Source organism: Apostichopus japonicus, chromosome 21 (assembly GCF_037975245.1).
Source record: "Apostichopus japonicus isolate 1M-3 chromosome 21, ASM3797524v1, whole genome shotgun sequence".
NCBI classification, from domain to species: domain Eukaryota; kingdom Metazoa; phylum Echinodermata; class Holothuroidea; order Aspidochirotida; family Stichopodidae; genus Apostichopus; species Apostichopus japonicus.
The window spans coordinates 10,621,187-10,734,428 of NC_092581.1; the positions used below are offsets into that span (position 1 = coordinate 10,621,187).

At 37.0% G+C, this 113,242-nt stretch overlaps 7 protein-coding genes and 2 long non-coding RNA genes across 13 annotated transcripts in view; 2 read left to right on the top strand and 7 right to left on the bottom strand.

The window, feature by feature from the left end:
• LOC139963192 (monocarboxylate transporter 2-like) overlaps window positions 1-4,304 on the bottom strand; it is a 17,447-nt gene extending 13,143 nt beyond the window's left edge. Inside the window, exon 1 of one of the 2 annotated variants that reach the window (XM_071963766.1) lies at window positions 4,180-4,304. The gene's annotated coding sequence lies outside the window, so the exon portion shown is untranslated. Of the gene's footprint in view, window positions 1-3,110; window positions 3,355-4,179 lie in introns of those variants that run through there. The other variant, XM_071963765.1, reaches the window with a different exon arrangement.
• A 3,944-nt stretch (window positions 4,305-8,248) lies between these two features.
• Window positions 8,249-31,743, bottom strand: LOC139963162 (uncharacterized). Its single transcript, XM_071963706.1, has 4 exons — window positions 29,573-31,743; window positions 28,741-28,901; window positions 11,452-12,325; window positions 8,249-10,602 (listed from the first exon to the last, which is right to left on the bottom strand). Exons 1-4 carry the CDS (start codon window positions 30,549-30,551, stop codon window positions 10,466-10,468), a joined length of 2,151 nt encoding a protein of 716 aa, XP_071819807.1. The 5' UTR covers window positions 30,552-31,743; the 3' UTR covers window positions 8,249-10,465.
• On the bottom strand, window positions 18,447-23,783 carry LOC139963199 (uncharacterized). Of its 2 annotated transcripts, none has more exons than XR_011791521.1 (4): window positions 23,643-23,783; window positions 22,342-22,492; window positions 21,629-21,750; window positions 18,447-20,808 (listed from the first exon to the last, which is right to left on the bottom strand). It is a non-coding gene; the product is annotated as an uncharacterized lncRNA (long non-coding RNA). The 2 variants fall into 2 exon arrangements; XR_011791520.1 differs by having other exon boundaries at window positions 23,604-23,746.
• Window positions 31,744-31,886: 143 nt separating the features above from the next.
• LOC139963181 (uncharacterized) lies at window positions 31,887-66,209 on the bottom strand. 2 transcript variants are annotated; one of them, XM_071963737.1, is made up of 12 exons: window positions 63,166-66,209; window positions 51,640-51,739; window positions 50,423-50,731; window positions 49,607-49,924; window positions 43,374-43,535; window positions 41,583-41,623; window positions 40,265-40,298; window positions 38,118-39,658; window positions 35,408-35,580; window positions 34,907-34,986; window positions 34,321-34,412; window positions 31,887-33,379 (listed from the first exon to the last, which is right to left on the bottom strand). In XM_071963737.1, the coding sequence occupies exons 2-11, from the start codon at window positions 51,692-51,694 to the stop codon at window positions 34,342-34,344; spliced, it is 2,784 nt and encodes a 927-aa protein (XP_071819838.1). In that variant the 5' UTR covers window positions 51,695-51,739; window positions 63,166-66,209; the 3' UTR covers window positions 31,887-33,379; window positions 34,321-34,341. The 2 variants fall into 2 exon arrangements, with proteins under 2 accessions (XP_071819838.1, XP_071819839.1); XM_071963738.1 differs by lacking the exon at window positions 43,374-43,535.
• LOC139963197 (uncharacterized) lies at window positions 56,582-63,011 on the top strand. Its single transcript, XR_011791518.1, has 3 exons — window positions 56,582-58,243; window positions 59,510-59,638; window positions 60,801-63,011. It is a non-coding gene; the product is annotated as an uncharacterized lncRNA (long non-coding RNA).
• A 1,093-nt stretch (window positions 66,210-67,302) lies between the features above and the next one.
• Window positions 67,303-75,773, bottom strand: LOC139963187 (putative inhibitor of apoptosis). Its single transcript, XM_071963757.1, has 5 exons — window positions 74,673-75,773; window positions 73,581-73,750; window positions 72,245-72,329; window positions 68,948-69,205; window positions 67,303-67,754 (listed from the first exon to the last, which is right to left on the bottom strand). Exons 1-5 carry the CDS (start codon window positions 75,685-75,687, stop codon window positions 67,558-67,560), a joined length of 1,725 nt encoding a protein of 574 aa, XP_071819858.1. The 5' UTR covers window positions 75,688-75,773; the 3' UTR covers window positions 67,303-67,557.
• A 1,293-nt stretch (window positions 75,774-77,066) lies between these two features.
• Window positions 77,067-78,978, bottom strand: LOC139963194 (baculoviral IAP repeat-containing protein 3-like). Its single transcript, XM_071963767.1, has 2 exons — window positions 78,816-78,978; window positions 77,067-78,039 (listed from the first exon to the last, which is right to left on the bottom strand). Exon 2 carries the CDS (start codon window positions 77,990-77,992, stop codon window positions 77,177-77,179), a length of 816 nt encoding a protein of 271 aa, XP_071819868.1. The 5' UTR covers window positions 77,993-78,039; window positions 78,816-78,978; the 3' UTR covers window positions 77,067-77,176.
• Window positions 78,979-79,902: 924 nt separating this feature from the next.
• LOC139963195 (baculoviral IAP repeat-containing protein 3-like) lies at window positions 79,903-83,284 on the bottom strand. The gene is made up of 2 exons (XM_071963768.1): window positions 82,306-83,284; window positions 79,903-81,533 (listed from the first exon to the last, which is right to left on the bottom strand). The coding sequence occupies exon 2, from the start codon at window positions 81,485-81,487 to the stop codon at window positions 80,768-80,770; it is 720 nt and encodes a 239-aa protein (XP_071819869.1). The 5' UTR covers window positions 81,488-81,533; window positions 82,306-83,284; the 3' UTR covers window positions 79,903-80,767.
• Window positions 83,285-86,002: 2,718 nt separating this feature from the next.
• On the top strand, window positions 86,003-97,924 carry LOC139963196 (uncharacterized). 2 transcript variants are annotated; one of them, XM_071963771.1, is made up of 4 exons: window positions 86,003-86,975; window positions 87,010-87,164; window positions 91,625-91,725; window positions 93,433-97,924. In XM_071963771.1, exons 2-4 carry the CDS (start codon window positions 87,073-87,075, stop codon window positions 93,633-93,635), a joined length of 396 nt encoding a protein of 131 aa, XP_071819872.1. In that variant the 5' UTR covers window positions 86,003-86,975; window positions 87,010-87,072; the 3' UTR covers window positions 93,636-97,924. The 2 variants fall into 2 exon arrangements, with proteins under 2 accessions (XP_071819872.1, XP_071819870.1); XM_071963769.1 differs by having other exon boundaries at window positions 86,019-87,164.
• The last annotated feature ends 15,318 nt before the right edge of the window (window positions 97,925-113,242 follow it).

Sequence of the window (113,242 nt, forward strand, 5' to 3'; positions counted from 1 at the left end):
TATATGCCAATCATTTTCCAGTAGTTTTCAACTTCATGAGCTGACCTAGGTCAATGAGGGAAGGGACATTTTGGGGGTCTACTGGCAGGAGTACCCCACTAATAGAAATTACTGGAAGTGTCCATCCCTTAGATATAGAATCCGTCAATCATTTTCCAGTAGTTTTTAACTGGTTAAATCATGAGCTGACCTAGATCAATGATGGGGGGGGGGGGCATTTTGGGGGTCTACTGGCAGGGGTACCCCACTAATATAAATTACTGGAAATGCCCATCCCTTACATATAGAGTCCTGCCAATCATTTTCCAGTAAGTTTGAACTGGTTACCTCATGAGCTCACCTAGGCCAATGGGGGATGGGAATTTTGGGGGTCTACTGGCAGGGTTACCCCACCAATGTAAATGACTGGAAATGCCCATCACTTACATTTGAAGTAATACCTATCATTTACCAGTAATTTTTCAACTGGTTACCTTACGAGCTTACCTAGGTCAATGAGGGGATGCGCATTTTGGGGGTCTACTGGCAAGGGTACCCCCCCCCCCATATAAATTACTTGAAATGCCCATTCCTTACATATGAAGTGATACCTATCATTTTCCAGTAGTTTTCAACTGGTTACATCATGAGCTCATCTAGGTCAATGGGGGATCAGCATTTTGGGGGTCTACTGGCAGGGGTACCCCACCAATAAAAATTACTGACAATGCCCATCAGTTGTATCTGAAGTCCTAACCAACAATTTCCAGTAGGTTTCAAGTGGTTACCTCATGAGCTGACCTAGGTCAGCCGTGAGGGGTCAATTATAGATCACTGGCAGGGGTACCCCACCACCAATAATTACTGGCAATGGCCATTTGTTGCTCTTGGGGCCATACCTGACACATTGTACTTACTTTGATGTATTACCATAAAAACTGATCTAGGTTAGCTATCAGGTGACTTTAAAATTGCTCTCCCAGCCACACCCACCACAGCCGGTTTGTCAGTCGTCTGGTTTCATATACAGGAATGCACTGTGAACATTGTGATGTACAAGGCAATTGGTTACCTTCCCAGCTAACCAAACCCTCTGGGCTCCCGGTCTATTGGGATCATTATTAACATGATTATTATGCTTTGAAAAATAACTTGGTGTTATGCTGTGCAAAGCTAATAATTATTTGGTAAAGCCGCTATTCCTGGCTTATAATTTGAGGGACCTATATTTAAATGTATGCCTCCCAATATGTTATAAAATTTTAATGTAAATGTATGTTTATGATAATGTGAGTTATCATGTGCTATATCTGTATCCGTGCTTACACGTATATCATATTTTCTGTTCACAGGTCAATAATGGTGCAGATTTTTGGCTTCCTGAAGACAAGTGGGAGGCCATTTGTAGTTAAGAGAAACACTCTTTGTTCGTGAAGACTTAACTGGTGTCGATTTGGGATACCACTTTAAAACGAAAGTCACGAGGAAGCCTTGCCAAAGATTCAACTTTGCATTATTGTGCAGTGCTATACTTTTGCGATTCATGTTTGATACATTAACTTGTCTTAACTTTGTTGGAATAAAATCAGATTTTCAGATTTTTGTTTACAGTGATTTCTTCTCCATCTGTCGAAAGTCAGCTTTTGTAGACATCAGAAGTTTTATCAGAAATAAATACTGCCAACGTACACATTATTTGTGTTTCTTCTGCTCTCTTTTCTTTCAGTGATTCTAGTCAGTGAAACTTGTCGGGTTTAATTCTTTCAGTGATTCTAGTCAGTGCAACTAGTCGGTCGATACCGACGAAGAAAGGTTAGTCGGGAGAGGCACCATCCTGGCTAATGTAAAACCTGCTATAAACTAGTCGGTGGCTCATATAAGTTAGTCGGTAAAGACCGACTAATGTCACCAACTTATGTAACTGACTAATATTCATTTCCCGACTAAGATATGGTTGATCGACTAAGCTGACGGACTAAGATGACCGACTAAAAAATCCAACTGACTAAGGAATAAATTAGTCGGTATAGCAACTGACTAAGGCTATGTTAGTCGGTAGAGGCACCAGATGGACTAACGTTATGTTAGTCGGTGGACCAATTTAAGTTTTCAGTGTTCCATTCCTTGTTCCCAACAATGAGAGTTATAAGGTACATAGTTTTCTTTTTACCAAAATGTTGCTTTCCTTGTAAATATTTAGATTCATTATTTCCATTTGTGTCACTTATAACAGTATTCCCACATCACTGCCTCTTCCTTCATCTTTGTGCAACCAACCTCCAATCCTCCACCAGTGATCCTTCTGGCATTCTTCTATAGGAAGGCCTGTTGTCTTTGGAGTGACAACCTTGTTTTGCAATATTCATAGGCCTTTATCAGACTAGATTGTGGTCATTAAAAACAGTCAACTTTAACATGTTTCCTATATTAACCACAATCACTGACCTCCAGCTTGCATACTTAACCATAACCTACCAAGCCACTTACTCCATGAGTCCCACTCCAGCTATCTCAAGTGAATAATTACAGATAAATATTGCACAGTTTGTTCATATGGTGACTACATCATGAGAATATAACAGTGTAAGTATACATGCCCCCACTTGTATTTGAGTGTTAAAAACTGTGAAACAAGATACATTATTTATGATAATACTTCCACATTACACAATTAATTACTAAACTAAATATGAGGATGATCGTACGCCGAACAGATTTATGCTTACATTGTCGGTTATGACGCATATATGATAACTATGACTGAGTATGATATAGATGATAATAAAGTCGGTTACATCTAATAACCCTACTTCAAAAAAGTAGCTTCAGATTAACTAACTGATTAACATATTTGATCTTTCCGAAGGGCTATATAAGAAAATTAATTGGAACATGGAAGTATAATATTTGATCCGATACCTAACAAAAACTTGATACATCACATGTGATGATAACGGTGAACAAACACATAGTATGTGACTGCGCTCTTATGGTACACATTGAGTTACCGATAAATAAGGTGATTATTATATACTTCTAATATGTGGTCAACATTTTAAGCAATTGATGTCGGCTCAGTAACAGATCATTTCATAATTCTAGTGAATAAAAACAAAACATCGAGTACTTACGAACTATTAATTAGCCAGGACAAAAAGCAGTAAACCCAAAAAGAGAGGCTGGTAGGCGTATAATACAGTATTGCCACCAATACAACAAAAAAAAAAACTGGATTCAGTGTGCAACCTGCTAAAATCAAACTGTCTCAAACAACTGAAGTTATGAGAAAATTGCGAGAATAGATGAAAGAGAAATTCTCAAAATCTGACCTTAGACCGCCCTTTATGAGTACAGACAGAAAGGAATGTCGCACAGTGGGTGTTACCCTTTAGACCAGGGGTTCCCTAACCTGGGTGCATGAACCCACAGGGGGTGCGTGATTCCATCCCAGGGGGTTCGTTTATATAATATACCTAACGTTTTTGTTCGGTTGAAAGACTTTCGTAGCTTCTGCACCGATTTTACAGAGATTTCCATCATTTCTAATACCATTTTGTCCGTAAAACCTAGCCCTACAATATGGGCTAGTCGGTCTTTCTCGGACATTTTGTCTAGTTCTGAACTACTAAATTCGTTGAGTTTGTATACAAATGTTGACGTCATCAAAGTGAACAGAACCGCCAACATCAAAGGAGACTACGGCATCAAAGTAGACAAGAACGTTGAAGGAGACAACAACATTGAAGGTGACAACAATATTACATGAGACAGCAACATCAAAATAGACAACAACATGATAACAGACAGCATAGACGTAAACAACATACATATCCTTTTCGGATTTCCATGGGTATGAACCCTATAGATTTGATGTGGGATGAATGACAGTCACATATACGGTGCACTCAAATAAGCTTTTAACCCTCAGCAAAGACTATCAAATTGCAACGATAACTCTGGGCAACCAAGTGAATTTCAGCCATGAAATGTAACCACCCACTTTTTTTGCTACAGGTATTCTATTCTTTTCTCTGATATAATGAAAATAGTCTGAATAGGATTATGTTTGGTATCTAAAATGAGAAATAAACACTGAGACTCATGGACAGAGTTCAAATTGCATTTGTGTGTATATCAAACTTGTAACAATTTGGAGGATATATATACTTATCCTTCAATTTTCTTTTGTGTACAGCTTACCTTTGCAACCATGATACGTGTTGTCCAACATCAGGTGTAGCAATCCGTTCATCATCACTCACTCTATAAAGGTCAGAAGATTATGAATCTAGTTTTGACATCTGTCAGTGTAGGACATATATAGCAAGTTGTAAGGTTCATTCATCCAAGCTGCACTTTGTAGCCATCGAGTTTACATTGGTCTCAGACTTGAGCTAAGGTGACAACAAATAATCTTTGACATCTGCAAATAACTAATTAGGGTTGTCTTACCAATCGAGGTGGTGTAAACACATACCACTATCACACAAGCTTTTAAATTGAAGTTGTCAAGGGTTTTAGACTATGCATGCCTGTAGCTAGAGTAACTGATTTTTGGGGCACATAAATGCAGAAGGATCGCAGAGGTGTTCAGAAATGTTTGCTTATCTCAGGGTGCATAGATACCAAATGATGCAGTCTCTTCTACCTCTTTTTTTTTACATTTGTATTCCATTTTTCTGCTTGTAGGCAACCTTACCTTTTCTTTGTTGAACTACAAAAAGGAATGAAAAATGAAGATTTTGGGGTGGGGGGGAGGGGCCCCGTGGTTATGCACCTGATCAAATGAGTCGTGACCCCACACAGATAACAATCAATAGCTGGATTTCTTCTACGAAGAGGCATCCTCGTGCCATGTATGAAGTTATAATACTCTTTAAGTTACAACATTTTGAAAAGCCAAGATGCGACACATACATGCCAACACACTGACATGCAATCCATTTGCAGTTATAGTTAGGAATTTGGGCGAGCCCTGTGATAGGAAGTATGCTGTCAGATCTCATCAGAAATATTACCAATCAAATGTGTTACTTTCATGTAAATGCTTAAGAGTCTGGTTGTTAATCACTTTAATGGCATACTGTATTTTCATTGTAATATTCAAACGTATACCTAAAATAGTCGTGTCTTTGGGTGAGGTGGGGTTGGAATGCTCCAATACACGAAAACCAAGTACAAAAAATGTCTGCATTTGCTGTTAATATATATAAATGCCAATTGTATATAATATTCAAATTTTCCTCTGGAAAGTCACTGTCACAGTCATCTGAAATACACAGTACGTTACCATATGTTGATCGAATTATAAGTTGCCATGTGCATCATTTATAGCACAATCGAGCTAAGCAAACTAACACACATATTTCAAATAGGTATAAGGGTTGTAGTCAAGGCAGGGTCCAAATATTACAGACAAGTTTCAGTATGGTGTACCTGAAGTATAAGTTCGCTCTATTCACATACAGTGTCAGATTTGTTTATAGCCTGTTATCTTCTTCAAAGATCGTCTAGGTGGGTAATCACAATCAAAGTCATCATGAGTTATGTTGACAATACAGTAAATTAGATTATTATATTTCTTTGAAGCTATTTTCAAGTGCACAAACACATTTGAGGTACAGGAAATACTCTGTGCATGTGCATGTGCATTTACGTTTCGACTTTATTGTTGCCAATCTGACAGTTTTCAATAAATCTTGTGGCAAATGTCAGGTAAGATTTGAACAATTTGAAATTGCATTTTTAATGTCATCTTATTCCTTTAGTCAAAATTTCAACACTTTATCTCAAAACTTTTACTTTTGTCTCTTAAGTAAGTCTATTATTATTATTATTTATTGTTTTTCTTTAATATAAATAATGACATTTTTCACACTGTCTACTAGAAGCCTTGCTGCAGAAAAGACTGGCAAAATATCTTTCATGTCTTCCAATTACAACGATTGAAGCAATGAAAACCTGATCGTAAGGACCCAATATGTAACTCTACCGTCCTTCGGGTTTGACTCACTGCTCAATTTCCATTAGGAAAGGATGGTATACCAATGTTAACATCTCCTGTATATTAGGTCACCTGACACAATGTCCATCAAACTTTTGTTTGCAACATGTCCTCTCGAGGAAACATAGTTCAGTCCAGTGATCTAAACTGTCACATGCAGGCTGACTTTGATCTACCATTCCTATAGGAATGGGCTATTATAATAGCCTGCCCATGCGCAGTTTTTTAATTACCCTTTGTTGTGTATTCAACAGATACTGCTATGTAGAAACAATGTTAAATTTAATTCCCTATAAACTGTATCAGAGTCGTTTCTTCCTTTTATTTTGCCAATGAAAATGATCTTCTGGATTGATACATGAACAAGACTAGCCTCTATCTAAATTAAACTTCTGGACACATATATTAAGGGAGCTTATGGGGTCGCATGTTTTATTTGTATGTTTATGTGCTACCAAAATGAACATCAGTCCCTTCTTATGTAGGTGACATTACAGTTTCACCGTCTGAACTTGAGCTGTACTCACTGCCTACATTACCATTAGATGCAGTGACTTGTATTACATCATAGCTTCTTTTTTTTAATTAACCTTTCTTCTGTTTGCTTGATTGGCTAATCAATGATGTTTTGTATATTGTTATATTTTTATCCTATTTATAAATTTCTCTGTAAATTTATACTGGAATAAAGAAATGAAATGAATGAATGAATCGAAATCTTGCAGACTGCCGCAAAGTGGTTATCTTTGCCACACTTTTTGCGTACTTGACCATTGGCTGGACAATTTTTTCTTGCCCTTGGGGGCAGGATTTTCTTAATCTGTGGGCTTAAATTGTTACCAAACTTCTCTTACATAGTCAACATCACTTTCACTATGGTCCTCTCTCATCATTCCCTACATTTGTGGGGAGGTGGCTTTCGCCGACTTACAAACATTAATATCTCACACATCGGTCGCGACCGCGGACCTTAACTACGAATCATCTAAAGTTCAAAACCTTTTTTAGTTCTGACACCATGTTTCTGTTTCGTCCTTTGGCATTTTATGAGGTATCGGTTCTACAAGTGGTATCTCACGGCTCTCTTTACCTATTTAATCAAATGATCCATACTCGTTACAAACAGGTAGAGCAAATAATTTAAAAGGAAGATATGAAAAAGCATAAATTAGAAGCTACTGTACTGAAATTCCCAAAGTATATAGATACAGATATGCATGCAGTTTATTCATGTACGTTTTGTACACATGTAGTCAATAGTAATTGATTTGGCCTTTTCTATTCTTTCATGTGTCATAATTGCCACCCCGTACAGGAACACCTCTGTACAAGGGCTGAGAGTTACCTCTGCAAAAATGTTGGTCAGTAGAAGAAATACAACCTGAACGGATAGGAGTAATGTTACCATTCTACGGCATAAAAGAATATTTACCTTTTGCCAAATATCATCTTTTAACTATAGTAAAAGGGTTTGTTAGCCAAACTGGGATTCCATTGCTATGTCATCTTTAGTATTTTCATCACATAAATACACACAGGGTGGTGAAACCCTTGCTTAATAATCCAAATAAACCACCAGTAACGATGTTAACAGCGGGTGGCATCAATCACTTGTACAATGACTCCTCGTGGCCCATTCACAGGGCCCCTAGATGGCTTTTTCAATGTTGAGGTCATTTAAGTAACCTTTGAGCAATATTTATGAGCTTTTTAACTTAAGACACACATTCATAGCTGGTTACGTAATCATGAGTCTTTCCAAAGGAAGGCAATAATAAATCAACCCATTCTACTATTTTAACATGTGGACCATAACTTTTGGCAACCTGTTAATAGCTTACAAATTGGCCCTGAGTAATTTTATGAACATACTGCTGTTGATTTTTCCTTTTCAGATGTAAGTCCCTAAGTCATCATCGAACCATGGAGCTATATTCGACAGGTTTATAGCTCCATGATCGAACCAAGTAAAGAAACCTAGAGTACTAGTTAATTAATGATACTGTAAAGTGTGTTGACTGGTTACAAACAATTTCTTTTGTCTGGCAGTTTTAAAAAAAAGGCAGCAGATGGGTTTAATTATGAGCTTAGAATCAGAAACTATTTATCTAGACTTGGATGTGAATGGAACTTTGTTTTAGTTAGTGGTAGCGTGTTGACTTGTAAATTGAATTGACAGAGGAATGGAGCAATTTTCTTCATGTGTTAGTCTATTTTCCTTAACCTCAATGTTCTATGTAGAAAGAAAGACAGAAAGAACTTGGCTTGCTTGTAGCCTTTTTATTGCGAAACTGTTTGTTATTGATATATAATATATTTCTTTTCTGTAATACCAACATTAGTTACTTCTATAAACATAAGTAGATAGATATAGAGATAATTGAAGTAATATTAAACATGTACTATATTTCATGATCATACTTTAAAAGTATATACTTTACAATGCCAGCAGAGATACATATTGGCATTTTTATGTCACATTTGTAGCATCTTATAAACTTCAAGATCGGCTTTATAAAGTCTGATGCGAAAAGTTGACAGTATCTGTTACGTGATTTCCAGTGGCTGATCCAGGCAGCCTTTGCCGCAGAAGCCACAGGACACGCATGCAGGGGAGGAGTCCAGTTCTGATATGGGTTTAGCACTAAAATTTACATTGAAAATTAACCCTACTTCAAAACAAGGTATATATATATATTGTAGAACAATTTAGAACACCCTCACGCCGTCGAATTTTCTTTTCTTTTTTATTTGCAATGAAACCAAATCTTCAGGTTTTACATTTGGTAGCAGGATACCGTGATTGTTGTTCGTTGACCACTGTCTGACACATCTCATATACAGCCATTTAACTTATTAAACAGCTGACTTTTCGTGGCCTAAAAGATAACTACAAGTTTTGTTTAATTTGATTTATTCTGATGAATGTCTCATGGCTAAGTTCTGTACATCAGGCTCAGTCCTGTACCAGTTATATGTGTTAGCACATTATACCTCGCCAGTCATCTTTATATGCAGTCCGAGACATTTATCAGTTTGTAGTTCTCCTTTAATATATAGCTCCCATGAGAAGGTTTTAACGTTTATACACAGACGTTGTGGTTACAATGGTTGCATATCTAAATATATCGACGGTAAAACTTCGGCGTGGACGATTAACTAAGTTTTTACTTTACATGGGCATTAAACACATGCTGGTTTATGTTTTGAAATTCCCGTGATAATAAAGACGAAGAAAAGGAAATTCCCTTTTTTGACTAGAGAATAAACAAGGAACCAACGGGTTAATCAAATTATGTTAGCACAGATCGAGTGTCTCTTCCCAATATGGACTTGAAATCCAACGTATGTAAACTAGCTAACACAATGTACATGGAGACAGCTAAAGACCATATTAATGTTTGACATGAGTATGTGTGTGAGTGAAAGTGTGATAGTCTTATGTTCAGTGAAATATAGATTCATAAAAGCCGTGTTTGTTACTATTTTAACCATTGTTTCTCTGTTTCAAATAATTTCCAGAAACTTTATAGGTGAAAACTGTCCGCTTTTAATCAGTCAAATCAAGTACAAAATAGTGATACAAAGTTTTAGAAAGCGTTCACCTTTTTAATAGGCGCAAATACTAAAAGAGATTTTGTTGAGTTATGTAATATTGTGGTTGTCTATCAGCCATGTCTCTGTACATATGTTAATCATCCAGTTGGCATTAAGGGTCTTAACAAAAATTAAAAGCATGAATTAATGACACTATGGAAGTGAAACCTACAGTAATGCATGCATCGACGTATGACCGCTTCAAATATTAAAAACTGACCTGTGCGTTCTACATACATGAACATATCGAAAATCGGCAAAGAAACTATTGTTATAACTACAACGTTGTAAATTCAAACTTGGAGATAAGCAAGTAGTTCTGTGTACACATGTATCGTTATCTTTATCGTTATAGTTACCGTATCACTATCATAGATAATCGAACTATCCCCATCGTTCTCGTTATATGTAACTGTATATATGTAGTTAACTTTATCACTATCGCTATCGCTATCATTGTCGTTGTAGTTATCGTCATCGTCGTCATCGTCATCGTTGTCGTCATCGTCTTGATCATCGTCATCACCATCGTCATCGTTGTCGTCATCGTCTTGATCATCGTCATCACCATCATTGTTGTTACTATCGCTCTCTTCCAACGGGCATTTCTTAATCTAACTCTCTTCGTACAGTTTGCAGTACAAAAAATATCATATCAATATTGCACATCTCAATCACATTCCAGAAATTCAGACAGGTCACTCGTTTGTTCACGACAAGCCTTAAAGCAGTTTCCTCATTTATTGAAAGTACTTTATATTGTCTAATTCGACACTCCTAAGCATCTGGAAGTCATTTCGAGAGTCAGAAATAACTTGAAAGCTTTCAGCAAGTTTTATCATGCTAAGTTTGGGGGGAGGGGCAATACTGAGGAACATTAAATAGCTATAGTGGAGGTTGTTGTTCTTTTAACCAGGCGCAATCTGGAGACCAAAGTTGATGTTCCTTCCAGGGTATATCTCCAGGTTCCCAATTTTCTAGTCTACAACCACAACAGAAGCACGTAACAAGGTCGCTTGCGTCTGAAATGAATTATAGAAACATAAAATAAAAATGAAATACTTCCAAATAATATTATATTTACGCGAACAATTAATAACGTTATCGCGGAATAAAAGTGAAGGCATTATATGTGCCTCATTCTGTAGCAGGACGTTTTTATATTGCAATTTGGAATTTTCAAAATGCCCCCAACACAAATGACTTTACTTACCTTACGGCCAATTAAATAACACTTAATTTGAATGGATAAACTGATGACACTTTAAGGTAGAATGGTTGGCTACATTTCAATCTGTATGTGGGAAGTTGGAAGTCACTGAATGATTCCGTCCTTACTTCAGGAATTTACCTGAAATATGTTAAATAGGATTATAGTGCGTTCGGAGGGAAGAATGCTATAGTCTTACATTAGTGAAATAGCAGAGGATCTTAATGTGGGTATAGTGCTAACGTCAATAAGAAAACACAAGCCTAGTATAATATTATTTAAAATAAAATAAAACTGTTAGCAAACTGCTTATCCACTAGAGAGCCTGTGTAATAGAATGTGTAAAAGTAAGTTGGCCTGACGTTTCGATCCTAGCAGGAGCTTCTTCAGAGGCTAAATGACTTATAATCCCCTTTCATCTATCTCATTGTGTTCACCGTGCTCATTAACCTGTCTGTTTTCTGTGCGTGTTTTTGTCCCTTCTGTTACTGTACTTGTCATTTAGCCTCTGAAGAAGATCCTGCTAGGATCGAAACGTCAGACCAACTTACTTTTACACATAGTATTATATTAATAGAGGTTAGTTTACGATAACACTTAATAAACAATATTCGTGGTTACATACGAAGTGAGTCCGATCATGTATAAAATGGAATCTCACCAGAATAGAAAAATCCAGCATTTGCTAAATCGGATGGCTTTACAATCCTAGAATGACTCCAAGAATTGAATGATGCAAATCTTGCTTCTATGGAAGTAAACAGTGGGTGTTGTATCTTAACTCGTTCCTCGGACTGTGGCTTCTGGTGTATGTTATACCGAAGCGCTATCAATTTATCCGCTTTGGTCAACTTTTGATTACCTGTGACAAGTCCCTTGACAAATGGACATGATGGAGATACTACTCTGTGCTTATTAATTGGTCGGTCTCCTATCTTCCAACTGGAATATGGAATTCGAACAAAGCAGGCAAAACACTGAACGGCATAATTATTTTGCATATAAAATCCAGAAGCCGAGAGTTCGTAAGGATCTACAGGACAAGACAAAGGAAAGTCTTGAAAAGTCCTCAGACGGTTCCTCTCAAATTGATATCCCTTCGAACATGCCGTTTTGTCTTCTACGCCGGCATTAGCGCGATCTTTAAGCAAAGTTACGCAGTCTTTTCCATTGGACTCATTTCTATGTTGCAATGGAAGACGTTTTGATGAATTACCTGATTTTAATACATATTTGACATCAGCAATGTTTCTCGCATCGATGCCTTGAACGAATCTGCATCTCGGACTCGATCTTTTGTGTCTTCCTTTTGGACTGTCACCTTGCTTCCAATCTCGGATGATGATTAAACAACTGAAACATTTGACTTCATCGTCGATTCCAGTAAAGTAAAATCCTGCATTTGCTAGTCGGTAGATGGTCACTGGAGTATTCTCTGGCCAAGATGTATTTTCGAATGATTTCACTCGTTGACTCTCTATGTTCATTCCATCAATATCACCACGGTCTCGCTCATGGTGTCTTTCCATGTTCAAATGAATTCAATTGAATACAATTGACGATGGATGGCGTAGACGGTCCTTCTGTCTTCTTATAGAGCTACAATGACAATAGAATAAATAGTAACGTAACACCTCTATAATCAGGGACGTTGCTAGAGGGGAAGGGGGATGTGGGGTGCCTCACCTCCCCCTGCCCCCAAACTTGGTAAAACTGTCGATAGTTGGAAAATTGGAGTGCGACAGTCGGAATTTCTGACTGTCGCACTTTTATTTACCTAGGCCTATTCATATATTCCTGTGATTGTGAATGACCTAAAAATTGAAAAATGTCGGTCAAAATTGACCTTTTATCAGTCATATTTACCACGTTTTCCTTGCCACTTTGAGAAATTGTAACTCGCGATCCTTATTCTCCACCATACGAAACTTCGTATGATTTTGAATACTCTAAAAAAAAAATGCCTAATAGAACTACCGTACAACGTTCGCCAGCTTCAATTCGGTTGCTATAATACACTGTAACTGCATAATGCTAATATTCTTCCGCGGATTCGCGATATATTTATAGTGTAAATGCAGGAAGGAAATAACTCTGTATCAATATGACTCCTACGAATACAATAGAAGTGTACCATAGAAATAATTGAACTTTGGAACTCTGAATATATCACATGTCTAGATTCGAAGCAGAAAAGAATTGTCTGGTAGCCCTTAGAAGTTACCTTAACAAAAACATATAAATAATTTCCAAACATGTTTTCACAATATGAAAACGCTAATGTTGCAATTGAGAGAGAAACGATATTTTAATCGCTACGCCCTTGAACGTAGGACATTTATACAAATGGTATACATATAAGACTACTCAACATAAGTAGCTATATAAACCATGTTTGACTTGTAAAACATATGCCATAACTTCTATACGTTTGACTCACATACGTATAACCATACACCATAACTTAAACTGTGTATAACTACGATGCATATGATTTATATACGTATGAACCATTAACCATAACTTAAACTATAAATTTTATACGTATGACTTATAGACGTATAAGCCGTTAACCATAACTTAAACTATGTACCACTTCTCTACCAATAATTATAAACGTATAAACCATAACTTAAACCAAGTATAACTTAAACAATACTCTAAACCTGTCGCCACATAAACTTAAATGTTATAAAGTGGATGAATGAAATATAATTGCACTTCTACTTTGAAACAAACTTACTAGTTAATTCTTCAGAACGCTATCATAAATAGTTCCAGTCTTGTAGAAGTGTGTCTGTGCGATGGTATATGTATATAAGTCAATATAATCGTTCGATACCAGTTACGGGTCAATGCGCTTTGTGAATAGGTGGTGACTATCGTAACGAATATTTGTATTACAATAAGTGCGACCTTTGAAATTTAAAGGACGCGGGGTTAATATAAAACCAAGACTATGACTTAGTATGAATTGCAAAAGCCTAAAAAGGGTAGCTACGAAAATATGCTTCACATTTGTCAAGTTCATGTTTATTCTCGAAACTTCATCATCGGTAAGGCAAACTTAGGGGTCGGTAGGGTATCTGCAGTGCTCAAGGGTTTAACATCGGTAGATTAGATATACTTGGTGCAGTTTATGACAACGTTATTAAGAATGACGTATACTAACACGTTTTGTTATTACTGTAGCGAAAGGGGGTGTGAGAAAGAAGGTGCAGTCTTCATTCGTGTTGGTCTTACTAGTAAGGCAATGTGGAGACATCTTCTAAAGGAAATCGTATCCATTTTGGTAATGTGGGATTGGTATAACATTTGTACGAAATTCGGACTACATCGGGTTTATTGAACTCCATGATTCGTTGTTAATGGTGATCAAAATTGTCTTGTACTTTGTCGATGGGTGACATTGTCATTTCATTCGCTCTGTAACCTGAAGCAATCGATCGCAAACCTGATCACCAAGGACCCCATTCCTGATGGCGAAACACGTTTCTGACGCCACAGTTGACCCTTCCGGTTAGGCTGTTTGCGTCACTAATATGTAATAATATGAATGCAATACAATTTCAAAATGATGTCATTCTACAGAGAACAATGTCAATGGTTTATGATTCAACAGATCATGCTTTGAAGAGTTCTTATCTCACGTGAAGTGAAGTGACTCATTCTGCATTGCGCCGCATAGTGAAACTTCTATTCAAAAGTTTATCGCCAGTAATGCTTACACTCTTTGTTCCCTCAGTTAAGTTCGTATAAGGGTGGAGTGGGGAGCCGGGAAGTAGAAATTAACTTAACTCTGTAGATCTCATACACTGAGGTCCACGACACTGGACAATGGTGGGGAGCGGGACAAATTGATGTCCAATTATACCCTAAAATGACGACACGAAGTCCAGAATATTCTCGTAATTGGTCCAGAGAGGGCAGACATACTGCACAACAATCCTGAACTTTAAGTTACACTTCTAAAATTTAGGAGAGCATGACTGCCAAAGTAGCCTATATGAATCGCCATCAAGCATTTGATAATGAATGATGTTTGATAATATGAGAGAGAGAGAGGTGGGGGGGGGGTGGGGGGAATTGGTAGGGCCAACATCATATGTTTGTTTCAAGGTTTTGTATATTACCAGGTCGTTCGAATGCGAATTGTTTCAGACCAATAAACGGAATCATGAAAGAAATTATCTCCAATATTTTTGTTCGTATGTGAAAATCGAAGAAAAAAACATTGATTGGTTAGCGCTTCAAATGAGATTAACTTGACGTTGATATACTGTAACGCAAGGAAATTCGTACCTTTTGTAGTGGGGGAGAGGGGGGGTGGGTTGTATTGGCTAAAATGTTTTCCATATTGAATACTAAGTTTCCAATGTGTCAATAATATGCTGAAAATTATTTTCTTACGACATGTAATGTATGCTGATGAGCTACTACAGGCCTAATTCCAGTGGCGGCGGAAGCGGGGTGGGGGCTTGGGGGGGCTCAGCCCCCCCAATGAAAAAGTTGAGGGGCCAAATGCATGATAAGCCCCCCCCCCCCAATATTTGCCAAGGCTCCGAAACGTGCATCTGCCCATTTTTCAATGCAAATTGTCGATCTGTCCGATGCACACGTATACTATACAGGTGTAATAATTTTAGTAAATGCTGGGGGACCCTCGGTCCGTCCCCTGGCTATAGACCACATTGTCACCCCAACCGCGTCTTCACGGCCCGTGAAAAGTGGAAGCAGTGAGTGCGAGTACCGGTAAGCGCTACACAACTTCGTCTTAGGCCAATGACTTGCCTCATTTCAGCCAGTTCTCAAACATCCCCTGAAGGATATATCCTTCTAATGGTAGCACAGTTCCCATGAATATATCCTTCAGGGACATTTCCTTCTAATTGGAGATGTATCTTTCGTAGGGTTTATCCTTCTAAAGTGCCTTAAGTGTGATAACAAAACACAATATTAGCATTTCACCTGTACTGTATAGGGTACATGCACTCGTGACAGTGCTTGGTTCATAGAAATTTGTTGGCAACTGCACATGGTTTGGAATTACCCATTTGTTGACATTAAGAAATGCTTTCAGTTTTTTCTTATGACATTTATTTAATTATTGCATTTAATTGCAAGTAGTAATTAACTACACTCAAAAACGTCTTTGCGAGTACACTACGAGTAATAGCTACTCTCATAGGCGTACGAGTCGGGGGGGGCAGGGGGGGCAGACTTCCCCCAAATTTCCAGAGGACAAGAAATTCGGGCAAAAGTCCTGACAAATTCGGGCAGCCTTAGAGGAGAAAAAAAATTAAAATAAATATGTAGTAGCTTGCCCGAATCTTTTTCATATTTTTGCCCGAAAATTCCGTGGAGAGCGTTCTGTGTTTTTTGTTTTGTGACATTAATATTAATATAGGCCTAATGATTTTCTTTATTTAACATCATGATGCCCGAATATTTCCGTGTAACACCACCGTAAGCGCAGCTCATCTTGGCTACCACGCTTTTTGCACTATCGCCCAAAATTATTAACAGGGAACGCCGCGCACAATCGTGGTGACAAGCATGCATGGAGATTAGCATTCTCTGAAATGAAAAAACCGCAGTAAACATTTTTTTCTAACTAGTCAACTGTATACCTGGACATCCCCGACATGAGAGTACATAAGAAACATTTTCTTTTTCATGGATGGTTGGGAGGGGGGGGGTGCCTACAAGCCTCAAAATACAGGTTTATCATATTCTTTTTTATTTTTTATACTTTTTTGTGAGACAAATTGCAGTCTCACCCGACACAACGACATTTTCCCGCCTACGTGTCGTTGAACAATGTATGTTTTTCTGGGGGTAGCTGAGTACAGCGGCGTCGGAGCCGGTACGGCAGGTCCGGCGAACGTCGGACCAATATTCACGGCGCCCAAAAAAAAAATAGGACTAAGAAAAAATATGGCAAAAAATAAAGAACCAATATGAAACACTTAAAAAATGTGTTTCATAAGATTAATCGGGTACAAAAACAGACAAGGGAGAATCTTGTTTTTTCATATGACACATGTGAACTGCTATTTTATGCAATCTGGGAGGTAGTTCAGTTCAAGTTTTCAGTCATTTTCAATAATGATGACGGCAAGTTGGCTAAATGTCACTACTCTGGCATGGCAGGGGTCTTGTTTTCAAATTCGGGATGTGCCATTTCCTGCAATCTGGGAGGCATTTTTTCAAAATTTTCTCCGTTACGCTACGCGCCAAGCATGGTGGCGCGTAGCGTAGTTTGACCTACTAAACGCCCTCCCTCAACTCCCGATACTTATGACAGATGGCCACACTCTGATCTGCCGTACCAATCCCAAATAGCTTCCGACGCCCCTGTGAGTACTGTGTTAAAATAATAAATACCGTACTAAATAGGAGCTTAAAAAATATATTGTCATAGTTTTCCCCTTGAAAGTGATGTAACCATTTTTTCTTCTTCTAATTTACCAAATATTTGGGAAAGTGTAAATTTCTAAACGTGAGATTATAAAATAAAGAATGTTTTGATGCAACTTGCAAGGCCTCAGAAGTGCCATTTCCGGCAATCTGAGAGGCATATTTTGCCCCCAAAAAATTATTGTGCGCTACGCGCCAACCAATGGTGGCGCTCCGCTTAGAAAGTGTCAAGGGAAATTTTGGGCACAAAAGTTTCTGCCCCCCCCCCCCACCAAACCGAAATGGTCCCGTACGCCTATGGCTACTCTCTTAAAACACCATCGAATATACAAATTACAATGTTTTTACAGATTTTTACGTGCAATCTGAGAAATTGCAGGCTTGAGACCCATATTTTAGGGCTAGGTATTGGCAGCATAAAACACTCGGGAAGTGCCGTTTCCGGCCATCTGGGGGTTTGAAAAACCCTAAAATTTTGGGTGCGCGCCGCGCCAACCGATGGTGGCGCTCCGCTCAGATAGTCTCCACACATTAGCCCCCCCAATAATTTTCCCGTTCCGCCGCGCCTGCCTAATTCATAGATACATTGTGCAAATGTTGCACTTAATTTACATCCACCCCCACCCCACCCCCTTGTGGTACTGAATGAGTTAGTGTGCATTAGGGGAGGGGCGCGGGGAATTACTCAAAAGCACTCTCAGTTAGTAGGTGCAAGATTGGACGTGTAAACGAAAATAGCTTACTACCACCCGACAAGATGATCCCAAAAATCATACCTTTCCAACAATTAAGTGCATGCATGCGCATGTCATCACTGCGCATGTCATCAATAACAACAACTTTGCAGTTACGAGAAACTAGAACAATTTTCAATATAACTAACAGGAAAAGAGCACTCCAAATGAATGCAATAGGGGCACTACTCGGAATATTGTACAATTGACTGTTGGAGGAAGGATATTTACCCTTGCTCCGTCGCCAGTGTATGATATATATTTGAGGGTGAAACATAATCTCTGTATGTATTTTGTGGGTGTGTGGAACACGTGTATAGTTATGTTTCAACTATCAAATATCATTACCGTACCGGTATATCTTTTAAAGAGATGCGGGTCCGTTGGGTTGAGTTTGCACGCGATACTAATTCTTAAAAAATAAATGCTCACAATATGAGAAATTTTAATACATAGTTATCCTTACCACAAATCAAAGCGATATTACTCTCTTAAACGGACGAACTGAGGGACCAGTTCCTTCAGACTGAAATTCAGTCTAAGGAAGGACTGAAAATTTTCAGTCTGTAAAACGACTGATTTTTAGTCTAGCTAGACTTAATGATTTCAGTGTAACAGGACTGGAATTTACCCTTTCTTAGACTGAAATTAAGCCAAATTAGATTAGAATCCAGCCTATAAGGTTTAAATTATTTTATTCAATTAGACTTTAAAAAAAAAAGTGGCTAGACAGAATATCGTCATTTTATACTTTTAATTCAGGGATTAATAGTCCAATATGCCAGTCAAAAAACTGCCCAAAGGCACTAAACTGGGACGATTACAGTCGCCCTCCAGGCAGGTTAAAGGAAATTTCCCCGTAAAATTGTAAAAATTCCTAAATGGAGTATAATTTTAGAAACAACTGGTTAAAAAAGCAGGTTGATAGTTACATGTTTTTAACTTAGATTTTGCTTTACAATATACAATGAAACAATAATTCATGGGAACATTCCATTAACTATGGAAATAAGAAAACAAAAAACCTGTTAAAAGTTTAAAAACTGTATTAAAACTGTCTTTATTTATTTTCTTGGATACATTAAAGAAATATAAACAAAAAATAGTACAAAAGCTAACTTTGTTTGCTTGGGTTTTATTTATGATATCTTAGGTCTAAATAATGGTTATTTACCTAAACTACAAAAATAAATTAAATGTAAAGTTTTAGTTATGAAATATTCCAAAAATTAAAGTTGCAATTCCGGTGCCGACGATTTGACATACAAACTCTATAAATGTGGTCAAGTTTACCAGAAATTTCTAATTTGACCATAACTAATTTATTTTGTGTCCTAAAAATTTAAGGATTGAAACATTTATTTTTATAGTTTTATTTAGTTTTAATTTAGTTTTTATTTAGATTCATACCTTTAAGTGGAACCCATGTGCAGCAGTTGCTGCAAATATAATAATAACCAGAACCAATTATGACAGGGCAAGTTCGTTTATCATACAGATATCGATATAAAGAATATTAAAATGTAAAACTAAAATTGTACTTCAAGAAAAAATAATGGCAAAGGCCACTTGGAAAGTGACCAACAATGAACGGATGCTGGCATAGGCCACTTGGAAAGTGACCGACAATGGACGGATACTGGCAAAGGCCATTTGGAAAGTGACCGACAATGGACGGATACTGGCATAGGCCAATTGGAAAGTGACCGACACTGGACGAATACTGGAAAAGGCCACTTGGAAAGTGACCGACAATGAACGGATTACAATTGACGGATAACAGATTACACTCAACTTATGTACAGAGAAGGCAAGTTCCTAAATAAAAAATAATGTATATTAACAACTGGAATATTTTTATATAGTGTCCTAAAAATGTAAGGCTTGAAACATTAATTGTTATGTTTTAATTTAAATTCATACTTTTAAGTGAAACATATGTGCAGCAGTTGTAGCAAATATAATAATAACCCGAACCAATTATGACAGGGCAAGTTCTTTATTATACAGATATTGGTATAACGAAATTTAAAATATTAAACTAAATTGTACTTCAAGAAAAAATAATGGCAAAGGCCACTTGGAAAGTGACCAACAATGAACGGATGCTGGCATAGGCGACTTGGAAAGTGACCGACAATGGACGGATACTGGCAAAGGCCACTTGGAAAGTGACCGACAATGGACAAATACTGGAAAAGGCCATTTGGCCAAGCCCTTCTTCCAAGCTCCAGCCTCTTGTCACCCCAACATTTTTTATACTCCCAACCTCTCCACCTACCCTTCAGGGTTTTCATTTCTGCTGCTTATTCCCAACCCCATCTCTTACCAGCCCACACCATTCTGACACTCGTTTCTCATAATTGAACCATTTTTGGAAACTGACTGACCCGACAATGGATGGATTACAATTCAGAATTGTACCAAACTAAGTTATAATACCGATAGTACTGGTGTTTAAATAAACAAAACAATTGTTTACATGACACAACATCAAAATGAAAATACAGCATACAAATAAACACTTGCAACACCACTCTAAAAAGCTACTTAGGAGAAATTAATTTAATGTTAGATGCCAAGCTACGCAATGGTGCCTTTACTGACGTAGCAGGAATCACTCCATATAAAAAGGCAGCTAAGAATTCACAGAATTGATGAAGTGCCAAAGCATAATGCACATTAAATGTGTGATGTGCTTTAAATAATCTATCCACTTGTTACTTGTTCCTGCAGGAATTGGAATTCTATCCGCCAAAAATAAAGAACTGTGACGGATTTTGGGCAGATCCGAGTGAAAGTATGTACAGTTGTACATACTTTCCATCTATTCCGGCAGCGGTAGCATCAATGCTGGTGTCAAGCTAGAAAGAAATGACAAAAAAATATGTATATTTTACTCCATACTATTAAATTAACATCTGAACATTAGGCAAACTGCCAATCTAAATATTCCATGAGACTTCCAGTTTATTCATACGAGAATAAAATTTTACATAAACTAAACTTCTTACATGATCTCCCTAGAATGTCACTAAAAATTCACAAACCTTTGACAGACAACTTTACAAAATTTGGTTATTACAAACCCTGGACAGACTGGCAGAGTGTACCTTCAGTATCAATAATTGTACATCTCAGACACCTGAAGGGTTCATAAGTCAACCGTTTTTCCATCTCTATCTTTGTTATTCCTTACTAAAAATGGCATATATATTGGTTGGCTTTACATTTAAAAATATTATGTCACTTTACTACAATTGTGACCACAATGGGCATTCTCCCCCAAACACCCCTATTAAATTCCCTTTTTGCCGGTTTTCCGCCTTGCTCCACATTCTTGTCAGTATTGCTGCCAATCAGACAGTGCTGAATAAATTATTCCTGCTTTACATTGCCATAATAAGTGTTTTTTCCTACTCTATACAAGTCACTTCCATTGAGCCATGATGATTATAGAGCCAGTGCCTATACCATTCAGTAGCACCAATGGAAAAGAGCCATAAGACCCAGTGGATATGATGCTAACCTTAATATACACCAGACAAACTTTTTTCCACATAACAAGCCAATTTTTGTTTAGCCAAGCAAATTTTGTAAAACCAAAACTTTTCCACTAAACGCAGGGGTGTTTATATAGCATTGAGCAAGGGAATAAACAGTATATTGTCATAAAATACTCACAGGTTTGTTCTGAAGGAAGTACAACAGTGCCCCTGCTCTGCTAGTGGACTGCTGCTTCTGCTTTAACATAGTCACTGACCTGTGCAGTATATATATAAATGTATATAAAGCACACATATCCTCTGAAAAGAAAATTGAGTTTGAAGTTTTAAACATAACCTCCAAGGCATAGTATGTGGCTAATTAAATGCAATAAATCATAGAACAAGTAAATGTGAACAAATGGCACATTCCATAAATAAACTTTTTGAATATAATCCAGATAAGTTATACATCCAAATAAATAATTCTGTATTTTCACAAACTATAAAGTTATTGATATATTGATTTTTTAAAGTTATAGTTCATTGAATTTTGGATGACAATCTGCTCAAATTAAATTGTGTCATATTTCTAATCGTAAACAGGAAAAAATGTTTATAGTACTTTAAGTGCTTGATTTCAAAGAATATTCACAGAAAATTTAACTATGATGTTTATTATTGCCTATATGGTAATAAGAAAAAATAAGAACAATTAAGTTTTCGGTCTTAATTTTAAACCTTTATCTATCAAGCGGCCACAATTTGCCCAAATTGAGAAAAAGAATAAAATTTAGAACTTTCCAGCCTCTTACCAAGGGGTAATGCCCAAAACGTTATTGATTGGTTAGCTAGAAAAAGGCATACAAAGAAAACTTTGAAATATGATAGCTATATACTAATTTAACTTACTACTATCAGTTTCCTCAAAAGCATCAATCATATTTGCGATAGCTGGTGAGGTTTTCTTTCTCACTTCTATGATGCGTTCTCTATATCCATCCCACTTTGTGATGAAGTTATCCCTGGATTCGGCAAACATTAATCGAAACTCCTCATTTATCTGAAAGAAATGTAAACATTTCATTACTGCAAATCAGAATGCTAGGAGATTTTTCTAGTATCACAATTATGAAACTTACTACATCAAATCTGAATTTTGCTTCTTCAGTTATCTTTTGACTGAAAAGAAGGTTATGATTATTAGAAATGCTTGATATAGCGCATTATACGTAAACCGGTCTCAATGCCCTTTACAATGGAAAAATGCGAAGCTAGCCTACAGATAACATACTTAACTGGCTGCAAAGCACATCTACCTGCAATAAAGCTACTGAAAAATCGCTGGCACAGGATTCAAACCTGCGACCTTCAGCATCTCAGTCTGGTGCTCTACCAACTGAGCTAACCCGTAAAAGGGCCAGCGGCCTGTCATGGACGATTTGATTACCCACGCCCCACTGGCTTGAATTAGCCAATAATGTCCAACACTCCTATTTTAGATGGGTATGGAAATGTGTTATTATTTTTGTTTGCTACTAATAGATGTGTTAGGCATTTATCTGAAACATATTCAAAGAAAAAGAAAGCATTTTCAGTACTTTTCTTTTAAATTACAATTAAAGAAGTGAAAAATCTAGTATTTCTCCATTGACTGTAATGATAAGTGACCCCACGAAGTGACCAAGTAGAAACCATACTGAACAGAGCCCTATAGCACCAGTGCCTAACGGCCGGGTAAATAGCCAATGCCTTTTCACTTAGGCTAAGTAAACTTGTATGCGCAGCCTGCAGGGTAGGAATAAATTTTCTTCGAAAAAAAAATCATTTATTAAGGACTAACGTTAGGGGCCTAACGTTAGGCTAAGCCTTTTTTTTTCGTTTTAACCGGTACCTATTAATTTCAGTTGGCACACTCTGAATAGGCTTGCCTAATTTAGTAATAATTAGTAAAATATCACTAGGCCTAGGCCAACACTAAATTACTCGTAACCAGTGACACAATAGACGTACATGTACGACAGTCTGACAGTACAGTGTATACCGGGCCATAGTATAACTATACTAGGCTATAGCCAACTGTACTACTACTGTACTAGGCATAGCATTGTTCATGTTAACGCTATGACTGCATATGAGTATGAATCGATTAAAACGGCCTTTTTTAATATTACCTTCGAGCAATGATATTACTTTTTCTGCATATCCTTTACCTGCCAAACACGTTCTCAATGTTTCTGCCATTCTTATACCCTCGTGGAAAGCTTAAAAAGGTTAGTTTTTACGCATAAAACGAAGCGTAAATTCTCTCGGTATTCAAGGTAAGTTCAGCTAAGATGGCGAGTCGATTCAACGTTCGTACGTACCTACGTACGCGGCCGTACGCGGCCGGGCATATGTAGATTAGAATACGTCATTAATTTGGACAGACCGGATTGGTTTAACTGTTCAGTCTTCGCATGGACTGAAATTAAAATGAGCACGTGACAAAATACAATGATTTTATTGGGTATTGCATTCAGTCTATTGTAGGCTGAATTTCGTTCGGAAACAATTCCAGTCTTAGCGTCTGGAAATCGGTCTTATGGACTGAAATATATTTCAGTCGAACCTTAGACTGAATTTTTCAGTCTTCAAATTTAAGAGAGTAACTTTGCTAATACTGAAATTGATATGGTGGTAAAGGTGGAGGGAGGGGGTCCACTTTTAAATGTGAAAGGGTGTCGTACTTTTCCATTCTTAATAGTCATTTTCCATGAATATATAGCTGTTGGCGAATCAGTCATGGCATAGTGTGCTATTATAAGTACTGTTCTTATTTCAACTCCGTCACCATCCAACAGCTAAATATACAACGTTCTGAATTCTGTTTTATTGACTTAGCGCTCTGTTTATCGTACAAGTATACATTTATGGTTCTTGCCGTACATATTTCTTATCATTCGTACTATTTTACATCGTCACTTTTATCGCAATGTTTTTATACCATTGTCGATAGCCTACCGGTATTTATTACTCATGCAATATCACTTTGTATATGTGTTTCATCGTTTTGCGTTTCAATTTCATGTCTGTTTTAGAGCTCTTGTGTTTTGAACAATTTCCATTGTATTTTTATGCATGTGGCTGAATAAACCATCTATCTAAAGGTTGATAATACATCAAATTCAAAAGAGGGTCGGTCACACCGACCAGAGGTGTCGTAGAAAACATGTCGTTGTGTGAATAATTGTCTAAGGCCATGTGACCGGCATGTGTACAGCCATGCACCGTCGACTGAATACGTAGGCTGATACAGCGATATTCTCCTTATTTTGAATGTACGGATGCTTTTAAAGACCATTTACCTATAATTATTATATAGTTCTGAACGAGCACCAACTATTTATCTTCCATGTTTGTTTACAGCTCAGATTACACACCGATCTGATATAATAACTTGTAGGTACATTGTGTTCGTAGAATGGTAAAAACTTCTTCATGTGCAAACTTGTACCGTAAATTCCCCATTGTTTATGACAAACGCTTTCAATCAAAATATTGAGGCTATACTGTGTATAGCACTGAGGTAATTGAAACCAATGTATTATGAAGGGGGGGGGGGGTGCAGTAATTCTAGGGCAGACCAAGATTATAGTTTATTTCTATATAATTAACCTTAGTCAACACAACGTTTTGGTAATTAATAGTTTGTATGAGGATGAGAAAGGTGTGGGGGAGGGGGAGTGTACACCCCAATAGTGGTCCGATTCTTCTCCGGTTGAATTCAAATCCTCCAACTGAACCATGTTCCCCCGGGGGGGGGGCTGACGATCGGAGGTGTGGGAGTACAAGTGCCACCCCTTTCTCCCCATTCCCGTTTGTGCAAGCCACTGAGAGTTACCCGTTAAGAACAGCCTGCGCCCAAACACCTCAAAGAGATTTCACAGGTAAGAACTGAAGGTGTGAGCATATATAGACACGACATCACTGACACAACGCAATTCTCGGTTTATTAAAATGTTTATTTTCTGCAATAACGACTCTGCTAAGCGTATTTTGAACCGTGGCATACATATCATACTTTCTTATAAGTAAATGAATAACGGAAAATTGTGAAGGAAGCGCTAGATAATGGCAGAAAGCAATAATATAGCCAAACGTTTCTATGCTCTTTCAAGCGGCAGTATGATATGTCATTATAAACCGACCGAATGAGACTAGGTTAAGCCCACATTAGGACAATTAGATAAGTAAAACCATTGTTAGAAACGTTAAAGAGCCATCAGATAACAATCGACGAATTTACTTCCAACTGTTTCAGAAACGAAACGTGGAATTTAACCCGGCACCTTGCTGTAACCCAAACCCAATCATTTTCCTGAATTGAATATGTTACCAGTAGTAATAGTTCAATCAATCATGGCACCTGTAAGTAGCCGTCAGTAACACAAGCACGTAGCCTGTGTGATCGATGTAGTTTTGCACATGCACTCATCCAGCTCTGGACTTCTCAAAGTGTATGTACAAACTTAGGCTGCAACATTTAATTGAAATACCCTGATCACGTTTGCTTCACCTCACAGTAATACACATACTGCCTATACAATACTCACAACCGCCTGTATATAACATTAACAACATGGCTTTGTAGCTGTGTACCGTATAAATGCCACGGGTTCTAATATGGTAAACTCGATAAGCAGATCGAAAGCTTATAAATAGCTTATAACAATTCATTTGTTGAAGCAACAGAGCATTTCAGTTTGCTCAATTTAGAGTAATTTTGAGAGAAATAAATAAGTTATCACTCAACTGGCGACAAACTGAATTATTACAACAAACGGTTAACAATAAACTTTAACTGGGTTATTTGTACAAGCTATCTTTCACTGACATCAGCAGAACACTCTATGTATAACTGTGGATAACAAATTACGAGAAACATGCTAATCTCTTGATAATATCCAGACAATTCTCTTCTAAGCGGATGATACAGTTCTTAAAAGATTGCTACATAACTATTTTATATTTACTTGACAAGCGTTAACTCAACTAAACTGTCAAATGGATTAGAGCGAGACAATAAAATAATATTGAAACTATGAATATTCATTGAGCAAGGGTATAAGCAACGATATTTAAATACTTTAAAGTTTGTATTATATAATCATAATAATTTACAATTTCCTGACCTATAGGCCATATAAATCATATGTACATCAATACCCAGTGTTTGCATTCCCGTTTAACCCACGGTTGGGAAACATACCCAACTAAATACTTTGTAAGTAAAATTAACTTTGAGCAGTGTTTCCAACATTCTCGGTTGGACGAGTTTTCACGAACCGTATAGATGTTATCTTCTTTGATCTTGACCGCTTCTATTAAGTACAAAAGAATGAATACAATTACTTTCATGCGAACATCATTTCATATAAGTGATTGCACTTAATTGTGTCTTTACCTTGCGGAAAAAAGCTTAACCAGAAAGGAGACAAGGTAACCTTAATTCGCGACAAGATGAAAGGATATTCATATATAGTTGACGCTATACCCTCAAAAGGCAATTCCGGCGTAAACAGTAAAGTTGATCCTTTTTGAAGATGGTGTCGGGCCAGAATATATTTATCAAGAAAATAAACACATAGTCAGAAGAAACATCGTTTTATTTATATGTCAGGGGGACAAAGATATATTTGCTACACCTGCGAAAGCTCTCTGTCCTTCGTAAGCGACTCTGAATATATATGCTACATTTATCCCATCCTTGGATTGATTTATATATAAACCTTTTTAAACCGTTTGCAACATCCTCACTGGCAATAGGCCATATCTAGAAATCGAATTTGGCCTGGGTTTGATGATACTAAGGAAGTATCCTGTCATTTTTTATAGAGCCGGGAGGGAGGGGGAGGGAGAGAGGGGGAGCTAGGTTCGTACACTTTTGGCAGTCCACATTGATCCTTAAGTATATAATGAAAATGAGATACAAACTCATTCTTTTTCCAATATATTATATACCCTCTTATTGACACCATGTCCCGGTAATAAAAGTCCATTGGGGACCTGGTGATTTAATTAAAAAGACTTTATGAAGTCAACAGAATTGTTGGTTTGAATGTTAATTACTTTGTAACGTAAATTCAAAATCCATAACGCTCAAGTTAACTTACTTGTCTCAATTGTTATTTTTGTTGACCAGGATCTTTCACAGTGTCACCGCCTTTTTGCTCAAAGCTGGATTTTGTTATGTCCTGAAAATGAATATGAATAAATAATATATACATTTTGTACTTTGTTTGGCACGTAAGGATAAAGAGACCATGGTTAGGCACAAAGTAACAAAATTCATGTCTGCATAACATCTTTTTACGTTTAGGAGATATCTTAGTTTAAATGTCGTCTCTGTGAGACGTCTTTTTTTGGGAAATCTGTGATGTCATAGTGCCACTAAGATCTGAAAACTGTTTTTCTTTCTCGTTGCTTTTCTTTTCATCTTTCAAGATAGAATGTTAAGAGATTTGACCCTGATCTCCAATGCCATCAATAGTTCATATTAATAGGTTCAATGTTTTAGATTCAGCATTTGCAAAACCTTTCTCTATTACAGAAAACATACATTGTAATAAACATTAAAAACCCATAAATAATTGAAGCACACATGGCTCGATGATGTCATAGTAAGACTTGATCAAGTCTTCTGTCTGGCGTGTGAAGAAACGTTTAATCTGGGATATCTCCAACATTGATTAAGATGTTTCTTATTTATTATAGAAAGTTGTTTATGACAGATATCTTTATCACATAGATCATTAATGATGGTTAGTTTAGTGTCTCCTAGACCGTGGAGGTGGGGAGGGACGGCGGGGTGGGGGGGGGGGGGGTAAGTTGTTAATGACAGATATCTTTATCACATAGACCATTAATGATGATTAGGTTTGTGTCTCCTAGACCGTGGAGGTGGGGAGGGACGGCGGGGTGGGGTAAGTTGTTTATGACAGATATCTTTATCACATAGATCATTAATGATGGTTAGGTTAGTGTCTCCTTTAATGTAATTGCTCAGATCCATATTTATGGAAGTTAATACAAATTTCAGACAATGATAAAGTATTAACAACTTGAAAACTGTATGTTTTAGATAGCAGAAGCAGAGTGTGATACCCTGGTGAGATATATGTCAAGATGATAACATTGAATGAACAGTCAATATGACTACTTGGATTAACAACCAAAAAAGAGAAGTTTAAGTATTAAAACTGTGTCAATCTCCAAGTTGGTCAAAGTGACAAAAACGACATTATATGCTGTATGTACTTATATACTTACTGATTTTCGTTTCGCTTCTTTGACTTTATTTTTGCTTTTCAGTAACTTAAGCCACTTGCAACTACTATTTCCTTTACCATGTTCTTCCAGGGGATCATCACCAGGTTCCCAATAGCCAAGACCGACACCGCAATAGAAACAAGTAACTTCGTCTTTTTCACCTGTAACATCAACAAAATTTCTTCTCAAGCAGGACCACAACCTTGTATACATCTGGGGGCGGGTGGGGGTGCTTAACCATCCCAGAATAAGACCCACAAGCAGACAGAATATTACAACAAAAAACCTAGTTTACACAATACATATATGTGTGTAGGTATATGTATATGTATATACATATATATATGCTCCCAATTCCACGTCTCTACGAGATCCGGTTTTGGATTAATTTACTTGTGCGGTATGGGAAAGCTTATGTTCAACAGTCGAGGAAAGGACATGGAGTATGGACTGTAATAAAAACAAAAATTGCCGAATAGATCCATTAATTTAACTAATATACTCTATATAATTAACACTAGTCGGTAGTAAATCACACCATGTGTCAAAATAAGTGACCTCGATATTCTTGTATGATAATAATCACAGGCTGTGGTTCATCTTTATATTCAGTATATACCAGGACGTTAAACTAACTAGAACTCACTGAAAAAAATGACAAATACTATACCAAAACGCAACAATTTTCTTCGAACGAAAACTGTGTTCATAATAATAAATTCTCCGATCTTATAAACAATATTGTCAAAAGAGCAATTTTTTTCATTTCTTTCTTTATAGTAATTTCCCATTGATAATGTAAGCATCTTAATCGTTTGTTTTGGTTTCCTACCTGATTTGAAAAACCCAGCCTTTGCCAGCGCAATAGGCTTTATGAAATGACATTCTGGCCAAGTAGAGAAGGATTCCATTCTTTGGTTCTCTCTGACATAATCTTTATGTTTTGCAGTTGCATACATAGGATCATCTCTCTTTGCTTTAATTGGAGTCTTTGTTTCGGCTCTGGACTTGTCTTTACCGACCTCAGAACACTCGTTCTTAGGAGGAGATTCCTTCTGCAGATCTGGGCTATTGCGTGGCAACTTTGCATATCTTTGCAGGGATTCCTCTGCATCTTTTGATTCATCTTCCGTTAGTAATTTATTGCCAGTCCAGAGACCATTTAAGAGAGGACAATTTGGTGATACCTCCTTGTGCTTAACCGAGAGTCGGTAGGAACAATTCCACGTCTTCACTTCCACAAGACATGCAAAACACTTCACAGTGTCTAAAGAATCTTCCTTGCAATAAAAACCAGCTCTTGCAATTTCCTGAGGCTTCGAAGAGAAGTAGGTAGACGATTTTGCAAAGGAAAATAAGCGATTGCATTCGCTCTTGAAGAATGATTTCTCTACAAATCGTATTATATCTTCGAAGTCACTGTCATCGTAAGCCGTATTCGCGGTTGCAGCAGTAGCATGGTCAAACTGTAGGTTCGAATCACGTTTACGCTTATTAACAAGATCCCTGGCAAACTGACAATTAGGAAACGCTTTGAGATGTTTTGCTAAAGGTACGCTACCTGCCTTCCAAGAAGACAAAACTCCTTTGCAATCAAAACAAACGACATTGTCTCCTTCGCCTGTAAAGCAAAATCCCGCGGTGCTCATTTCCATTGTTGCAATACTGTTCGTCCATTCCCTTTCTACAAACGTCTGTTGTCTCTTACTGACACTTTTCATGGCACCATCGTTGAATAACCGATTGAACTCGTCATCTTCCATTTTTCGTAATCTTCGTGTTTCAATGTAAAGTCCGGAGACAAGCGCCATTTTGAATAAGGAGAAATAACATATGGTAAGGTATGCACGTTCACATTTTCACATACTGCATGTGTATCATTTGATGCAAAGTGTTAGACCAAAGGTTACCTGATGATAAGATACCGATATTGCATTATGACGGGGAAACCCCGTGCTTGAGCAACAATCGTATTGACGTTACGCAATTTATGTTTTCTAAGTAAATAATAAACAATGGAAACCGACAAGGAAAGCACGAACATTCTTTACTAGAACGGGATTCGAACAGTAACTTCAGGGTTGCAAGCAACGTTCTGAACCAACTGAGCTCTCCAGCCCTTGGTTAATGGCGATCCCTTTCTAACACCCACTTTTTTGACTGGGCCTACCAGTGAGATGTCATAGTGCTCTTTGCGAATCGTTGAGCCTTACCAATGATCACATCTCAATTTTTAGTGGATTTATATGTTTAGTAAAATGGTAGGGAACTGAAATCAATTAAACGTATCTGGGTATCAAATTCGTTACGTCAAATATATACAGGTTTATGATTTTTTTGAGATAATTTTATCTTGCAGCTAGCCATTCCATATCCTCATTTCCTGCAAACATGTATAGGACTATACCGGTACTCTGCATCGAGAGGGTGTACATATATAGGAATATAGCGGTACTCCGCATTGAGAGGGTGTTAACTACCAACAAGATGAGGAATGCTAATGGTTAATACAAATATAGATCTTGTAACAATAAATAGGGTCAACAATTGACTTAAGGAACACTTCAGCCACAATTTACGGACTGAGGTTTACCCAAGATTTCAAGGATAAAGTTGAAGTGAAATACTTGAAATATTTCGAAACAGCAAATCATGTCCTAATACCATTAGCAGATGGCATATTTTGGCAGACAGAAATTGTCGTGTTAACCTCAGAAACTTAAACAACTAACATATCTAATATCTTAATTTGTTTCACGAATCCAAATTGTACTTTAATTTTCTCCACTGCACATTATACTGATTTCGTAAGATCACGAGAAGTGTATACGATTGTGCTCGTACTTATGGAAGAAGAGATCTTTTGAAACATATTGTCGAAGTTTCAAGTCAACCTATGTGTTTAAAGCACATTAAATCTCAATTAGCCAAAATGCACAAGTGGAAATTCTCACTAGTTTATCCCCCAGTGCGTATGTATGCAAATTTCATCCAACAGGTATGCACGCTAGTGAGCGATTGTACACGGTTGATTGACTTCGATCCCGATATGTGTAAACAATACAGATAACGCGTATTATGACCGATATTGCAGCGCCTACCGAAGAAGCGACAGAGAACCAAATTGATAACAGATGCGAACTTGATAGATACTTGATAGATCTTGATAGAAACTCGCAAATAGTAAAGAGGCTCATTCCTCTTTCGGCAAACCTAACACTTAATATTTTAACAAAATAAAACATAAGATTGATTTACTTTGCTTGAAGTTATTTACATGAATGAATGAATGAATGAATGAATGAATGAATGAATGAATGAATGAATGAAAAGTTTATACACAACCACTACCTTGCAACACAAGATTTGCATGGTCGTGATGAAATCAAAATACAAAACTGGAGAAATTTAACAATTACAAAATAACATTACATAGCATTTAACTTATTGAAATAAGTATCATGATTAAAAAAAGATAATGTTTGAGAAGTTTCTTAAAGCGGTTGATAGAAAGAATACTGCGAAGTTCGAAACCAAAAGAAGAGCATTCCACAATTTAGGTCCGCATTTGGCAAAAGACCGATCCCCATACACAGTCAACGTCTTAGGAACAAGGAGAGTAGCAGTGGAAAGAGTAGAATGAACAATAAGATCTCATAAGTAAATAGGCGCTGAACCATTAAAACAGTTGTAAACAATTAAAATGATTTTGTAGATGATCCTTTCACGAACACGTAACCAGTGCAGTTCCAGAAAGAGGTCAGACATACTTTCTCTTTTCCTCCTGCAATAAACTCAGTTAGCTGCACAATTCTGTACAGATTGCTATTTGTTCAAAAGCTTAATTCCAATACCAAAATATAAACAATTACAATAATCAAAATTGGACAAAATTAAAGCAGTAATAAGAATTTTAAGTTGGTCAAAGATTGAAAAAGGCTTAAGTTTTAGTTAAATCTAAAACTCGGAAGTTTTGCAAATACGGTGGGAAAATGGACCAATATCTATACTATAAATCAACACAATGTCATGATCACAGTAGAGAAGGGTTGGGGAGGAGGGGGGGGGGGCTAGGATACCTTATTCCCCTGCATTTACATTGTCGTTCTTCCTGCTTCACCGCTTCATTGACGACATGTACGTAAAGTCTATCAGACTATATCAGCCTCAGAGATTAACTCGAATTTTGCGTCGTTCAAGCTTCGGAACATAAGTAATCCGTTAGCCAATCGTATAAATAATTGATAGTTAACAATTAATTTACCACAAATGACATGTTTTGTTTAATAAATGCAGTTCATTCAGTATCAGATATTTCAATAGATCAAACATAACTTCTCGAAAGAAAGCAGCTGTAACCTGCAAGCCACACACTCCTGTGACCTGATTTCGCTCATCTGCTACACTTACGAATACTTTTGTTTTGTTACAGTGTACACTTTGTGCTGTGTTCTCTCTTCATCGTTCCCTCTAGTATTTGCACCTATCCTTCAGATGATAGATTTACCCTAAGTTTGGACATTTTCATGCGCCCGTTTGGGAAAAGCTTGTACTAGCCACAGACGATTACATCTCTTGCCTTCTGATTTTGTGTTCTCCCTGGTAAGCACCGCCTTCCTCTCTGGTAGTTTCGTGGCTTCTGAAAATGTCGGAGAAAATACAACTATAGTCATCAATGTAGTATATGCATCTTATATTTAGCTATGATTGTGTTACATAGTGCATTATTTTGGCTCTAATAAAATGCCAAGACGAACTCGTACAAAACGCCCTAACACACATGGACATTTCCTTTGTTGAGCATTACACAGTTGGGACCCACCGTGGTGTAAGTACGTTCGGTACCATAAGTAGTAGAATCTTTACATTTTTATCAAAAGGATAGATATACTTTTATATTTGATATCAAACAGTCTAGGTAAAGGTTATACGTGTAGTTCTCATTAGACGTTAAAATTCAATCACTGTTATTAATTAATATCAAGTGTACTGATTGGCTCCACCAAACCTTAGAAGAAATTGTTTAGTTGAACAATTGAATCACTTAGGAATTGTTTCGGCATTTCCAAACACTTAACAATTGGAGCATTTTAAGATTGTAGTGACTGGTTCACTAATGGTTAAATATCTGAGTTACTCCTTTGTCGACGTGTTTGTCATTTGGTAACAGTTTTATTTGTCATATTTATTTCGTGATCATGTTTTACCTAAAGAACAATAATTCTTTTCTAATGCTATTGATTCGATGTCTTTAATCGAGGTTGATGAAGAGAAAAACTAAGAGGAGAATTCAATAGAGGAAATACGGCATCATAAACTCAAATCAATTTGAAAACCAATAAAGTACCAATAAATGAATATGAACGTTTGTTACTTTTGGGAAAGATTCGCCAACAAAATGTTGCTATAAATCTTTAGCTTGCATTTTTATTTATGACACGGACACACGCAAAGAGAGTCAAACGTCGAGCAACACTTAGCTATTGAGATAAGCATTAAATGTGGATGACGTGACATTCCTTAGGAATTGAAATTTATTATCACTGTACTTCTTTAATAAGGATTATCTGTCAAACTCACCAAAGTAAGAATAAAGCCTGCTCAGTTCCAGTTGCCAGTTCGAAAATTCAAGACAAGTTGGTCAGTCGAGTCCGATTGTTCACTTTTAATCACTATAAATATAAAAATGATTGCCGCAATATCATATAAAACATAAAATCTTCTAGTGTAAGTATGATGTTCTTATTGCCTCTGTCAATAAATTACGGCTATTTCTTTTTATTTCGTTGACGAATGCCCTCATTCTGATTCCAATTACGTTATCATTTAACCATAGAGCTACAGGTGCCCAATAAGAGAAAGCTTTTGCAATAAGAGAAAGATTAATGGTGCTTGGTATCATTCGTTGGTCGTTTGTTAAATTTTTATTATAAAATCTGAAATATTTCGTCCGGTAGAGATGTTGGTATTTTTGCAATGATATTAGTATTGGCATGAGATCAAGGGAACATGTCAGATATTTAAGCTGCACAACAGAAACTTACTGGTGTTCATCCTTGTCTTTCTTGTTAAACATGACAAAAAGAAAAAAAATCCATTAAGCTGTAGTCAACCACATGTGAAATTCCAATTATATAAGAAAGAGAAAAAATAGACCTATTCTTACCTTTACATTTGGAGGTTAAACTGGCTCCACGCAGGTTGTCCGATAATGTTATACGCTCCGGTAGATTACATTCAATGAATCTGGAGAACAAAATGTGAAGGATACTTCTAAAAGTACAATAACACAGAGAGAGAAAGTTGAAGATAATCAAATACAATTAATGCTAGCGGTATTTCCAAGAAGAAGATTCGGTGACCCTTGACCTTGATACCCCAAAAATGAAATTTGGCAATGTCCAAAAAAATAAAATATTCGCTGGAAGATACCGTGACTACTGTTGATTATAATTTAATTAAACTCCCTCGATCCGCCATGGGGCCCCTTGATCCCATGTCTACATGACTCTGCACCACACTCTCGCCGATCCAGCTTGTTTACTCAAATGATGTTTCCTCAACTGTTGCTCATATTTGGCTGCGTCCTGACTTCCAATTGCCTGACGACGCCACTGATTTTGTTGCTGGTATGGACGAGTAAACATGAAATTGTGGGATTTCTTACCGCAACGTTTCTACTGAATTGTCTTTAGTTGCCTTCTCTATGAGAGTTGTCACGGTAAGATCATCATCGAAGGTCGGTTTCTGCAATATCAGTTGTTTTATAGTCGGAAGCGTTAGTTCTTTTACGAAAGAGTCCGGCACAAGCCCATTGAAACACATAGTGGTTAATGTAATCTATATCAAATGAAAACCAAATATAAGACATAAAATACAAAGAAAAATGTGTCGATTCAACAAATTGATATAGTTTGCAGTTCATGTGAATTCTTTTGATTACTTTTAAACTTTCATATATTAGTCACTTTATCTTCAGTATATTGCTTTAACTTTCGTTAGATATTATAAGCATTACGTGATGTTTGATATTACAATATAACATGCACATTCAAACAAAAAAGAACATGTAGGAAACCAGGAAATTAATGTAATTATGCATCAACGTTTCAATGATGAAATAAGTTATGAGGAACTTTTATTAATCTGATATTTGAACGTTTCCTTCATGCGTGTAAGGTTTCCGCTGATTGATTTCTATTACCTCGATATGAAGGACCATTGAATTCCATTGTATAATTACATTAACTTATGCAACATGACCTGTACCATCTGTCGTGATTCAGAATCAATCCACATAACAGAATACAGTGGATGTTTATTTTGTCTGTGTGTTTGAAAGATAATACCCCAAGTTAAGATATCGTTGCTCATCTTAATTATGACCTTTCGGAAATTATGACAGCTTGCCGGTAAGTTAGACCATCCCAAAAGAGGGGGATAGCTTGGAAGATTTTAGCTTCACATTAGCGCTGTTTTTGAGCTGAAATGATCTTGGCCTCATTTTCCAGGTCACATTACTCGCAACAATAACTCAAGTGTGAAATATACAGTATGGGATGAAGAGCTTATAAACAGAAATAATGAATTAGTTTGTATTAAAGTCCAATCTTTATATCGGGTAAGACATCCATTCCGACCGTCCTTCTTTGATGACAGTATTTTCATATACAATGATTACCCTTTGTTTTATCGAGTAAGACGACAATAAAATTTCCCAAAATTGTGACTGACAGAGAACACCCATTGTCTTGAACGGTTTGCTCTTATTGACCGTCATACTTTTATCATAAACTGTGATAGCCTTTGACCTTTAAGAGCCTCACGATTAATGAGTGGAGATAAGGTGGTTTGTTAAAATGATTGCACAATGACTGGTTGAGAGACATAACCAAATACTGAAACATAAGTTATGTCATCACTGTAACACACTCAAGGGAATTTCTGTACTGTTTTTTTTTTGTAGGTCCACATTCATTAACCTTGCTGATACGCTCGCTGATACTCTGAGCAGACCTCTAGGAAGGTGCAGGTTTGAATCATTCTTCCTTTCGTTGCAAAAGCTGTATATGACCATCTACCTCCCTTTCCCGTGCACGTGTTTTACCCCACTAGCGACTAATGAGTGTTACAATTTTTTTGAAACAGGATATGAAGGCCTTACGAAAAACAGTTTGGACAATATTTTAAAATGTGTCCAACAATACAACCAGTTTGCTTTTACCATTCAGTCAGTGGCGGAGCGTCCATACATTCGCCCCCCCCCCCCCTGACGGACTCAAATGAACTGCTGGCGCCCTTTTCAGCTCTTTACCACTTTTTACTTATTCGCGATTATTGAATTTTTTATTGCGCTCTCATCTACATATTGACATTTGTCACATTTTGTTGGTATAATTTGGCGATGACACCTATTTATTCTTCGTTTATCTGCAAATTAGCCAGGCCCGTAAAGGGTAATTTCCGGCGATCTAGGGAGTATCTTTACTCAAAAAAATTATGTACGCTACGCGCCAACCTGTGGTGCCGCTCCGCTGTCGAAAGCGCCCCTACAGACCATCCTCGCCCCTCCTGACCTAAACCCCTAGCTTCGCCACTGCATTCAGTACATGCGTTTGTTCCCACTCATCAACCAACCACTGCCGCTTATTTGAATAAATATCAGATTAAAACCATAGGAGAAGACGATGCTAAAAAATATCATGCTTATGCGACTTGACCACAAGGAACTTCAATCTACTTATTGTGTTAATATAAATATAACTAATATATTGCAACGATTTGTCTAACTTCCACAAAAAATCTATGCAATATCAAGTGAGCTAAATGCAATAAGCTTTCATTACTCATTTTGTCGGCTCATCATATACGGCATGAGGTTCTTAACATATTGCCCACTTGAGTTATCGGATTTACTAATGACCTTAGACCTGTAATAAAGTATTAGGGTTCGTATGAAGAGATATAACATATCCACAAAGTAGCTGCTTGTAGTAGTTGCATCTACTTCATAACGTGTGAGATAAAAGCAAGTTTCTGATTTCGGATTTTGATCGCTGCTGGCTTCTTGAATGTAATATTGGGCATTTATATACAAACCTAGCGATCCATCATAATATCCGAGCTTTGTGTTTACAAGGTTTCAGAAGTTGAACTCTGCTGACTTCAACAATAACCTTTTACCCGACTATTATCAATACCCTTATTGTATTTCACACACACACACACACACGCGGTTATTGTTTTTTTTTTATTATATATAGCTACAATATTTTGTACAGCTGGGAAAATATATAGACACGCGTATATTATGACTGCAAAGATTACGGTTTATATCATAACCAAAATGAGAAAAGAAAGAGATGCTGAGGGCTCACCTTGTTTGCCTGGCAAAGGTTGCAAAAGTCAAGTACAGCATTTTGGTGAAACCTTCTCTCCAACATATCGATGTCCACATTCTGCGTTGATAAGGCAGTTTTTAAATTTCCCTTCGTTAACACTTTAACGTTTACATCATCACGTACTTCATGTAAGCAGTCAATAAACACGTTCCAAAAGTGGTTATCGACAACAAACTGTAGGATTTCACTGATCAACTTTGTATCTTTACTTTTACCACAAACAAACTGAAGAACTCTGGCGACCCGTTCTCTTCTGTCAGATGTGCTCAGCAACATTTGTAGGAACCGCCGCCGTTGCTTATCATCAGTATCTACAATGTACTCAGCAATGAGGAAGTCTTGCACGCAGGGATGAAAAAACGTTACGTTGTTTAACGTGTTATATCTCGCGTTTGTGATATTTCCTGAAGTTAGCTTAAGAAATCCTATTTGGACAGCAACGTACAAGTCATTTTTACCTACAAGTGTTTCCAATTCATTTAATTCCCACGTCGAAGTTATCTTTTCCCTATCATTTAAGGAAACCTTGCCAAGTGTTCTTTCAATCATTTTAAGGCGCAGGTGACTTACATTTGCGTTTTGTGTCTGCCTATACTTTAAGACCAAGAAAGAGACACAAAAGTCTACCAGAGATGAAAATTTATTGATGTTGATTTCATATTTTGCTGAATATTTTCCGTCTGAAGACAAAATGTGGATAAACATTCCCAAAAATAGTGGACAATCGCGGAATATTTTAATTAGATCATTATCATTTAGGTGCCTTTCCACCATTGCTACTTTGTCTTGACGTGATTCACTATTAATTGAATTTGAAGGATTGTATATATTACATACTTTTTTAATGTAATTATGCAATTGCTCTGTGTTAAAATTGTTCATTTGTATCTCAGTGTAGGGCTTCGTAAAGCAAGGAACGGCGTTGTTTAATTCGTTGGTCGTAACCAAGAACTGCAGATTAGGATACTCTTCGTCAATTGGCCCAGCTAGAACTCTTTTTATTTGGATATCACCGTCGATTGGCTTCTCCTGTTTCTTTGTGTCTTTAGTTTGGTCAGAAATGGTTTCTAACCCGTACAGAACAATTTGACAATCGTCCGTCTTAAGTAACTGGAGAAAATCATCCTTGTTAATGTCTAAATCAGTTGGTAAGGTTTGATGTAAAGCTTCGGCGAGTCCCATGTTTACGTCTTGCACCTCTAAAAAGAGCAACAACTTTTTCTTTTTTTGCTCTTCAGTTTTCGTCGACCACTTCCAAGCTAAATATTTTTGAAGTGTTGTTTTCCCGTTACCTAGCTCGATTTTAAACAAGGCTCTTTTGATCAAATCTAGTTTGGTGGGTTTAAGAAACTCATCGCTGTCGACAGTGTACCATTTCCCGCCCTGCTCGGTGACCTCAAACGTTGTAGGAGTATAGAGTCGTTTGATATGTATTTTTTTTCCAAATGGCAAGGGAGTTAATAATCCCATTTTGCTATATTGGTCTCCCAGATATCTGATTAGTTTTGTTTTCATGTCTGATAATAAAAGCAAACATAAACACAATACATTATGTTATAAAGGAATGACAAAGAAATTAATGGTGAAATGATTGTATTGCTATCTGAAACTATTTGTTCAGTTTGTCGATAATTCCTTCCCCGCAATTTGATTTATGGTGCTAAAATTATGTATATAATTTGTAAATCTGAAATGAAATATACAAAACAAATTAGCACCCATCGGATATTATGTGGCAACTTAAAGCTAAACATGTTGTCCCATTTGGAAAAACTACATATACAATGACATCATGATGTTATATGAATTAGTGAGATGTAATAGATTGGATTGCATACGTATTAATTTCGACACTGTCTTGCACACTATTCGAAATACAAAACACATACTAGTCTCTGCTGTTAAATAGTTGTTGATTATAGCATGGTCATCAACTTGGCTCATACTTTTTAGTAACACAACAACAAGCATATCATAAAGTAAGTAAATCGACAAGCAGGACATACTAAAACACGTTTGTAATAAGCTTTCCTTTGCTACTTTCCAGAAGAAATATGCAATAAACCACGAGTATAAAGTGCTTTCCTTTTTTTTTCTATATTCAACCCCTTACATTTGCTCACCTATTTTTGAGTTTTTCATGAGTGGAATATCATCCTAAACAGGAGAAAAAAGAGATAAAAGAATGAATGGAGCATGAATATTCTCGGTAGTCATGGAAATCTATTTGGTTAAAAGGAATGCAGTCAGTATTTAATGAAATCAGTAAATATTATAATGTAAATAAAATAAATAAGTACATTTCACGGAAATGAATCAAGTGATACTATTCATCGTTATATACTGATTATACTACATGTAAAAATGTTCATGTTATATTAACTGGAATCCATGCGGTATTATTGTAAATAATGTTGTCTTGACTTACATATATATATATATATATATATATATATATATATATATATATATATATATATATATCTAACATGCAGCCAAGAACGCTTAAATATTAGGATCAGTGGGCGTTTATTCACTTTTGGATATTCTTACTTTTCTGGTTTCTTTCATTTTTATTACAACAAGAGTCAGTTGTGTTTACTGAATTTTTTCCATTATATATGATCTCCCGTGAAAAGCCTTTTATTCGAAATATAACAATTGTTTTGAAATAAATTAGACTAGTAGACTGTCAGCAATTTCAAGTTGGTAAAGTTTGTTGTTCAAATGCCATTGAAATGCAACTGATGTGATAACAATGATAACCCAGTGAAAGTCTTTACAGTTTTTGGTTACCGGCCTGGCCAAGTTGGGTAGAGCTGTATATTAACAGGTATGTTACAAAAGATAGATGAATAACTACATTTCTATTTTATATGAGAACAAAAAGATCATCATTAACTTCCGGTATAGCATTACGAAAGAACGACAGAACCGGGGGTTCTATATAACTCGTGGATCTTTAACACTTATGTTGCGGTCAGTGCAAGCAATGAAAAATTTACCCTCACTCCAAAATTGAGTGCAACTTTTAATTATTGATAGGAAGTTTCTGGAAGGTTCACAGATATTAATATCTTTTTGTCAGTCAAGGTAACCTTTTTTTGATGCACATCAAACCCGGTGATTTCAAGTCTTAGAACTAATACATATTTTTCTTGTCTTGACTTGTATGTTTGCACTGTTATTACTGTTTTGGGAGTTATTTTGGGATAAATTGGTCGATCGACTAAAGAATACATTTTCACATTTTGACAAATATATGCCAACTCATTAAAATTTCACGCATTAATATGTAAATATATATTTATATATACATATATATATATATATATATATATATTATTTATGTTAAGGTTTTAGCTACAAAGCTTAAAGCTAAAGCTGCACGAAAAATATGTGTGAGTGTGTATGTGAAGATTTAAATATGATATACATTACCGTTGAATCTGTTCTTTCAGGATCTCTGCCACGTGTGTTACCTGCAGGATAGAACAACACACTTCATGAAAATAATTTAAATTTGAAGTTTCTTGTTTCTAAGGTAAAACCATTGCTAATATCAACCTGATAGCAAACGTTTGACAGCATATTTGGATATTTGTGAATGTTATACGCTTACGGTAAGTTCCCTTATTCCTCTGATTAGATCTGCGGTTACGTTACCTCTTTCCTGCAACTTTTTTATCCCGACCAATTCGATAGATGTCACTGTTAGGAGAAAGCACCTAAGCGCGTGGACATATTTTTCTATATTGCCTGTTTAACCATTATAAAAAAATGGAATAATGAGTTTTTTTAAAGAGGCTTAAAACAGTCAACCGATGGTCATGTTTATCTGTAATTGGTTGCTGGCTGCAAGAGAGTTGGTTCTTGCTGCAGGAGATTATGTAGTCTGGTGGACAGGGTCGCTCGCCTTTGTTCTTCGTAGACGTGAAAGTTACTAGAGGTGCATAGAGAGTGGGTGGAGTCAGCTCATGTATGTAGCACGGTTGAGAACGTTAACCGGCTTGCAATTGGCTTCCGGTACGGGTCAAACTTATTTGATATGTCGTAACTGGTCAGTTAAAATGGGAAGGGCTCTACACAGTTAGGGGTCGTTTTTTAAGCCGTGAAAGTAGCGTGTTTAGTCCTTAATTTGAAGTATATTTTGAACAAATTACTAGACAGAATCCTTGCAAGAGTTTGGCCGTTTTCAATTCAACTAAAGTGTTATTATTTTAACTTGCAAGCTTGCAACAACACTGTTATATATTATTTTTTTGCGTATAACATTGTATGCAGTATTTTCTAATTCAAACAAATATATCTGAAGAAGTTCCCGACCATATATTTTGAAGTAGGTAAAATCGTTTGACCTTAATCTTAATATCTATGATTCATTCATCAAGAATTTGATTAAGTTTGGCAACTGCTCTTACAACTTTAGTCAGGTGGCTTAGCAAATGTAACGTTACCGGCCGGACAAAAGTACCTAATTTGTGTTTATGAAGGGTGCACAATCGTACAAAATCTCCCAATGAGTCGGTATTCACATCTGGTCGGTTTTCCCTCAAGTTACCCTATTATATAGTTGACTCAATGTAAGCAGTCTTACATGATGCTCGTAACTCCCATATAATAACGGGCTTTGCAACAGCGTCTATTCACGGTCGATCACACCTCAAAGTTCCACAATAAGTCTTAAGTGGCTTCCTGAGCCAAAGTGACACAATTAGAATACCAGCCATAACATATAGTCAGGGTGCTAGCCAGGTTCCATTTACACGTTTGAGGGCGGACGATTTGATGGTCCCGATCAGTAAAGGGCACAGGGGGTCTGGGGAATAAATATATATGAAATTTTCTTTTTTTCCAGGCGGCCATCTTGGATTGTGGCCGCCATCTTGGAAATGGGTGGCCCAAGCAACATACCATGACCATCATCTGTTTGAGTGAGCCCGAAAACACCTGAATTGACCCCTCATTTGTTCATTTTTTATTTTTACAGCCAGATATATGACATTTCCTTTTTTCTGGCGGCCAGCTTGGATTTTGGCCGCCATCTTGGAAAATCGGAGCTGATCAAGTGGGTTCCACGGATAAAATCAATAGATAGGTCGAAAAAAACTCAAATTAGGTACTTTTGTCCGGCCGGTAACGTTAATCCTGAAAATTGTTGCTAAGCCACCTGACTATACTTGCTGTATTTTGTTTTTGATAAATTATATCTTGGTAGAAACTTCTTTATACCTTCACGCCTTCTTTTGACGATACAACCCGCAGCCACCAAGAATACGATTACCAAGAACAAATGTAAAGGAATCGTAATAACGATAGCTATAGCTGTAATATTTGTATGGTCACTGATTGGTTTCTCAGGGGGTTCCTTACGTTCAGTCCTGGAGCAAGTATCTGGAATAGAAAATATTGATGGTCATATTAGTCAGCTTTATGCAATCACTAGTATATTGAGGTCACTACAGTTTTTTGGCATCTACTGCATGACTTCCAACAGTCTGTTTCTGCTGTGTTCAGTTTTATGATTCTGTTGTCCTGTGAACTGAAGACATTTAGCCGGACGTTGACGAACGTTATAATGCTAATTGCGTATCGGATAGACGCTTAAAGTTGTATCTTCCCACACCCAGGTATATTTTTGTGTGGATTTTACTGTTGAATCGTTCACGCGATATATATATATATGCCCATTTACAATGTGAAAGTCACGACAAAAAGTTTACCCTGGATATTTTATATACACTTTCAGGTATTCAAATGTAATTATATAGCAAAACCTGTTACCAAACTGGATATTAACATTGCTGCCAGATAGTCTAATTACCTTCAAAGTGCATCGATGAGTCAGTGACATATTGCGTTTCTATTCCTGTCTTAACAATGCCACTTACCAAACTGGACGTAAGCTAAATTGTCACATAGTATGATAGTATAATTTTCTTCCAAGATACTACGACATTCAGTGACATCCCAGCCAGCATGCCCAGTTGGGGCCCAATTGGGTTTCACTCGGTTGAATTGGGCCTGGTTGGGCCAGGGCCAGCCCACTCGGTGCCCATTCGGGCACAATACAGTTTGGCCCTTCTGGTTAACATACTTCAAAACATTATTGAGATGTTCAACACATACTTGTTTTTTGCTTTGGAAAGCTTAGGTAGGTTCTTCCTTAGGCCACCAATCCTTGACAACAGTTAATTCATTAACGTAGTGGCCCAATTGGGACAGACTCGGTTTTTGATCAGATTGGCCCTCATGTATGGCCCGCTTCGGGCCCATTCGGGAGCAAGACGGCTTCACCAGGGGCTTTCTGTGACTGTTTCGAGTGGGGGGGGGGTGGGACGGACCCAAATTTACCAACCAAAATTGATTGTTAGCAATCTCGCTCGAAAAAATGAGGTTAGTCTGCGAAAAATATGTTAAATTGGTAAGATTGTTAGCCGAAAAAACTGACAAGAAAAGAAAAAGAAAATAAAGAAGGTCATCAGTATATTTGATTTTACCGACGAACTCACGAACACCCCACACCCCCCCCCCCCCCCGTACGGTACGCCCCTGGGTTTCACTCTTTCGGCTGACCTAATTCAATGTACATATCTCATTTCCACACTGCACTATCGTTATGACAAAGCCAACTGGCAACACTGATTCCCGAATTAGGCGCGTTTTTTTGCCACCAATACGTATCGCGCTCCATATGCCCTCACGTTATCATTCTACGGCAATAAAGCTAAAGAAATGACCGAGAACGCTTTCCGAAATCCGATATGATTCAACGAAATCCATCGAAATAATTCAATTCATAATTGATAATTCAATCATTCACTCGAAAGGAGTTGGTACTCGGTGAGTATTTTGGAACAATTTTTTTTCTGTGAGGGTGTGACTCATTTGGGTGAATTTGTAGCAAGTTTTATTTCCTTGCACCCTTATCTCCGGAAGTGTAAACTTTCTGTGACGGGTTTCCTCGTTTGGAAAATACGCTAAGGGACTCACCAGAGGAATACATGCGTCAGCTTAGCTTGGGACCTCCGCGACATGTGGATTATTACTATTACGAGTACCAGCTGACCTTTATTAATATACTTAATTACAGCTCTACACGCATATATTTACCTCGGGAACTTCAACCCTTTTTATCTATATTTGTTCGGACATTGCCCGCTCGTGTAATTTACTGCTCCGGGAGCTCTTGGCCTAACGATCACCTCCTGTCCGCGTCGCAGGTGATTATTGTTTATCAGCGTTGCCTAGGGTGGTTGCTGTTCATAGGATGGTAAGCCTAGGCGCCCTATAGTCTACTACTACTTCGCGCCACCTTCTGGAAGTTCCAACCACGGCTTGGCGTAAAGATTCTCATGCCACCGTTCTAAGCTTGGACTGAGCGACGGTGCACTGTGTGTTTTTTCGTTTTTTCGTGTATTGGAGGACCGACCACTTTTCATTTAATTTTACTAGACGGACTGATCCAAATTATTAGATCAGAGGTGTGTTTTACAATACCCTTAATCTAGTATAAGTTATAGCAGTATCAGGCAACTAGCCTAGACCTAATGGCATGTCATTTCGTGTATTACTCGCGACAGCCTATCCTTACGGTCTACATAGACTTAGACTTTTACAGTTGCAGAGCAATCGCGGTTGGTGTATTACTTGTCTTCATTATAAACTTTTCATAGATAAGTCTCCTTGTTCGTTTTCCAATACACCTGTCTCGTAGTGGATCACCAGCATTAATTTTCTGTTTGTAACCGATTCAACGGCATATTCTTTCGATCACTATCGTAGGCCTGAAGGACCTGTACGTAGCATAGACTTTGTAATTAGAAGAGGAGCCACTGTTGCAGACTTGCTTCTGTATACCATAGATAAGCTACGTCGCTTTCCTACCAACGACTGGGTTATTCTTCGCTGTGCTGCAGGCATTTAACAACCTTACGGAATTCGCCAGCAATTCTTCAGGTCACAGTTCTCCGTCGATCTCCAGTTACTGCTCCTTGGCTAATCTCACGTCTCCAACATTTTAAGGACGCTGTTCAACGAGAGCACCCACCCATTTATTGTTGCCTTTATTACTATTCCTACAGCCTCCTTTGTTAAGTTCCGGGAAAGTAGGCAGCTGTTTTCGCCAATACTCACTACTGAACAACTCAAGGCCTGTCAACACGATCTCGACCATCAATTGGACGCAGTCAACCTATTCATCCGTTGTTTCAATCATCAACCGCAAGACAATTTCAACATTTGTAAATATGTATTTTTCATGTTCAAACTCTTTTTAGATTTTTGTAGATTAAAGGGGGCATTTATTCAAACTGTAGTTCACCTATCTGATACTTAGAGCATTGAAAATCATATAGGTAGCCCTGTTTCCATATTCATAGCATGTTCAGTTACCAAGATATGACTGTTTGCAGTTTGTTATTTAATAGGAGTAGAATTGCCACACCATATTTTTCATGTCAATACCTGGCTATTACTAAAAGTATTATATTTCCCGTTGAAATATATACGCATGTTTCCACACGTTCCTTACATGTGAAATAAATAATATTGTGTAAAAATCATCTAAATCCCAAGTGCTGACATAACATGTTAACATTTTAACTGATGTCATCAAATATTAGTGTTGCCGTTCTATTTTATTTGTTAGGAATTTTCCAAATGCTCATATTCTGTCGCACTCAATTTTTCCAACTGTCGCACTCTAATTTTCACATATTCTTGTAATTTGTGAGTGTCATAAAATTTTCGGTCAAAATTGACCTTTAATCAGTCATATTTACCACGTTTTCCTTGTCATATTGAGAAATTGTATCTCGCGATCCTTATACTCCACCATACAAAACTTTGTATGATTGTGAATATTCTAAAAGAAATGCCTAGAACTACTGTACAACGTTCAGCTTCAATTCGGTTAATTTATGTATTAATTTTGCTATTAGGAGGGTTGACCCTGTTCACTAGCTTACATTGGCTCAATGGTATATACAATTGAAACACTCAATGCTAATCTATGGAAGCTTAAAAGTGCCATCAACATAAGAAAAACTTTGCCCCATAAATTGACATTTTTCAGTAAATTGTTTAGATAGCAAAATAAAATCTTATCAAATATCATAAATGTTGGATTGCTCAGTTGCTTTAACTGAGCAATTGAAACATTTTCTGAAAAATGTTTAATTGAAAACTAATCATATCTCGTCAATTGCACATTTTTCTGCAAAATGTTTAATGACAACTTATCATATCTCGTCAATTGGAAATTTTGCTGCAAAATGTTCAATTGTTCACTTCATTCCATCTGAGCAATTGAAACATTTCCTGCACAATGTTTAATTGACAACTTATGGTATCTCATCAACTCAACATAAACATTTTTCTGCAAAATGTTTAATTGTTCATTTCATTCCAAATTCTCAGCTGGAATGAAGTGAAAAATTGAAATTGTTTCATGTGAGTGATAAATAGCCCCCCCCCCCTAGGAAAATAATATTAAGCGTGTTAGTAAAAAGCACTGTATTTTTTGGTAATTCACTATGTCGTCGAATATAATTTGTTGAAAAAAAAGTTTTCCCCTTTGTTACATTAACATAGGGTTTGTAGTCAGTAGTCTATGTAGCCTTCAAGCAGATAACTATACTCAGTTGCTTACTGTGCAGTGAGGGCCAGTGGTACAGATGTATCGAAAAATAATTCCGCATAATTCCACATGGTCATGTTGATGAGTAGTACGGGGGGGGGGGGTACAAGGCAGCAGTTGGAATTTTCTGGCTCCAAAATCCATCCAGTTGGAATTTCAGCCACTACACCCCCCCCCCCCCCCCAATCATCAGGCCTTAGCTATGTCCCTGTAGAGATGGGATGAATAGCTACTGGTATGATTTTTAAAGCTCTATAACATACATAAATCACATTTTGAGTACACTTGCCCTTTAATGTGAATTTTTATGCTTAGTACTAAACCATTCCATTCTTTTTCATTGTGTCGTATCTACATTAAACGATTATACACCTTAATTTTTGCTCATCAATGTTCTTTATTCTAGAGTACATCCAACCATTTATATTTTTGTGTTTTCCAGATTTACTATAGTAATATTTTTTATTACCTATGTCATTATCTTGTCATAAAACATAGAAGATGTTTATTCTCACCTTGCCAGAAAAAGTAAAAGTTCAGCTCTCGGTCACGATTTTAAATGAGTTCATGTTTTTATGATTCCATTTGATCTAGAGGATACATACTGTTGGCCCTGAGCAACATTCGCATTGCATTTGCAATGCAAAAGTATGTGCAATATATAGCATCTTGCCCTCATCGTTAACATTTGCAGGGTTTGCCTGGACATTCTATTATTTCTCCAAATGCTAAAATGTTCCCTCCAGTTAGGATGCATATAGTTTCAGTTCTGAGAGTTTCATATTTTTTCTTTAAAATGAAATGTAATTATGGAGTTTGTGAATTATTGTTTAGTTTTCATCGTTGTCTTCTTGAAAAATATATTTCAATGAATGTAGACATGAATACATTTGTTTTTATTTGGATTTGTTTCTGAGTCAATTAATCTCTGCTGTACCACGACAGTACATGAACGGTTCAAGTGTTATTGATTCAACAACCTACTATAATATGTGGGTAACAAGTGCAACCAAGCTATATCCAGCTCTTCTCTCGTCCTTTGGATGATGGGGCGACTACACTTTCACGCTGAGACAAACTTATGACTTCTACAAACACTTTCTGCATGCTCCCAGGGCTGTTATTTTACGTCCCCATCCCATGGTCGTGATTGAAACTTGGCCTTCAGCCACTTTCCCGAATGCTGAGAGGTGGTAAACCTGTAGATAACTGAACTATTTTAAGGGACACAGTGAAACAGCTGGGCTTAAAATTTGGACCACACAGTTGGCCCAGTTGGGCCCAGTGTGGGTTTCACTTGGGTCAAGCTCAGTCAACTGGGCCCGAAATGGGTCTCATTTGGGCCCCATGCAGTTAGCCTGATTGGGCACAGTATGGGTTCTCTGTGGGCCAAAACGATTGGGGCCCAGAATGGGTCCCAGGTGGGCCCCATAAAGCTGGCCCGGTTGGTCCCCGTATGGGATTGGTTTGGGCCCCAATCAGTCTCGCCCAACTGGGACCAGTTTGGGCCACTCGTGGACCCCAATCTGTTTGGCCCAATTGGGCCCTGTGTGGAACGGAATGACAGAACTGAATGGGCCCCAATTGGGAAGCCCAATTGGGGCCCACTTGGCAGCCCGATTGGGCCCCATTTGGGGCCCAATTATGATTGCTGGCTGGGATATTGCAAATATCCAAATCCTGTCTTACAACAAGGCCATATACCAAACTGGACGTTTGTATAGCTGCCATGCAGTACAAAAGGGTAATGTTCTTTCACAATGCAACAAGGAGTCAGTTACATATTACATGTATCCAAATCCTGTCTTACAGCAAGGCCACTTACCAAACTGGACGTTTGCATAGCTGTCCGATAGTTCAAACGGATAATTTCCTTCCACATTGCAACCGAGATTCAGTGACATATTGCAGCTTCGAGAATGGATGGTGATTGTTGAGGATGTAGTCCAAGTATCCGATGAGTTATCATACTGGATCTTGGTTGTTGTATTTGTAACATGAGTCATATTAATTGCATCAAATGTGAAATTCACTAAAGGCCGACTTCCAGAAACACTGCAAGTTATAGTATCTGTATTCTTGATTACACATTTTCTACAATCGAAACATTCTCCGATCTGTGGACACGACCGTTTCGGTGCAACTGAAAACAAAGCATCAGCAGCAATTCAACTTAGTTCAAATAGTCATAATACGCTTTAGATCAACAGCCATAATCACATCTGCAGTGCAACAGGGAATATCATTAATTTATTTACGATTTTAAAGCCATAATCTACAAACATGCGAAAGCTTTTATAAAATGCAATTTAAGTTCGATAACTATAGCGAATAATGATTGTGAACCGCTAAGAGACAGACAGACGTGATAAGAGTTGAATTTCGACGATGTTACAAGGAAAACGTGGTGAGTGTAAATCACGTCCCGATAGCATCGTTACCACAAGTTTAATTTCGCGTACATCCAGATGTGTTAACGGATTGTAAATATTCAAATCAGCTAGATATTTCTTCCTGGTGGAGAAAAATAGAAGTGAATAAAGCCATTTCGTTGGTTTACCTGTAACAATAACTAATCCTACAAAATTGTTTCATTACTTTTCACAAATGATGGGAATCTTGTCCCAGTTTATTTACTTACTCGGTTGCTGCAAAGTGACTATTGCTTCTTCGATTGGCCTTCCAAGAAGAACATGAATAATTTTGTATTGATCGAAGTCACTCTTTGTTACTTCGTTGATAATCAAAGCTCCGGTCTCAGAAATATCATAAAGTTTTCTGCCCCCCTCAGAAAATCTTTTCCGTCCGTTTTCAAGTTTCACAATGGGAAAATCAAATGCCGTCTTCCCACTATACCAGAAAACATCACCAATGTCACTCAAGTTACAGTTGATGGAAGCTCGTTCACCCAATTCAGCATATACTTTCTCATAACAAGGAAGTACGGTACCTGAGTACGAAATAATAACAGGAATAGAAATGGATTTCTAGGTAACCTTTTAGAGATAGAACGAGGAGCATCACGTGGTGGTCTCTTTATTTGTTGAAGGATAACATCACTGGACAGTAATATACATACAAAGAAGTAAACAAAAATAATGTTTTTAGTATACACATTGTTTCTTTGTAAAGCTGAATATATTACCTATTAACCGAGTAATTAAACATATATTTATATACACATATATACATAGATATATATATATATATATATATATATATATATATATATATATATATATGAATATGTGTATAAAATGTGTATGAGTATGTGTATATGAATATGTGTATAAGTATGTGCGTGTGTGCTTACATTTGAATTACGACCTTTCTTAACGGTTTCGAACCTCTGGACATACAATTCGCTTCCATAGCCCACTTGGTTAGGGTGTCCGCATATAAAGTAGGAGGCCCGGGTTTAATTCCCGGAGGAAGCTGGAACTCACTACAATTTGAAAATTATATATATATTCATTTCTTGTTGTCTTGTATTTCCATTTCATTTAACTAAGTCTGTTCAAAGTATCTCTTTCGAGATTCGGATTTAGGAATCACAAGTGACTGCGAGTTGATAAACATCATGTTTGTCCTCTAGAATAAGGCAAAATATGTCTCCAAGCAGAATTGGCATTCTTTGATACAGATGGCAATTCCTTATTCCTTACCGACTCCGAATTTTTGGACATACAATGAGCTTCAATAGCACAGTTTGTTGGGGTGTCCGCATATAAAACTTGATGCCCGGGTTCGACTCCGATGGAGGCAAGCAGCGTTTTTACTGTTCTGGGTTTCCCAACTCACTACAATTTCAATAATATATCATAGCGGAACCTCTTAGACAAACATTTAAATACTTACCCGCAATAAAAGGTGAGGATACCATGAAAAGCACAAGAATCTTCAAAACTTCCATTTTGATTTGTTTTCTTTTTATGTACGGTTAACGTTAAGTCCTTATCTGAAAAAGAATTATTTAATATGTATATATATATATATATATATATATATATATATATATATATATATATATATATATATATATATATATATATATATATATATATATATATACGGGGATTTTGTTTTATATTTATATTAACAAATCATGTTTCCAAGAAACAAACACCAGCAAGATATCTTACTGTAGCTTGGACGCTGCTCTATGTTACACAAAAATAGAAACATGTATAGTCTTGTTTTTACAAGGACTTGCAGAACAATACGGCGGCAAGTTCTTTCTCAATGTAAATAATATTTGGAATATTTCCTAAGCTAAAAATATCACCACAGTTTCGGGTAGAGTAATTGTTATACTAATGGCATGATATAAGTTTGTACAATCCGTCACAAGGTATACAGGTATGAATGAGATATACGTCCACCCGGTCTAGGCCAGTGTTTGTAAAATGTGTGGCTAATTAAACTATTACAATTGTACAAAGATAATGGAAATTGGAAGAAAATTTAAGGTGTTGCACCTTCACTGATTGGTAAACTTCTTTACATATCGAAAAGACACCAGAGAGGATAGTCTTAAATACTTCCACATACTTTTGTCTTGTCTTTTCAATTATTGATACCATCTGATCCCAAACTATATAAACAATGCAATTCAGAAAATGGCAATTGGAAGGAAAGGTCTTTCTAGATCACTGATTGGTGTATTTCTTGATGGATCGGAAATATAGCATCGAGGACAGCCTTTAAAGCGTTCCACATAACTTCGTATTGAATTTTAATTCTTAATATTATCTCATCCCAAATGATTTATAAAGCATAAATAAATAGCAAAGTTTCACTTCCATTATTGAAGAAAGAACGCGACAAATACATTGAGAATTACTGATAATCAAAATATATCATAAGAGTAACAGTAGCATGATGAAACATATATCAAAATATTCTTGGGAATTTCTGATTCTACGCCTTCTTTGTAAGTGATTAATACTAATATCACGAGTATCGTTAGACGGCGAAGTTTCCAGAAGCCATTAGAATCATTTGTAATCCACTAACTGACGTGTGAATGTAGGAACGGGATGGGGGTCGGGGGGGGGGCCTGGTGGAAATTCCAGTTGAAATTTTGAACTGGGTTCAACTGGAATTTTCTATACGGAAATTGGCCCAAATTTGAACTAGGTTGAAATGGGTGAACTGGGTCCAACTGGTTCAACTATGTTTCACTGGGTCCAACTGGTTCAAGTTCAACTATGTTTTACTGGGTCCAACTGGTTCAACTATGTTTTACTGGGTCCAACTGGTTCAACTATGTTTTACTGGGTCCAACTGGTTCAACTATGTTTTACTGGGTCAACTATGTTTTACTGGGTCCAACTGGTTCAACTATATTTTACTGGGTCAACTATGTTTTACTGGGTTAAACTGGGTGAACTATGTTTTACTGCTTTTATTTTTAAATAGTTTAAACTGGGATTCTCAACTGGTGTTATCTACACAATATAACACCACACTATAAGAAGTTTTCATTATTTTTACAGTAGATCTATACTGTATGTGTTAGGGTGTTAGCCACTGAAAATAAATGTTTGTTGTTGATCAGAGAACTCTGCGTTTGGTGTGATGACCAAATACAGAGCAAGACACATAAAAAAATGGAGAACTCAACTGGATTGGATCAAAAGAAATTATAATTATGAATAACAAACAAAGTACAGTTGATCTTGGATCTATCAAAGAATTAAATGAAATAACTTACAGTGGTGAGGTGCGCACCCAAAATATAAAGAAATACACTTAATTTAAAAGTATGTTCTGGTGATTTGGCCTGCTGGTGATATCAAGTATTCTACGACCTCAGATCTTCCACGACATCAGATATTCTACAACATCAGTATAGTTGATCCCCAATAAATGGTATGTCCGATCCCAACAAAATACAGTAGTATCCTTTAATTTATATGAAATATTGTCCAGGGTATCCTTTCAGTAAAATAATGTCAATATCCTTTGTACATAGTAAAATAAGGTCCTTCATAAGTGATGGTGTCCCAGAATATCCTTTATGTAAAATAATATCCTTTATAGTAAATAGTATCCTTTAAAATAAATAGTGTCCCAGACTATCATTTGAGTATCACAAATTCCATAAAATAATAAGGTCTACAGTAACTTGAACTATGTAAATTAAGGTTTAAAACAAACTATCTAGCTATTAAACTATCTCTTCTTTTACAACTGCCTTGCTCAGATACTCATAGCCAACTGCCTAACTACCTATACCCTCACAAAACTCCTTTGTTTCTAAAATATATACACACAGACCCCATTTCCTGTGAGGGCTAATTTCGAGGAAGAACAAGATAGTTGCCTAGCAACCCAGAAGAAAGAGAATTGTTAATCAACCCTTTTGCTGGCACACGACAACATACAAATATACTGTACAAATGTATAGCCCTCTGTACAGTGAACACTGCACTAATAAACAAGTAAAACTATGGTACAAAACAAAACTTTATGTAAGAGCTGACCATCTTACACTGCACTAATGAAGCCTCACTTAAAATTAGATTGATATTTTAATCATATGTCCATAATGTTCAGTTTAGGGCATCCTCACATTTGTAGCATATACGTGTATGCTGTATACTTCACTAATGACTTTTGCAAAGTATGACGCTTCATGTTTGAAACAACAATCAAGGCAATTGCGTTAATTTTGAAATATCTGTGAGCTTCTTTTGTTTGTGACACCTTAAGAAGTTGCCATTATGTTCGCTAGTTGACAAAAGCTTTCCTAAAATCATGCGGCTAAATATAGTGTTAACTTGAGTATAACTACTGTAGGTTAGGCCCCTATAAAGTATAAGCTAGTCAACTAAAACGTTAGAATATGTCTAACGTTAGTAAATGTACCATGCATGTAGTAGTATACCTAGTAGGGAACCGGTTTCTTAGGCCTAGCCTATACTATAGTCCTCGGCCACTATATACAAAGTTTCTGTTCAATTCAAATATTTATGATAAAGAACACGTTTATAATCAATTATAACGTTACAAGTATGTAACAATAATATAAAGATACTGCAAGATCACAAAGGAGGGAATTTAGCCGCGGTAATTATTTGAAATTGTTGGCAAAATCGGTTACAAATGCAATTCTGCGAAGCTTCTGTTGGCGTTTGTGGTTTGCGGATTCGGAATTTATAAATTTAGCCCAACGCAAGACAAATGTCAAAGTTCAAATTTAGTCGGATCATACTATTTAGCACTGGGAAGGCATTTTGCCTACCAATTGTTCAAATCGCCTAACAAAGTATAACATAATTTTTTCAAATTTATTATATAGTAAATATTTCATATCTTTAATCATTGCGGTACAAAAGTTTAATCGTTTAATCATAACTGTGATAAATATGACAAAGATTTATTTTACACCCCTCATAAGTTGGTTAGTTTAGCATATTCAATATATTACGATACGGTTACTGCTTACGAACTTACATTTGATTATTACGCCAAAAATAAAAGCAGTCAACATAGTCCAGACCCAGTTGGGCCAGTGTGAAACCTAGTTCAACCCCAACAGGGAAAGTTCACCAGTAAACATAGTTCAAACCCAGTTGGGCTTGTGCAAACCAGTGAAACCTAGTTAAATCCCAGCTGGGTCAGTTCACCAGCCAATAGTCCAAACCCAGTTGGGCCAGTGCAAAACCAATGAAACCTAGTTCAACCCCAACAGGGCAAGTTCACCAGTCAACATAGTTCAAACCAAGTTGGGCTAGTGCAAAAACCAGTGAAACCTAGTTGAAGCCCAACTGGATCAGTTCAAACATAGTTCAAATTCAGTTTGGCCTGAACAAACCCAGTTGAACATTGTGTAAACCCAGTTGAACCTAGCTCATGTACAGCATAGCCCAGTTGGAACCCAGTAAGACCCAGTTAAACACAGTTAAAAACCAGTTAAACATAGTAGGCCCTAGTAGAACCTAGTTGACTTTTTAACTGGGTTCTACTGGAATTTCTACCAGGGGGGGGGGGGGGTAAGGTGTCTTGCAGTTAGATCAATTGATATCTGCTTAACTTTGGGTAAAACTTGCATAGTTCCCGTAAATTTGCCTAACATTTGCCACCAAATTCAAACAGCTACTTTAAAATGTATTACAATTTTCTAATGAGAACTTATTGTCTTTTTCTTTATTTAAGTTGCATGTACAGGAATTATTTTAGTAAAAAAAAAGGAACAAAAGAGTCCGTTCGGGTTCCAGAGGCGGAGCTACCATTTTTTTACCAGGTGGTCAAGCCCAAGATCAAACATGTACATTTGGTGTATAGACCTTTAGAAAATTTAAAATCTGTCCACTCATGAATGCAATTGCTGCTACACATTTTTCTTGAACTGCTGATATTACAGCAGCAAATTGCGAATCATATTGAGTAGAATTATGAAGAAACTGTCTGTGTCCAGAAGTGTCCATTCCAGTACATTAAAACAGGCTCGACTGGCTCAAGTCTGGGTCCAAGACCGAAGTCCTCATGCAGGAAAGTGAGTTCAAGTCCACAGTCTGAACTTGAGTTCTCTAGCACTGGCGATATTAAATAATTATATGTAAAGGTTTGCCACTGAGAAAATAGGAGTTTCACCCCCTGTGTAATTTTAATTGTTCTACAAAATATCAACTTTAAAAATGAACTTGAAATATGCCCTGAAACAATATTAGTACAGGCATATTATAAGTGGCAGAGCGCTTCAAGTAATATGCTGAAAACTCTTATATTAAGAAAGTGTTAATGATTTTTCAAACTACCAATTTATTTACTATTTTGGGGGGGGGGGTGGTTTCAAGGTTTTTGGGACATTCAGAACTATGAAATAACTTCTCCTTCACACTTGCATAAGACCATTAGAATAAACGGTATAAAAACAACACTAAGATGACACTAAAAGTTTGTGTAACTTTATCAAAATAGGCTATTTCTAACACTGCAGTCATGTAACATTTGAAGTGTTCTATGAGTAAATTAAAAATACCAAAAGAAAAAAAAGTACAACATGCGTTATGGCAAACCATACTTTTGCACTAAGTTATGTATTTACTCTAACCCTCTTACAGCACTTGAGGCAACATCAATGCATGATATAATACTTAAGTTGGGTGACATATATACCATCCACAGACTAATTGGGGTTCATAATATTGAAAGAAGTGATGATCATGGAATAGTTGAGAAGCTTTAGGCTAGTCCATGACACTAGTACAAGGTATTCATCAGTGACACATGCACGTATTACTTCCATTGTCTATAGATAGCCTATACCTAGAAAGGGGATATGGGCAGGCATCATGCACCCCGTCACTTTACAAATTATCTGCATGAGGTTTTAGCCTATTAATATATATCACAAGTTTTATTCCACTGTTTCCATCTGGCGAAACCACTCCTGAATAAGCAATGTAATGTTGCTGGGGTAACTAATTACTTGCATACATATCACCATTAATTTCATACCAACTGAGACAATGCTAACAGTTACAATTGCATTAAAAATAAGACCTTAATTATAAAACGACAATAATGATCATCTACTACCCATGACTAATAACATTAACTATTATGATATAGATTTGATGTGTTCTTCTGGAGATATAGTGTTCAACTAGTCTGCTTGGTGACACACACTCGCACATGCACATCCATAGGTACGTAGCTCTATAGCTAGAGCTTCTTACATAGGAAATATTGTTTCTACTACGTTTCTATGTTTTGCACAGTGGGGAACACATATGACCTTTGACCTCCATCAAAGAAGAGGCGTTTCTTCCTCTCAACATTTAGCATAAACATAGCAAGTATAAGATTGTGTCGATCTTTCCTGCTGGATATGTCATGTTTAAAAGGTTTTTGTTTTGAAAATTGACTTCTGGTGACCTCAGCGTACAGCTTACCTTTAAATTAAATAATGTATGTTTTCGTTCTTTTAATATCATACATCTACGTAAATATTGGGTTAACGTATGCTAAGTTTGAAATTCATGTAAGCTTCCCTTGTGAAGTTGCAATGTGATGCTGTGTTTACAAGTCCCAAACGGACACACCTAGTAGACGGTTGCCGTTTCATAGTGTACTGTATACACAGTAAAAACAATGTGTAAAAGTTAACGGGGTATAAAAGTGAGGGGTAAAGAGTTGTGCAATTTTTACACAACGCTGAGTAAAACATGTATATCAGGCGACACAGACACAGGTGTAATGATTTACAAATGCGTATTGTGTAAAAAAAAGGACCAATTTGCCCCTTTCTACCGGTAAAACAAAATACCGGTGTAATTTGTTGCACTGCACTGGGTAAAATACATTTATGTTACAACTTTGATGTGTAAACACGCTTTCATACCGCGTCGCTGCTTGCAGAACGACAACATGGAAGCCACTAAAAGTTCGATGGTCGTTTCACAATTTCTGGAAAACATCGGCCTAGCGGAACTGAAGCCACAATTAGAAGGTAGGATGGTGTATTTCGGGCACCAGTACTAACCTTTTATGCGGAAAGAATAATATTTCAATAAGTCTTGAACTACAATTTCACCGTTGAATACTGAACGAAAACTGTTTTAAACGGCATATACTCGTCGCCTAGGCCTCACTCTTGTTTAACGTTACGAATAAATGTTAGTGCAAGGTTGAACGTTAGGCTAAGCTATTTCTAATAGTAAGCGCCAAGCATACATATATAGCCTTTCGTTCCTCTCTAGATTCTCTTTTCATGCCCATAGAGACTAGGTAGTGCACATAACCATCTTGTTCGTACTAAAGATATTACTCACGTATGAGAGTAACTTAGGTTACGTATAACGTTGGCCAACGTTGAACCATCCTAGCTTTGGCTTATGTTTAAGGCCCAAGCCAATTCTACATTTATATACTGATAGGTCTCCTTAACCAACACTACAAATAGGCAAGCGATACAGCCTAGGCTAACATTACCAGTTGAATATTAGTTTTAAGGCCAGGCAATGACTCATTATGACTAGCATATCCATTAAAATAAGCCTCACTATGATCCTGCAGTAGTCAACCAAGACCCTGGCTCTCATATGTTAGGGCCAAATGGTAACACAAGCTTTGTTAGTTGTGATGAAAATAGTATGCTTTGCAATCATAATGGCGTATGTGTGTGTTTGTGCTGCCAAGCTTGTAAACACAGTATTTCAAGAAGGGAATTTTGGACTTCTCATGTTTGGTGTGTACGTGACCACATTAGGGACAAGAAGCGCACTGATTTTTGGGGAAGTCAATGGTCATTTGGGGTCATCAGAGGTTAAATTGTGAAAACTACTAAACCTGATATCTCAAGAAGGGAAGCTTGGACAGATCTGATATTTGATATGTGGGTGTGTCACATGAAGTTGGCCTACAAGAAGCCTACATTCCAACTAAGACCTTGGCCCATGGTGGCTTAATAAAGTAATGATGTTAGTGTTTAACCTTTGAACGCAGTTGACTTTTACCTGAAGAAAATAAGTTATGTTAATGAGTGGGCTAAGCAGTAAGCACATTAATATCTCTGCATTTTTTTTTTATTTCACAATAAAATGTTTACATTCTCTGGTTGTTTTTTATGTCTAGAATAATATGTGATGATTGCAATATCCATGAATGTTCATTTTACGGAAGCAATTTCCTAATATGCAACATGTCCTTTGTCATTACTGTTATTAAGCTTTGTAACAGTGTTATATGGAAAATATTTTCCCTCTAATTTCCACAGCTCACAGGATTGATGATGAAGTATTTGAGTTACTGGATGACGAGAGCATAACACAGATAATCCCCAAACTCGGTCTTCGTTTAAAGTTTAAACATCACTACAACCTAAGGTGCAACTCTCTTTCAGAAGGTAATAATATCATTGTTCAACACAGGTTCGATTCCTTGCTGCACACAGAATAGTATATGTGTCCAGGTCCATGTGCATATGTACGTGTACTGTGTATGCATGAGTGAGTGTGTGATGCTTGGCTTTGTTACGTGATAACTCAACAATGGGTGATCGCCCTTTGTTACTTAAAGATATTATTGTGTATGGTGTTCATCGATCTCATCGTAAATATCAGTTAACGTATTGGGTCAGAGGTCAAAATATTTCAATAACAATGATTCTGCACCCAAAGGTCACATTATATCCAAACTTTGTATGATCTTTTTGGTTATCATGTTTGTAAATGTTATTGTGACATAATTCTGAGTGGTGGGCCTCATTTCATAAGATGGCATGATATATCAATTACCATGCTAGTAGATGCCCCGTAGTAACTTGTAATCAATTGTTTTTGGTGTACATAGCATTGATGTTGTCACAGATTGAGGTCAATATGTAAATGTTGCAATATTACTCAAGTAATGGTTCTGATGCCACAGGCAATCATCAAAGGTATTACTGTACTACAGTATAAATGCCCTGAAATACTGCATTTATGCTCATAGTAATCAGTTCCACTAAATAAAATTAAATAGACTGTTAACCCTGGAGCACCTGCATGGTTGTCAAATTGGGTGGGTGCGGAATATGCCTCTTCCTTAAAAGGAAATACCATCACAAAAATGAACTAGTAGTAACCATGGGTGAGGGTTGCATGGGGATACCTTCTTTTAAGGGAAATTTCCTGATAGTTTCAGTGCCCCTTTGACTCTATACCCCACATAACTCGCCCATTGTCAGAACCTGGCTATGTTACTGCAATATACTACCAAAATAAGTTGCCCTTAATTTGGCCAGAACTAACATATCATTTCCATGGTACCTCTAGACTTTGATAATTTATTATACCAGGAATCTTCATAGGACTGGAAAAGAAGATATTAAATAATATTTCAAATCCTTTTGGTGTCGAGACAAGTATGACCTGTGTGTTGTAGAAGTTCCCCCTGAAGAAACCTGTTTCTTTTTTACTAGCATTGGTCAGATATGCTTAAAACTACACAACTGGAAGGTTACCTATACATATTTCCCAGATTGTGGTCAATATATATAAATTTTATATAATAACTTGTCTTTTCAGGAAGGTGTAAACTTAGCGCAATACTTGACTCAATTTGATGGACGTACACAGCCATTCGTTTTGATCTTGGGAGGCAACTACTGCCAGCCACAGCAGCTCTTCGTCATCATTGAGCGAAAGGCAATGGTGTAGACACACTTATTGCAGCAATTGACCTCTGCTACAAGGCTTACCAGATTTTAGACCTCTGCTATCCACCTCAGGCTACAGTATGGGGGTATGAACTGCTTTAGACACTCTCATTTATGCTATTAAAGTACCGAATGAACCAGGGTCTATCCGGGCATTCAGGGCATACTATCATTTCAAATCAATTATGTAAGACCACTGTCAGCAACATGGCATTATTTTCGTCATTGTTAACAAGTAATCCGCTCCAGCAGCTCTTCGTCATCATTGAGGAGAAGGCACTGGAAGTGGGCCCGCTCTTTGTATCCATTGGCCTGTGCTATGTAAAGCTAAACAGATGTTAGACCTCTAGCTGCTATTAACTTCAGGTTACAAGGGTATGTAAAACTTTACCCAGTTTAACATATAAGTGATGATTTGAGTCTGTTCCTATATAGATATTTTCTGTTGTTTTCAAAGTTGTGTTGTGTTCTTTCTATTATACGTGATCACTGCGTATAGGTAATTTTGCAGGGCTTTAGTTCTCCAGCATGTTTTATTGAACAACTGTGATAACAGATAAGTGATGATTTTACTTTCATTCCATATAGATATTTTTCTGGTGTTTTCAAACTTGTGTTGAGTTCTTTCTATTATATGTTAGATTTTTGTGAAATATCACAGCTTATAGGTGATTTTAAAGGACTTGAGGTCTCCAGTATGGTTTATTCAACAACTGTGAAAGCATATAAGGGATGGTTAAGTTTCTTCAAAGTTCTGTTTTAGTACCTCAACTATATGATACATTGTAACATTTGTCGATGTAAATATGTTAGAATTTTGAGAAATATGACAGCTTAGTAAAGTTGAGTTTCATAGGGTTTTAAGCATCTAGCATGGTTATCCAACACATAGTAATTATACACTTTACATTAATTCTAAATAATATTGCCCGAATGTTGGAAAACTTTCTGAATAACTCGTTGATGAGGTCAACATTAGGCACAAACAAATTAAAAAAATGTAGATTTTGTTGGCTATATAGTTGCTATGTGAGATTGATATCCAAGAAATACCCCAGGAATAAAATATCACAAGGATTTAAAAGTCATGTGTATGTTTCACCTGTTTGATATGTAGCTTAACTCGTCTTTCACCTAAACTTGAGTTGATATTATGCAAGCCCTTAGCAAGTGGTGTCAAAAAAAGCCCCCCCCCCCCACACACCAACCTGATTAGAAAAACAATTAAGAATAAGAAAAGTACATTTCATTATGCAATGGCTCCCCTACAAAAAATATTTTAGCCTACTATGAACAATATTATTAACCTATATATGTGGCTGCATTGCTGCTAATACTGTAATGGTATTCACTTCTATGATTTTCATGTTCTGTTTTATGCAAGAGAAAATTCATTTTTCCTGATAAGCTGAAAGTTATTTACAGAAGTCTTAATAAATTTTATCAGTTCATTTTGATGTTACAAGTGTTTTATTTTCTTGCACTGAGATCATAGGCTTCCTTGCCATAGAGCCAATGTTTGTTCCCATGTTTGTTCATATATACTAAAGTCTTAAAATTATTGCAACCTTACTTAACACGCAAGCATATGCAAGTATGGAAGTTATATCAAATTGTTCAAAGGTATATGTTTTTGACACGATTTTGAAACATTTACAGTATATATAAAATTATATTATTTACACAAGTGTGTGTGTAAAAGTAACCCCAAAAGGTGTGCTTATATTACACAACTGTTTTGTAAAAAAAAAAAAGGAACCCCGAAAGGTGTGCTAATATTACACAACTGTTTTGCAAAAAAACTACACAACTGTGGGGTAAAACCAGTGCCCTGCTTGACATGGGTAAAATTTACACAAAATGGGGTACAAAAGGGAACATGGTCATTGTTGTGCAAATTTTACACAATGCTCAGTTGGTAAAATAATTTACACATTGTGTGGTAAAATATTACCCCACAGTAAGGTAAAACTTTGCCAAAGCATTAATGTGTAAAGTTTACACATCTGTTGACCATGTTCCCTTTTTACACCATAGAGGTGGTCCATTTTACCCCATGTTGAGCAATTATTTTTAAGTGTGTAGGCTAGGCTATCTACTAAAGTGCATAGTCTAGACTGCAGAAAGAAATACCACGAATATCATTTTCACTAACTCCAGCCTATTCAATATTCCACGAAGCGGGTTTTTTTTCCTCTCAAGAAATCGAATAATACTTTAACCGTTGAACTTACCTAAAAACAAATTAGAAGCTTATTAATAAAGCAACCTTCTAAGTTACCGAAGCATTTTTCTCAGTTGCGACGGGAAAGATATATTTTTACAGCTCACATACCATATACGTAGACAATGATGCTCGAATGTAAACGATCAATCGCATGCATTGCATTGCGTTGCGACATAAAGGGAAAAGTCCAAACATTATTTTGATTCCTTGTGTACGGAAGCATAGAAGATGCATTATTGTTAACTATCACACATTGAAAAACCAGGGGAGGGGAATGAAACAAAAATCGTTTTAACGAAATACAGCAGGACTGTAGTATAGTTAAGATCTTTGAGAATAAAACAACAACATCTGAACGTTAATTCTTAACTTCAAGACGTTAATATATTATAATGACAGCGTATTGGACGGAGACATTGTCCTCTCTGTAGACTGTGTTAAAGGGTTAAGTTCCATACAGTTCTATTTTGACGATGCGAACAAAATGTTAAAAACAATAAAGATATGAAAATAACCAATTTTCACACTTTCAGATAAAAAAGTATGCATAACCGTAATTTACAAATGTTTTAATATTTTTGTTCAGATATTCAGACTTTCTCTGTGATTTATTTATAAAAATGATGAAAAATGAGATGGAAAAGTATAAAATATACACTACAGAGGGCGAGTCCAATTGAACTCATACAATTTTATTACATTTTTTTTGCGAGCAGAACAGTGTTATAACAATACTGTAAGCGGTTGTGTCTTGTGTCTTATTGAAACAATTCCCAAAGAAAGTTGATTATATATTTATAATGCATAGACTCAATATATTACACTACTTTACGTTGTAAGGAATCGGTATTGTATTCTGATAGTTACACATAGATAATGCCCACTAACGTTAAAAGCTCATGACTATGAACAACACTGTTAACTGTATTTTGAAACCTTTTCATTCTGGCAGGAATAGCAAATATCTTTACAAGCCTTGGAATTCCATGGTCTTTGTTTGTTTGTGATTCACACTTGTACTAACGACCTTTGCGTAGACTTTTTACAGAAGACTATTTACATATTCGAATACTGTTGTGTGCGTTTGCTATTATACGAGGGCGGTATACAAGAATTAAAGATATGTATAAAGTTAAAAGTTGAAGGTTTACAGTCTTGTATGAGGCTAATGCCTCCTCACATGACTTTACAACTTAACCCCTGGTCATTGGTAACTTGTCACAGCCACACGCCAAAGTGTGCACAATTCAATCAATCTCTCCTGGGGCACCACGGTGCACCCTGGGGACTTCCCATAGGGTGCAGCCACACACCGGCGCACGCAACTATATTTACAAGTTACCTCGCAGGTCCCCATTTATACACCTGGGTGAAGAGAGGCAATGGAGATAAAGCGCCTTGCCCAAGGACACAACGCAATGATCTGGCCAGTGCTCGAACCTGTAATCCTTATATCACAAGTCCACTGCCTTAACCACTTGACCACAACGCCCTCCGTGTATAGCTGGTAGAACTCCTTTGGAAGGCATAATTCAAATATAATAAACAAGGAAGGTTTGCATGGTCACTGGGATTTTGTAAGTGGAAACATTTTATTAGTTCAATTGCAGATAAGTTTGAATAAAATGAAGCGCTGCTGGTAAGTTCCAGCAAAATGCTTTACTCTATGGCTCCTCTGCTTTGGAATATGTTTTTATTTTGTTTACATATTATAAAAAAAAACAGGTGGTCATAGTCACCCATTGTTAGATGTCTGTATTTGTTTGAAAATGATAAACGGGCACCTACTGAAAGAAAAATAAATTGCAATATACGTAGATACATCTAAAAGAAATTAATTAAACAATCTCCTTGGTAATTAAATTAAAGTTCGAAGCTTGGCCAACTAATTAGCCATTACTAATGTAAAAGAGAGTTTTGACATAATTGGACCTCCATGCTTTTTCGCCATCTACATAAGACATTTCGTTGTTTAGATGGGCATCCCGCGGTGTACTGCGCAACTTTCACGGACCGTACGGTACACGATGGTATGCGATGTAATAACCGACGCTTGCTTATATGATATTGACATTGACGTGTTGAACGCGCGAAATGATGTTGGTTATATTTTTCGGGCAAGTCGTTACAGCCTCCCAATTCAAATTGGGCTCCTACGCCTGTGGTAGTAGCGCGCATTCAACGTGTTAATGTGCATATCATATAAGCATGCGTTGGTTATAACATCGCATGCCAATAACATACAATCATAGGCCGTGTTATAACCCTTCCAAATTGGTTAGAATTATTCGGAAAGTCGTTACAATAATAATAATCATAATAATAATATCAGTTTAACCATTGAAAAACACATAGAAAATTATTTTTCTTTCAGTATTTTGACATATTTCATTTGCTTTCATGCATGTATCGATCGCGTACGTATGCAGGGACTTGGACTTTATAATGATTTCACCTCATTTTGTCTTTTTCCTTGTTTCCCAATTTGCACATTAGATATTGCAGTGCTAATATGCATTGTTTCCTTGATGGGGGGGGGGGGAGGGGGGTGGTGGCGTTGATGGAGTGATGTGTATACGCAAATAAGATAATACAATAAGAGTTATAAAGGGTACTAAATATCAGGCTGCATCAGTCCAATCGAATTTCTGCTAAGTGCCCTTCGACGTTGGTGCCCCCCAGATTGAAAGTGCTTCCGCCGCCCTTGTATTTGCTACAATTGAACCAAGTACTGCTAATGGTTTAATAATGTCGTCTTCATACCATTTGACGGTTTTGTCTTGCACGTAGTGCTTCACGAAAGTTGATATCATTCCATTTGCTACAATTGAGCAAAATGCACTGGTACAAAATTGTGTCTTATGTATTGATAGAAACCCAATTTCGGTTGTTTAATTGAGATGTCATGCACTCAACTTTACAATTTGTCACAAATGTTAAATTACAACTGATAAACCCACAACAAATCATGATTTTGTAAGTGTAGGGGCACCGATGTTTGCTTCTAACTTACATATTAACCCGAGTTACTCATGTAACCACCCATATCCCCTGTTCCACAAATGAAGTGTAACAGTTTATTCCAGTGTTTTCGGAATAGAAGGAAATTGTGACGGTATAAAATAAAACGTAGGGGATGTCTTCTAGTTTAGTCAACACTTTAATGGTTCGAGAATAAATGAGTCTATGCTCATATTACTAATTCATTTTGTTTCGTTTATTTCTGCCAATAAATCACAATGAAGTACATATTTTGTTAATACATAGTTATAGCAACAGTAAAATAATTATTTAAACATAAAGAGTCTGGGTGAGCTGTGCACTGCAGAGCCTGGTAATGATAAAGGGAAGCAAACTTCATTTTAGTAACTTTGGGGACGGGGGGGGGGGGGTGGGGTGATGAAATCGTCTCATGTGCCCCATGTAATGATACCGTGTTACAATGGTGTACTGAGTACCAGATGTTGTGGTTTGTTTAATGATACCGTGGAACAAATGTGTACTGAGTAAAACTAGAAAAATGTAACCACGTGTATACACATACAAATGAAATGAAAGGTACACGAATTGAATGTATCGAAAACATCTGCAACGAACGTAAGAGACAGAAAAAAATGTATATATATATATTCATAGAGGCCGGAAAAATAAGAGGAATAAGCAAACAGTGTACAGATCTATGTCTTTACGTTAAAACATTCTGTGATATTAAGGTGGCATACTCAATATGTATAGTCTAGATCAATCAGCAAAAGTGTTGCACTCAGGATAACGTCGGGTCTGGTTTGTTTGTTGTGGCTCGGGTGTAGAAGAACATGAAAGAAAGTTCATGTATTGTAAAAGTTAAGACAATTTGAGATTGCTTAAAACACCCCAAGAACAGTGCACATAATTATCCACTAGTGAGAATAGAGAAAATAGAGCCAAATTGGTCTATTTTAATGACATTCAAATAGATCTTGTGTTTCTGTTCCTCGATAACACAAAAGTTCTTAATTATACATTAAAATGTTAAACTTGATTACACAAATTAATTGCCTGATAGCAAAAACGATCATCAAATCCCTCACCCCCATAAAACAAAAATAGAAAAGTTGTGGGAAATCTGTAAGTTATGAAACGATGTTTGTTATTCTAATATAAGGATGGAAGGGAATTCTCACTAGACTATGTACAGAAGTTAATTAAGATTCTAGTTCCTCCATAGTTCTTCCATGATAGTACGTCCAACTGAGTATGTACAGCAGAATTATGACAATACATGGTAATTGGTGAAATAGTCAAAAAAAAAGAAAGCCCAAAGAAATAGATGACATAGAGACAATAAAGGCAATAAATATAGTATTATAAGAATACTAAAAGAAATTGTTCTTTAACAGTTAATTAAAAACAACTTGATTTATGGAATAAAGACCTGCAATTTGTCATCAATATGTTCTCGACAAATTGGACAGATTTCTACCTTTTCCGCACAGGCTTCACAAACTGCGAGATGCTTGCAAGGAATGAAAATAATCTTCACTTCTTCGTCGAGGCAAATTTTGCAAGCGTTCCTTTCTTTAAGTTCTTCAATCTTCGCTTCCAGGGCTTCCATTTCTACAGGATAATGCAGACAAAATGATAAATTTAACATGCGATAGATCGATTATATATTTATATTTACAAACTGGTGATTCTCTAAGCGTATAGGGAGGGCGCTAAAACCAGGGTACAGGGTGACGTGCCCTTTGCATATATATATATATATATATATATATATATATATATATATATATATATATATATATATATATATTTGGCATTTTAATGAATTGGAAAATTCAGAACAGTGAAAAAACTTCCACAGTCTTCCACCGAGATTCGAACCCTGTCATTACGCTTTATATATGCGGACACCCTAACCACTAGGCTATGGACGCTGATTGCATGTCCAGAGGTTCGAAACCAGTAAGGAAAGTCGTCATTCCACTGTAGACATTTTGCCACCTGTATCGATCAATGATATTTCTGTTTTGGTGACATACTTTGCCATACTCTAGAGATCAATCAGGATGCTAGCCAACTCGAAAAACATTTGTGAATCTTCATTCCGTATCTCGCAAATAGGTACAAGGATAGAAAGTGCACATATACGACGGAAAGTTCCAATCTGTACGCGCCTTGAACCACAATGCAGGCGACATTGAACAAATTGTAGGCTGTAAGTTTGATCCGTTGTCTTGTAGGCTACTTTCACGTTGTTCAGTGTAGGTCGAGGACACAGTAACGCATGAGTCAGAAATCTGTCATATACTACTCCGCCCTTCATCAGTTCATGGTCATTTCGATATATTGAAATAATATCGACAAAATTATATGTTGGTTCCGTTGAAAGCGATCTTTCTGCGCTGCTGAAGAGTATCATTATCGTGTACTGCGTATACACTGTTTATACTGCGTATACTATGTATATTCTGTGTATACGGTGTTTATACTATACACTGCGTATACTGCGTATATACTGTTTATACTGAGTATACTATATATATATATATATATATATATATATATATATATATATATATATATATATATAGATATATAGATATATATAGATATATATATTGTACTGCGTATACTGTGTGTATATATGCATATCCTTTGTCAGACGGTGGCATGCGTTCAATTACACTGTCTGTATGGTCTACTTTGTTTCCTCTCTGTAACCTATAATTAAACTCATTTCATTTCAGATGATAAGGTTTCAAATCAAAATACTTCAATAACCTGTTAAATTGTACGGTACTCACTTTGCTTTTCACGCCCGTTAGTCTCGCTGCGGGCTGTTTCTGAACTGACGGATGATTTTTCAAACTGGCCGCTGCGTTTGTTTTCTAATTCCGTAATCTCTTCTTCTTTCATGACTGCCTGCAGTAACTCCCCTGAATCCTGGAATGGGATTTCATCTGATTCTAGTCGTTCGTTTATAACGTGTTCGACTATCTCCTTGCTGTAACCCAATTTAAGAATATCTTCACTCATATCAGGAATGGAGGGTTCTTCGATTTCTGATGAGGAAGAAAGAGGCGTTTTTGTTGTTAACTCGTTGACTCAATTTAACCGTTTTCATTCTCTCTTTCTCTGTTCATCAAAAAACATACACCCAATTGCGTACTTACAAACTTTAATCAAATAACATATACTGGGGCGGAGAGATGTTGATCATTCTGTGCCACCGGGTAAAACTAAAATGTCACTAGGCGTTCCTCCACCTGGCGCAATATATATATATATATATATATATATATATATGTATATGTATATGTATATATATATATATATATATATATATATATATATATATATATATATATATATATATATATATATATATATATATATATATATATATATATATATATGAAGTGTCGAGATTCAGCACACTCATGAATACATTTCAAGTTCACATTGATAGACCCACAATATTAAAACATAAATTATAGGTGAGCGTATTAAACATCGGATTTGGTTAAGAGGTTACATCGGGTTTATCATTGACGGGGGGAGGGGGGAGGAGGAGAGGGAGGGGGTATTTCTCTGGGCCCTCGGGCAGTGGTACTGCTCAATTGCCCGAACATTCAGTCCGCTTCTAATATAGCATTACGCCACTTTCTGAACGGAACTCCTATTTTCAATTGGCCCCCATCGTATATAATAGTCAACTAGACATTGAAACATATTTGATATAGACCTAACTTGTCACCTTCAAATAAATCATATCTAGCCAATTGCAAGTCTTCTTTTCTGTCATATTACAAGAGAATAAACACATTTTTTTTAAGGAAGCAAAATTCCAGGACTCCTCAACTTAGACTTATTGCTTGCATCGGGCATGTTAAACGGCCATCCCCGTATAGTCGGGTATCCGACATGCCATCAATGCCCGAGGAAAATTCATCCAAACCAATCTCTTTTAAAAATGGTACAACTTTGTAGGGAAATGGTTTGCCGACTTCAATGGACTCATTGAATCTCACTTAATTGTCGCTATGTTGTACATTACCTATTTCAGACATAACCAAAAATACCACGGTCACACCCCCCGCCCCCCCCCCCCGGGCAGCGATTTTTTTTTCCAGCGCAGTAAAGGCCATCATTTACAAACCTCGCTTCTCATTGGTTAGGACTTGCACTTTTGATGCTGAATTGGGAAATTCTGGCTTTCGCTATGCTTTCTCTGTGTGTATGTACATGTACATACACGTGCGACAGAAGACAACTTTGTTACTAAAAATTGTTAAAAAGTTTGTTCTTTGTTTTGCGCGGACTTGATTGTGTACATGTACATCCATAAGTTCGTAAAACAATACTGCGACCATGGACTGGGAGTGTACACGTCTCTTTGTACATGACTGTCCTTCTTTGAAGATAAGAATTACTTAGGTTTATGATGCAAAACTGAAAAGCCAATAAATTGAATAAGTTAGTTTTGACAAGGGTGAAGCTTCGAAGTGATGGTAGAACTTGCTGTACAGAGTACTGCGATGGCAATGTACGCAGATTAGTACCATGCGTTTGCTTGCTTCAAAACTGCATGAAAACATTGGACAGCTTGACAGTTTCTTGATGACTATTTACTTGAGATGCTTTTAAATTTTAAACTAATAGACTCTTATCTTTTGAGCATAGATATTGATTTGATTTTCAAAATTATGACCCTTCGACACGGTTAATTATGATCCTTTGGCACGGTTTTCAGATAATATAATACGAAAGATATAGACCTAGTATTTAGTCATGTTAGTAGTGCCACTGTGGATGATAGTTATTGAACCTAGAAATTGTCTTACGTTTATTTTATATGGTGATATATTGTATCATCTTCAAACTGTTTCGGTTTGATTTAACTTCTTTAAATTTACAGAAACAGAGTTGTGCGATGCATAACCACAGACCCTCTACACCTGTGGCATAACAAACCAACAAATATATTAACTCTACTCAAACGCGTTATACAGTCTGCTGCTATAGACTGTTTTATATTCTGAGTGTAGCAAACTGTCCTTGTATAAAGTGGTATGTGATGAGCGATTCTGTGCAGCTGCTGCTTAGTTGATATTGTAATGAAGCTCATGCATACGAACCCCAGCCAATAAGAGCGAGGTATGCAAATGTTGGCCTTTACCGTGCTGGGGAAAAAAAATGCCCCCGGCACATTTCAACTGGAATGTATTGCATTGTTTTGCCAATTGTAACAAATCAAATACATATGAAAAGCTTGTGTTCTTAAAATCAACCCCTAACGATAGAATAAAACTTTTCTACGTATAAATAGAGTTTTAATATTTCAATACCGTCTACGTTTTTCGCAATGATACAAACAATAAAAACAAAGAATCAGCGGATTTTTCTCATTTACGTAAACGAGACCATTTGAAAGAAACCTTTGCGAAGGCCTGTAGGCAGGAATTCACATATTGACTTGTTTATTGTTACAAATTGCAAAAGCAAACAATACCGTGAATGTACAAAACGAAAATGAATGTAAGTATGAAAAGCTCATATTCTTAGAGATCAATTCACAAATCGGTGTCTGTATGGTAACAAATATAACGGTCGACCCACCATATAAACTGGAACTCAAGTGACTTTTGTTGTCGGTTATAACAAACTGAAACACAGAATTCCGTGGGTTATGAAAAAATAAAAAATGAAAATACGTATGAAAATTTTAAATAGTTTTTTAGAATAAATTACCAATTCCGTGCCTGTGTGGTAGTAAACCATTATTGCAAACGCGTACATAGAACGTTGCTGAGTAGTTGGTTAGGCTTATAGGTTCTTTTGCGAAATCAAGGGAGATGTGGCACGGGATCCAATAGGCCACCAGCTATCAGTTGTATAGTTGCAATAGCATGCATAAAAGATATAACGATAGGATATCTTTCGATGTTGGATTATGTTACGTACATGCAACAGTGCGAAAGCTTAATTTGAATTGCCATTGCTCCACCTACACCTTCACTGTCGACGCCGATGACTAAACGTTTATCGAAATATAGTCATGCAATTCAAACAGTTTATTCGAGGAAGTCAAACCTTTTTACCTTTGTCAACTGTGTCCTTAATCTGTTGAGTCGATGTTATAATTTCGTTCTGTTCATTTTGTGAAGGGATGACGTCAGCGGTAGACTGAAAATATACAACAACAAAAATGCACAATTCGATTATTATATGAAATACTGAAAGTGACACAATTGCAAAATATGTATCGGCATTGAACTCATGTTTAAATGATGAATTTAGGTAGACCGTTAGAAGTGGCATTTCTATACCCCCATTTAAATTTGGAGGAATGACCCTTTAAACAGCTGAAGTTCATCATGATTAAAGTGACTGGATCATTAAGTCTAATACGCAGACCAGTTGGTCAGTTATACTCAGATGCATAAAACTCAACGGGTAACCATAACAGTTGTATAAGGCCTCAAGTGATATATGTTACAATTCGTTGCAAATTTCTGAAGGACAAATGATGTTGAGTGTCATCCAAAGGCGATCTGCTTTTTTTTTATGTGAAGGTAATAGAACAATTCTTTATTATTAAGTAGAAACAATGGATAAAACCTAACATTTAGGACTGTACTGCATGACGAAACGACGTCATCAGCAAGTTAGTCTTAAAGTTACATTCCAAAGATTTAGCATGTTTTAAATGGAGTAGAATCTTGATAGAATCTCCATAGAGTATCTGTATCATTCTGCTCATTCAACTTTTCTTCTTTACCGGGGAGTCTTCTACTCTGTTAAGCCAATTCAGGCTTAATAGAAGACTTCCTTTCACTTTGTAATTTCTTTGTGATAAAACAAATAAATAAACAAAATCAAATCAAAGCTACAGAAACACTCCTAGAACTTAAATGTTTCTTTTGTTTTTTCTCGGACTATGACATTTCATTACTGAAACTCTGTCTAAAGTTATCTTTTAAGTACATTGTATACGAAGAGACGGAAAAACAGAAGGGAAAGGAATATGCAAGAACGAAACACATTTTGATAACAGTATGTCAAATATTAATTAAATCAATGTCTAATATATATATAACACTCTCTATCGCCTCTTATGTAAATGTCATGAGGCCATAATTTTCAAGTACGAGCAGGTTATTCGAACCTGTTATTATTGGTTGCCTGTGAAATAGAAAGTATATACACAGTGAACAAAACAATGTTATGGCCTGTCATGAACAGTATAACGAGAGGTTTGAAATCAAAATCTTATATATATATTATATATATTATATATATTTATATATATATATATATATATATATATATATATATATATATATATATATATATATATATATATATATATATATATATATATATATATATATATTTATATAAGCACAGTAATCGATATAATACACATATACTTACTTTTTCCCCTTTCATTTCTTTGACCCGTTTCATGCTTAGTTCAGTTTCAAGCCATTTACAGTTAGGGAAGTTCACGTAGTGTTCATTTTGTGGGTCATCACCTTCTTCCCATTGCTCAAGGTTTACACCACAGTAAAAGCACGTCACTTTGTCTCCTTTATCTGATGTATCTATAAAGTAAAACATTTGAATTTATGGAAATAAGATAGCAGCAATTCCAACAGCATCTGCTAGCTGTATAAGTATAGTACAGAAACTCAAAGCTGGTGAACGACATAGAAGCATTATCAATCGAAAACAATAACGGTATAGAATTAAGTTTTTTCTCTGTTTAGGTTTTGCTTCTTCTTTTTCTTTTTTTTTTGGGGGGGGGGTGGGTGTCAACCGGCCATTGTTTTATGTACTACAGGGGCGTATAACTAGACTTCTGCTTAGATGGAGGGGTGGGGTACTCTTTTCTAGGGGGAAGGCATGACCTATTTCCTAAAAAATAAATCTGATAATTTCTAGGAGGGCAGATATCTGTGGCTTTAGACCCCCCCCCCCTCCCCCGCTACCCCAATAAATACAAAATCAAACCATCTGCAGCAGACTATAATGTTAATACACTAAGTTATCCATGCATTTTAAACATATTCAGTATAATTGTTCATTTCATATTAATTAAGACCTTTTTTGTAACAAATTGATTAGGCTACATATGTTAATCATTTTATAATGTTATTTAATGATATTCATTCACCTCAACAATAGGGTGTACAATTTTATTATACAATATAAAGTAATATAAGAAAGGCAAATTATGATATCAAAGTAAGTTACATATAGCCATAGTTTGTACTGCAAATAATTTCTTCCGTACGAAAATGATTTGCTCGCTATATAGTAACTCGCAGAGTACAAAATGAAGTAGCCTACATTTTAATACATGTAATTACATAACAAACTTATAAAAACTTTCCATTTTGAACAATCGTAGAAATGAGCAATTTCCTTCAGTAGGCCTATTCTTCTATCATTTTCATAAAACAAAGAGTTTTGGTAGACGTAGCCTATACACCATTTGTCCTACACGTTGTTATAATATCTTACCTGATTTGAAGAAGCCAGCCTTAGCAAACACCACAGGTTGCAAGAAGTGATCTTTTGGCCAATTCACAAAAGATTCCAGTCTTTGTTTTTCTCTGAAGTAATCTTCATGTTTCGCTTTCAGATACATAGGATTATCTCCATCAGACCTAGTTATCTCTGACGGTAAGTTGCCTTGGTCGACACTAGATGGCGTGATATCTTCCATAGGATCTGTGCACTGGACTGGTGTGATCAGACGTGACTGCTTACCATGCCGCATGAAATATGTCGTGGCTTGGTTTAGTTCCTCTGGTGTTATTTCTTTATTGCCAGTAAAAAGGCCGTTACTGAAAGGGCAATCTGGTGATTCCTTCAGGTGGATCTCCTTTGCTCGATCCTCATCGTTCAAGTCTTTAACCTCCGCGAAACACGCAAAACATTTGACCCCTGCTCTTTCAAGATAAAATCCGGCTTTCGCAAGCTTCTTAATCTTAACGAAGTGGTTATTTGGCCATGCTAAGAAGGATAATAAGCGATTGTATTCGGTGCTAAAGAGCGGTATCGTATCTACAATTTCATTTTCGAATCTTCCGTCAACAGCAGGCTGGGTGACAACAGCATCAAACTGTAATTTCTTTTTATTCCAAGGACTATTCTTCACAATTTTTTTCGCGAACTTACAAAAAGGAAACGCCTTGATGTGTCTTTTTATTGGAATGTGACATGCTTCCCAAGAAGACAGAACTCCCTTACACGAAAAACAAACGACTGTGTCTTTAACACCAGTGAAACAAAATCCCGCTGAACTCATATCGCTCACAGACACTTCCCCTTGCCACTCGCTTGCCATATATGTCTTCAATCTATTGCCATCCTTTTTCATGTCAACACCCGTGAAGCTACGATTGAAATCTCCATCTTTCATAAGCGATCTCTTCTTTTCAACAAATGTATTATCTATTCGCTTAAATAAGCTCTTCAAAATATTTTGATTTTCATGGCTGTTAACATCATTTGTACGAGTTAGAGTCGACATTCTGAAGCAGTATGTGGCCTCTCTCCTGTTCGTACGTGTAGTTATCGTCTGTCATGGCCGCGCTGCTTTCCTGCGTACTGTTTACCTTTCATATTCATCTGTTTTCTTCTTGATCATATACTGAATCGAAGGTCACAGGTTGAAAGTCCGCGACGTATATTGCAACACAAAGGGAACTTCCCACAATTGCGAAATTTTTCCCTGAGAGTGGGTAGATTCTACGGCAGCGTTGAATGGACATCATACTTGAGACTTCACACAAATAACGACTGAGACGTCGCAAAATATTTTTAAAAAAAACGTTTTGCAAATTGACGCGATTTTCTAACTACAGTGGCGTTTAATATGGTAGAAAAAAACAATTGGCCGTTTTGCCTACTTGGTACCAAATGTGACCAAAGGTCAACATATCTGCAAATACTCATTTTACGCACTTGGAACGTCTCGTCAAACTTCAAAAATCGTTTTGACGGAAAACTCTTAATCTGTTTTGTTAATTGTTTTTTTTATCCAATTTGCCATATATGCTATCCCTGGATGTGATTTTCCTTCTACAATACCATAGGATTCTTCTTCCAGATTCTGAAATTGTTGGCAAGCTAATTGCTGGTGTCTTTAATTGATAATGAGCGTGTTTGTTAGATTTGCCATCGCCATGTTGCCAGAACGTGAATTAGATGAAACGTTCGGTGTTTTTTTTATAACCTAGTATAGAGCTCGTTAAGTTAAATGATGAGTGGAAAAAAATATTACCTTAAAATATTACATGATAATGCAGGAAAACTCACGTATGTTAAAAATGAAAATATTTTAATGGTGACGCGGTGAGAAAAATTGATGAAGGATAACCCGTGGCATATTGATCTATTAGTTACTTTATTTCAACACTATAATAAAACTGTTCATACAGTTTTAAATTGCTTTGAAACACAGAAATTTCATAATTTTAATAAAAAGTCTTTGATGTTTGGATATAAAAGAAAAGGCTGATGTCGGTAAGATTGATTAGCTATATTAAAAAGATTCACATGACAACAAGAGCGTCTTCTTACGAACACCCCACCCCTCCCCGTCCATGCAAAATATTTGTATTGCTTTTGCTAAAACTTCACAAACATGTCTGTTAGTGCTTTAATTTGACAACATTGCATTCTATGATATGTTAAATCGTATATCAATGTCAAGTACATATTAAACCCACTATGTCAGGGTATCTACATTTAGGTTCTAGAGTGTGAAATGACACACCAGTAGAATAACTGTGGATATAGATATATATGAATATATATATATATGTATACATATGTATATATATATATATATATATATATATATATATATATATATATATATATATATATATATATATATATATATATATATATGAAATATATATATATATATATAAGATAGTGCTTCGAGTCTAATTTAAGCATGTGATATATCATGAAATCGATATGTAAAGTCTCTCTTTGGCACCTGATTTCTGTTACTTTTTAGTTGAAATACAGCGCCTTATAAATTGTTGTATTTCAACTTCGTCCATGTCTTCTTCCTCGCTACCCTTATTGGTAGCAAATTGACAAGGCATTCCATCCACATCTTGATGTTTCTCCTTTGGTCGATCTCCTAACTTCCAGTCTGATACCTCCTTTCCACATCCAACACACATCACTGTAGATGTACCATCAAGACAGTAAAATCCAGTAGCAGCTAAATCGTACCTATCGACGGGACTGCTGAGCGGCCATTTCTCAAAAGACATCAGTCTGTTGAACTCACTCCAGAAGAATTCCATGGCATCTTCCTCGTTGGAGGTTTCTCCAGAATCGGCTTCCTTCTGAGGACTGTCAAACTGTGTTCGTTTCTTGATTTCATTCTCTGATAACTTGATCACAAAATCACACCCCGGATAGATCTTCTTGTGAAGCCTGATCGGAACTTCAAATTCCGACCAGTTGGAAATGACTCCTCTGCATTCATAGCAAACCACTTCATCAGTAGTGCCAGTGCAGCAAAAACCAGCGACTGCCATATCTTTCATTGATATTTCCCCTTTCCACTCCTTAGTCATAAAGGTATTTAGACGATTCTTGTAACATTCCATACCTTTTTGGTCCATACCTTTTTGGTCCATACCTTTTTGGTCCATACCTTTTGGGTCCATACCGTTTGGGTCCATACCTTTTGAGTCCATATCTTTTGGAAATAGCTCCTTAAATTTCTCCTTTTCCATAATGACAGGCATTATCTTTCTGGGTGGTTCCCTTTTAGTAATTCTTTTCAATTTTTCAAAAACCCTCATTTTGTAGCAAGTTACAACACAAACCCAACGGAATGTCGTCCAACAATCTGCAGTAAAGATATTAGAATTTGGTTATTAAAATTAAACAATCATTAAAGTACGTGATATGAAGGTAACTTATTGACCGGAACAAACATCAGATCACTGAGTATAAGTTTGACACTTTATTTTGAAATAAATTGTGTTTTTTGACAAGCCAATAAATTAAGTGTGAGTCCAATATCGTAGACAATTTCGGTTGGTATTAATTTCACCCACCGACAAAGCTCTTAAACAACATTGACAGACATTTGATTCCATCAGACATTACTTTTGTAAAGAATTTCGTCATTTTTCAACATGTGGGCTATAGGAAGATATGCTGGCATCTTAAGACTTCCAAACAAAAAATTAAACATGCATATTAAAAGGAATAATTTAACGGTTTGAGATCAAATCAATAGATAGTTAAGCCTCAATCATCATTGAACATTACAGCCCAATCGTGCAGTGAAGATGAATAGCAAATGCTGAATTATTGCTTTGAAACACATTGATGTATGTATATATCAGTACAAGGCCATGTATGATAACGTGACAGGTGAATTCACACCTTGCGAATATCCCAAACTATCGTATACAGTGGAATTTTTGCTTCTTCAAATTGACTTCGAATAGTTATTCGGCTTAGGCTAATATCCATATGTGACGCACCGACAAAACGGAAACTATACCCTACAACATATTGTTCACTGTTTTACAACAGAAGAAGTAACAATTAAGTACATTAATTAACCGATAACACCTTTCAGAAAGTCTAGCGTGTAATTATATGTAGACTTACCGGTTTAAACTGAGGGAAAAATAGGTTATTTTTCATGCACACTGATCCGCCCAATTGAGCCGGGTGATGTGTAGAAGGAAGACTTACTGTATCGTGGTAGGACTATGCATATATACCGTAGGAACTGCACCCTTGTAGTTATCATATAACATGTTATAAGGTGCAAAGGTTGCAGTGCAAATGTTTGTCTTCAATATCTCACACAGCGTTCTCTAGAGCTGCAGGGAATATACATATTCGAGAAATATGTCAGGCAATATGCTAGCTATATGTCATTGCCAAATACCAAAATATACACTCATTTGGTACTTAACCACGTACGTGCGTACTCTCACGGTGTGTGTTATGTGATCATGTATAGTAGGGGTGGTGGGGGGGGTGATTATCTTTCACCAGGGGTTGGTTTGGGTATAGCATTAATTTCGGAAATACTGCACTAAGAATTAAACAGATGCTAATTGAAATGATTGTGCATGCCACTTTGCAAACATCCGCTATGTTAAGTTTGTGTGAGAGGCTTTACTAAACCTAGGCTTCGAATTCGTGCATTATGTGAACGGGTGTATCAATTAATTTGTCATTAAAAGTCCTGATAACGCGGTATCGTGTTTTTTCTTCTGTTTTTCCGGGAAGGTGACAGTAAAGGGGAGTGGGAGGGGAAGGGTGAGGGAGATTGTTGAATGTTCCACTTTTTGAAGATACCATATAGCCTAGAAAGGCAACTAATGTAAAGTTATAACGTTAACGCCGTTAGAGCATAGATAGAACTTTCTTCAACTAACGTGTCCTACTATTCAGCATATATACACTATGACAACTAATGGCTTTGTCTATTTTGGCACACACAAATGTACCAACCATAATGGTTACATTTTGAACTAGAGTAGGTGAAAGTATATCATAGTAGGGGAAGATAGGGTACGACAGACCCCTTAACCGTCCGAATCAATCGAATTGTCACTGATGTACTCTGTAGCGGTCAGTTCCAAGTTTAAAAGTGGACGATTACACTACAAAGTGTACAGTTTGAAGACCATATGCTGTTTCATGATCGAGAATTAAAGATAATTCTGAAAGTCTGAAAGAGTCAGGGATCCGTTTTGACATGAACGTTTTATTCAACACATCGCTAACGGAAATGTACTTTCTAGAAACTTTTAAGTCTTACATTAAGTAATATCAATTTCCGTACACTTTTAAACATAAATATAAACATATACTTTCGTAACGAAATTAAAGCAAAAAAAGCTCCAGTATATAAAAAAAATATTATATGGATAACTTGGTCTATAAACTTTAATTAAAAACATCCTTAACAGAAACACGTTTATCAGAAAAAGATGAAATTTATGGTAAATATGAAATTCAATGCACAACCGTGGTATAACAACTTTGGTTGGCAAATGATATTTATGCTTTAACTAGTTGGGTAACTTTTCCATTACATTTGTTTTCCTTTATGTTATTTATTGTTTGTATGCATGTAAATATTACAGTGATGATCATATATTAGCTTTCAAACACGTCAATATCATAAATACCATCATTTGTATATCATTGTCGACTCTTGCCTTAGTACTTGTTTGCGTTATAGTCTCACATCTTTATTTTACTTCATCAAATACAATACTTAACATAAAATATTTTACAAGGTTCATACACAAACACGCACACGCATGTTGAGACTAGTTGAACACTAGTAGTAGTAACTTAGAATTTCAGGCATTTGGGCGATCATCGGATAACTAATTCTTACCTATACTTCGCTCTGTCCATAGGACAAAGAGCACACTGCGCCAAGATAGACGCCAACTAACCATAAACCATAACCCATAACCAATATATATATATATATATATATATATATATATATATATATATATATATATATATATATATATATATATATATATATATATATATATATATATATATGCCTGTTATTGTTACTTTTAAGATGACAAACAGTGCGTTATAAATTGTTTTATTTCAACTACGTCCATGTCACCTTCCTCGCTACCCTTATTGATAGCAAATTGACAAGGCATTCCATCCACATCTTGATGTTTCTCCTTTGGTCGATCTCCTAACTTCCAGTCTGATATTTCCTTTCCACACCCAACACAAATCACTGCAGATGTACCATCAACACAGTAGAATCCAGAGTCAGCTAAATCGTACCTATCGACGGGACTGCTGAGCGGCCATTTCTCAAAAGACATCAGTCTGTTGAACTCACTCAAGAAGAATTCCATGACATCTTCCTTGTCGGAGATTTCTCCAGAATCAGTTTCCTTCTGAGGACTGTCAAACTGTATTCGTTTCTTGATTGCATCCATTCGTAAGGTGTTCACAAAATCACACCTTGGATAGATCTTCTTGTGAAGCCTGCTCGGAATTTCAAATTTCGACCAGTTGGAAATGACTCCTTTGCATTTATGGCAAACCACTTTATCAGTAGTGCCAGTGTAGCAAAAACCAGCGACTGCCATATCCTTCATTGATATATCCCCTTTCCACTCCTTAGTCATAAAGGTATTTAGACGATTCTTGTAACATTCCATACCTTTTGGAACTAGCTCCTTAAATGTCTCATTTTCCATAATGACAGGCATTATATTTCTGCGTGGTTCGCATGCAGTAATTCTTTTCAATTTTGCAAAAAGCACCATTTTGTAGCCAGTTACAACACAAACCCAATGTAATGTCTTCCAAAATCTGCAGTAAAGACATTAAAATTTGGTTATTAAAATTAAACAATCACTAAAGTACGTGATATGAAGGTAACTGATTGACCGGAACAAACCTCAGATCAATGAGAACAAGTTTGACACTTTATTTTGAAATGAATTGCGTTTTTGACAAGCCAATAATTTAAGTGTGAATCCAATACCATAGACAGTATTGATGTTAACCATCGACAAAGCTCTAAAACGTGTTATCAAGATTGGCAGACATATGACTCCATCAGACATTACTTTATGATAGATTTTGTCATTTTTCAACACTGGAGCTATAGGAAGACATGGCATCGTAAGACTTCCAAACAACAAATTAAACATGCATGTTAACAGGAACAATTTAACGGTTGGAGTTCAAATCAATACATAGTTAAGAGCTTAAGCCATCATTGAACATTAGAGAGGTAATCGTGCAGTGAAGATTGCAAATGCTGAGTTATTGCTTTGAAACTCATAGATGTATATATATATATATATATATATATATATATATATATATATATATATATATATATATCAGTACAAGACCATGCATGATAACGCGACAGGTGAATTCACACCTCACTTCAGTTATTCGGCTTTGGCTAATATCCATACGTATACGTATATGGAATGACGCACCGACAAAATGGAAACTACCTTAAAACATATTTTGCACTGTTTTACAACAGAAGAAGTAACAAAAACATGAATTAACCGATAGCACCGTTCAAAAAGTCTAGTGTATGTGTAATTATATGTAGACTTACCGTTCCAAACTGGAGGGGGAAAAAAGGATAGCCTATTTTCATAGACAGTGATCCGCCGAATTGAGCCGTGTGATATGTAGCAGAAAGACTTACTCGACCGTGGTAGGAATATGGATATATGCAGTAGGAACTGCACCCTTGTAGTTGTCATATAACATGTTATAAGATATAAATGTTGCAGTGCAAACGTATGTCTTCAATAACCACTCAGTACAAGTTAGCGGTCAATAAGCACAGACAATAGAAGCGGACAATAAGAGCGAACAATAGCAGAAACCAAAAGCAGAAAATTACTACGGTGTAGTATAAAGGCCACATTTAACCCTTATCCTGTCACTGGGTTCTTTGAAGCCAGTCGAGAATATACGTCTTCACACTTGCACGTCGGGCTCGACGCTGCGTGCTACGATCGAATTTTTCAGTCACAGGTATCACAATAATTTTGGGAATGACGACAGGTGGGTGGTCGATTAAGGATGCTTTGGGTGGGGTTGTACCAGACTTTCCCTTTGCAGTTTTAAGGTAAAAGGTTGGTTTTGTGGAGCTTGCAAATTTAGTTTCTGTGAGTAAAGTGACAAATAACCCACAAAAAAAACCTCTAATTTGACAGGCCTTTTGGCAAACAAATCGTCGTTGTAACGGCATACCATGGGGGGTTTTCGAGAAGAGGGAGACACCCTCTACAACGCCTCTGTCGCTATCCAGGGGGCACTTTTTTCGTAACGGGCGTAAGAGGACCCAAAAAGTAGGCCCAGCGGGGAAACTAAATGCGAATTTGACAAGCTTTTTTGGCAAACAAATCGTCGTAGTAGTGGCATACCATTGGGGTTTCGAGTAGAGGGGGACACCCTCTACAATCCTTCTGTCGCTATCCCGGGTGAACCTATTTGTAGCGGGAGTAAGAGAACCCAGAAAGTAGTCACAGCGGGGAAACTAAATGCGAATTTGACAAGCTTTTTTGGCAAACAAACTGTCTTTTTAACGGCGAACCATTGGGGGGGGGGGGGGTGTTCGAGTATGTATATATATAAATATATATATATATATATTAATATATATATATATTAAAATATATATTAATACATATTAATATTTATATATATATGTATATATATATATATATATATATATATATATATATATCAGGTGGGGAAGGGGTACCACCTTCTGCGAGAGACAGTGAACCTACCTTGAAACTACCCAGTGACCTCTCAGCTCCTATTGCGTATTTTTTGGAACTAAACTTCTTACTGGCCATTGTCAATCGCATTTCTTTTCTTGTTAATTGCATAATTGTATTTCCCATAGCCTGGTTGTTCTATTGCATTTTTAATCTATCTGATCAAAATTGCAATTTTACAATAATTGCAAGTCTAGTATGTGCATGAGTTATTTAGCAATATATAATAATCATATAGGGGGAAAACGGTACCCGGGGTCCGATTTGACCAATTTCGGGTATTCCGGTTTTCCCCAGCTGCATTACCATTGCAATACTGATCTCATACGGTGTATTTTATTTCTGAATGGACTTTATACTTAACCGTTTTGTCAGTTACGTGACTGTCAACGTATACCAGGCCTCGACAAAAAAACCTAAAAATACTCGCCAACTGGCGACCGAGTCTAAAATTCTACTCGCCGAAACGTTAACTTTACATTTTTTCTGTCGCTAAATGTTTGTGTGATATAAGCCTAGGTAGTATGGCCTAACTTAGGATATCGCGTTATAGTGTTACTGTTAGTTGTTTACAGCAAAAACGATCTATTTAAATTGTGTTCGTCAAAGTGTTTAAAACATGATATATATATATATGAAAATATAAAACGGTGAAACAATGTTTATGACTTGGTTTGTATGAGTGACCACAAATAGGCCTATAAGCAATGGCATGGCTGACCATATGTAACTTTCACTGGACATGACATCAGACTACTGTACCAGTGTATGTGTTAGTATCGTTAACAAGTTAAGATCACGCTTGGTACTGGCAATAATTATTATCATCGATTATTAATGAGTGTCCAACTTGCAGCTTTCACTGGTCGAGTTAAACATTATGCCAAATTTGTTGATTGGCTCACAAGTTAAAAGTAAGCCTATCGTATAAAGGCAGTGAGCGAATGAGCCACTCGCCAAATTGTAGAGCGTAATGCATTTTTTCTCGCCAGTCGCAAAATTCTAATCGCCATTGGCGAGTTGGCGACCGCCTTTGTCGAGGCCTGACGTATACCAAACTTTTCTTTAGATAAATCGTTAAAAAGCAGCATACTCAGTAAGATCAGGATACACAGGATTATTTCAGATTGACAGAGTTGCGTGCGGTATACGTTATAGTCGATATTTGTTATTATCACTTTGCGAGACGCTTTGCGCACTATAGAAAATCAAAAATAGATGGCGGCATCTCGTTTTATATGTCTTGAGGGTGTTCCGTTTTCCTCGGGAATGCGGAGGGGCCCGGAGGCGGCCCATATTACCCTCAACCCATCTGCTCTCGCTGTGAAACCTTCCTTTTCTTCTTCACCACCCAAACGTTCTGAAAACAAAATAAATATTATGACTGAAAAAATGTCTAAAAAGTCATTTCAGTATAGGTCCACATCGGACTATTTTCCAACAATGGCAGATGTACACTAGTAACTCTAATTGTGGAATGCAGGGACGTAAATCCTCTGGGTTAGGAGTGGGGTTGGGGTTGGGGTGAGGTGGGGTGGAGTGGGGTTGGGGTGGGGGTGTCACCTAGCCTATCAGCAATAGTTGACTCCAATTCTGACATTTATTCTCGAAGCAGAACGGTATTCATTCCATATTCCGTCGGTTCACACGTACCTGGTCAGGAATTATACCTAATAGCCTACATTGGGTATAAAGGGAGATTGGAAATGTTATGAAGCATTACATGGGGGAAATGATAAAGCGCCTCGTTTTGAATAGGTTATTGGTCAAAGATATGTATATTTATCAAAGGTTATTGGCCTGCATTCATATTGCCAAACTTTTTAACAGAGCAGGGCATTGGAATAGATTCTAGAGAATTGCAATTTTTTATCTTTCTGATAAGCGTTTTTTTGCCTTAAAAGTCGCAACGAGAGAACGATATTTACCAAATACTAAAGCTTCCTTCTGCTTACCCCGTGGACCCCCAGAAGGGCTTTCATGATAAACAAAATCCAGAGAAAGTAAAATCCTATCCTCATTCACACTTTTAGTTTTGTACTTTATTGTCGCTACGAGAGAACAAGAAATATCTGGAAACACTGTTGCTTCCGGGAGGTTCCCCTGGAGCCCCACTACGGCACTGACATAGCTTAAATTCCAGACAATTTTGGATTAAATGTTTTTTTTTTCTGACAGACAATTTTTTTCTAAAACTGTTGCAGCGTCCGTATGGCAAGCCGTTTTAACATTTACCTCGCAATTCGACTTAAGTCGAATACATTTCACTTAAGTGGAATACATTCTACTTAAGTGAAATGTTATTCCACTTAAGTAAAATGTATTCCACTTAAGTGGAATTCAATTTCACTTAAGTGGAAATGGATATTTCTATTTCACTTAAGTGGAAATGCATTCCACTTAAGTGGAATTGTATTCCACTTAAGTGAAATTGTATTCCACTTAAGTGGAATGCATTTTCACTTAAGTGGAATTGTATTCCACTTAAGTGGAATACAATTTCACTCAAGTGGAATCATATCTTTTGGGCGTCAATTTCACTTAAGTGGAATTCTGTTCTGCTTAAGTAAAATACAATTCCACTTAAGTGGAATTGTTGATATGTGGCATATATATAAATACAATTTAGGGTAATGTTCGTCGTAACGCATTCAATTGCTCATCACATATAATGATGTATTCGATCCTCGTTGCACGTGTACTTCATGGCTATGGCTATTCATTCACATCTAACATTGCTGGAATGCGATCAAATAATTGTTGTTGCTAGAGACACAATTCGAAGTTTTGTTTCCTCACTTGCACAGGGGAATAATCAGTATGATGCACAACAGAAGCGACTTACATCTTGTTTAAGTAACATAAGCAGAATTCGTAAGTTTTTAGATAGTGAAACTTTTGACGAAATAAAAGATTCCATCCCAAACCCGAAATCCACAAAAAGTAATACGTTCTCTTGCCCTTGTCAATGCGTTTCCGGCTGTAGCTCCAACCACTTGTAAAGTATTTGTTATGGCTTTATTTCGGTAATGGTATTCGTCAGGTACCAGGTCAGGTACGTTCGTACACACCTTGCACAGATGTTAAAGGCGATATCGCTCGTAGACTTTTTTTTGAGGGCGCTGGCATTTTCGAGGTTTCAGCGAGGTTTAGTGGGACTCCGAAAACTCACGTGACCTCGGTGACAAATTTAGATCAGTGAATAGCACAGGCAAGCGTATGCGTAACAAGCCCGTACCCATGCACACATAATGTTATAACACAGCATTTCAGATTATTGTACTGTTTACTGCAAAGGATTTTCGTACGCGATAGTTTGTTGTTTGTGTGCCTTTTGAGTAAAGAATACTGTACGATTTTCGTACAAATACATTCGATAAGACTAGAGTATAGTGACAATCATGGAAAAGGGATCAGGGCAAGGAGAATCGGGCGAAAGAAAACGACCTTATCCTGGAACGAGCGTAGGTTCAAGTGGAGGAAAGCCATTGTTGCATGGACCTGACAAAAACAGCAGTGCAAAGGAACAACAGCGACGAAGAGATGCCACGAAGATCTATCTTCTACGTTCCTACGTAAACTGGCAAATGGAGAAAGAACTCTACAAACATGTCCACGATTTGACTTCTGTTAGCAACGCAGATTTCGCAGAACATTTGCTTCAGGATCACACAAAAAGGTAATGATTTGCTAAGCTAGGCTAAAACTGTATAGGGTAATACTAGTACATAGTAGTACTACAGGGTATTGTCCTAGGTAACTGTCAGTATTGCGAAGTACAGAAAACTGCAAAGTTCGGACACCCCTAAGAAATACACGATTTCACCATGATAACCTACAAGCGAAAGCCAATATCACTAAAAACTGGGAAGCTACAGTTATTTCCTCTCCAAAATGACCCGTGCGCAAGTATGTACGTACATATCTGTCAATAAAATGAAGATAGTTTTTGGGGTATTTTAAGGCTTAGGTGTTCGAACTTCGCAGTGTCTCTGCTATTGTATTTGTAACATACATGATTTGATGAGCCTAGGCTTTGTAACTAGGCCTATCATTCATTATTTTTCCAATGGACCTAGCGTATGCTAACCTTATCATACTTATCCTAGCACAAAATAGCAGTAAGTTGTATTACTGAGTCATCATCATCACTGTTTGTGAATGCTTGTCATGAGGATACTGTATAGGCCGTGGCTATTCTTACGACTAGTCGTAACAATTATTTATAAACTATTCTTACGGCAAATTCAAGTGCAGTAAAGTAAATAAAGCAACTGCGCATGTAGTAGGGGTAACCCAAACATAACCCTAAACCTCAATCCTAACCCTAACCGGAAGTTATTGTTACTCCTCATCGTAAAATTAGTACTCCTAATCATAAAAATAGCAACTGCCCATGCGTAGTCGGAAATTATTCTTACGACTAGTCGTAAGAATAGCCACTTTGTACTGTATACAGTTAAAAATTAAAATATACTTCCTAAAGAAGACTGACAGGGACTGGGGGTCTTTAGTTTCACTCCTCATATTTATGCCATGGAAAGCTGGGCCTTCTCATCACCAAAAAGTAAACTGTTTTTTTGCCTCAACAAATTGATGGAAATATATTTTCTAACCACTAGGCCTAGGTGATCTGTTCATCCCCACCCCCTCCAGGTTCTAAATTGTTATCAGCTGTCCTTGTTTGAGGAATAATTCTTGTGAATGAGCATTTGAAAGAAAAGCCTCACCTATGCCCAGTCATAATTAACTAGGCATACTGTATAACATAGGACTAAGGCCTAGTATTAGTAATAAGTATCTGAATTTAGTGTTCATAGTAACTGTATTCCCTAATTTTGTAATATACACCAGTGAGGAAGGCCTACTGTGCTGTAAAAGTACAACCACATGGACCTGCAATTTTTCCTATAAAAATAATGCATCTACATAAATAATTTAGAATCACTACTAACTGATTCACATGTTTTCACACCGCTGCGTATGCAACTAGACCTTAGGTTTTTCTAAGGTCAGCCACAGCCAGCATATATGCAATCAAGTTTTAATGGTTCATTTGGGAAACAGGGTGTTATACTGTTATCTACTGACTGTCTGTCCAATATTCCAGCAATCATGTGTACATTTCTGTGTTTGGGATTTTTGAAGGAACCCAACTGCTATGCAAGAAATTAGGTAAATTAGCCTCACAAATTGAGGGACCATATTAGTACATATAGCTATACCTATATAAACCTTTATATAGCCATGCCTGGAGGTAAGAAAATACCAGTTTTTTTGTGTAGGCCTGATGCTCATACTTAATGATGCTGTGCTAAGTTATCATATTTTTTATATATAGTCAGTACTATGCTTGTTTTTGTTCAGCTTCTTCTGAATGATCTGATGTTTAGTGTTCAAAAATTATAATATCTGGTCAATTCCATGATAAGGTCAACATCATACCAAAAAATTTAAAATCATTGTACATTAAAATTGTATAAGTTTCCAATAAATAGAATACTTGTAGTTACTAAAAATAATTTTTTCACCCCCGAAACATCATTTGTTTGATTATGGGGTCAGTTATAACAAATGGTTCCCGTTGTAACTAAATTATGAAAAATACAGTGAAATTCATTTTGTGCAGATTTGTACATAGTAATCATAGATATCATCAGTTTTTTGGACTAATTATATCTGCTATAGCATAGTGTTCACTTAATAGCTTCAATTTTTTTCGACATCAAGGCATTAGACAATAGTGGTGAATTGAAAACACCCTCCATTTACTGTCACGCGAGTCACAAAATTTACTGTTTTTGTTTTTTTTCTCCTTGCCTGCACAATAGTTTTACCCCAATTAATGAATATCAAGTCTACACATAGATACCAAAGGGATTACTGAATTTTCCTTTCCAGAAGATATTCAAATTTTGCGGAAAATCACCCTTTATGAATGTCACGCGAGTCACGTCACGCTAGTCACGTCAAATCAAGATAGTGTTTCTACCTATTTACTGTGTGTTGGACTAATTATATTTGCTATATAGCATAGTGCTCACTTCATAGCTTCAATTTTATTTTGATATCAAGGCATTAGACAACAGTGGTAAATAGAAAACAGTAAATACCCTCGATTTACTGTCACGGAGTCACAAAATTGACTGTTTTTTTTTTCTCCTTGCCTGCACAATAGTTTTACCCCAATTAATGAATATCAAGTCTTCACATAGATACCAAAAGGATTACTGAATTTTCCTTTTCAGAAGATATTCAAACTTTGCAGAAAATCACCCTTTATGAATGTCACGCGAGTCACGTCACGCGAGTCACGTCAAATCAAGAAAGTGTTTCTACCTATTTACTGTGTGAAAATTACAGGGATGTTATCTAGTTTGATGAATGAATCACTGATTAAAGATATCATATATGCATTCCCCTTTAATTAGGCAACTTGAATAATATGGGCACACATAATGCAACTAATTATCATAATTTCATTTGAAATATCAGAATTTAAAATCATGCATATTTATTCGCAATATAATGCCTATTTTATCACCACATTTGGAAAGTTAGCACATGTCATTGACTTTTTAGTATTATACTAAAACATAATCTACATTTGTATCTGGCAAAGTCATGTGCTATGTCTTGACAACCTTAAGGTCTTAACTGCTCAATCATTCCCAAAATCCTATGAGCAAATGTATCTTCTCAAATATTACACTTTTGGTTTATTCAAATATGACAAATGAGAATGGTAATTTGAATCACATTTTGATAGATCTGTTTCTTCTATAACTTTCAAATGAGTGACTTCAACAGACTAAATATTGTTATAAATATTAATTGACAAAATATATTGCCTGAACAACTGTACTACCCGTACAGTATATTACCTACTGTCTGCAGTCATGAAGGTTACTCCGGGACATTAATATCATCTGGACATTCCCAAGGGAAGTACCTTTTGGACACTTTCTAGACCAATGAATGTTATATTTCACTATGCAAGATCTGTACCTTCAATTCACTACTGCATTTGGTCTAGAACTATCCGAAAAATGAACTTGTCACGCGAGTCACGTTTTCTTGTCACGCGAGTCACAATACATCTTCATCGTTATTTTCATGCGTTACAACTTTTTTTCAAAGTTGCATAGCAATTGAGGTAGAGGTATTTTTCAACTTCAGTATGACTATAAAAAGTGATTGGAAATTTTTTAATAAGACATAAGATATCAAACATTTGTGTATGCATTCTGATTTTTGCTAATAGTAACTGTCATGCGAGTCACGTTTAGTTTTTCACCAATTTCACCCCCAATACTTGAGGTATAAATATTTTTTCTCTACTGTTGTAAGCATTAAGGCGTACATTCACTGCTACATTAATGCTTTTCTCCCAGGTAATTTCTTTATTTGTTAAATGATATCAAATAGAGAGGAATTTGAGTAAAAATGTCACGCGAGTCACCATGGAATTGACCATCTATTAAATTTGGTGGCCGAAACTATCTCTTGTGGAGAGTAATCTAGCGTTAAATTAATGGTAGTCTGAAATCAAGCTATTCATGTAATTAGGAATTTTTCACAATGGTGGGCTTATGTCATGGAGTAAGCTAGCATCTCAATTCTCACTCATGAAACCAACTGCTCACATAAACAGGAAGTTTACACAGTAGGTAAATAATGAGTGTACATCAAACTTTGATCAAAAGACTGGACATCTTTTAGCGATATGAAACCAATCAGTTCACTAAGACAGGAAGTTTACATAGTAAATTTTACATTGACATGTGAGCTCAAGTTGTTGGGCAAGCAGTTGGGCAACACCAAATTATCCTTACAATTCTTGAAAGGTACCGCGGTTTATGGATATGTTGAAGAAGAGTATGAAAGAATATCTCATCCTTATCTGGGTTTAAATCAATGTGGGTTAACAATATGTTATTATTGAAATCTGCCTAAGTGTTTGTTTGTTACTTTTCTCTTTCATATTTTTTCTTGGGTAGGTATGATAAAAACATGTATGTTTGTAATGATTTGGTCATTACCAGATTCATTACGCATACAATTAAGCTTGGGGTGTACAGTAAAACTACTATTTCAGTTATATGATTTACGGACAATTTTTTTTGTTTCATTGTATAGGTTTCAAATGCATCTTTTCCGGAAAGATGCTGAAAGTCAAACAGAGGCATTCTCAGCAGCTGTCACCACAGAAAGATCAGTGGACACTCAGAAAGGAGAAGGTAAATTTATGTTTATCCTTGCATGAATTACAGACTGGAAGAGCAGTGCTAATCTTATCTGATCTGATGTGATTAGAAAAATAATACAATTTCATTCTCATTAAATTCCAAAAGAAAAGAAAAAGATGGTAGCATATTGCTCATCCACTAAAAAGCATACATGTGTATGAGAATTTATAAAAGTTAGTGGGCCTGATATTATCAGGATCTTCTTTAGAGGCAAACTGACTAGTAACAGTAAATTCAAGAGACACAATAGAGCCTGGAACAGAGAGGACATGGTGAACACAAAGAAAGAAGTTAATGGTGTATTGAACAAAAGGAGTCAGTGAAAGCAGAGGTATTTAGATAAACTGTGGAGTACAAAGCGAGGATTAAGTAAGGAGAGAGGGCGAATAAACTATAGCAGAATACAGAGATGGCGCAGGATAAAGTTAGTCATGTCCTTCCTGTATATTGAGTCCATTCAGTTGAATGGTGCTAGGGCACTCCGTCCACTCTCTCTATCTCTGCTGTGGTGTACTATGTCTGAGATGATTAGTCTACGAATTTAGTTACCTGTTGGGACATGTCTTTAATGGTATGATTGCTTTCTAGTCACTTCGCCCAACTGCCATTTCGCCCAACCAGCCTGGTCATTTCGCCCAACCAGCCTGGTCATTCGCCCAACCAGCATGGTCATTTCGCCCAACCATCATAGTCATTTCGCCCAACCAGCATGGTCATTTCGCCCAACCGTGTCGGTCATTTCGCCCAACCTTATTTTTACTAATATTCAGTCAGAATAATATTACTTTTTCTATACCACAAGTTCAATTTGACTTATTTTGGGTTAGGTTACTTCGTAATAGGTAAATAAAAAAGTGAGGTCCACTCGATATCGATCGGAGTCTGAGCAGTTATTTCGGGTATAATGGGAGGATTACACTACTTTAGGCGTTTACGCATATAATGGAAGTTATATTATTATACAAACACAGGGGAATAGGTCTTCATAAAAACCTATCAAACCAAACCCCTAAAACACTATTCCATCCTACTGACTAACAATTCCCGAACGTTTCCTTATTAAATATAAACCCGTCCGTAATATTGAATTACTATATTTAATCAATGTAACCACTTTATCAATATAACCACATATGTAATCACATATGTAATCAATTTAACCACGACTTCAAGCTTCCTTAATACTCGGTTCGTATCCCGTAACGTTAACAATTCCCGAACGTTTACTATATCAAACCTATCAAACCTAACCCCTAAAACACTGATCCATCCTCAAGATTCCTTAATATTCGGTTCGTATCCTGTAACGTTACAAATTCCCGAACGTTTCCTTTTGAAATATCATATTTAATCAAGGTAAGGTTGGGCGAAATGGCAGTTGGGCGAAATGGTTGTTGGGCAAAGTGTCCTGCTTCCGTATGATTGGGGAGCTGAAAGTGTTCCCCTACTGGAGTCTCCATTTTCATGGTATTGACTTGTGACTAGAACTGCTTCTTGAGGGTGGTCTTGGTTTCACCAACATACTCGTAACTTCAATGTCCTCTAAACTCAATGACACCATTTAAATTGAAATATCAGTTTCCAGTGCTGCATAAGTGTGATAAGTTCTAAACAAAAGGTATATTTTTAGTCACAGCCATAGAAGCTATAGCAGGATACTTGCAATCTAGTAACTCTTGTTTTATGTAATCTCTACAGATACTCCTGATCCAGTTACTTCAACACCTCTCAAGAAGCCATCTGCCAATGTTCTGTCCAATGTCACCAGTAGGATTAGATATGGAGCAGCATGGGAGAGAAACCTCAGACTATACGAATACACATTGCCACATTTACATGATCCTGAACAAAAGAGATCATACATATGGCAGGGGCAAGCACTTTTCCCAGACTTTTGTTGACAGGTTGTGCGACATTCACAAACGTTGGATTAGCAGCTAATGATACATCTGCATCACCAGATTGAGATAAATTGCTTTCGTCCATCGTCCATTTTGTTCGATAGTAGCTATGACTGTGAATCAGGAGCTTGGCCACCCTCTAAGTCAATGTGGGCAAGGTTGGGGAAATTCAATCAAGGAGTAACAATCAGAGAATGGCCAGCTTTATATTGTATATAGACCTACACGCACAGCGTGTATAAATATCTGTATCGGTTTATTTATACTGGTGTTCATTTCCGTTGCCAGGAGGGGATATGATTTGAACGTGAGGGGGGGTGGGGAGGGGGTCCCATTTGAAGGGTCCAAACGATGCTAATCTTTACATCTATCTTCTTGAATCACATGTACCCCTATCGACACGATCAATCAGTCCTGTCTCTCACCTCCTCTCATGCACTGGTGTATTTATTTCCTGGCAAGATAACAGTTAGGCATAGTAAGGGTCAGAGGTCATCACAACTTAAAGAGTTGTGCAAGTCCCTGTGGTCTCTTACATCCTGGTAGCAGTAGAGAGAAGAAGCCTAATAGATCAGAAACCATAATCATCTTCTGTTGTGTCTTATTTTCCAGCATCCTTGAAACATTATGTCCTTCCCCTTTGATTTGTTGATGTCATAAAGCTGTATTTATGTTGTGCATTATTTAATTCCAGTATTTAGATTGTATATTCTTCTTGTGTATTTGACAGTATCCCAGTGATCTCCATTTTTCTGCTCTTGGTTTTTTTTCTCTGTACTTTCATATCATATCTATCTCTACCCCTAGCCTCCATCTCCACATTTTCTTTACTTTCTTCCTCCATCCCTTCATCTGTCTTTCACTCTTTCTTTTTTGACCTCTTTCCTCCCCTCTGTTTACCCTGTAATGTTTTAGTTTGCCGACTCCCCCACCCCCGCGTCTCACCCCCAAAAAAGTTCACAAGGTTGACAAGTCTCCCCATGCTAGTCCCAAGCTATACACCCTTGTTGTGGTGACCGTTCAATATACTTGCGGATCAAATGGAAAGCCCCACCCCTTATTCCCAGTGTAATGAATCGGCAAATGGAAGATTATTCGGAGTTGTTCGTGATGGTTCAATGATCTTATAGTCAGGCATAGGCCTATATGGTTCTCTTTGTCCTTCATTGCCGTCGAAGTTTGAAATGAATTAATCGTGCTAGGAACTTCCGGGCAATGTTTAATTTTCTGTGGCAAGAAAAAAAGCTTCCCCCAGTCTCTCCTGGTTGACTATATAGAGCCTGTACGCCTATATGGTCACACAATAGTATAGATAAGTATGATCCATGCAGACAGCTAGTGTATATTTTTTTTAAATTCAATCCAATTTCAGTTAAAGTTTCGAGTTGTAATTCGAGTCAGTCGAGATGAGGTGCCCCATGGTGGAGCTGGGTAACCCACCCCAACCCCGTTGCCGACTTTTTGGCATTTCGTTGGGAGCCGTTCGGAACAAGAAGCAGGATAGTCAATTCTGGGAGTACAGTACGCTGGAAAGCAATACACTGACGTGATTTAGAAAAAAAAGTTTTTTGCTTTGACGGCCGATGCTCAGCGAGACACTTTTCAATGGAAATAACTATTAGTTTATTGTTCATGTACTTATTCCCTTTTTGCCAATCCTTTCTACAGAGGGTGGAGCCGCCCCTTATGGCAACTTATTTTCCTTCCCTTTTCCGTTCAAGTTTCGTTATTTTTTAATTCGGGTCAAAGGGGTGCAAGGACAGGGTTTACGTGCACCGGTTAGGAGGACGGTGTGCAGCTAGCCTGGGCAAGTGCTCTGTGATCGCCTAAAGGGCCCGTTGCCAGGAGTCCAAAATAATTAAATATACATATTTATCTATATATGGTATATGACATAAAATGCTTTGTCTTACCCTCCTGATATATAACTAAAATTTATATATAAAATACAATGTAAGCTGTGACTCTGTCTATGTATAATTAATACCTAAATTGGCTGAAATACCAATTGTTCACACATGACGGACTTGACTTTACGTTTGATACCCAATTTTGTAATCACTTCAGTCAATTTTTTCACTCATTCGCGTTTGTCTTTTTGTGACACCAGTCAGCGTGAATCAGACATAAAGTTCATAACTATTAGTTTCTTGAGCTGTTTCTTGACTTCGACTGCTCACCATGTAGGCCTAAAAGAGTAAAAGCAGGGAACTGCTAGAGTAGCAGCTCCCTGGTCAAATTATTACGCCTGATGCAAAGCTCGACCGTAACCTATACTGTACAGCCCATTAGTTGTGAAAAGTTCTGAACGTAAAACAAAGCACAGTTTTGTATCACACAACACACACGAAAACGCGGCGTAGAACTGCATACTACTGACCAGGGAGTTGTTCCATAACAACTCCCTGTACTGCCACAGACAAGAAACTATGCAGGAATTTCGCCAAGGCCACCGTTCAAGTAACCGAACCCGTTTATTGCTTACTAGCCGTAAATACGGGATTGCTGAGAAATTACGAGACAACAGCGACGAACCGGTAGAGGGTAGTATTGATATTATTTTTGAATCGGGTGGTGTGAAGGACAGAATTTACGAGGAAATTACGAGCGATCCCACCTTTAAGTGCTAGCTGGATCCCGATGGACAGCCGATATTCATTGTGCACATATCGACACCACGTACGTACGTACACGTATCGCGGCAAGTTGTTTATAATGGCGCGCAAAGGCATTGGCAAAGTTTGGCGGTAAATGTACTAGCCAATCACATTCCACTTAAGTGGAATAGACTAGCCAATCACATTCCACTTAAGTGAAATAGACTATCCAATCACATTTCACTTAAGTGGAATGCATTTCCACTTAAGTGGAATTGTATTCCACTTAAGTGAAATAGACAGGACATTTCACTTAAGTGGAATTGTATTCCACTGAAGTAGAATACAATTCCACTTAAGTGAAATGCATTTCCACTTAAGTGGAATACAATTCCACTTAAGTGGAATGCAATTCCACTTAAGTGAAATAGAATTTAGCTTAAGTAAAATGCAGTGACAAGTTGATGAATTCAGCTTAAGTAAAATACAATTAAGCTTAAGTGGAATGGTATTCCACTTAAGTGAAATAGAATTCCACTTAAGTTAAATAGTATTCTGCTTAAGTGAAATTGAATTCCACTTAAGTGAAATGTATTCGACTTAAGTCGCATTGCGAGGTAAATGTTAAAACGGCTTGCCATACGTCCGGGGTCTTTCCCAACCTATACTACCACGAACAATAGCAGTGTACAGTTGCAATTGTTCAAGGTTTATTGGTTTACTTGTCGATATCAAAAGTTGGACTACTTCCTCTCATCATGTCGACTATAATTCCAAATTTCAACATCCCTTCCCCCCTTTTTTTTCTTTTAATTATTCGTTATAAAAAATACCGATATGTAATTATTTCGACTAAACTTCACCAAACTTCAAAAATTCATTTTTCCTGAAAATTTTCGACTATATATTTGGACTATACTCTCGAAAATATGATGTTCATATAAAAGTTCGACTAATGGGAGGATGACGCAATGCCAGTGGCGGAGCGTCCATACAGTCAGGGGGGGGGCGGATCCCCCCCCCCTCCTGACGGACTCAGATGGACTGCTGGCGCCCTTTTCAGTTTTTTACCACTTTTGACTTATTCGCGATTATTTACTTTTTTATTGCGCTCTCATCTACCTATTGACATTTGTCACATTTTGTTGGCGATGACTCCTATTTATTCTTTGTTTATCTGCAAATTAGCAAGGCCCGGAAAGGGTCATTTCCGTCGATCTAGGAAGTATCTTTACTGTATATTCCTGTACGCTCCGCGCCAACCTGTGGTGGCGCTCCTCTTAGATAATGTCCAGAGCCTTATATATAAGGCTCTGATAATGTCGAAAGCGCCCCTACTGACCATTCTCGCCCCCTTGATCAATACCCTAGCTCCGCCACTGCGCAATGCATTGAATGTCCCACATTACTAAAGGTGTAGGTGCCGGCTTCGAAGGGAAGACATATCGACGCTCATGGTAATTGCAAATAACGATTTATTTCATCGGCACTATAATAATTTCACATCTGTATATACCGAGCTTAGTTTGTCATTTTCAGAAATCGCTAATTGATGGTGAAATTAGCAGATATATGTATCTCTCCACTGTGTGTTAAATGTTAACAAAGATAGGTCAGAATATTACAGTTAGTATGCCTATACGTTGAAAACAACGTAACTTTCTAGCGCCACCATTCACAACAACGGAAAAAGAAAAAAAAAAAAAACAAGAACAAACTAAGGTTGCATGAAACTGTATACCAACCATGATTGATGTACTATTCTGTTTATGAAATTTACCCTTTTATATCCTTCTTGTAACATTGAAAAGAAACCTTTTCTTTTGTGTCCATTTTTCAATGTGAAATTAAACAGTCCAATAAACAAATACCAGTATTATGACAAATTAAAATATCAAAACACCAGCCGATCATTCCCACTTTAGACTTCCTCCATGCAGTCTTCAGTTTCATATATAAAGAAACGTTAACAAGAAATTTATTTTGTCTTAGTTGTTGGCGGCTTTGCTCATCTCAAGCATCACTCTAGCCTAATTTATAACTACCTTTATCTGGCTTAGTGAAACCTAGTTACACAGTAAAAGGTCACATACTCTTACATGAAACTTTGGAAGGTACTAGCATAGTTCTTTCTTAAGTAGTTAGTATTCTACAAAGGACGAGGAGGGGGGGGGGGCGTTTTGACCGAATTACTAGAAAAATCTGTATATAGCAACGTTCAGATTTGAGAGAATCTTGGATGTTTTCTTCTATAGGGTCATAGGGGAACTTAAACCGTAGCAGACCTTTTGGAAAATTAAACCCAAGTCAGAACATGGACACGTAAACCAAATGAACTTCATCAAACTGATACACCCTCAGCCCTGGTTTCCATACATTGGGATTGGTAACCCATAAGGTTGCTCGACATAAGAAAGGAGAAGGCACTTGCTGTTCCAGAACGGAAGTTACAAGCCACTTGAAAGAATCCATGTACTGCAGACATCAAACATTCTATTAATCCAAGATATTGTGTCTCATTTAGATTGTAAGGAAACAACTATAACAAAGGTCCTTTTTCTTGACTTTCAATTGCGTTTAATATACTGCATTGCCAAATCAATTAATGAATGATCTTTCACGATTTATCAAAAAACACGGCTTATTCATTGGCTGGCGCAATTTTTTCAAGGATAGTCCAGACAAGTTAAGTTGGATAAAGGGTTATTGGAATATCGAAAATATAGGTTGGTGTACCTCAAGGGGGTCATTTATCTGCTATATTATTTACTATATATACTGATGAAGTTAGGTCAAAGTCACACATATCTGTTACAAAATATGCCGATGGTACTTCTGTATCATGCACAATTCCTATAGCTCTGTTGAAACTGACCAATGAAATTATCAGTGTTCTGTAAATGACATAGTTCAAACATGTGACCGCAAGATTTAATTGCTTTATCAAAACAAATTAAGGAAATGTGTTTTAATATAATAACATAAAACATGAAGGTCTCATTCTATCAAAATCGCAAACTTTTATTATTGAGAGATCTGCTAGGTGGCTAGAACCTCCAATACTGAGTATACTAGTTGTGTATATATACATCGACGACAGTTTGCCTTTTCTTGTCATTTATAAAGTATGTTATATAGTATCTACTGTATAATGTGACTTACGTAGTGCCTTTCTTTAACCAAAATGCTAAAAAAACTGTTTTCAATCAAATTATTCTACTGATCTATGCAGTGCATGTCTGGTACCATTTTATATTGCAAAAAAAAACAAAGAAAGAAGAATGAAGTTTCTTAAATACACATCAACTATAATTTAGATTACATTATACTTTTAGAAAAAGTAAATGCTGCTGCAAGGACTGAGTTTATAAGAATGGCTCATAAGCAGGCGCGTAGCCAAGTGGGGGGGAGAAGGGGGCATCCGCTTCCCCCCCCCCCCTTGAGCATATTTTTTTTGTATGTTTTTGTAAGCGAGGCCGATTACGGTAAATGTAGAGTTCGGAAGGATACAAAAATATACTATGTACAACACTGTGAACTGTGCGTAACATATATTTAATCAAAAGTACTATGTCACATCTCGTGGCCAACTCTACCAGCCTTCTCTACAAGCGAGCCAGGGCTCGCCGACAGCTAACATGCATCAGTGAACATAAAGATTAAACTATTGTTACCAAAATAAAGGGCATCATTCCTATATCGTCTTAGCATTTCGGATATGCAAATGAGGGATATAGGTTAAGGGTGAGAGTTAACTTTACAATTGAATACAGTCGTTTGTTATTTCACTAAAAATATAGTGGGCCAGCAGTCTTTATTATAAGATGTTACATTTTTATGATATCGTTAGTAAATTCAAAAGGGAAAAATGCTAAGATGCAACTTACAAGGCCTGGGAAGTGCCATTTCCAGCGATCTGGGAGGCATTTTCAGCCAAAATTTTCTTGTACGCTTCGCGCCAACTTATGGTGGCGCTACGCTTAGATAGATAGATAGTTTGCAATGCCGTATCTACGACTCTGATAGTTTGCCTATACAGTTTCGCCCTCCCTTGGCAATTTCCTCGCTACGCGCCTGATAATTTAATAGTATTATCCTTTGTATACTGTACTAAAGCGTCTGCTGCACAAATCAAACAGAAATCTAAGAAATCTCCACATCAAAAATACAGAACATAAGTTTACAGAAAGGCTGTAGTCTATTGTATACCGTGCTGCTTTATACATTCCATCCGAGCACTTGAAATGTTTGTTGTAGGCTGTTTGTAATACCGTTTATGTATTTACTGTTGTATGTGTAGATGTATTTTTATATGATATCCTATCATCTTAACCTTTTTTCCCCTTTTATATTGGTTATTCTTAGAATGTTTGTTGTAGTATATTTGTTATCTCGTTTTATGTATTAACGTTTGTATGTGTAGATGTATATATAACACTGTAAGAAATGTCTGTGATGTAACAGCATTAAACTGTTAAGCAACTAAAGATTAATCATTTTGTTAACAAAATTTGTTAACCATTTACAAAATGTATTGTAACAACATTTGCTGTATTATAGGAACAAAATCTTCATAACAAGTCATCAACTACTGTGTCGGAACAAGAACATCAGACTCGATCCAAGTTTTCATTGTGCGGCAGAAGTGAATATGAATTTGTTACCCTAAATCTTGCATCATGAAAATATTTTCTGATTGTTCTTTACCCTCGGATATTGTAAAGCATTAAGTTGACCAAAAAACAATCCCAGTGTGCCTGAGCATCTTAAAAGAAGTTCCATCACTTTGACATTGACCACCAATACAACTTTTTTTCTATTTTCTTTCAAGTATAAATTGGGAGATATATACTGATAGCAGTAAAGCTAAAATCCTAGAGTAGCTATGCATGGTAATCATTCAGGACAAAGTATCTTTACCAGAAGAAATCCTTTTGATTACTATAGCATATAAGCAAATAACTAATATAGTTTGTCTTTCATACTGCTACTAACATTGTGTTTCACTGTTTTAGTCTCAACTGGGTTTCCAAGTGCATGTTATTGCTTGTTTCTTAATTATATGTTTTGTTTTTAGTATGTCATAGAGTAAAGTATCGTTTAGTCGTTGCTCTCTCATTCTAGACACAATCTCTTTGTATAGAGTGCTATAGTTGCAATGGACAGCGGTATCCTTGATCGGTGCATAAGGTAAATTGACCCCTGCCATCCAGTATAGGTACTGGCTAAACGCAATGTGAGTCTTATCAATCTTGCTTAAATAATATGTTACATTTGGAAATCTAATATCATCAGGAAAATTTCAGAGTAATATTCTGAGATAGTTTAGTATAGTAGTATGATACATATCACTACTTTACAACGCATTGGTAATTGTCACAACTTCCCTGGGGTAAAACAAAATGGCACCCTCTAGAGCCCCCTCTGTTGCGACCCCGGGTTTTTCCTTTGGCCTTCAAAGCCGATAAAAATAAAATTTTAGATAGATTCAGGGAAGTAAACTCAAAGGACCAAAAGACTACTGAGATGTTTCTGAAAGTTAACAAAACGATATATTTACAATGATACGATCTCTACTGATTTGTACAAGGATTATTGGTACTAGAAATTTGGAATATTACAGACAGATTTTACAATATTATACGGCCGTTAAATTTTTAAAAGATTACTTAACTTATCTTACGCGGCGCGTGCCGGCTCTCGGTTCCTTTCGTAGCTGTTCTGACCTCCTTGCGTCACCAGCAACGATGTCGGGATTCTCCCTCGTAGACTGGTATCCCGTGACTTGGTCAGGAGCAAAACCGTTCCCCGCTGGTCCAATTCGACTCAACGTTTGTATCCCAAGGATGGCTTCCTCCTGGGTGAACTCCGAAAAACTCTGCCGAAGTCACGCCTGTCCCGGTTAAACGACGCACCAATCTTATAAACAAACAGTCCACCGGTTCCTCCGTCCGTCCCCTCGATTAATCTTTTATCTCAGATGAATTTCTTTTTACAATAGATCGGAAAACTCTGAACTAAACTCCTCATCACCGAAAATATCTCTTCTTATATAGCCGGGTTTAATCTCCCGAAAATTCTCTTCCAGGAATCCTGACGGAAAAACATCGAGAATCATCCATGTCTCGAAGATACGACTGATAGTGCATCGTTCATTGGTCGACGATATCCGGTCACCTGCTAAAAATTACTTCCCGTATGTTCTGGAAATTTGCACTCGTTAATACCGAATAGCGCCATCATTTCTCGACGCTTCCAGAAAAAACGCACAAGTTGTCAGTCACGACGAGTGACCTACTTATCACCCTGACCAGCATATACTGAATACACGTACAATGAATAAAGTCGTTCGTGACAGTAATAAAATTCACACTTTAACCCTCTTGTGGAATGATATCTAAACGTTGGGGGTAAATGCAAGCTTAGAAACTTATTGAAACTGTACATGTTATGAAATATATTGTTTACGTTTGTTGTTTGCCGTTTATAATTCCACATTTACTATATAAGTTATTTTAAAAGTCCAAAACTCCTGTCTAGATGGCATGTTGGTAAAAGAAAAGGTATGTGTCTTTAATAAATTTGATGGGTTCATTTTGGTATAACCGTAATTTGTATGCTTTTATCTACATCTCTTTCATGTACAACGAATTCCACTTTACGGAAGATTCCCCCAGGATCACAAATTACCTTACCGACATAAGGCAACTTCTGTTGGATACGTAAGTTTTACTTTCAACAACGAACTTATGTATCCAAACTGTATGTAAATTAACGGAAACATTCTGTCTGCAAACGGAAAAATGTTTGACACTTATACAACAAGGATTTTGAATTTTACATCACTTTTTATATGTTGACATATACAAGTCTACCTGAATAACAGAAATGAATCTGTTTTTATACTAACCGTGGATTTGCATTTACAGTGGCTGTTGTATACACTGATGAAAAACAGATGGAAACTGTTTGACAGCTCGTCTTGTGTAAAACATACAGAGAAATTGTTTACAGTGTATTTATTATGATATCCTATCATCTTCACATTTTTTTCACATTTTTTATTAGTTATTCTTCTTGTTGACGACGTATTATATGACTCCTATTTATAAATTGTATATATATACTGGAAGGAATAAATGAAAAAATAAAGTAATAAAATAAATAAAAAGTAAATAACAGAAGGAGCCACATAATATAGTTCAACTTGGAAACACTTGAACAAGGACACAGTTGTACCTACTTTAACATTGAGGATTCACGCGAGGTTGGGTTGGATATTACGAATGTGCTTGTGAGCGTAAGAACAATATCACATTCCGTTTAAAGGGTGTGAAGACTTGCTCAAAAAGGAACGTCTAATGCCGGTAATCTGACCTAGTTTCGAATGAGGTGTAACAGAAGTGTTAGACACCACCATTGATCCTTAAAATACACACACAACTTGCTACCGTCGGTAATTAGACACTAGTGTACAGTCAGTACATACAGCTGCGGCCAATACCCACAGCACAGTGTATAAACGATACAGCAATGGACATCTCAGGTCCAGCTAAAGAAAACAAGGTATCACGTTTCATTACTGTCTGCATTTCGTAGCGACACGAACAAAACGTCACTTGCAAGCAACAGAAAGTAAACGTTTTCAGATGGCCGCACGCGATTTTGGGCGAGTCCTCAATGCCTTTAAGGGGATAGTAAAGTGCAAAGGCTTCCTAAACGTTTGAAGGATAGTTAGAAATTATTGTCAGAGACGTTTTACGTAATACACTAACTTGAAAATGAAGAATTGCACACAATTTTCCGTAGTCTGTGTACTTCATAAGAGTTCCGACTATTATTTTCGCACCTGCATATGTTCCCATTTTCATCAAAACGGAATAAAAACTACCACATTATACTTTCGCATGAATCTAAGCAATGAAATCGTTTATGATTTATCACGGAAATTAATTTTACAGTACCATAACTAAGACAATTGTTAATTAAAACTCGAATTCTCAAATAACAGTATGCAATTCGATTGATGTGCAAATGGAATGTATGTATTCATGTTTGACAATTTGGAAGCTGAATCGTGTTGTCGCATAAGTATGAATTGATGGATATTAAACAAACTTTGTCATTATAGATGTTAATGGGTTTACAAATCGTACAATGTGTTTTGTGAAATATCGAGGCAATACCAGTTGTATGCTTCTAGGAATAAGTTTGATAAATTCATTCTTTAATATCCTTAAAATTGAACGGAAAAGACAAGTTGTCTCGATCAATGAAATATTATTGGAAATAAACCATAGAATTTTTCTGTCTTGTTAGAATTTAGTTATATTTCATAAATAGTCGGTTACAAGCAAAAATGAATATTCATCATGTTGATCATGGTGCGTTCCAATTACGTCATGTATGTGTCGATCCACTGGGGTGCAGGACGTAGGAAGAATACAAAAGGATACATTAAAATACTTTAGAAGTGATAAATAATAACAATAATAACACACCAACGACGCAGGACTTGTGATACATCAATAAAGGCACAGTGCCTGCATGCCAATACACATGGTTACTGAGCTTTATAAGGATCAACACCTTTATACCAGAGAGTATCCGTCCCATCATGCCATGCACATTGACTCCCTATAGTAAACAATTTCATATACACAATGTCATAAACAGGCGCGTATCCAGGATTTTCAAACCCGGGGGGCGCGAATTACTATCTAAGCGGAGCGCCACCATCGGTTGGCGCGCAGCGTACAAGAAAATTTCTTGTTTTGAAACCCCCCAGATCACCGGAAACGGCACTTCTCGGGCTTGAAATGACCAACCAGATGTACACTTTTTGCCTGAGAACCAAGTATTTCCTAATAGTTTTTTTTCCATCCATAACCTTTTTGAAGATTGTCAACCCGGCACACATCATGTTCGACCTGATCGCATCTCCTGTGGGTCTTTGCTTTTGTAGGTGATTCTACGTCGCGGCCCACAATACCCGTCAGCCCCACTTTTCAAGGTTTTAAGCCCCATATTTGTTGAGAATTTGAAAATTCACATTTCTCGTGAATAAACTCACTTGAAAACATACCTATAATGTTGTACAAAATTTCATCTATGGACAACCAATATAGAAAAACTTCCTTCAACCCCTAACAGACCGGTCAAAATTGCACGAGTAGAGGGAAGTGTGATGCAGAATGTTGGTCAGAAATTTTCTAAACAGACACAGTTAATTTATTGGTGTACAAATATTGCAACCTCTTATAACGGCTATTATAAAAGTTGGTTGAAGGAAATGAAAAAATAGCAGATATTTCCTTCAACCGAACACTACACACATAGGCGTAGGAGGTGCGGCGGCAGTGGCGGAGCTAGGGGTATTGGTCAGGAGTGGCGAGAATGGTCTGTAGGGGCGCTTTCGACACTATCTAAGCGGAGCGCCACCACTGGTTGGCGCGTAGCGTACAGACAATTTTTGAGTAAAGATATACTCCCTAGATCGCCGGAAATGACCCTTTCCGGGCCTGGCTAATTTGCAGATAAACGAAGAATAAGGTGTCATCGCCAAATTACAGCAAGAAAATGTGAGAAATGTCAATAAGTAGATGAGAGCGCAATAAAAAAGTCAATAATCTAGAATAAGTAAAAAGTGGTAAAGAGCCGAAAAAGGCGCCAGCAGTCCATTTGAGTCCGTCAGGGGGGGCATCGGCCCCCCTGACCGTATGGACGCTCCGCCACTGCGCGGCGGGGGTGCAGCCCCTAATTCGCCATTACTAATGTAAAAGAGAGTTTTGACATAATTGGACCTCCATGCTTTTTATACATCTACATGAGACATTTCGTCGTTGTTTACATTAGCATCCCGCGGTATACTGCGCAATTTGAACGGACCGTACGGTACATGATGGCATGCGCTGTAATAACCGATGCTTGCTTATATGGTATTGACATGAACACGTTGAATGCGCGCTTCGCGCGCGAAAATTTTTGGTTATTTTTTCAGGCAAGTCGGACAATTTTGAGGCTTTTCATCCTGGAACGCCATTTTCATGCTCACTGATATGATGTGATATCTGCTGTTTGCGTTACAAATTCGAACAGGCGCGTAGCGAGGAATTTGCCAAGGGAGGGGCGAAGCCTGTAGGCAAATTATCTAAGCGTAGCACCACCATAGGTTGGCGAGAAAGCGTACAAGAAAATTTTGGCCGAAAATGCCTCCCAGATCGCTGGAAATGGCACTACCCAGGACCATTTGTTAGCGCGAAGCGTACAAGCAAGTTTTGGCCGAAAATGTCCCCCAGATCGCTGGAAATGACACTTCCCAGGCCTTGTAAGTTGCCTCTAAGCACTTTCTATTTTGAAATTACTTAGCGATATCATTTAAAAAAATGCTGAATGGGGGGAGGGGGGCGGGCGGTCGCCCCCATCCCAAAATGCGTCATGTTCCCCGACGACACGGTCGAGTTCGAGACCAGCCACAGTTGGTTTCAGAGCACAATTCTACACACGCGTTATGATAGACCATATATAGTATATATATAGATCATTAGTGAGAGAGGAAAATGGAAACGTCAAAAAATGGAGTTGTCGGTGTAAGGGGTAGGGTGAGTCACACTTTTACGAAATCATTGATCCGTCACTGGCTACCCTTCAGCGCTGTAATGATGTCACTGTTCCTCTTTCTCTTCCCGGTGTCTTCGCGTTTTTCTTTTACTCCCTCCTTTTCTCCTTTTTCTCTCTTTCTTCTTTTTCTTTTCCCTTCCTTCCTCTCCTCCTCCTCTTTTTTCCCCTCTTTTTTCCTTTTTTCTTCTCTTTTTTTCTCTCCTCTTTTTCTTACCCGGGGGGCGCGCGCCCCCAACGCCCCCCCCCCGGATACGCACCTGATAAAGATCTAGGTTTTGGCCAGAGCTGGGACGTTAGAGCCGGGCGATGTAGGCGATGGGGGCGGGAACGATTACATAACATCATTGAACCGCATTCGGGTGTGTTAATTAATGTCATAATGGATAAATTTACCTAGATTAGTGGTTACGAATTCCTGTAGAGGTTCTTATCACTGATACAGTTCATTTAACATTGACTAATGTTAGGGGATAGTTGTATTAAGTAGGCCTATAACTGATTTTCACAACGACGTTATAATTAACACGAACAACCTGATTTCTAAATTAAATCCAAGTTTTTAAACTTCTTCATTTACTTATCAGCAATCGGCTCTCCTTGCCCTCTCTATACTCTCCCGTCGCCCTATCCACGCCTCCCCCCTCCCCCCAATGCCACCCAAGAAAAACATACTAAAATACTATATGTTTATTTATGTGCATAACTCATTCAAATCCCTTGGCTATCTTATACATTGTAGAAAATCGTGGGGGGCCTAAATAAATAAGACCAATGTACCACCCCTTCCTTCAGCAGCAGGCTCACCTTGCCATCCCTACCCCAACATATCCCTATCCGACACCATATATGTCACCCAAGAAAAGCATACTCAAACACTTAAATCCGCGCATAGCCCTTACAAACTCCTTTTCTATTTTATACTTTGCAACAAAACGTGGGCGCTCTTTTTACAAATTAATAAGACCAATATGCCATGCAAACCTTTCAGCAGCCGGCTCTACTTGCCCTCTATACCCCCCTCCCCTCACTCTATTTCGACCACATCAGACTAACATTTTTTCAACTTTTGTTTAAATTAAACACTTCCACGACTTTATAATAATATTGTGATTGGATTAGAATTAACCCGATAAGTTTCTTTACACAACATGGGATCAGAACTATACTTATTGTCTTCAAAATGGTCCATTTCGTTAAGAATAAGAAACCTACTAGGAAATAAGTCACTGCCCAAACGAGTAACACATCGGCGTAGCAAAGGCGGAAGAGGGCGGAATGACCTTTGCAGAATGTGAAAGGTGGCGGGGGGGGGGGGGAGGGGTGGTCATTAAACATTTCCCGCTACTTAATATATGTATTGGCATGAACCTTAGGGAAGAGGTTTATGTGAATGAACGACTAAATTGAAGAGGGGGGTATCCAGAAAAAAAATTAAAAGTTAACACGTGACATAATGCAGGCTGTGGCAAATTTATAAGTTCGATCTATTTAGGTAGCTTTAACGCAGGGGTTTGCTTATAACCACTTTATGTCAGGTTGACGAGGGGAGCAGTGGTTCCCCCCCCCACCCCATCACCTCCTTTGCCGCTTTGCGCACGCCACTTGTTACGATTAAGATATAATTGACAACTCGGAAATGAACAAAACAAAAAGTGACTTTCGGTTGACAAAACAAATCGACAAGCGAAGAGCCTCCAATTTCCCCGAAATAGCTATGCCGTGTTCCAAGTGAATCTTATTTTTACCTTCTTGAGTTGATGATTGCTAGTCTCGGGCGTAATACGTTCACAAAGTGACAGGTGGTATGATCAGTAAAACACAAGAATTCACATCCCAAAAGATTATCGCCAAAAGGATGTCAAGCATGAAAATATGGGAGGAGAAGTCTGTAAGAGGTGAGGAGGTTAATCCTTACGTGGATAACTCTGTTTTTATAAGACATGACAGTTGATAGAAATGTTCTAAATATCACGCCACAGCTCAGTGGTAATGTAGCGCAAAGACCATTAGAAACTATACTTTGCTTGTTTAATTACACAAACGGCGTTCGTCGAACCCCGGAAGATTCCAAGTTGAAAGTCGTAAATATTTTCATGAGATGCTGCCTATGAACAACAATGATAACTTAATGCAGCTGTTTGCGTTTGATGGCTCAGCTTTGACAAGACTGTTAACATGGATTTAGGGCTATGGAGTATTATTATATATAAAATATAAAAATACGAGGAAATCTTCACGATGCTTCTTTATTATTTTGATATAAACCTGACTTATATAGGCCTGACGAAAGCCGGTCATGCAGGGAGAGGAATAACAGCCCGAGGTCAATTGGCTAATTAGAAGGTTCGCGAAAAATTGGAGGGGGGGGGGGGCGGGTTGAACCAAGAAAATATTGGATAAAGAATAGTCTCCTTTAGTGTTTCCTTACTTGAAGAACAAAGAAGGTAAAATAATTGTTCATGTGTTCCGATATGGCTGTCAATATTTCTGACTAAACTTATAAGCTGCACTGCAATGGGATTTACGAATTGGTTGATATCGAAGCTCTACCAATGACTGCCCTGCATCGCAGAAATTGCGAGACAATGTTTAGTTATTGCATATTTATTAACATGACACTGATATGGAGGACGTATCGATGACATTATAAATAGCAAATCATGAAACATGTTTTAAAAATATGATGATGACACTGTAGGTAACATCTTTCATGAAGTAAATCGCAATCGTGTGACATCACTAAGAAGTGACATCATTAAAAAGTGACATCACTAAGAAGTGTCGAAACTGTGAAGTGACGAAACTTTTGTGACTTGACAACGTATAGTGTCATCAATGCGTAGTGACACCATTACAAAGTGCCTTTACTACAAACCATCATTACTACACGAACACGAAATGACGTCGTAACGGAGTGATATCATATACGATGTACCAACATTGCCAATCACAAGAAAGTTGCATCATCTCTAGACCTGAAACTTAAATTTGTAAAGATATCCTTTAACGAATATATATTCTATATATAAATATATATATATATATATATATATATATATATATTTCAAATTAAACATACATATATAGATATATATATATCTATATATTAATGCAATGGAGGTAAACGACAAAGGCAAATGAATATATATAAATGAAAATCGTAATGAGTTGGAAAATCAAGAACAGTGAAAAAACTTTCAGCCTCCACCGGGATTCGAACCACGGGCCTCCCGCTCTGTACGCGGACACCCTAACCACTAGGCTATGGACGCTGATTGTATGTCCAGAAGTTCGAAACCGGTAAGGAAGATCGTAATTCCACTGTAGGCGTTTGTCACCTATATCGAACAATAATAGTTCTGTTTTTTGGTGACATATCTATATATATATCTATCTATATATATATATATGTATAATTTGAAAATCTAGAAAACCCTTGGCAATTCTCTAGGCATTCTCACATCTGTATAAACACATGTTTCAGCTACACATTCACATGGCGTTTAATGTCTATGATGTGGGATAACCAAGCTCTGTATCCACATGCTGTAGGTTTTGCATATATAGCGTCAATGTTAGCGTGTGAGAGGGCATTTATTCACAGATGGCCTTTGACACTGTACATACGCACAGCCCCATGCATTGCATGACGATTCACGAGGGCTTTATTTGAGATCAAACTTAATTATATTTTAGGGACAGAACAGCAAAAGAAAGCCAATTGATTCGGTCACTGCGTTTCACATTTTCGAAGTAAACTTTTATGAGAAATATTTGGAAAATAAAGTGAAACAAATCAGGAAAGTTTATGCGGATCGATGAAGACTAAACTCCCTTTTGCACTAGGCAGCGACGCGATGAGATGTGACTTGATGAAAAAGTCGCCAGCGCGATTTTTTTGTTTTCACACCACAGGCGACATTTTATTTATCGTTCGGAGGTACTATTTTTCATAGCGGGAAATTTTTTTGTGTCATGGGTCACATGAGGATATGTATATTCAATAAAAAAATATGTGCAATAGTTATACAACGACACTCCAAAACATGTCAGCAACGGTGAAAGAGGTTTAACATAATTGTGATGAAATCAAGTTAGTTTATATGACTAAATTTGCTGTATATAGAAGAGTGAAATGGAAGAGGTAAAGACCATTGTGGGTACATCATAACAGGAATGACACCATCGACTGGTAGAAGAACTTTGATTGGATGGAGGGAATGCTTTTAGTAATAAATTTTGTGTTGCATCTGAGGAACTGACGTAATGGCCTCTGCGTGCTAGACTAAGTTGACCAGTCACTTATATGAAATGGCCTCATATGTTTTAAGAATCATTTGACAAAATTCAAAAATTAAAATATTAAATAGCCTACTTCTCTAAATGGCGCCAAATCTTATCATTAAGGTATACATATCTCCTATTCAGTTGGATAGGTGGAAGTATAGTATCAGCTAACCCCCTCCCTCTTCCGTCCTCTCTCCCCCCCCCCCCCTCGAACATTGCGGCTTAATCATTAGTGAGTAATCACCATCAATCGGAAGCCTATTGGGGAAATGGAGAAATATTCACCGACCGAAGGCATAGGAAGTATCACCAACGAATTAACTCAAGCCCACCATGGATGGGAGCATGTCAGGAAAATATCGCTTTCCTTTGCCAGAAATGATACTTTCAATAAAGCCTCTGACAGCCTTGAACATTGACAGCGTATAGGATCGAGTCAGCAAAATGATAATAGGCACATCTTTGCTTTTATAAGGCAGATATTCTCATATCCTGCGAAGACATAAAGTTATATAAGCCTGTACTTTAGCCTCGTGTTATAAGTGTTTCGTGTTTATATAGAGCGAACCATTTCAAGAGTACACTGTTTTTTGTGTACAAAAATCATATTATACGATAGGCTATACCCATAACAGAATAGACTGAAGTAATTTTACAATGTCCTTATCGTGATGTCAAGTTTTTTTAATGACGGTATAGTGTGTTGACCACATCTGTATATTTTATTTTATTGCCATGTTATATAGAACTGAAAAGTTGCCAAATCAAAGTCGGGTTTGAACTTTGTAGTATATATAACCCCTTTAACACAGATCAAAAGAGTACACATTTGTTTGCCACACTTGAAACTACACACATTATATCGTAAGAAGTCATACGGCAATGGGAATAAACAGGGTCAATTCGGGGCCCTGGTAAACCATGGAGAGGGAGGGATGGCTATATATATATATATATATATATATATTTATATATATATATATATATCATATATCTTGACCTGTCCCAATGCCCCCCTCCCCCAAACCCCCTCCCCTCGACCTACCGTTCATAGTCGGCTGCTCAAGCGAGGAATCAGACTGTCCGAAGACATGCTTATAGGAATAAAAAATAGCCTACATTCGATACAAGATGATGAATTTTCTCTCAACAATAGTTTTTTCCCCCAGACCCCATGGATGCCCTAGTGTGCCCTAAATCGCTGCAGTGTTGTGTCGTAATCGTCAGGGACCCCCCAAATCAGTGCCAACGCCCCTTACTCCCTGTGTACCCTGTATCGCCCACTGAGACTTCCCAACGCCCCCCTTAGGGGACCACTTTGAGAACCACTGGTATAGTAGAATGCTACTAAAGATAATAAACTTATGGGCACAATTTAAGCTGTACGTAGAATATACCGCGGTGCTGTATAAAAACATCTGGCTTCATATGATAGTTGGCACGCATGCGTCCAGACTAGACGATATTTTGCCTTTAATATTATGATAGGCGTATACTTTAGACCATGCCATTGATAAACCACATTGATCGGTCATCATAGAATTGTGCAGCCGTTCGTTAAGAAAAGTACTTGGATTATTATGTTGATTGTATTTTAATTAATCTACGGTCATGCACTTATACTAAATTACTTTGCATGAATCAAAAAAATAAAAAATAAAACAAACGAAAATGTAAGTTTAACATGAGTCGTCGTGAGAAAGAATTTAAGAAGGGAATTTACAATGTTATCGAGAACTATTAATAATGGCAATGCACTTGATTATGTGAAGTCACATATATACAGTTATTTAAAAAAAAAAAAAAAAAAAAAAAGTTAAAAAAATGTCTCACCTATAGGATCATTGTAGTTACCCATTATTGTCTCAATAAATCAGTTAAAACAATCGGTTTTGACAATATTAACTTTAAGGAATATAATTAAATTCTTTTGAAGTGAGTCACAGAAGAGACAAATCAAAGAAGAAAAGTACTCGCGATAGTGTATAGTGTCCAAGTTTAATATAAATGTAACAGATAATTACCTATTATCTATACGTTCGGCTTGTAGCCTATATATGTTACCTATGAAGGGCTGCATTGAAAATATGCTAGAGGACATCC

What these genes read in the sequence shown, in the direction of transcription:
- LOC139963196 (XM_071963769.1), top strand. Translation starts at nt 86,887, where the DNA reads ATGGAAAAGGGATCAGGGCAAGGAGAATCGGGCGAAAGAAAACGACCT. An exon ending in CTTCAGGATCACACAAAAAG is followed by an intron (nt 87,165 to 91,624) that starts GTAATGATTTGC and finishes TTCATTGTATAG; the next exon opens with GTTTCAAATGCATCTTTTCC. An exon ending in GGACACTCAGAAAGGAGAAG is followed by an intron (nt 91,726 to 93,432) that starts GTAAATTTATGT and finishes TAATCTCTACAG; the next exon opens with ATACTCCTGATCCAGTTACT.
- LOC139963195 (XM_071963768.1), bottom strand. Translation starts at nt 81,487, where the DNA reads ATGGTGCTTTTTGCAAAATTGAAAAGAATTACTGCATGCGAACCACGC.
- LOC139963181 (XM_071963737.1), bottom strand. Translation starts at nt 51,694, where the DNA reads ATGGAAGTTTTGAAGATTCTTGTGCTTTTCATGGTATCCTCACCTTTT. An exon ending in AGTCACTTTGCAGCAACCGA is followed by an intron (nt 49,925 to 50,422) that starts GTAAGTAAATAA and finishes CTTTGTTTTCAG; the next exon opens with TTGCACCGAAACGGTCGTGT. An exon ending in CTATGCAAACGTCCAGTTTG is followed by an intron (nt 43,536 to 49,606) that starts GTAAGTGGCCTT and finishes TTTCTATTCCAG; the next exon opens with ATACTTGCTCCAGGACTGAA.
- LOC139963162 (XM_071963706.1), bottom strand. Translation starts at nt 30,551, where the DNA reads ATGGCGCTTGTCTCCGGACTTTACATTGAAACACGAAGATTACGAAAA. An exon ending in AAGAAGCGAAACGAAAATCA is followed by an intron (nt 12,326 to 28,740) that starts GTAAGTATATAA and finishes AATTGAATTCAT; the next exon opens with TTGAACATGGAAAGACACCA. An exon ending in TGCTGGATTTTTCTATTCTG is followed by an intron (nt 10,603 to 11,451) that starts GTGAGATTCCAT and finishes AATTCATTTCAG; the next exon opens with ACGCAAGCGACCTTGTTACG.
- LOC139963194 (XM_071963767.1), bottom strand. Translation starts at nt 77,992, where the DNA reads ATGAGGGTTTTTGAAAAATTGAAAAGAATTACTAAAAGGGAACCACCC.
- LOC139963187 (XM_071963757.1), bottom strand. Translation starts at nt 75,687, where the DNA reads ATGTCGACTCTAACTCGTACAAATGATGTTAACAGCCATGAAAATCAA. An exon ending in AAGAAATGAAAGGGGAAAAA is followed by an intron (nt 72,330 to 73,580) that starts GTAAGTATATGT and finishes GTATATTTTCAG; the next exon opens with TCTACCGCTGACGTCATCCC. An exon ending in TAACGGGCGTGAAAAGCAAA is followed by an intron (nt 67,755 to 68,947) that starts GTGAGTACCGTA and finishes ATTATCCTGTAG; the next exon opens with AAATGGAAGCCCTGGAAGCG.